This window comes from Salvelinus fontinalis, chromosome 21, assembly GCF_029448725.1.
Source record: "Salvelinus fontinalis isolate EN_2023a chromosome 21, ASM2944872v1, whole genome shotgun sequence".
NCBI lineage: Eukaryota > Metazoa > Chordata > Actinopteri > Salmoniformes > Salmonidae > Salvelinus > Salvelinus fontinalis.
The window spans coordinates 32,492,424-32,615,102 of NC_074685.1; the positions used below are offsets into that span (position 1 = coordinate 32,492,424).

Consider the following 122,679-nt stretch of genomic DNA (forward strand, 5'->3'; position numbering starts at 1 on the left):
TCTAAAATGTGCAGTTTTGTCACACAACACAATGCCACAGATGTCTCAAGTTTTGAGGTAGGGTGCAATTGGCATGCTGACTGCAGGAATGTCCAACAGAGCTGTTGCCAGATAATTAAATGTTACTTTCTCCACAATAAGCCACCTCCAGTGTCGTTTTAGAGAAATTGGCAGTACATCCAACCGGCCTCACAACCACAGACCATGTGTAACCACGCCAGCCCAGGACCTCCACATCGGGCTTCTTCACCTGCGGGATCATCTGAGGAGGGGGAGGGGGGTGCTGAGGAGAATTTCTGTCATTAATAAAGCTCTTTTGTGGGGAAAAACTCATTCTGATTGGCTGGTTCCAAAGTGGGTGGACCTGGCTCCCAAGTGGGTGGGCCTATGCCCTCCCAGGCCCACCCACTTGGCTGCTCCTCTGCCCAGTCATGTGAAATCCATAGATTAGGGCCTAATTCATTTATTTCAATTGACTGATTTCCTTCTATGAACTGTAACTCAGTAAAATCTTTGAAATATTGCATGTTGCGTTTATCTTTTTGAAACAAGTGGTACTCGCTAAGGAAGCAGCGTGATGTCCTTTACAGTGGTGACGTGACCCGATCTACAGTTGCGCTCAGTTCTGATCACCGAAAATGATGAGACAGCCTATAGGGAGGAGGCCAGAGACCTGGCAGTGTGGTGCCAGGACAACAACCTCTCCCTCAATGTGAGCAAGACAAAGGAGCTGATCGCGGACTTCAGGAAAAGGCGGGCTGAACAGGTCCCCATTAACGTTGATAGGGCTGTAGTGGAGCGGGTCGAGAGTTTCAAGTTACTTGGTGCCCATATCACCAACAAACTTGGTGTGTCCAAACACACCAAGACAGTCGCGAAGAGGGCACGACAACACCTTTTCCCCCTGGCATGGGTCCCCAGATGCTCAAAAAGTTTTACAGCTGCACCATCGAGAGCATCCTGACCGGTTACATAACCGCCTGGTATGATAACTGTTCGGCATCTGACCGTAAGGCGCTATAGAGGGCAGTGCATACGGCCCAGTACATCACTGGGGCCAAGCTTCATGCCACCCAGGACCTCTATGCTAGGCGGTGTCATAGGAAAGCCCCAAAAATGGTCAAAGACTCCAGTCACCCAAGTCACAGACTGTTCTCTGCAACCACACGGCAAGCGGTACCGGAGGGCCAAGTCTAGGACCAAAGGGCTCTTTAACAGCTTCTACCCCCATGCCATAAGATTGCTGAACAATTAATCAAATGGCCACCCGGACTATCTACATTGACCCCTCCACCCATTTGTTTTTACACTACTGCTACTCACTGTTTATTATCTATGCACAGTCACTTCACCCCTACCTACACGTACAAATTATCTCGACTAACCTGTATTCCCACACATTGACTCGGTACCGGTACCCCCTGTATATGGCCTCTTTACTGTGATTTTTATTGTGTTAATTTTAAAAAGTATTTTTTACTTTAGTTTATTTGGTCAATATTTTCTTAAGTTTTTCTTGAACTGCACTGTTGGTTAAGGGCTTGTAAGTAAGCATTTCACGGTAAGGTCTACACCTGTTTAATTCTGCGCATGTGACAAATAAAGTTTGATTTGAATATGCATAAAATGCATTCTCCAATTGCAACGTCTGCCTATGCCCACATACAGTGGGGAGAAGAAGTATTTGATACACTGCCGATTTTGCAGGTTTTCCTACTTACAAAGCATGTAGAGGTCTGTAAATCATCACATTGTATGATTTTTAAGTAATGAATTAGCATTTTATTGCATGACATAAGTATTTGATCACCTACCAACCGGTAAGAATTCCGGCTATCACAGACCTGTTAGTTTTTCTTTAAGAAGCCCTCCTGTTCTCCACTCATTACCAGTATTAACTGCACCTGTTTGAACTCGTTACCTGTATAAAAGACACCTGTCCACACACTCACACAATCAATTAAGCTCCAACCTCTCCACAATGGCCAAGACCAGAGAGCTGTGTAAGGACATCAGGGATAAAATTGTAGACCTGCACAAGGCTGGGATGGGCTACAGGACAATAGGCAAGCAGCTTGGTGATAAGGCAACAACTGTTGGCGCAATTATTAGAAAATGGAAGAAGTTCAAGATGACGGTCAATCACCCTCGGTCTGGGGCTCCATGCAAGATCTAACCTCGTGGGGCATCAATGATCATGAGGAAGGTGAGGGATCAGCCCAGAACTACACGGCAGGACCTGGTCAATGACCTGAAGAGAGCTGGGACCACAGTCTCAAAGAAAACCATTAGTAACACACTACGCCGTCATGGATTAAAATCCTGCAGCGCACGCAAGGTCCCCCTGCTCAAGCCAGCGCATGTTCAGGCCCGTCTGAAGTTTGCCAATGACCATCTGGATGATCCAGAGGAGGAATGGGAGAAGGTCATGTGGTCTGATGAGACAAAAATAGAGCTTTTTGGTCTAAACTCCACTCGCCGTGTTTGGAGGAAGAAGAAGGATGAGTACAACCCCAAGAACACCATCCCAACCGTGACGCATGGAGGTGGAAACATCATTCTTTGAGGATGCTTTTCTGCAAAGGGGACAGGACGACTGCACCGTATTGAGGGGAGGATGGATGGGGCCATGTATCGCGAGATCTTGGCAAACAACCTCCTTCCCTCAGTAAGAGCATTGAAGATGGGTCGTGACTGGGTCTTCCAGCATGACAACGACCCGAAACACACAGCCAGGGCAACTAAGGAGTGGCTCCGTAAGAAGCATCTCAAGGTCCTGGAGTGGCCTAGCCAGTCTCCAGACCTGAACCCAATAGATCATCTTTGGAGGTAGCTGAAAGTCCATATTGCCCAGCGACAGCCCCGAAACCTGAAGGTCTGTATGGAGGACTGGGCCAAAATCCCTGCTGCAGTGTGTGTAAACCTGGTCAAGAACTACAGGAAACGTATGATCTCTGTAATTGCAAACAAAGGTTTCTGTACCAAATATTAAGTTCTGCTTTTCTGATGTATCAAATACTTATGTCATGCAATAAAATGCTAATTAATTACTTAAAAATCATACAATGTGATTTTCTGGATTTTTGTTTTAGATTCCGTCTCTCACAGTTGAAGTGTACCTGCAAAATCGGCAGTGTATCAAATACTTCTTCTCCCCACTGTATATTGTCTAAAGAAACATTTCTATGCTTGAAACTTGAAAACACAAAGTTAGGCGTAAGCTATCTAATTTCAAAATAGTTCAACCTCACTGGCAATCGTGAATGATAATTCTTCACGTTTTACTGGTGAAACTTCCTAACTACATCTCCATTCCAATCACTTGATTGACCTCAATCAGTGTCATGGGAATATGCAGATCTTCTTGAATTAGTTTGGTGAACGAATTTGAGCACATGGTTCTAACAAACTATTAACATTTCTTGTATTTTGTTTCAATCAAAGCATATTTCCTGCCTAGTGGCACGCTCCGTTGTCGCGAAATAGCAATTGAAACAAGCATGCCAGGCCATGACAATGAAAATGGTATATTCTGAATCAGGGGAGGATGGAGAACAATCAACAACTCATTAGAAATGAGGAGGTCTTTTTGGTGTAACAGTAATGTTACAGGCCTACCATGCTATGATTATTATATTTGGTTCTGTTATGTAAAATGCTAATGATCCTTATGTGATCTTGTGAGTTTGATTCAGCTTTGATCTAACTTTTTTAAACAAGCACCATTGTGAAAAGTGATACTCTTCTATTTGTAATAATAACAATAAGTGGGTATGGCTATTAGGCATAGACAACAGATCTTTATTTGATTTTAAGGGATTGGAGCACCCTCTGTTGTGCTGAAAGGACAGCACCAGGATGGTGCAGTTGTGTTTAAGAAGTTGAACCAACTTGTGGTGCTGGAAAGCCGAAGGATAGCTCTGTCATTCGGCCAGTTCAGGAACAATGTTAAGGCGTTCCTCCTCCTCTCCATTTTCGGAAAAGGAGGAGTATTGAGGGAACCAAGGCGCAGCGAAGTTTGAACACATAATGATTTATTAAATAAACAAAATAGACAAAGACGAAAACGAACTATACTGGATATAACTAACAAAATAACAAAACGATGTAGACAGACCTGAACAAACGAACTTACATATACACGAAGCACGCTGACACAGGAACAGACTACATAAACCGAAAACGAAACGAACAACCGAAACAATCCCGTATGGTGTAAGACATAACACAGACACAGGAGACAATCACCCACAAACACACAGTGATAATGCCCTACCTAAATATGACTCTTGATTAGAGGAAAATGCAAACCACCTGCCTCTAATCAAGAGCCATACCAGGCAAACCGAAACCAACATAGAAACAGGTAACATAGACTGCCCACCCAAAACACATGCCCTGACCATAAACACATAAAAACTAACATAAATAGGTCAGGACTGTTACAAACAAACAACAATAATTAGCAGTATAGCATAATAGGCCTACCACTATGTGGTATAGCTATTTGTAGGCTTTAGCCTAATGTAAGTATAAATAGCGTACATACAGCATAATATCATTGCATTGTGTAGCTTACATGCTGTATCATAAATACACTTTGATTTGATTAGCTTGAACATATGGTTACAATGTACCCTATTGCAGAATATAAGAAAACAGAGAGGTGAACTATCAATTCATGGAATGTATTTGCATCGATTAGGCATGCTATCAAATCAATTGACCAAGTAGTGAACATAAATATTACTATGTAGAATTGCAGGAAATTAATTTTAAAACAGCCTTAAAATCAAGCTTTTGGTGTGGTGTGGTGTATGCATCTTAATAAACTATAACTTAAATACATTATTACCTCCAACTTGGACCAATTCACATTTCAATTGCCCACCCTGACATACCAATCTAGAACGGTTCCTGCGTCTCAACCAATAGCCAATGTAGGCTAAATATACCAAGCAGAGCTACAGCAACTTCCAGAGAGGATCATGCTCCTTGGGTGGCCACTCTGGTTTGGGTGTCCTCAGCAGAACGGTGTTGCCGTAAACAAGTGGTCACTTCTGGGTTTCACTGCACAAGAGGAGGTCTGTGGGATTTTATGAATATCAAGGCAGACACACAGTGAATTTAGATTTTTTTTCAACGTTATGATTGGCGTCCACAGTGCACACAAGTTCTCGCAACCGCCAGAAAGAAGGTAGGGAAGAAACCACCAGTACTAAATCCCTGCAGAACCATATAGGCCACCTACAGGCTCTCTAAAAAGTCAGGCAAAACAAATACTGTCTATTATATTGACAAAGTAGTTGAGTGAACTTTCTAACAATTAAAATACATGTCCTCAAAGATGGAAGGACAGGCGGGAGAGGAGGCTAGATCAGGTGGGACCCTTGTAGCCAATTAGAGGGCAGATACGCGTGTTAACAATGGGACATATAGATAGATAGAGGACTCATCTTTGTATCTGTGCCATAGCATACCACTGTATGAGTCATAAAACCTTGCAGTCAAACACGGAAATGGTTCAAATCGTTTTTCCACCATTAATTTGATCCATTGTGGATATATAACGCATGCTCACTCTGAAGTTGAACTTGAACTTGTTGACTGATGCCATTGTGGTGGGTTCTAGGACGATGGGAGCAGCTGTACACCAGAAGACTGCAGCCAAAGCAGCCAAGGCACCTGTCTGTAGGGTGAGTAGTATTGGTTGGTACAGTATGTGCCTTTAGGTTCCTCTCCATGTGCAGGCTATTGTACTGGCCTGTGTGGTAAAGTCTTTCATATGTGTTTGTTGCATTGAATTGCTTAGTTGATAATTTGTGTCAACTTTGAATTAAATCTAAGCCACAGATTGTTAACTTCCTCCATTTTGTGTACTTGACCTTTATAGATGCAGACCCGAAGACATTCAAGCACACGCTGAGACGCCAAGTATGATGAGTAAAACATTTAAACGTCTTAACCCTTGCAAGGCTGCAAGCCCAGACGGCATTCCCAGCCGCGTCCTCAGAGCATGCGCAGACGAGCTGGCTGGTGTGTTTAAGGACATATTCAATCAATCCTTATCCCAGTCTGCTGTTCCCACATGCTTCAAGAGGGCCACCATTGTTCCTGTTCCCAAGAAAGCTAAGGTAACTGAGCTAAACGACTACCGCCCCGTAGCACTCACTTCCGTCATCATGAAGTGCTTCGAGAGACTAGTCAAGGACTATATCACCTCCACCCTACCTGACACCCTAGACCCACTCCATTTTGCTTACCGACCCAACAGGTCCACAGACGACGCAATCGCAACCACACTGCACACTGCCCTAACCCATCTGGACAAGAGGAATACCTATGTGAGAATGCTGTTCATCGACTACAGCTCAGCATTTAACACCATAGTACCCTCCAAACTCGTCATCAAGCTCGAGACCCTGGGTCTCGACCCTGCCCTGTGCAACTGGGTCCTGGACTTCCTGACGGGCCGCCCCCAGGTGGCGAGGGTAGGTAACAACATCTCCACCCCGCTGATCCTCAACACTGGGGCCCCACAAGGGTGCGTTCTGAGCCCTCTCCTGTACTCCCTGTTCACCTACGACTGCGTGGCCATGCACGCCTCCAACTCAATCATCAAGTTTGCAAACGACACTACAGTGGTAGGCTTGATTACCAACAACGACGAGACGGCCGACAGGGAGGAGGTGAGGGCCCTCGGAGTGTGGTGTCAGGAAAATAACCTCACACTCAACGTCAACAAAACAAAGGAGATGATTGTGGACTTCAGGAAACAGCAGAGGGAGCACCCCCCTATCCACATCGACGGGGCAGTAGTGGAGAAGGTGGAAAGTTTTAAGTTCCTCGGTGTACACATCACAGACAAACTGAATTGGTCCACCCACACAGACAGCGTTGTGAAGAAGGCGCAGCAGCGCCTCTTCAACCTCAGGAGGCTGAAGAAATTCGGCTTGTCACCAAAAGCACTCACAAACTTCTACAGATGCACAATCGAGAGCATCCTGTCAGGGTGTATCACCGCCTGGTACGGCAACTGCTCCGCCCACAACCGTAAGGCTCTCCAGAGGGTAGTGAGATCTGCACAACGCATCACCGGGGGCAAACTACCTGCCCTCCAGGACACCTACACCACCCGATGTCACAGGAAGGCCATAAAGATCATCAAGGACAACAACCACCCGAGCCACTGCCTGTTCACCCCGCTATCATCCAGAAGGCGAGGTCAGTACAGGTGCAACAAAGCAGGGACCGAGAGACTGAAAAACAGCTTCTATCTCAAGGCCATCAGACTGTTAATAAACAGCCACCACTAACATTTAGTGGCCGCTGCCAACATACTGACTCAACTCCAGCCACTTTAATCATGGGAATTGATGGAAATTATGTAAAAATGTATCACTAGCCACTTGAAAAATGGCACTTAATATAATGTTTACATACCCTACATTACTCATCTCATATGTATATGTATATACTGTACTCTATATCATCTACTGCATCTTGCCATCTTTTTGTAATACATGTATCACTAGCCACTTTAAACTATGCCACTTTATGTTTACATACCCTACATTACTCATCTCATATGTATAGACAGTACACTATACCATCTACTGCATCTTGCCTATGCTGTTCTGTACCATCACTCATTCATATATCTTTATGTACATATTCTTTATCCCTTTACACTTGTGTGTATAAGGTAGTAGTTGTGGAATTGTTAGGTTAGATTACTTGTTGGTTATTACTGCATTGTCGGAACTAGAAGCACAAGCATTTCGCTACACTCGCATTAACATCTGCTAACCATGTGTATGTGACAAATAAAATTTGATTTGATTTGATTTATGACTGGACATGGGCCGGATATTTGGTACAACGATCTAAAAAGGGTGCAGAAGCACACCAGCACCCCATTGTATGTTTATTCCATAACCATCTCCCTGCCTACCCCTTTTTCCACACTATGCCTTTTATGCCCCATGGTCCCTCAACTTCGGACACTTTGGAACTCTCCATCTTATCTCTATAAACCCACCCTACCTTCCCCCATTTTCCATATGCTGCCACCTTCACTTGTTCTTCTCCTGATTTGATAGCATATAGATTCAGTAACACATTTAAAAGTGTTATGGTGTACTGATTTTGCGACCGTCTTTTCACCTGTGTAATGCTGTCTTCCTCCTGCTTATTCTGGGGTTCAGACTGAATGCAGTGTTAAAATGTGCTGCTCAGAACTGAAAGCAGCACCATGGACCTGTTAAATTGATAATAATTGTGTTGATATAGCTGTGTTTTAGTCACAGCTTTCTTGTTTTGAGTCTGTTAAGTGTGTTTCTGTTTCTGCTGGAGTTGACCTAGTATTTTATATAAAGCCTACCTTACACATCCAGTTTCTCCATTTGTAACTCACCAACCAAAGTCACAATATGCTGTTTTACATTTTGTCTTATTTTTGCTGGTCTAATTCCTAAAATGGAAAAGCAGAAGAATCTGTGCACTCGTGGATAGTAATACTAGTTCATATGGTGCTCGTCGGTGTCCAAGGTTTGTGGCATTGATGAGTGTTTACTTAAATTCAGATGTTTATATGTTACGTATAAAAGGCATATGTATGCATTATTTACCATTTAGATTTTTTTTAAACAATGTAATTGTTGTAGTTCATGTGATTGATGGGTGACTAGGTGCATTCTTGCCAAATAAATATGCTTATTCATTCATGATTATGGATACATTCTGCAATGGCTTAATCTGGCTTAGAATCTGCAACAGAACAAGTCAACAAGCTAGTTCTGAATTGCTTTAATACAGCAGTACATTCTGACACCATGAATTGAAATAGATTTCACCCTGTTCATATAGTTGGCAGAAATTATAAGAGATGAAATAAAGACCTCCACCGGCTAAATAGGATCTGGTAAAATAAGGGTATGTCGCTAACATCATCTAGGTAGGTAGCTAGCTAGCTATATAGCTTCTTTGCAAAACAAAATGCCTAGTATTCATTGCACGTAATAAATATCTGACTGCTACTAGGATACTATTCTGTACAAGACAAGACCAAATGCATAAATAAGACAAATATTAGTTAAACAAAATATGGATCAGTAAATTAACATTTTCAATATACACTGAGTATATAAAACATTAAGACACCTGCGTTTTCCATGACATAGAATGATCAGGTGTCACGATCGTCTTTTGGAGAGAGTGAGGACCAACATGCAGCGCGTGGAAAATACATCTTCTTTTTATTTTGAAGAAGGTAAAACGAAACAAAACACTTACAAACTAACAAAACAACCGTGAAGCTACAAAACGAAAGTGTACACACAAGCTACTAACGTTTAGACATAGACAATTCCCCACAAACAGCTAAAGCCTATGGTTACCTTAAATATGGCTCCCAATCAGAGACAACAATAACCAGCTGTCTCTAATTGAGACCCAATTCAGGCAACCATAGACTTTCCTAAACACCTACACTCAACCATAGACACAGCTAGACAACTATACTAAACATAAACCCAACTACTCTAAATAAACCCCCTAAACCTTACAACCACCCTAGACACTACAAAACCCACATAAATTACCCATGTCACACCCTGACCTAACTAAAATAATAAAGAAAACAAAGAATACTAAGGCCAGGGCGTGACATCAGGTGAATCCAGATGAAAGCTAGGGTGGGGAAGGTGTTCCTAATGTTTCGTATACTCAGTGTATCTTTCGTTTTGGATCAAGGTAGCTAGTTAGTTGTCAGCAAAGGTGTCAGCTAGAGATGGCTGGAACTTGCATGGATTTGTAGTCTTGCATGAAGTCTACTTTGTTGCTAATTAGCATGTTCGAATCTGAGAGTAAATAGAGCTGACTATATTGATAAAAGTCACTTTGTCCAAGATAGATTTACACGGTTATCAAAACGTAACCCCAGGGTAAGCCTACACAAAACACAGGCCTTATTTGAAGTGTTTCTCAAAACCAGAATGAATAACATGAATGTTGGAAAAAGGATTGGAACCATTTCCTTGTTTGACCACTAGGTTTTATGGGTATTATGATGTGTCCACTGTGGGGCTCAATTATAGCATCTGTGACAGCTTAGGCAGCAACATCTCCATTTTAAAGCAGTCAATTTTCTTCTTCTTCATTGGCTGATTGCTACCAACTCATAGGAATCCTCACCCAGTTGACTACTTTAAAATGGTGGAAGCCCTCAACAGAGCTGCCAACTCTCATGCATTGGCCATGAGACATTTGATTCTCTTCTGACGCTCACACGCCACACCTCTTATATCTCACGCATTGAAAAGTACTGCTTTTATTTTTAAAATTAGTCCATTGTATATTCAGTACGTTACATTTTGAACTGTGCTCCAAATCGTTTTGAAATCGGAGCATCTGAACTTGCAATTTAACATCACAAGCGGAAACCTCTATCATTGTCCTGTCCTGCCACAGCACTGTGAACCGCGATACATTGAAGCATATGACGTTTTAAAGAAACACCCCTCAAGATTAGTGTAGCTGAATGGAGAGAGAGAACTCTGCTGAGTTTATAACACTGTAAAAAGTGCAGCATGGTAGCGCTGTATTATGTACAATGTTGCCAACAAAATTAGGTTGGTGTTACTCCTGTTCCTATTGCAGAATGCAGCCTTTTGACAGCATGTACTACAGTCGATTTAATCCACACTTGCATTAGTCCCCTCGTTTGGTGATTGGCATTTAGGTTGTGACAATCAAAAGGCAACAGACAGACCTACAGTATGTTTTAGCAGGGGAGTTTGGTAGGGTAACCTGACGAGTAACTGCAAAAATAATTTAGTCAAACAGATTGTGAACACAAAAGTGTACGTTTGATTCTAGAGCGGTGTAAGGACCGATGCCGGAGATGAGAAGCATGTACGGGGAGCCAAACATGTAATCAGGAACAGTGTCAGCACACGAGTATACAAGGACATATGACAATCAATGCTGAAGTAGGGAACAGAGCGGGGACCCAGACAGATATAGAGGAGATAATGACAGAGGTGATTGAGTCCAGGTGAGTCCAATAATCGCTGATGCGCATGACAGGGGGAAGGCAGGTGTGCGTAATGATGCTGGCAGGAGTGTGTAATTGTAACGGCTTTCTTCCTGGGATGAATGAGAGGACCAAAATGCAGCGCAGTTAGTGTTCAACATGTTTAATCAGCAGATAAACGGTGAACATGAACGGTGAATATTAACCCATAACAAAATAACAAACGTGAAAGCCGAGACAGTCCTATCTGGTGCAGAACACAAACACAGAGACAGGAAACAACCACCCACAATCCCCAACACAAAACAAGCCACCTATATATGATTCTCAACCAGGGACAACGATTGACAGCTGTCTCTGATTGAGAACCAAATTAGGCTGGACACAGAAACAGACAAACTAGACACACAACATAGAATTCCCACCCAGCTCACGTCCTGACCAACACTAAACAAGCAAAACACATAAGAACTATGGTCAGGACGTGACAGTACCACCCCCCCCCTGAGGTGCGGACTCCGAACGCACCCCTAAAACTCAAGGGGAGGGTCTGGGTGGGCATCTGTCCGCGGTGGCGGCTCCGGCGGTGGACGAGGACACCACTCCACCACTGTCTTTGTCCATCTCCCTAGCGTCCTTTGAGTGGCGACCCTCGCCCCCGACCTTGGCCTAGGAATCCTCCCCAAGGCCCCCACATGATTTAGGAGGTAGCTCAGGACAGAGAAGTAGCTCAGGACAGAGGGGCAACTCAGGACGAATGGCAGCTCCGGACTGAGTGGCAGCTCCGGACTGAGTGGCAGCTCCGGACTGAGTGGCAGCTCCGGACTGAGTGGCAGCTCCGGACTGAGTGGCAGCTCCGGACTGAGTGGCAGCTCCGGACTGAGTGGCAGCTCCAGACTGTAGGGCGGCTCACGACTGGAGGGCGGCTCACGACTGGAGGGCGGCTCACGACTGGAGGGCGGCTCACGACTGTAGGGCGGCTCACGACTGTAGGGGGGGCTCACAACTGTAGGGGGGGCTCACGACTGTAGGGGGGACTCACGACTGTAGGGGGGACTCACGACTGGAGGGCGGCTCACGACTGGAGGGCGGCTCACGACTGGAGGGCGGCTCACGACTGGAGGGCGGCTCACGACTGGAGGGCGGCTCACGACTGGAGGGCGGCTCACGACTGGAGGGCGGCTCTGGCAGCTCCTGACTGGCTGGCGGCTCTGGCAGCTCCTGACTGGCGGCTCTGGCAGCTCCTGACTGGCTGGCGGCTCTGGCAGCTCCTGACTGGCTGGCGGCTCTGGCAGCTCCTGACTGGTTGGCGGCTCTGGCAGCTCCTGACTGGCTGGCGGCTCTGGCAGCTCCTGACTGGCTGGCGGCTCTGGCAGCTCCTGACTGGCTGGCGGCTCTGGCAGCTCCTGACTGACGGGCGGCTCTAATGGCTCGTGGCAGACGGACGGCTCAGATGGCGCTGGGCAGACGGACGGCTCAGATGGCGCTGGGCAGACGGACGGCTCAGATGGCGCTGGGCAGACGGACGGCTCAGATGGCGCTGGGCAGACGGACGGCTCAGAAGGCGCTGGGCAGACGGACGGCTCAGTTGGCGCTGGGCAGACGGATGGCTCAGACGGCGCTGGGCAGACGGATGGCTCAGACGGCGCTGGGCAGACGGATGGCTCAGACGGCGCTGGGCAGACGGATGGCTCAGACGGCGCTGGGCAGACGGATGGCTCAGATGGCGCTGGGCAGACGGATGGCTCAGATGGTGCTGGGCAGGCAGGCAGCTCAGACGGCGCTGGGCAGACGGATGGCTCAGATGGTGCTGGGCAGGCAGGCAGCTCAGACGATGCTGGGCAGACGAGCAGTGCAGGCAGCTCAGATGGCGCTGGGCAGACGAGCAGTGCAGGCGCCGTTGGGCAGGCAGGCAGTACAGACGGTGCTGGGGAGACGAGCAGTGCAGGCGGCGTTGGGCAGACGGCCGACTCTGACCTGCTGAGGCGCACAGTAGGCCTGGTGCGTGGTACCGGCACTGGTGGTACCGGGCTGAGGGCACGCACCTCAGGGCGAGTGCGGGGAGAAGGAACAGTGCGTACAGGGCTCTGGAGACGCACAGGAGGCTTGGTGCGTGGTGCCGGAACTGGAGGCACTGGGCTGGAGACACGCACCACAGGGAGAGTGCGTGGAGGAGGAACAGGGCTCTGGAGACGCACTGGAAGCCTGGTGCGTGGTGTAGGCACTGGTGGTACTGGGCTGGGGCGGGAAGGTGGCGCCGGATATACCGGACCGTGAAAGAGTACACGAGCTCGTGAGCACCGAGCCTGCCCAACCTTACCTGGTTGAATGGTCCCCGTAGCCCTGCCAGTGCGGCGAGGTGGAATAGCCCGCACTGGGCTATGCTGGCGAACCAGGGACACCATTTGTAAGGCTGGTGCCATGTACACCGGCCCGAGGAGACGTACTGGAGGCCAGATATGTTGAGCCGGCTTCATGGCACTTGGCTCAATGCTCACTCTAGCCCGGCTAGTGCGGGGAGGTGGAATAACCCGCACCGGGCTAAGCACACGTACAGGAGACTCCGTGCGCTCTTCCGCACAACACGGTGTCTGCCCGTACTCTCGCTCTCCACGGTAAGCCCGGGAAGTTGGCGCAGGTCTCCTACCTGACTTCGCCACACTCCCCTTTAGCCTCCCCCCCCCAAGAAATTTTTGGGTGAGCCTCTCGGGCTTCCAGCCGCTCTGCCTTGCTAGCGCCTCATAATGCCGCCTCTCCGCTTTTGATGCCTCCAGGTCCGCTTTGGGGCGGCGACACTTTTCTGGCTCTGCCCAGGGTCCTTCTCCGTCTAGAATCTCCTCCCATATCCATTCCTCCTTGTACCACTGCTGCTGTCGCTGCTGCCCGTTTCCACGCTGCTTGGTCCGGGTTTGGTGGGTGGTTCTGTAATGGCTTTCTTCCTGGGATGAATGAGAGGACCAAAATGCAGCGCAGTTAGTGATCAACATGTTTAATCAGCAGATAAACGGTGAATATTAACCCATAACAAAATAACAAACGTGAAAGCCGAGACAGTCCTATCTGGTGCAGACCACAAACACAGAGACAGGAAACAACCACCCACAATCCCCAAGACAAAACAAGCCACCTATATATGATTCTCAATCAGGGACAACGATTAACAGCTGTCTCTGATTGAGAACCATATTAGGCTGGACACAGAAACAGACAAACTAGATACACAACATAGAATTCCCACCCAGCTCACGTCCTGACCAACACTAAACAAGCAAAACACATAAGAACTATGGTCAGGACGTGACAGTAATGCTGGGGATTCTTGCGCCTTTGAGCGCCAGGGTGGGGGAGCGGGGAAGATACATATTAAAATAATTTGGTTATGGTGTAGGGAAAAATGTATGTCAACTTGTCTTCAGGAGATTTTATTATCTATTTACTTTATTTTGCCTGATCAGTGGAACAATTCTCATTCTTAACAATGGGCTAAAATATAGGGCAATTACTGTGCTTATTACCAAGAACACTACTGTTATTCCCCACACTTCTATTATTCCACTTCTTCACAACTTTGCCAGTGTAATCACATATTTTAAATCTGAAATGCCTATTTGTGTCTTTGAAAATGAATTAAAAGAGGCTATGTATTGTTGAAGCCACCCATGGACAGTTTGAAATAACTCATACAAATAAGCATTGGATATCAAATTCTCCAGGCCTCAAATATAATTTTTGACATTTTAGTATTGTGCACAAGCTAGGCAGAGATGGTAGGAGGACTCACAACTCATAAACACATCGTATTTTGTCTATGTAGAGTAAGATGATGGCAAGGATCTTCAACTAGTAGGCATAAACCACCTGAATATTGATATTCATTCGATTATTCTTGAAGGCTGGGTGATTTTGAGAAAGAAGTATTGTTATAACAGGAACATTTTCAAACACCAAGCACTTGGGAAACATTGATCAGGGGTGGCCAACCCTCCTGGAGAGTAAGCAGGATTTTCCTCCAGCCCTATTTCAAATGACAAAATCCTAAATGTTTGTGTCCTTACCTTGTAAGCAGTCTATGGACTGGACTTGCAATCTATGATTTGGTTACCCACTGCCATCAACCATTAATAGTAGTATTTCCTGTGCAGAGCCAGGTTTAGTAGTAACACTTCAGCTTTCCACCTGAGAACAGAGATCAGTCCCTACTTCCAACCTTCCCACTGTTTCTTCCATTTGTCTGTCTCCCCATCTCATGTAATTACTGTCTGAAAAAAGTGTCAAACCACCTAAAAAATAAGTAAAAAAATATTAGCATACTTAAAATTTCATCCCCCAAAGTAATAAAGTTTTCACATTTTGAGTGTTGATTTATTGTTCAAAGCATGCTGAATATGCCTGACCTGTGTTTTTTATTTGTTTTATTTTCCACCCTGGTAATAGGCCTAAGCCATGCCAAAATACATAGAATGGCAGGAAATTAGCTTTAAAACAGTAACATTTTACTGGGGAAGACCCCCAGATCCCCTGTCTAGGGGTTGTGCCAGGGGGAAATGAAATTCATAGAGCAACTCTCACTCCAAGCTTTCTTGAAAAGTTGTCAGCCCTGCCTCAATGGCAATGCCGGTGCTAAAATGTATCCACGATGAGTCCTCTATCTATCTCTATGACAACAGGAACAACTCTAATATAAAGTTTTTTTTTTCTTCCAAAGTTGCCGAAATGCCAATTTCGTCCACTTATAGATTTGTAATAACCTAATTATTACAAAACGTCTATTCGATTAAATAAGCCCCACATAGCAAATGAGCAATAAAACATGTTGTTGACCAAATTCGACACTCATTGACCTCCATATAAAAACGTATTTTCTTGGACAGATTTTTGGCGGAGTATAACCTCTCGCTTCGCCTCTTCCGCTTTGGATGAACAATACATTCTTGTGGATATTTTGTCCCAAATGTCAGCTGAAGGACAAACCGCACATCATACCGTTAAAGTAAGTTAAAATGTAATTGTATTCAACGTTCTGGCTTGTAAGGAACATTTACACGATTTTGCAAGCATTCGTTTCATGTTGTATACCAATTAATTGTGTATTACAGCTTGATTAATCAGACTATGGCATCCGTTAGTACTATAAACCCAGGGTCCTTCTATTCTCCACCAATGACTGTCTAATACGAGTTCTCCACGCTTAGTGATTCTTTAAAGACGTCAATTCCCATGCACCACCAGGAGTTGGACGTCATCAGGAAGTACCCGTAGTCAGAAATATTTTGTTGAGTTTTGTTGTTGTCCAGCAAAGGTAGGTGTTTCTGAGTTTCTATGAAATAGAGTTATGCCCAAACACTATAATTGAATACTTTAGACATTGGCACATGTACTGCGTATTCGCTATTTATCTACATAGCATGCCAAAATTGAACGTAGCCTAGATAGTGATGGAAGCAACCCTGCCAAATGAACTATGACCCATATTCATTGTAAGTTGCCCGCGGCAGTCATTGAATAGATTTATATTGTACAAAACATTTTATCAAGCTATATTGACTGCACAGTAGCATGTAACACAATGTAATTCATATATAGTTAATAAAGGTGTTCATATGATTTAATTGTTATGATAGGCTAACTGCACACGGTCACACTGAATAACATGTTCATTACATCACATAAAATACATCAGAACACCCATTTTTCAACAGTGGTTCCATTCATGGCGCTTGCTGGTGTGCGTGTCATCGAGCTTGCGGGCCTGGCCCCAGCGCCCTTTTGCGGCATGATTCTGGCTGACTTTGGCGCCAAGGTGATCCGAGTGGACCGGACCAAGGTTGCAATGGCAATGGACACGCAGGCTCGAGGCAAGCGCTCGGTGGCGATCAACCTGAAGAGCCCAGAGGGAGTAGCTGTGCTGAAAAGACTCTGCATTCAATCAGATGTCCTCCTTGAGCCCTTCCGCAAAGGTCAGATATGTTCACATTTGGATATCTTTGAATACTTCAGTTACCGAATTGTAAAAATGCCCCCTTAAAGACTAGATATATGTGGTTATTGAATGCCACTTTATTCGATAGAAACATGGTCAATTATTGACAGGTGATAAGAGATGAGTAAGGGTTAAAGGTTTGTAATTCAAACTTACTTTTGAAGGTCCAGCAGTAACTCCTGCATCCATAATGTGTGCACATGTGAGCATGCGTGTACTGTATCAACCATTTACTAAATGAAGAGAGCATCATTACATGTCCACCACGGCCTGATTGGGAGTGGATGTACTATACAGTGTAAGAAAATGCATTTGTATGCACCAGCTGGTGTTGGCCAAGTCGTAAATAAGGAAGAGATTCTCATACACAGTTTGATTGTTCCCACATGTATTCTGCTTAGAACACACGTCAAAGGGAAACGTGTGATGGAACTATAAGCCTTTGACGCATCATTGGTTTATCCATAGACAGCAATGCGTAGACCAGTGCATTTTATTTTCAGCTCAGAAATCAAAATGGAACAATTTCATACTGGATTCGGAGGGACATCTTGTGCACTTGGGATACATTCCAATGTATAGTATCAGAAATTGCACCATCAATTCATAGAAGGAGACTCCTCCTTGCTAATCAAGGGAACACTCTTAGCTCTTTATTTTCATGAAGAAGCCTCCATTTTTTTTATTGAATCATAGTTGTCCAAAAACAAATGTAGTCCACTGTTTTCCCTATTAAATGGGTCGAAGCAGCCATTACTCAACACGGCAATTAAAAACAGAGTGAAATCAATTGCTCTCAACTGTTCTACTGCTGTGCTGGGTTACAATGTGAGTTTCTCTCCTCCTTTGGTGTAAAAAAGGCTAAGCTCTTTGCTCAGGTTAAATGCAGAAAACATATACAGGCCATGGAAGAACTGGGACGTTTTCAGTTTCCAAGAATTGTGTACAGATTCTTGTGACATGGGACGTGCATTATAATGCTGAAACCTGAAGTGATGGCGGCAGGTGAATGGCATGACATTGGGCCTCAGGATCTCGGCACAGTATCTGTGCATTCAAATTGCCATTGATAAAATGCAATTGTGTTCGTTGTCCATAGCTTATGCCTGCCCATACCATAACCCCACCACCACCATGGGGCATTCTGTTCACAACGTTGACCGCTCACTGACACGATGCCATACACGCTGTCTGTCATCTGCCCAGTACAGTTGAAGCTGGGATTAATCCGTGAAGAGCACACTTCTCCAGTAGCCATCGAAGTTCAGCATTTGCCCACTGAAGTCGTTTACGACGCCAAACTGCAGTTAGGTCAAGACCCAGGTGAGGATGACAAGTACGCAGATGAGCTTGCCTGAGACGGTTTCATCAGCATTCCAGATGGCTGGTCTTAGATGATCCCGCAGGTGAAGAAGCTGAATGTGGAGTGCCTGGGCTGGCGTGGTTACACATGGTCTGTGGTTCTGAGGCCGCTTGAACGTACTGCGAAATTCTCTAAAACAACGTTGGTAGTGGAAAATAAACGTAAAATTTTCTGGCAACTGCTCTTCTGGACGTTAATGCAGTCAGCATGCCAATTACACGCTCCCTCAACTTGAGACATATGTGGCATTGTGTTGTGTGAGACAACTGTACATTTTTAGAGTGGCCTTCTATTGTCCCCAGCACAAGGTGCACCTGTGTAATGATCATGCTGTTTAATCAGCTTCTTGATATTCCACACCTGTCAGATGGATGGATTATCTTGGCAAAGGAGAAATGCTCACTAACATGGATGTAAACAAATTTGTGCACATAATTTGAGAGAAATAAGATTTTAGTGCATATTGAAAATTTTGCCGATCTTTTATTTGAACTCATGAAACATGGGACCAACACTTGTTGCGTTTTTATATTTTTGTTCAGTATAATTGTAATTTTGTCAAGCTTGCCTTGCCAAATAAAATTGAATCTTTTTTGCTCCTATAAAAAAAAAAAAAATTGCTTAGTTATAGTCTACCATTTTTATAGGAGTGGCTAAAACATCCTAATAAAGGACCTCTGAGTACATCAAAAAGGTTTGATATACCTCAACTGGTATGCCATCCAGCCCTGGAGTTTTCCCGGATTTAAAGGCTTTAATTGCGTCAAGAAGTTCCTCTGTAATTTGTCCTTCACATGAGTCTTTCTGTACAGCTGTTAATTTTACACTTAACAGAACAAATATTCAGTTAGTGGAGATGGAGGAGACTGAAATGAAAACAACATATGCTTAAAGTACTTTGCTTCCTCTTTCAAAATATAGTTTGGTGATTCATTTGTAAAAAGTTTCTGTAAATAATTTTTGGTAGTATTTCTGTTGAACGTGAGCTGTGCTTACATTCCCTCTATTCAGCTGGTGGCTATATTGAAAGGACATTTTTCCCAGGGTTTGCACTGTGGTTGGTGTGTCTGATGGTCATATGAGTGCAGGGTCTATAGAAAGAAATAGACCGTGCCAGACAGTGTCCCTGGACCAACCTCGACTACATGACTCAGACTTTAGTGGTTTGCAAGGGGCTTCAGACTTTATTTGCTTTGTGGTGCATTGTCTTCTGTTTCTGTGGATGTTGTTTAAGTGTTTGGTTTTGAATAAGCTGTGCCTGGCTAATGGTACACTTTGTTAGGCCTCTGTACTTTTATTCCTAATTTTAAGGTATGTAAAGTCCGTTCCTCTCTTTTAACTGTGTGTTTCTGTGTAGGAGTTATGGAGAAGCTGGGTCTGGGTCCAGAGGAGCTACTGAAGGAGAACCCTCGTCTGATCTACGCACGCCTCACTGGCTACGGCCAGAGTGGAGCCTATGCCAAGGCTGCTGGTCACGACATCAACTACCTCGCCATGTCAGGTAGAAACAACTTGACTTTACGTCCATCCAGGACATAAGATGTGGAACAGCTTCAGTTGAAAATCAGATATAGAAATACACACTATTCAATGGCATTTTACTTAGGACTGATAGCACTACAATTAATGAATGGTCTCGATGGCTACCATTTCTGTGGCTGCACGAGTAGAGTGCCATTTTTGCGTCCCTTTTGATATTGTAAATATAAATTGTGCACCCCTATTGCATTTTATAACCATGTTATATTACATGAAGTTCCCTTTAACCTCTCTGAGATTTGTGGGATGCAAGCGTCCCACCTCGACAACAGCCAGTGAAATTGCAGGGTGCCAAATTCAAACAACAGAAATATCATAATTAAAATTCCTCAAACATACAAGTATTATACATCAGTTTAAAGATAAACTTCTTGTTAATCCAACCACAGTGTCCGATTTCAAAAAGGCTTTACGGTGAAAGCACACCATGCGATTATGTTAGGACGGCGCCTAGCCACAAAAAACATACAGACATTTTCCAGCCAAGGAGAGGGCTCACAAAAGTCAGAAATAGCGATTAAATTAATCACTAACCTTTGATCTTCATCTGTTGGCACTCCCTGGACTCCATGTTACACAATTAATTTTTGTTTTGTTCAATAAAGTCCCTGTTTATGTCCAAAACCCCCAGTTTAAATTGCCGCGTTATGTTCAGTAATGCATTGTCTCAAATAACATCCGGTGAAATTACAGAGACAAATCAAATTACAGAAATACTCATCATAAACATTGATTAAAGATACAAGTGTTATACATAGGATTAAAGATAAACATCTTGTTAATCCAGCCGCTGTGTCAGATTTCAAAAAGGCTTTACGGCGAAAGCAAACCATACTATTATCTGAGGATAGCATCCCATCAAACAAACACAGACAATCATATTTCATCCCGCCAGGCGTGACACAAAACTCAGAAATAACGATATAATTCATGCCTTACCTTTGAAGATCTTCTTTTGTTGGCACTCCAATATGTCCCATAAACATCACAAATGGTCCTTTTGTTCGATTAATTCCGTCGTTATATCTCAAATGTCAATTTATTTGGCGCGTTTGATCCAGAAAAACACCGCTTCCAACTCGTGCAACAGGACTACAAAATATCTAATAAGTTACCTGTAATCTTTGTCCAAACATTTCAAACAGCTTTAGGTATTTTTGAACGTAAATAATCAATACAATTTAAGACGGGATAAACTGCGTTCAATAGCGGATAAAAACAAAGTAGAGCGAGCTTTCTGGTCATGCGCCTCAACCCCAACAGTACACTTCACTCGATCCTCGTTCTGAACTGCCTTACTTCTTCATTTCTCAAAGGAAAAACATCAACCAATTTCTAAAGATTGTTGACATCCAGTGGAAGCGATAGGAACTCCAAGCAATCTAGATTCCCATTGAAAACCCATTGAAAAGAGTGACCTCAAAATGTTTTTTCCTGGTTGGTTTGTCCTCGGGGATTCGCCTGCCAAATAAGTTCTGTTATACTCACAGACATCATACAAACAGTTTTAGAAACTTCAGAGTGTTTTCTATCCAAATCTGCTAATAATATGCATATCCTAGCTTCTGGGCCTGAGTAGCAGGCAGTTTACTTTGGGCACGCTTTTCATCTGGACGTGAAAATACCGCCCCCTAGCCTAGAGAGGTTAACCCTTAGCCAACAATGGTCACGTCCCCGCAGAAATTGAATTAACATAATAAAAAAATCCCCATCAGTCTAAGATAGAGATTTTTTTGCATGGGCTGCATCTCAATCCACCTCATCCGCCGATATCGCCCTTCTGCATCTGCAGTGAAAGGTGGCAAAGCTAGAGGAGTGCTTGTCAGACCTTGAGACATCTCAAAAATCGGTCTTCTCATGAAAACGTTTGAACGGTTTGGCCTATTATGACCACTCTGTTGAAAGATGAGACTCTCGAACACTGTGGTGTTTTGCTCTAGGACGCCCACAAGCCTCACAAGACTCGTCTGAAGTTCCCCGGTATCAAAATGAATGGAAGTACAGTACCAGTCAAACGTTTGGACACCTACTCATTTAAGGGTTTTCTTTATTTGTACTATTTTCTACATTGTAGAATAGTAGTGAAGACATAAACTATGAAATTACACACATGGAATCATGTAGTAACCAAAAAAGTGTTAAACAAATCAAAATATATTTCAGAATCTTCAAAGTAGTCACCCTTTACCTTGATGACAGCTTTGCACACTCTTGGCATTCTCTCAACCAGCTTCACCTGCAATGTTTTTCCAACAGTCTTGAAGGATTCCCCACATATGCTGAGCACTTGGCTGCTTTTCCTTCACTCTGCGGTCCAACTCATCCCAAACCAACTCATCCCAAACCATCTCAATTGGATTGAGGTTGGGTGATTTGTGGAGGCCAGGTCATCTGATGCAGCACTCCATCACTCTCCTTCTTGGTCAAATAGCCCTTACATAGCCTGGAGGTGTGTTGAAAACTAATTATAGTCCCACTAAGCGCAAACAAAATGGGATGGCTTATTGCTGCAGAATGCTGTTGTAGCCATGCTGGTTAAGTGTGCCTTGAATTCTAAATATGTCACCAGCAAAGCACCATCAAACCGCCTCCTCCATGCTTCACGGTGGGAACCACACATGCGGAGGACATCCGTTCACCTACTCTGCATCTCACAAAGACACGTGGTTTGAACCAAAAATCTCAAATTTGGACTCATCAGACCAAAGGACAGTTTTCCACTGGTCTAATATCCATTGCTTGGGCCAAGAAACAAGCAAGTCTCTTCTTATTATTGGTGTCCTTTAGTAGTGGTTTCCTTGCAGCAATTCGACCATAAAGGCCTGATTCACGCAGTCGCCTCTGAACAGTTGATGTTGAGATGTGTCTGTTACTTGAACTCTGTGAAGCATTTATTTGGACTGCAGTCTGATGTGCAGTTAATTATAGATTTCTAAGGCTGGTAACTCTAATGAACTTATCCTCTGCAGCAGAGAACTCTGGGTCTTCCTATCCTGTGGCAGTCCTTATGAGAGCAAGTTTCATCATAGCGCTTAATGGTTTTTACGACTGCACTTGAAGAAACTTTCAAAGATCTTGAAATGTTCCGTATTGACTGACCTTCATGTCTTAAATGGACTGTCGTTACCCTGCTTATTTGAGCTTTTCTTGCCATAATATGGACTTGGTCTTTTACCAAATAGGGCTATCTTCTGTATACCACCCCTACCTTGTCACAACACAACTGATTGGCTCAAACTCATTAACAAGAAAATAAATTCCACAAATTCACTTTTAACCAGGGACACCTGTTAATTGAAATGCATTCCAGGTGACTATCTCATGAAGCTGGTTGAGATAATGCCAAGAGTGTGCAAAGCTGTCATCAAAGCTACTTTTAAATAATCTCAAATATAAAATATATTTAGATTTGTTGAACAATATTTTGGTTACTACATTATTCCATATGTTACTTCATAGTTTTGGTTATTCTACAATGTAGAAAATAGTTAAAAAAAATAAAGAAAACCCATGGAATGAATAAGTGTCAACAGTTTTTTGACTGGTACTGAACAGTGGCAAGAAAAGTATGTGGAATTACCTGGATTTTTGCATAAATTGGTCATGAAATTTGATCTCATCTAAGTCACAAAAATAGGAACACATTGTGCTTAAACTAATAGCACACAAATTATTGTATTTTTCTTGTCTGTATTGAATACATAATTTTAAACATTCACAGTGTAGGTTGGGAAAAGTATGTGAACCTCTAGGCGAATGACTTCTCCAAAAGCTAATTGGAGTCAGATGTCAGCTAACCTGGAGTCCAATCAATGAGATGAGAATGGAGATGTTGGTTAGAGCTGCCTTGCCCTATTTAAAAAAAAAAAAAAAAAAAAAAAAACACTCACAAAATTTGAGTTTGCTATTCGCGAGAAGCATTGCCCGACGTGAACCATGCCTTGAACAAAAGAGCCCAGAAGACCTAAGATTAAGAATTGTTGACTTGCATAAAACTGGAAAGGATTACAAAAGTATCTCTAAAAGCCTTGATGTTCATCAGTCCACGGTAAGACAAATTGCTAAACTTTCTCCATTTTATAGACACTGTTGCTACTTTCCCTAGGAGTGGCCGTTGTGCAAAGATGACTGCAAGAGCACAGTGCAGAATGCTCAATGAGGTTAAGAAGAATCCTAGAGTGTCAGCTAAAGACTTACAGAAATCTCTGGAACTTGCTAGTATCTCTGACGAGTCCACGATACGTAAAACACTAAACAAGAATGGTGTTCATGGGAGGACACCATGGAAGAAGCCACCGCTTTCCAAAAAAACCATTGCTGCACATCTGAAGTTTGCAAAAGAGCACCTGGAAGTTCCACAGCGTTACTGGCAAAATATTCTATGGTCAGATGAAACTACAGTTGAGTTGTTTGGAAGGAGCACACAACACTATGTGTGGAGATAAAAAGGCACAGCACACCAACATCAACCTCATCCCAACTTAAAGTATAGTGGAGGGAGCATCATGGTTTGGGGCTGCTTCAGGGCCTGGACCGCTTGCTATCATCGATGGAAAATGAATTCCCAAGTTTATCAAGACCTTTTGCAGGAGAATGTAAGGCTATCTGTCCTCCAATTGAAGCTCAACAGAAGTTGGATGAGGCAACAGGACAACGACTGAAAACACAAGTAAATCAACAACAGATTGCCTTCAACTGAAGAAAATACGCCTTCTGGAGTGGCCCAGTCAGTCCTGACCTCAACCCGATTGAGATGCTGTGGCATGACCTCGAGCAGTTCACACCAGACATCCAAAGAATATTGTGGAGCTGAAACAGTTTTGTAAAGAGGAATGGTCCAAAATTCCTCCTGACCGTTGTGCAGGTCTGATCCGCAACTACAGAAAATGTTTGGTTGAGGTTATTGCTGACAGTCAGTTGGACGTGCACCCCATAGCGCTACTGAATTGTCAAAAGCCACGCATTCTCGTTTTCTGGTTGAGCACACACACAGCATTGCTACCTCATTAATAATATGTCTACTCACATGTCCAGGGTTTGTCCAGGGTTTCTGGTTTTCTTTTATATTCCAGTATTGAAGGACTGTTCCGGTCAGGAAAGTTAAAATCCAAAATTGAGTCCATCACCTTTGTTGGTGGCGTATGTAATTAGTACAACAAGCTTTGGCATGCCACATGTGTGCTCAACGTGTCTGTTTCGCTGCCATCATTACATGAATGTGGGAAAATACTGTTTTGCCAAAATGACTTTCACCAATTCCTGTGGCCTAGATGATTATTGTATCTATACGGACCAAAGGTGCCACTAGGTTTTATTCCTGTCAATGTCCGTTCATGCAATAGGGCTATATGAGTCCAAAAAGATGGACATCATCACCAAGATGTGTCCTTTGATGCCTGCAAATCAAAGGCAGTTCTGGAATGCCTTGGCTGTGAACAGCATTGCTGAGGATGAGGAGTGATATGGAAGAGCACTGAAGAAGTTTTACTTAAAAATGTAAATGTTACTTAACTATTCAGCATTTAATCAATTGTAGCTAAATGTCATTTGTGTCCTCTTATGAATATGCACATGTAAATGCTGTATGTTTAAAATTCATTCTTAAAGCTGTTATTTATTCAAAATTGTCTATGTAAGTGTCTTTTAAAACACAATCTATACAAGTAATTGAATTTGCAATATCATGTTCAATTCTTATAATTAGTATTACCCCATGTCCTAATACATCATTATATATTACAAGATAGGTCATCATTTTATGTACTTCAAACAATTGCTGTGCAGCTTTTCACATGTATTCTTATAACAAGACATGGGCTAGTTATTTAACACAGTATGTAATGGGACTGACACAGAACCTACGTCTCCATGTAAATGCCAGTGGTATCTTAGTGGAAGACACACATAAAGGATGCAGTTTCAACTCTGTTACACTGCCAGTAATTACACTGTTATTAATAGCATACACGAGAAGTATATTAAACTAACAAATGAAAATGGCTTTGCTTTGGTATTACCCTGCAATTTATAACATATCATGTCAAGGAAGAAGGCAGTAACTGTCGTTTTAAGGGTCAAAGGTCATGTCGGAGGTCAGGGTCAACATGAATAAAACATTAACCCATTGTAAGACAGCAGATCACTACCTCATTTGCACACACTGTATATAGACGTTTTCTCTACTGTGTTATTGACTGTATGTTTGTTTATTCCATGTGTAACTCTGTTTTGTGTCACACTGCTTTGCTTTACCTTGGCCAGGTCGCAGTTGTAAATGAGAACTTGTTCTCAACTAGCCTACCTGGTTAAATAAAGGTGAAATAAAAAAAATCTCCAGTGATCTCCCTAGAATTCATTTGGCTGGACAATTTTTTAAAAACTTTGAAAACCTTTTTCTCAGTTCCACCCTATGAATAGTTGTTGCCTTTTTGCTTGGTAGGGCAGTATTGAACTCAAGCTAATTCAAACATATTTGTATTAACCCTTTAGAACCCCTACCGCCATCAATGGCCTTTCTTTATATTACTATAGCGATTGCTATCGTCATTGTTTTCCTTCCAATAATCTGTCTATCACAAAATTATCTTTCTAGCAACTTGTTTTCATATTTGCATGTCTCTCGTCATCAACCGGAAATTTTACTTTTTAATTTATTTTTTAAATCACTTAATTACTAAAAATAACGGCGCCGTCACGGCCACGACTTTTCACTATGGAAGAGGTAGTATCTGGTAATACGGATTCGAACATGTCCTTGCACTTTTAAAGCGATGATGTCGAGGTGAGTGAAATAAGTAAACAGCAGATATATGTTTGGTGTTTTGATGCTGTGAAACTTGTGGAATAGCTCTCAGATGAGCAAATCCTGTCATGATCACTTGGTTGGTACAGGCGAACACATTAGCGGTGGAGCAGGAGGTCGAATGATTGCACTGTTTAGCTGTGTATATAGTCCGCTAACTAGTTGGTTGTTTTATCTTGTTTCTAACGATGTATTTAATATGGAAACGGCCCTATCTGCTTGCTAGCTAGTCTGTCAGGCACGAAAAGTTGTGTGTGTGGTTTTAAATTTTGGCTGCGGTTGCGACGCGTCAACCTCACCTGTCACTTTCACGAGCTAGCCATACAGACAACCAGCTAACTAGCCACAGAAATGGAGATTCAAGTAATTTGTGTTTTTCTTTTGGGCTTAGGTCATGATTTGTCATGTTTACTAGGCACAGATATTCATAGGCTATACATTGCCTTGTTTTCCTATTATTTGACAGTTTAGCTGTCATGTTACTTAGGGTAGATGCCCGCGCAGTGGAGGTCATATGATATTGAGTTGCGGGGATATTTGTTTACATAGCCAGCTAACAAGTTGCTTGTTTTGTCCTGTTTCTACCGGTGCAATTCATTTGGAAACTGTCCTAGCGTTCTAACTAATCAGCTAACATTGGAGAATTCAATAGTTAGTATGTCAGGCAAGAAAATTAGATTTGTGAGACCGTTGTGCTTCGCTTGCAATCCTGTCATTTGATCGTCTCCCTACAAACTAGGCCTAATCAAAATAGATTAATTATTTTAAACCTGCACATAGTGTCATCTTTAATCTTTTACTTTTGTTAGATTCTGTGTTAAACTTGGAACATTGTTATACTCATAAGTATCATATCTAAGGAGTGATGGACATCTGTGGATTAGGCAAATCAGGGGTTGAGGTCAGGTCAGATCCCCTTAAGGGAGAAATTATGGTTTATTACCCTATTACTTCATCTTCCTGTCGAACCATAAAAGATGTAAGGTTTGGAGAGAAGGTGGAGTGCCTAAATTGGAGTGTATACAGTTGAAGTCGGAAGTTTACATACACTTAGGTTAGCCGTTAACTCGTTTTTCAACCACTCCACACATGTCTTGTTAACAAACTATCGTTTTGGCAAGTCGGTTAGGACTACTTAGTAGAAAATTGTCATGGCTTTAGAAGCTTCTGATAGGGTAATTGACATCATTTGAGTCAATTGGAGGTGTACCTCGATGTATTTCAAAGCTTACCTTCAAACTCAGTGCCTCTTTGCTTGACATCATGGGAAAATCAAAATAAATCAGCAAAGACCTGAGAAAGAAAATTGTAGACCTCCACAAGTCTGGTTCATCCTTGGGAGCAATTTCCAAACACCTGAAGGTACCATGTTCATCTGTGCAAACAATTGTACGCAAGTATAAACACCATAGGACCGTGCAGCCGTCATATCGCTGTCTCCTAGAGATGAACGTACTTTGGTGCGAAAAGTGCAAATCAATCCCAGAACAACAGCAAAGGACCTTGTGAAGATGCTGGAAGAATCAGGTACAAAAGTTTCTATATCCACAGTAAAATGAGTCCTATATCGACATAACCTGAAAGGCCGCTCAGCAAGGAAGAAGCCACTGCTCCAAAACTGCCATTAAAAAAAGCCAGACTACAGTTTGCAACTGCACATTGTATTTTTTGGAGAAAAGTCCTCAGGTCTGATGAAACACAAATAGAACTGTTTGGCCATAATGACCATTGTTATGTTTGGAGGAAAAGGGGGAGGCTTGCAAGCCGAAGAACACCATCCCAACCGTGAAGCACGGGGGTGGCAGCATCATGTTGTGGGGGTGCTTTGCTGCAGGAGGGACTGGTGCACTTCACAAAATAGATGGCATCATGAGGTAGGAAATTTATGTGGATATATTGAAGCAACATCTCAGGAAGTTAAAGCTTGGTCGCAAATGGGTCTTCCAAATGGACAATGACCCCAAGCATACTTCCAAAGTTGTAGCAAAATGGCTTAAGGACAACAAAGTCAAGGTATTGGAGTGGCCATCACAAAGCCCTGACCTCAATCCTATAGAAAATTTGTGGGCAGAACTGAAAAAGCGTGTGTGAGCAAGGAGGCCTACAAACCTGACTCAGTTACACCAGCTCTGTCAGGAGGAATGGGCCAAATTTCACCCAACTTATTGTGGGAAGCTTGTGGAAGGCCACCTCAAACGTTTGACCCAAGTTAAACAATTCAAAGGCAATGCTACCAAATACTAATTGAGTGTATGTGAACTTCTGACCCACTGGGAATGTGATGAAAGAAATAAAAGCTGAAATAAATCATTCTCTCTACTACTATTCTGACATTTCACATTCTTAAAATAAAGTGGCGATCCTAACTGACCTAAGACAGGGAATTTTTACTAGGATTAAATGTCAGGATTTGGGAAACTGAGTTTAAATGTATTTGGCTAAGGTGTATGCAAACTTCCGACTTCAAATGTACTTTTAATACGGGACTATGACAATCAATTGCAAATTAGTCTGACAATTTATCTCAGCACCATTAATGAGATGGGTATGCTTGATGCATCTCAAAGTCAGGGGGTGTGGTTGACCTAATCTCTCCTGTCACATCCAGCCTGAATCGATATTTGCTTTTAATGCAGACGAGAGCACTGAATCCGCGTGCCATGAGTTTAAATTCAGAGGCCTGCCCGCTGCTCCGTGATAGATGGAGCCCCATCTGTGCAAAAGCCCACCATTTGATCCTATGGAATCTGTTTTTCGTCAATATCACCACGCAGCACACTGAACATCCTCTGTGCCGTTTCATGCTCGGGAATCGTGAGACAGAACAATATGTCCTCGTGAATAGCATCCCCCGACATGTACTGTAGCGAACAAAAGTTAATGCATCTCGGTTCCCACAGCTAACGTCCATTTGGAGAGATTAAGGTGGGACGTTTTTGAATCGTTCAGTTTCCTCTTGATTGCTAGTTATAGCATCAATTCTTAGTTTCACAGTGTTATCTGACAAAGGTATTGATGTGAATGTCTGTGCTTCTGTCTCCCCACACATTGTTTTCACCATTTCTCCCGGGCTCCCGAGTGTTGCAGCGTCCTAAGGCACTGCATCTCAGCGCAAGAGGCGTTACTATAGTACCTGGTTCGAATCCAGGCTGGTTCACATCCAGCCGTCATTGGGAGTCCCCTAGGGTGGCGCACAATTGGCACAGCATCGTCCGGATTTGAGACAGGAGGGGTCAGGAGACACTGTGGCCCCATCCGATGATACCCCCGGACAGGGCCAAACAGGAAGGATATAACCCCACCCACTTTGCCAAAGCACAGCCCCCACACCATTAGAGGCATATCTTCAACCACCAACTTACAATCCTGAGACAAGGCCGAGTATAGCCCACAAAGATCTCCGCCACGGCACAAACTAAGGGGGGGCTCCAACCCAGACAGGAAGATCACGTCAGTGACTCAACCCACTCAAGTGACTCACCCCTCCTAGGGACGGCATGAAAGAGCATCAGTAAGCCAGTGACTCAGCCCCTGTAATAGGGTTAGAGGCAGAGAATCCCAGTGGAGAGAGGGGAACCGTCCAGGCAGAGACAGCAAGGGCGGTTCATTGCTCCAAAGCCTTTCCGTTCACCTTCACACTCCTGGGCCAGACTACACTCAATCATATGACCTACTGAAGAGAAAAGTCTTCAGTAAAGACTTAAAAGTTGAGACCGAGTCTGCGTCTCTCACATGGGTAGGCAGACCATTCCATAAAAATGGAGATCTATAGGAGAAAGCCCTGCCTCCAGCTGTTTGCTTAGAAATTCTAGGGACAATTAGGAGGCCTGCGTCTTGTGACCGTAGCGTACGTGTAGGTATGTACGGCAGGACCAACTCGGAAAGATAGGTAGGAGCAAGCCCATGTAACGCTTTGTAGGTTAACAGTAAAACCTTGAAATCAGCCCTTGCCTTAACAGGAAGCCAGTGTAGGGAAGCTAGCACTGGAGTAATATGATCAAATTTTTTGGTTCTAGTCAGGATTCTAGCAGCCGTATTTAGCACTAACTGAAGTTTATTTAGTGCTTTATCCGTGTAGCCGGAAAGTAGAGCATTGCAGTAGTCTAACCTAGAAGTAACAAAAGCATGGATTAATTTTTCTGCATCATTTTTGGACAGAACATTTCTGATTTTTGCAATGTTACGTAGATGGAAATAAGCTGTCCTTGAAACAGTCTTGATATGTTCGTCAAAAGAGAGGTCAGGGTCCAGAGTAACGCCGAGGTCCTTCACAGTTTTGTTTGAGACGACTTTACAACCATCAAGATTAATTGTCAGATTTAACAGAAGATCTCTTTGTTTCTTGGGACCTAGAACAAGCATCTCTGTTTTGTCCGAGTTTAAAAGTAGAACGTTTTCAGCCATCCACTTCCTTATGTCTGAAACACAGGCTTCTAGCGAGGGCAATTTTGGGGCTTCACCATGTTTCATTGAAATGTACAGCTGTGTGTCATCCGCATAGCAGTGAAAGTTAACATTATGTTTTCGAATGACATCCCCAAGAGGTAAAATATATAGTGAAAACAATAGTGGTCCTAAAACGGAACCTTGAGGAACACCGAAATGTACAGTTGATTTGTCAGAGGACAAACCATTCACAGAGACAAACTGATATCTTTCCGACAGATAAGATCTAAACCAGGCCAGAACTTGTCCGTGTAGACCAATTTGGGTTTCCAATCTCTTCAAAAGAATGTGGTGATTGATGGTATCAAAGGCAGCACTAAGGTTTAGTAGCACGAGGACAGATGCAGAGCCTCGGTCTGACGCCATTAAAATGTAATTTACCACCTTCACAAGTGCAGTCTCAGTGCTATGATGGGGTCTAAAACCAGACTGAAGCATTTCGTATACATTGTTTGTCTTCAGGAAGGCAGTGAGTTGCTGCGCAACAGCTTTTTCAAAAATGTTTGAGAGGAATGGAAGATTTGATATAGGCCGATAGTTTTTTATATTTTCTGGGTCAAGGTTTGGCTTTTTCAAGAGAGGCTTTATTACTGCCACTTTTAGTGAGTTTGGTACACATCCGGTGGATAGAGAGCCGTTTATTATGTTCAACATAGGAGGGCCAAGCACATGAAGCAGCTCTTTCAGTAGTTTAGTTGGAATAGGATCCATCATGCAGCTTGAAGGTTTAGAGGCCATGATTATTTTCATCATTGAGACTGATCATGTACATACCTGCTACAAAAGGACTAAATTAGGAAAACCCTGTTGGCAGATGAATCCAATATTCAGCAGAGAGTTTCTACTTCAATGCAACTCAAACATGAACGCATTGGATATCTCAGTGGCATATCTAATCCCTGATTGTCTGCGAGTGGATTACAAACCCAAATGCAAATGTGTAGAACGTGGGGGAATGACAGACTTTAAAAAAAATGAACTAACTTCCCTTACCCACCACCTTACTGATCAATGCCCAGTCAGCGAGGGCAAAAGCCGATGAGCTGTCCGCGAATCTGTACTTTTAACATGAATAGTGGGAGGCCTGTTTGCTGCCGTTTACTGAGACTTGGCTGGATGACAGAGTCCCGGACAGGGAAGGGGAGCCGGCCGGCTTCACACTGATTCAGTGCGGACTGTGATCTGACCGTCACAGGGAAACATCACGGCGGTGGCATCCGCCTGCTTGTCAGGGACCAGTGATGTAGATCGATCCTGGTAAGAGAGCGACTCTGTACCCCCGACATTGTACTGTGTACATTCAACCGAAAGCTAATACAGCAAAGGCATCAGAGATTATTTATAATCTATCACAGAAACTGGAATCCATCTCCCCGACATACCCAAAATACATTTTAGGGGATTTTAACAACTGCACTTTGCACAAGGTCCTATGTACGTACCAACAGTATGTGAAATGTCACACCAGGAAAAATAAGACTCGGAATTTGTGCTATGGGACAATACCAAATGCTTTCTCTGCCACCACCAGACCTACACTGGGGACATCAGACCACAATGTTGTCTACCTTCGGCCAACTGACTGTCGGCTCCTGGAGAGGGAGAAATCTACAGTTATACCTGTCCTCATCTGGAACGACAATAGTATCACTCGTCTCCAAGGGTGTTTTGAATGTACTATGTGAGAGGTATTTGAGGACAGCAGCTCTGATCTTAACGAACTCCCAGATGTTTCAGACTATGTAAACTTCTGTGTTGAGTCAATTGTGCCTACTAATACTCTCAATTTTACAGGTTTAAAATGTTTGTATTGCCTGTTGGTTTGGCAATGCCACTGTCAGCCAGAAAAATATGCGGAGAAGGATTATCACCACAGCAGGCAAGGTACTTGGAGTTAAACAGACAGGCTTGGATGAGGTCTTTAAGGTCAGGTTCTCAGCAAGGCTCACAATTATTTAGACCCAAGCCATCCCCTGTACCTGAACTTTGAACTACTCCCATCTGGGTGCAGGTGTAGGGCACCCCCAGCAGGAAAAACAGAACTAGACAATAATTTGTGCCAGGTGTGATATCCCTCCTAAACAGCTCGGGCTAATGTTCCTATTGACCCAGTAAGGGCAGCAGGCTAGTCTCTTTTATTTATTGTTATGTAACTGTTATGAATGTTGTATTGTAAATTTGTTTTCTACTGTATTTAGATTCTACTTTAAAAGTGTACATGATACTGCAACAAAATTTCCCCATGGGGAGGGACAATTTTCAGTAATTAAGTAAGTTGTTTGCGTTTTTACATTGTTACAGAAGTAAACATCTTTGTCAATACAATAGCCTACTTTGTATGGGTGCATTTAGAATCTTTCTCGATCTAATGCATTTACTGAATTGTTGTCAAAGTACTATTTTTACATTTTGCCGTGCTTCAAGAAGTTTCATGACATGTTGTAGGCTAAATACAAACACTGACATGAATTTGTCCTACAAATCTTATATAGAAATTGAGTTTTGAAATACTTTCTGATATTGTCCTCTGGTCACATTTAGGATTATTTAAAAATATATATATTTTTATGTAAATAATATTTTTATGTATAGTGTAATTATACTTTTTGAATGAGTAATTTAGTCAAATTTTAAATAATCAATTTTTTTGTTGTGTTGAGTGTTAATTGTTTTTTGATAGTGAGTGTTTTTACACAATGGAATACTAAATTAGTGTAATTCCTATTGACATAAATGTGGTGTCATATTTACATTTTTTGTTATTTAGCAGACGCTCTTATCCAGAGCGACTTACAGTAAGTAGTGAGTGCATACATTTTCATACTTTTTTCATACTGGGGAATCAAACACACAACCCTGGTATTGCAAGTGCCATGCTCTACCAACTGAACTATGGGACACTATATTAAAGAAGAGGTTGTGCTCTTTTAAAACTAAGTTAGCTCAAAAACAAAGAACAAATTACAAGTTATGTCTGTTTTGAAAATGACCTCCATGTTGAAAATTCTCAGTAATCTACAGCAGAATTCTATTTAAATGAAAATGCCAGAGAAGCCAGTGTTTGGAAAATATATTTTCACAGGTGTTGTTAGGCCCGATACGAAGTCGAGGGCCGGCAAACCATGGCAATATATCCTAACACCGGCTTCGAGGGCATTATCACTTTTATACAACGGGTTACCAACATATTCAAATAATGATTGATATATTTTCATTACATTTTTATTCGTATGAATGTATTCATACTATTTCATCCTTCCACAAGATATAGTCCTGACACAAATCTAGGGTTGCTACCCAAACCGGCTGGTCGTTTGCTAGAGACGCGACCCAGTCGTTCGTTCTAAATGTTACATTGCCATACTGGTTGGCAACGTTCTTATCCCTTGCTTGCTAGCTAGCCAACTACTGCTACCTTACAGTGTCGTCAAACAGTGCAGAATGAATAACAACAGTAGCTGCATTTGCATTTGTTTTAAGCTCTGTTTCTAGTGACATTTATTTGGACACATCCATAACAATGAGCTAATGAGGTGTGATTCTACCTGGCATAGAAAATGTGCTCTCTCGTCAGGACATTGATCAGAGGAGCTAGCCAACAACACAGCTAACATGCTGACCAGACCGGACACGTCCCGTGTGCGAGCGTCGCACAATAAAAAATCCATGTTATTCAATTATTGCACCCACACTGCTCGCGCGCGCCAACGAGCGTCTGCGTTGCCAAGGGCTAAAATAGAAGTCATTCCTATTTCTGACGCAGATTGCGCTGAAAGTCCTGCCTCTCCCATCTCCTCATTGGTTTATAGCAGGTACCCACGTGCCATCTCCTCATTGGTTATACCCACGTGGGTGATTGAAGACTAACTTTGTTGCCGGTTGTCGTGGTAATACAATGAACGTTTAGATGCAATCACAATATAAGTTCAAAGGTGAAAAAGCCTGGAAGGAGGAGAGATGACTAGAAACGATTCGGTTGGCCGTTTTATGTGTGGATTAATTGTCGGAGTAGAGGTCCTTGTGCATTTCAGGTAAAATAACAACTCAATGTTTAGATATCCCAGGACAAATTAGCTAGCAACAGCAAGCTAGCTAAATAGGACAAATTAATGTTAGCTAGCAAGTGCAAGCTAACTAGCTAAATTGCCATACATGTTTAATGCTTTTCGATCTGTCCCCAAATTAATGTCATTGGTTCAGAGTTTGTTTTGATATTTCAACCTGCGTGTCGTGATCGCGTTTGGTGTGGGGGGGCAAAATACATTTATGTACAATTGCGCACGCGTGCAGCCGGTTTGGGTTCCGTGTAACACAATCACTTCAAACTGAAGCTGGAAAGACTGCAAACTACCTGCACTTTTGTTTCGTTTTACCTCTTTTTCAATGTACATTTCTTTGTATATATCCATAAAAATGATGCCAGCTGATTCATGATTTCGACTGGCTGAGAAACGCTGCTTCCTGTCCCAACTCCCGACACGTTCATTACTATGGGACAGCTGGAGATCGAATTTTTGAATATTGAAACAATGTTGCAAATGTCGGAGAGACAGACCGCGAGGTTTATACAAATCCCTGCTGTTGAAAACAAAATATTAGTCTAAAAGAAATGGGAGATAATGTCAAGATGATTTTTGTAGTGGAGGTCAAGTTTGTACACTGCTCAAAAAAATAAAGGGAACACTAAAATAACACATCCTAGATCTGAATGAATGAAATATTCTTATTAAATACTTTTTTCTTTACATAGTTGAATGTGCTGACAACAAAATCACACAATTATCAATGGAAATCAAATTTATCAACCCATGGAGGTCTGGATTTGGAGTCACACTCAAAATGAAAGTGGAAAACCACACTACAGGCTGATCCAACTTTGATGTAATGTCCTTAAAACAAGTCAAAATGAGGCTCAGTAGTGTGTGTGGCCTCCACGTGCCTGTATGACCTCCCTACAACGCCTGGGCATGCTCCTGATGAGGTGGCGGATGTTCTCCTGAGGGATCTCCTCCCAGACCTGGACTAAAGCATCCGCCAACTCCTGGACAGTCTGTGGTGCAACGTGGCGTTGGTGGATGGAGCGAGACATGATGTCCCAGATGTGCTCAATTGGATTCAGGTCTGGGGAACGGGCGGGCCAGTCCATAGCGTCAATGCCTTCCTCTTGCAGGAACTGCTGACACACTCCAGCCACATGAGGTCTACCATTGTCTTGCATTAGGAGGAACCCATGGCCAACCGCACCAGCATATGGTCTCACAAGGGGTCTGAGGATCTCATCTCGGTACCTAATGGCAGTCAGGCTACCTCTGGCGAGCACATGGAGGGCTGTGCGGCCCCACAAAGAAATGCCACCCCACACCATGACTGACCCACCGCCAAACCGGTCATGCTGGAGGATGTTGCAGGCAGCAGAACGTTCTCCACGGCATCTCCAGACTCTGTCACGTCTGTCACGTGCTCAGTGTGAACCTGCTTTCATCTGTGAAGAGCACAGGGCGCCAGTGGCGAATTTGCCAATCTTGGTGTTCTCTGGCAAATGCCAAACGTCCTGCACGGTGTTGGGCTGTAAGCACAACCCCCACCTGTGGAGGGGACGTCGGGCCCTCATACCACCCTCATGGAGTCTGTTTCTAACCGTTTGAGCAGACACATGCACATTTGTGGCCTGCTGGAGGTCATTTTGCAGGGCTCTGGCTGTGCTCCGCATGCTCCTCCTTGCACAAAGGCGGAGGTAGCGGTCCTGCTGCTGGGTTGTTGCCCTCCTACGGCCTCCTCCACGTCTCCTGATGTACTGGCCTGTCTCCTGGTAGCGCCTCCATGCTCTGGACACTACACTGACAGACACAGCGAACCTTCTTGCCACAGCTCGCATTGATGTGCCATCCTGGATGAGCTGCACTACCTGAGCCACTTGTGTGGGTTGTAGACTCCGTCTCATGCTACCACTAGAGTGAAAGCACCGCCAGCATTCAAAAGTGACCAAAACATCAGCCAGGAAGCATAGGAACTGAGAAGTGGTCTGGGGTCACCACCTGCAGAACCACTCCTTTATCGGGGGTGTCTTGCTAATTGCCTATAATTTCCACCTGTTGTCTCTTCCATTTGCACAACAGCATGTGAAATTTATTGTCAATCAGTGTTTCTTCCTAAGTGGACAGTTTGATTTCACAGAAGTGTGATTTGACTTGGAGTTACATTGTGTTGTTTAAGTGTTCCCTTTATTTTTTTGAGCAGTGTAAATTGCCTGGCTGGGCTGATGAGACGATTGCGCAGTCAGATGGAACAGAGTTAATAGGCATTTTAAACATCATCGATTCTGCCAGTGGTAACTTGTGGAATAGACACCAGCTGGAATGCAATTTTAACCAACCCGCATTCAGGATTAGACACACCCATTGTATAATCTGGCCTAAAATACATATTTGAAAATGTGCATATCTTCTAAAGGTCTCTCTTGATCAAAACATCAAGAGAGATCTCTGTGGGATGTTCAGCGCTGTGAACATCCCACAGAGCTCTAGCTTGGCTTCCTGAAATCACCTTTCATCTCATATTAATCCTGTCCATCTATGACAGTGTTTTTTGTTTAAAATCTATTCATTATTTTAGATTTAATGGCTAAGTCCATCTCCAAATGTGCTATAGTGAAGAAACCGCTTTCTCCTGCTGCGCTACAATGTAAGGATTGCATGCATGTGCATTGCCAGTGGCTATGACGTAGGGTTCAGCCATGAATAGATGGACAGTCGGAAGAGCAAATGAAATGGTAGGAGGGAGATCCCAACTTCAAGTGATTTTAGATTTCACTGTTTCAGAAGGATTGAATGCTAAGCAACCTACATACACATTGTGTACAATAAACCAACATAGCTACTGTAGTAGGTCAAAGCTGTGTGCTGGAAAACCTTGGTAGAAATAGATGGAGTAGGCATTGTGGTGTTCATGGGAATTTCCTTTTTCAGCTTCAGACAAATGCCTACTTCTCACTTAAAATGTAGTTTTTTGTTTTTAATTACACTACATGACCAAAAGTATGTGGACACCTGCTGGTCAAACATCTCATTCAAAAATGAGGGCATTAATATGGAGTTGGTCACCCCTTTGCAGCTATAATAGCCTCTACTCTTCTGGGAAGGCTCTCTGCTAGATGTTGGAACATTGCTGCGGGGACTTGCTTCCATTCAGCCTCGAGCATTAGTGAGGTCGGGCACTGATGTTGAGCGATTAGGCATGGCTCGCATTCGGCGTTCCAATTCATCCCAAAGGTGTTCGATGGGGTTGAGATCAGGGCCTGTGTAGGCCAGTCAAGTTCTTCCACACCGATCTCATCAAACCATTTCTGTATGGACTTTGCTTTGTGCACAAGGACATTGTCATGCTGAAACAGGAAAGGGCCTTCTCCAAACTGTTGCCTCAGATTTGGAAGCGCGGAATCATCTAGAATGTCATTGTATGTTGTAGCGATAAGATTTGCCTCACTAGATCTAAGGGGCCTAACCCGAACCATGAAAAACAGCCATCAGAACATTTTTCCTCCTCCACCAAACTTTACAGTTGGCACTATGCATTTGGGAAGTTAGCGTTCTCCTGGCATCCGCCAAACCCAGGTTTGTCCGTCGAACTGCCAGATGGTGAAGCGTAATTCGTTACTCCAGAGAACGCCTTTCCACTGCTCCAGAGTCCAATGGCGATGAGCTTTACACCACCCCAGCCAGCACTTGGCATTGCACATGGTGATTTTAGGCTTGTGTGCAGCTGCTCGGCCATGGAAACCAATTTCATGAAGCTCCAGATCTAACAGTTTTTGTGCGGATGTTGCTTCCAGAGGCAGTTTGGAACTCGGCCACAGGTGTGGCTGAAATAATCAAATCCACTAATTTGAAGGGGTGTTCACATACTCTTGGCAGTGTGTGTGCATATACAGTGCCTTTTCCTATATTGTTGCATTCCAACCTGTAATTTGGATAGATTTCTATTTGGATTCCATGTAATGGACATACACAAAATAGTCCAAATTGGTGAAGTGAAATGAAAAAAATAAAATTCTTATAAAATTAAAATTAAAACGGAAGTTGTGCGTGCATATGTATTGACCCCCTTTGCTATGAAGCCCCTAAATAAGATATGGTGCAACCAATTACCTTCAGAAGTCACATAATTAGTTAGATTGCACACAGGTGGACATTGTTTAAGTGTCACATGATCTCAGTATATATACACCTGTACTGAAAGGCCCCAGAGTCTGCAACACCACTAAGCAAGGGGCACCATGAAGACCAAGGAGCTCTCCAAACAGGTCAGGGACAAAGTTGTGGAGAAGTACAGTTCAGGGTTGGGTTATAAGAAAATATAAGAAACTTTGAACATCCCACGGAGCACCATTAAATCCATTATTAAATAATGGAAAGAATATGGCACCACAACAAACCTGCCAAGAGGGCCGCCCACCAAAACTCACGGACCACGCAAGGGGGGCATTAAAGAGACCAAAGATAACCCTGAAGGAGCTGCAAAGCTCCGCAGTGGAGATTGAAGTATCTGTCCATAGGACCACTTTAAGCCGTACATTCCACAGAGCTGGCCTTTACGGAAGAGTGGCCAGAAAAAAAGCCATTGCTTAAAGAAGAAAATAAGCAAACACATTTGATGTTTGCCAAAAAGCATGTGGGAGACTTCCCAAACATATGGAAGAATGTACTCTGGTCAGATGAGACTAAAATTGAGCTTTTTGGCCATCAAGGAAAACACTATGTATGGCACAAACCCAACACCTCTGATCACCCAGAGAACACCATCCCCACAGGTAAGCATGTTGGTGGCAGCAACATGCTGTGGGGATGTTTTTCGTCGTCAGGATCTGGAATCTGGTCAGAATTTCACGAATGATGGATGGTGCTAAATACAGGGAAATATTTGAGGGAAACCTGTTTCAGTTTTCCAGAGATTTGAGACTGGGACGGAGGTTCACCTTCCAGCAGGACAATGACCCTAAGCATACAGCTAAAGCCACACTCGAGTGGTTTAAGGGGAAACATTTTAATATCTTGGAATGGCCTAGTCAAAGCCCAGACCTCAATCCAATTGAGAATCTGTGGTGTGACTTAAAGATTGATGTACACCAGCAGAACCCATCCAACTTGAAGGAGCTGGAGCAGTTTTGCCTTGAAGAATGGACAAAATCTGAGTGGCTAGATGTACCAAGCTTATAGAGACATACCCGAAGAGACTTGCAGCTGTAATTGCTGCAAAAGGTGTCTCTACAAAGTATTGACTTTGGGGGAGTGAATAGTTATGCACGCTCAAGTTCTCTTTTGTTGTTGTCTTATTTCTTGTTTGTTTCACAATAAATCAACTGATACAACCCCCCCCAAAAAAATCTATTTTAATTCCAGGTTGTAAGGCAACAAAGTAGGAAAAATGCCAAGGTGGTGAATAGTTTCGCAAGCCACTGTAAGGACTTATCATTTAGACTAGATTTGTTTTAGATCATTTACTTTGTTTATGTTTGTACCATGGTCCATACAGACATTAAGAAAGGATGATGTATCCTCCTCCATTTCTGCTTCTGTCACTCCATGTATTCCTCTCTTCCTGTGTCAGGCTTGTTGTCCATGCTGGGCCGGAGCCATGAGAAGCCCTACGCTCCTCTGAACCTGTTGGCAGACTTTGCAGGCGGGGGTCTGACCTGTGCCCTCGGGGTGGTCCTGGCCCTGCTGGAGAGGACCAGGTCGGGAATAGGGCAGGTCGTTGACACCAGCATGGTAAGTACGAGATCATATCAGCTCAGTTGAGGTCTGAGCAGATTCAAAGGTGACAATTACACCCACAGTGCTGTTCTCAGTACGCTGCCAGGCATCAACAACACCCACAGTGCTGTTCTCAGTACGCTGCCAGGCATCAACAACACCTACAGTACTGTTTTCTGTACACCTCCATATCCTCTAAAGGCTTGTACATTGCAGCATACAGATTTTTGCCTGAAGAATGCCGTAGGATATAATGTATATTTAACAGTTAATAACGCTGTGACATTGAACGGGGGCACTCAACAACAGCAGAACCTTCCAAACAGTTTTTTTCTTTCCTACCCCTTTAACCTGAACACTGCTTAGACACAGAAATCACAATCACAACAAAATCAGTATGTCTTGTGGTTAGCTCAGTACAGTCCCACTACACATTGTAAAATCCCAGATCAATTCCATCACTAAACTAACCCAGTACCACAATCGCAACTGAAAAAAGTAAAGAATACTGTATCTATGATATTTTTAAGCATTCTCATGTACAGTAGCATGTGAATTTTAAATGCCATTCATGTCCAGTATGGAGATTAGGTGGGATGTAAGATGTGCTCAGTACTTGACTTAGGTAGGAGCTCACCGGAACTGAGTACCTGCACCTCGTATAGAATAGTATCAAGGAGTTCCTGCACCTAAATATACTGAACAAAAATATAAACGCAACAACTTCAACAATTTTTACTGAGTTACAGTTCATAAGGAAAGGAGTCAATTGAAATAATGTCATTAGGCCATTATCTATGGATTTCACATGACTGGGGAGGGGCTCAGCCATGGGTGGGCATGGGAGAACATAGAGAACATAGACCCACCAACTTGGGAACCAAGCAAATCAGACTTTTTTTATTACAGACAAATACTCATAATTCCATCAGCTGTCAGGGTGGCTGGTCTCAGACGAACCCGCAGGTGAAGAAGCCGGATGTGGTTGTGATTGTGAGGCCGGTTGGGCGTACTGCACAATTCTCTAAAACCGCGTTTGGTAGAGAAATTAACTTTCAGTTGTCTGGCTACAGCTCTGGTGGACATGTCTGCAGTCAGCATGCCAATTGCACACTCCCTCAACTTGAGACATCTGTGGTGTTGTGTGACAAAACTACACATTTTAGAGTAGCCTTTTATAGCCCCCAGCATAAGGTGCACCTGTGTAATGATATGTTTAATCAGCTTCTTGATATGCCTTACCTGTCAGGAGGATGGATTATCTTGGCAAAGGAGAAATGTTCACTAACAGGAATGTAAACAAATTTGTGCACCAAATTTGAGGGAAATAAACTTTTTGTGCATATGGAACATTTCTGGGATATTTAATTTCAGCTCACGAAACATGTACCAACACTTTGCATGTTGCGTTTATATTTTTGTTCAGTATATAAACGGTACCAGCACTTAAAATGAGTACCAGCACCTATTTCAGTACAAGTCAAGCACTAGATGTGCTCAAGATGTGGTTTTATTGACTTTTGCCGCATCTCACTGTGTCATATTTTTATTAGATCCCTAGACGCCATGATGCCTGAAGCCCCACTTTCAATGAATATATTAACGTCCCCTCCATGATCGCTGTAAACATTATATTTTGCCTAAGGCTTGTACTTTTCTTTTTCCTCCAGGGATTGTTGGTACTTTTCCATATCTTTTCTAAAGTAGGTGAACCTAATACTGTGTATTAGCCCTCCAAATGTACCCCTCCAAAGAATTAGACTGTTTACGTTACAGGAAAAACCATATTGTAGCTATTAAAATGCATTCTGTAAACCAACAAAGACATAACTATATTTTATGTAGACAGCATCTGTAGGTATACAAATTGTATACAAGCAGCCGGCTACCTACATGCCTGTGATGTAGATGATTGATGCTTTATCAGTAAGAAGTACATGTAATATGCTGATAACTGCCTCAGTGAGGGGCCATGACAATCACATCGTTATTGCTGGTCTGCAAGGCAATTTTCCCTGACATTTTGTTCAATGGCAACCATCTCAGAAGATTCCCTTAACCTATCGCCACAGGGAATCAAAACCAGGCAAACATGAACACAGCTGTGAGGGGTCAGACTGACTGCCGATAGGTACTTAGCACAGTAGGAGGTAATTCCTTCTCTTGCTAGAACAAAAGACACCACTTGCTGTGTACCGACCTAGTACTGACGAACCAGACATTTCTAAATGTAGAATCGTCTGCCTGTCGGTGGCCGGCAAAGCCAATCAAAGAGCACTACTGTCCGCGTGACGTCAAAAGGAAAAAAGCGACACTTTTCCCGGTGTAATCCACCCCCTTTTTCTTATGATTTCTTTTGTTGCACTATCTTTTTTTTGCCATTTTATGAATGTGTTCAATGTGGGTCTATGGGCTGTAGTAGTAAAGGCCAAATTCAATATCATATCAAATGTATATATTTTTGGGGGGAATACTTGAAGGGGGTCCTAAAAATCTAAATCAAATAGCTAAATGAACCATGGTATGACCATCTAAAAACAATTCCATATGTCACCCCCAATCACATAGACCCATGGGAATTAACACAAAATAGGTAGCTAGCTATTCAACTGACTCTCGGCAGCTAACAGGCAGCTGCTTCATTCAAAAACAAATCCATTGTGATTTAATTATAATGTTGCTCGCTAAGCTAGTATCAACAAGGGCTTACTACAAATTCTAGCGAGCTAGCAACAACACTAGCGCATCTTGCTAGTTAGTTACAAATTTTAAGCAGGCAAAAATAATGGTATTGACATCTTGGGGTCTGGAGGATTTTAACGAGGCTGACGGCGGAAAATCTGTTCTATGTTAACAGCAGAACATGTACTGCCGACACCCTTGTCAGAGGTGCTAAACTGTTACAGACCTATATCCATCCTGCCCTGCCTTTTCAGTCTTCGAAAGCCAAGTTAATAAACAAATCACTGACCATTTTGAATCCCACCGTACCTTCTCTTAAATGATATCATAACCGCCATCGATAAAAGACAGTACTGTGCAGCCGTCTTCCTCGACCTGGCCAAGGCTTTCGACTCTGTCAATCACCGCATTCTTATCGGCAGACTGAACAGCCTTGGTTTCTCCAATGACTGCCTCGCCTGTTCACCAACTACTTCTCAGATAGCGTTCAGTGTGTCAAATCGGAGGGCCTGTTGTCCGGACCTCTGGCAGTCTCTGGGCATACCACAGGGTTCAATTCTCGGGCCGACTCTTTTCTCTGTATATATCAATGATGTCTCTCTTGCTGCTGGTGATTCTCTGATCCACCTCTACGCAGACGACACCATTCGGTATACTTCTGGCCCTTCTTTTGACACTGTGTTAACAAACCTCCAGATGAGCTTCAATGCCATACAACACTCCTTCCGTGGCCTCCAACTGATCTTAAATGCTAGTAAAACTAAATGTATGCTTTTCAACTGATCGCTGCCCACGCCCGCCCGACTAGAATCACTACTCTGGATGGTTCTGACTTAGAATATGTGGACAACTACAAATACCTAGGTGTCTGGTTAGACTCCTTCCAGACTCACATTAAGCATCTCCAATCCAAAATTAAATCTAGAATCGGCTTCCTATTTTACAACAAATCCTCCTTCATTCATGCTGCTAAACATACCCTCGTAAAACTGACTATCCTACTGATCCTTGACTTTGGCGATGTCATTTACAGAATAGCCTCCAACACTCTACTCAGCAAATTAGATGTAGTCTATCACAGTGCCATCCATGTCACCGAAGCCCTATATACTACCCACCACTGTGACCTGTATGCTCTCGTTGGCTGACCCTCGCTTAATATTCGTCGCCAAACCCACTGGCTCCAGGTCATCTATAAGTCTTTGCTAGGTAAAGCCCCACCTTATCTCAGCTCACTGGTCACCATAGCAATATTCACCCGTAGCACTCGCTCCAGCGGGTATATTTCACTGGTCATCCCCAAAGCCAACTCCTCCTTTGGCCGCCTTTTCTTACAGTTCTCTGCTGCCAATGACTGGAACGAATTGCAAAAATCACTGAAGCTGGAGACTCATATCTCCCTCACTAACTTTAAGCATCAGCTGTCAGAGCAGCTTATTGATCACTGCACCCTGTACACAGCCCATCTGTAAATGGTCCACCCAACTACCTCATCCCCATATTTGTTATTTATTTTTGCTCTTTTTGCACCCCAGTATCTCTACTTGCACATCATCATCTGCACATCTATCACTCCAGTGTTAATGCTAAATTGTAATTATTTCGCCACTATGGCCTATTTATTGCCTTACCTCCCTCATCTTACTACAATTGCACAAACTGTATATAATATTGCGATATTGTCAATATGATATCGTCAAATAATATCCCAACGTATAACTATCGATTTCTCCCCCCCACCCCACCTTAAACCTACTTCATACCTTTTTTTATTTTTTATTCTTCTTTTGTTATTATACAAGTGGAATGTTTGTGTAGGAATTTAGAATGCTCATACTTTATTTACTTGTTTGATCAGCCGATGTCTAGTTGCTACTATTGACATTTACGATTAACATGGCTAATGGGACACTCCCCTGCCACGCTATGAAGGTGCCTCCCACCTTTTCAAGTCTCTGTCAAGCACCTGATTCCCTTTTTGTTCGAGTTGGCTGAAGCACATTTGGGTCCGCTTTCTTTCCATTGGCTATTACTCAATATAGCATGTGAGGACTTTAATAGAGTTCAGTTGAGATGTTATTTAAAACAAATTGTTATCTATGAATGGCTATGCCCACAGTACCGCATGATTATGTTTACAGTTGGTGACTTGTGTATTGTATTGGAAATATTTTATTATAGTGTTGCCGGCGCATTTTGCGGTTGTTTCTCCTGTGTGGACAGAGGTTACTGCAGCCAACGAGGGCGGAGAAGAGGATGAGTTCTATTTCCTGGGAGAAGTCACAGATGTTGATGACTCAAATAATGCATGGACAGTAGAAACTGCCAATAAAATTTACTGCAATAGACCTTTAGGTTGACACGGGGGCAGATACAATTGTCATATCAGAAAAGACTTATAGCACACTAAAAAAACATGCCACCACTAAAGAGCACAGTAACTAGACATCCCAGGGGGTAAACTGAGCTGTATGAGTCACTTTACAGTTACTACTATTTGGAAAGGACAGCCGTTTTAGGTTCAAAGTGTGATAAAGAGAATAGAAGAGGTCAAAAGCACAGAGGAGCTCGAGTGCTCATCCTGCAGACCTGAGCAAGCTGAAGATAAAACCAATCAAAAATAAAATGATGCGGTACCCTACAGTGTAAACACAGCCAGACGTGTGTCACTGCCCATGCTCTACAAGGCGAAAAAGGAGCTTGACCTCATGGTGGCGAGTGGCGTGATCAGGGAGCATACAGAGCGGTGTGCTCCTATGGTGCTCCTGGTGCCCAAGAAGAACAAAGATCAGCCGAGGGTATGTGCTGATCTGAGAATGTTAAACTTCTCAGTGAAAAGAGAGTCACACATTCTACCTACATATCCTGCCAAAGTTGGCTGGTGCCAAGGTGTTTTCTCTTTTAGATGCAGGAAGTGGCTTCTGGCAGATTCCACTAGAGAGAGCGCGTCAAGCTTAACATATTTATAATGCCTTTTTGAATGTACTATTTCAGCATACTTCCATTTGGAATCACTAGTGCCCCAGAAATCTTCCAGCGTGAGATGACAGTGCTCCTGAAGGACTAAGAGGGCGTGGCCATTTACATGGATGAGATCCTTAGTTACTCACACAGCAGAGGATGATGTGAGACTCCTATACACACTGGAGGATGCAGGTTTGAAGCTCAACCCAGACAAAAATCTACTGCGACAGCAACGTCTCAACTACATATGACATAGCTTTGACGAGAATGGCATTCTTCCTGTTGATGCCAAGATCCAGGCCGTCACCCAGCTGGAGCCGGCAAGCAACGTGACTGATCTGAGCAGGGTCCTGGGTATATCCTCTACCTAGGCAGGTACCTACCGGGTCTAGCCGATGTCACCAAACCACTCAACGAGTTGCTCAAGAGTGATGCTGCAGTGCAGGAGGAGGCCTTTAGGAAGTTAAAGCAACTCATCCTGTACTGGCATTTTATGACGTGACAAAGCCTATCATAGTCAGTGCAGATGCCAGTAGTTATGGGTTAGGCGGGGTCCTACTACAGAAATACGATGGACAGTTAGTCAGTAGCTTATTGCTCCAGGACTCTCACCGATGCAGAGAAGCGCTTATGCACAGATGGAAAAGTAGTGTCTCGCAGCAGTCTGGGCATGTGAGACGTTTACCAGGTATCTGTGTGGCCTAGATGCATTCACACTGCAGTGATATCACAACCCTCTCATTCCACTGCAAAGACCTTGACTTCGTGCCTTTGAGGTGCCAGAGACTGTTGACGTGAATGATGCGTTAGAACCCTACACCCTTTCCAGACATCCGCAGGCAGCTGTTACATAAAAGATCGCAGAGCTGACCAGTATAATCGAGGCCTATGAGGCCATGCTGTATGATCCGCATGCTATCTCACCCACCACGTTTGACGTCGTCAAGAAGCAGACACAACAGGATGCAGAGCTGCAGATGGTGAAACACTGTGACAACAAGATGGCCTAAGTATGCAGTCAAAGTGCCAGACGAGTTAAAAGCCTACTACACCTGCCGACAGCACCTCTCAACCTCACAAAGACTAATGTTGTATGGTAATAGAATAGTAGTGCCACAAAACATGAGAAATTAGATGTTAGAGCGTGTACATGACGGCTGTTAGGGCGTTGTGAAGTGCCGGGAGCGAGCTAGAGGTAGTGTGTGGTGGCCTGGAATAAGTAAACACATCCAGGAAATAGTCAGTACATGCAAAGACTGTCAGGTGTCCAAACCTATTCAGAGGAGGGATCTTCTAATCACCACTCCACTCCCCAGTCGCCCATAGGAAGGAGTAGCAGCTGAAATATGTGAACTCAACAAGCAAAACTACCCGGTAGTTGTGGAAAACACTATATTCAAAAGTATGTAGACACCCCTTCAAATTAGTGGATTTCGCTATTTCAACCACACCCGTTGCTGACGAGGCACAGTTATAGGAGACCACCTTTCCAGCAAGTCAATTCGTCAAATTTCTGCTCTGCTAGAGCTTCCCCGTTCAACTGTAAGTGCTGTTATTGTGAAGTGGAAACGTCTGGGAGCAATAGCCGTGAAGTTGTAGGCCACACAAGCTCACAGAACGGGACCGTCGACTGCTAAAGTGCGTAGTGCTTAAAAATCGTTTGTCCTCGTTTGCAACACTCAATACTAAGTTCCAAACTGCCTCTGGACGCAACGTCAGCACAAGAACTGTTAGTCGGGAGCTTCATGAAATGCGTTTCCATGGCCTGAAACAGCTGCACAAAAGCCTAAGATCAACATGCACAATACCAAGCGTTGGCTGGAGTGATGTAAAGCTCACGGCCATTGGCGTCTGGAGCAGTGGATCGCGCTCTCAAATGAATCACACTTCACCATCTGACTGTCCAACGGATGACTCTGGGTTTGGCGGATGCCAGGAGAACGCTACCTGCCCCAATGCATAGTGCCAACTGTAGTGGAGGAGGAATAATGGTCTGGGGCTGTTTTTCATGGTTCGGGCTAGGCCCCTTAGTTCCAGTGACGGCAAATCTTAACTCTACAACATTCTAGATTATTCTGCACTTCCAACTTTGTGGCAACAGTTTGGGGAAGGCCCTTTCCTGTTTCAGCATGACAATGCCACTGTGCATAAAGCGAGGTCCATACAGAAATGATTTGTCATGATCGGTTTGGAAGAAATTGACTAGCCTGCACAGAGCCCTGACCACAACCCCATCAAACACCTCTGGGATGAATTGGAATGCCGACTGCAAGCCAGGCCTAATTGCCAAACATCAGTGCCGAACATCAGTGCCCAACTTCACTGATGCTCTTATGGCTGAATGGAAGCAATTCCCCACAGCAATGTTTCAACATCTACTGGAAATCCTTCCCAGGAGAGTGGAGGCTGTTATCGCTCCCTATCCCTATGTCTGTTGTCCCCATATGCTTCAAGATGGTTACCATTGTTCCTGTGCTCAAGAAGGAAAAGACAACTGAACTAAATGACTACCACCCCGTAGCACTCACTTCTGTCATCGTGAAGTGCTATGAGAGGCTAGTCAAGTATCATATCACTGCCACCCTAGACCCACTTCAGTTTGCATATCGCCCCAACAGGTCCACAGATGGCTCAGTCGCCATCGCACTGCACATTGCCCTATCCCATCTGGACAAAAAGAATACCTATGTAAGAATGCTGTTCATTGACTACAGCTCAGCATTCAACACCATAGTACCCTCCAAGCTCATCATCAAGCTGGAGGCCCTGGGTCTCAACCCCTCCCTGTTTAACTGGGTCCTGGACTTTCTGACGGGCCGCCCCCAGGTGGTGAGGATAGGAAACAACATCTCCACTTCGCTGACCCTGAACACTGGGGCCCCACAAGGGTGTGTGCTCAGCCCTCTCCTGTACTCCCTGTTCACCCACGACTGCGTGGCCATGCACGCCTCCAACTCAATCATCAAGTTTCCAGACGACAACAGTAGTGGGCTTGATCACCAACAATAACGAGACAGCCTACAGGGAGGAGGTGAGGGCACTCGGAGTGTGGTGTCAGGAAAACAACCTCTCACTCAAAGTCAACAAAACAAAGGAGATGATCGTGGACTTCAGGAAACAGCAGAGAGAGCACCCACCTATCCACATCGAAGGGACAGCAGTGGAGAAGGTGGAAAATCTTTTTTAAAGTTCCTGGGCGTACATGTCACAAACAAAGTGAAATGGTCCACCCACACAGACAGTGTGGTGAAGAAGGCGCAACAGCGCCTCTTCAACCTCAGGAGGCTGAAGAAATTTGGCTTGTCACCCAAAACCCTGACAAACTTTTACAGATGCACAATAGAAAGCATCCTGTCGGGCTGTATCACAGCCTGGTACGGCAACTGCACCGTCCTCAACCGCAAGGCTCTTCAGAGGATGGTGAGGTCTGCACATCACATCGCCGGGGTAAACTATCTGCCTTCCATGACACCTACACCTCCCGACATCACAGGAAGGCCAAAAAGATCATCAACCACAACAACCAACCGAGCCACTGCCTGTTCACACCGCTATCATCCAGAAGGCGAGGTCAGTACAGGTGCATCAAAGCTGGGACCGAGAGACTGAAAAACAGCTTCTATCTCAAGGCCATCAGACTGCTAAACAGCAATCACTAACTCCGAGAGGCTGCTGCCTACATAGAGACCCAATCACTGGACACTTTAATAAATGGATCACTAGTCACTTTAAACAATGCCACTTTAATAATGTTTACATATCTTACATTACTCATATCACATGTATATACTGTATTTTATACCATCTACCGCACCTTGCCTATGCTGCTCGGCCATCGCTCATCCATATACTTATATGTACATATTCTCATGCATTAGATTTGTGTGTATTAGGTAGTTGTTGGGGAATTGTTAGATTTGTGTGTATTAGATCTGGAAGTATTACGTTTTTCGGGCGCTAAAATGAGGTCAATTGTACGGACCAGCGTGACGTGCAAAAGTGAGTTAGTTCACGTTACAGTGCCTTCAGAAAGTATTCACATCCCTTTACTTTTTCCACATTTGTTGTGTTGCAGCCTGAGTATAAAATGTATTACATTTAGATGTTTTTTTGCACTGGCCTACATAATGTCAAAGTAGTATTGTGTTTTTCAAATTTTTACAAATTTATGAAAAGCTGAAATTTCTTTTGTCAGTAAGTATTCAACCCCTTTTATGGCAAGCCTAAATAAGTTCAGGAGTACAAATGTTCTTAACAAGTCACATACGTTGCACTGGATTCTGTACAGGGACACTTCAATCTTAAATGAATCATTGTTTATTAACAGCATGCCTGAGAGGTCACAGTTAAACTTAGATGCATAAAGTACCGGTCTGAAGTGAGTTCCACTGGGGCAGTCCCGTTTAGTTCTCTTATATACTGCTTACACAGACAAGTTATATTTGCATGATTTAGCTTATTCATAATTAATTCATCATTAATGTTTGGTTCATGCATGTGACCGACCAATACCTCACGAGGCTTCTTCTCTCCAAACTGAGATGTCCCTTTCTCAAAACAAGGTTCTGGCCGTACTACCAAATTGCAGATACTGATAGTGAGGATTGCTCCCAGGCACGTTCAGTCACTTGCATGAACACAGCAATTGGTTATTAGAAAAGCACAAACCTAAAATGTTCCATCACATTCCCTCTTATCACTCACTCTTTGATAATTATCATTACATTTTATTCATTTGGTTATTACTTAAACTATCAAAGGAGTAAGTAAACAAAATCAACGCATAAAACCACAGACACTTTCAAACCCTTCATTCTGGGTTGTAGACAAAATAAACACAAAACCAGACACTTCATCCTTTCAAAACCTTCGTTCAGTGTTGTACAATCCAACTTGTAAAACCATGGCTTTAGACCTTTGCTTCATAGTTCCACATGCTTCATTACACAATTTTGTTTATGGATTCTGGCAATGACATTTCAGCTGGAGCTTTTGTCGCGAGAGGCATGTTAATGACAGATCGGTATCTCAATGCATTTGTAGAGTAAATGACTATAAATGTTTTAGTGCGCAGACCTCCAATCAACCTGATACCCCAAATAAACAATTTTGGACAAACCTAAATCAATTACGAGCATGGTTGACCACCCCTCTCCCTACTTGAAAATCTATGGTCAGACCTCTATGGTCAGACCTGGTCAGATCTATGGTCAGACCGTTCTCTAGCAATGATGAACAACCAATTTGGCAGAGCTTGAGGAATTTTTAAAAGAATAATGGGCAAATGTTGCACAATCCAAGTGTGGAAAGCTCTTAGACTTAGCCAAAAAGTGCGTCTACAAAGTAAAGACTCAGGGGTGTGAATACTTATGTAAATTAGATTTTTGTATTTCATTTTCAATAAATTTGCACAAATTTCATTATGGGGTAGTGTGTGTAGATGGGTGAGAAAAAACAACAATTTAATCCATTTTGGAATTCGGCCTGTAACACAACAAAATGTGGAATGAGTCAAGCGGTATGAATACTTTCTGAAGGCCTGTATGATTCCCCACTTTCTAGAACGGTTAATCCTTAGCCTCTTCTCATCCTTTCTCTGGCTCATTCGCCCCAGTAAGAGAAGATATGGACGGTTCATTTGAAAATTGTTCACATGAATGTTTTTTACTCAGAAGGATTAAGTACCAACAACTTCTTATTCCTGGACTCCTGTTGCTATAAGATATGTGGAATTGTTGCTATAAGATATGTGGAATTGAAATCCATGCTCTTCTGATCACACTCAAAGAAAAATACTGGGAAAAGGCTGAAGATGCACACAAACTTTTATTTGATAAAGGACTGCTTAGAATACTTTTGGATGGCTTCTTGAACATTTAGCACTCTGTTCCTGACATCATCTGGCATAGGGATGGTTACTGATCCTGTGAGAAATGTATTTAATTGATGGTCCAACCTTTGAAATGCATGTGTTTTGTGCATGGCTCTGGTTTTGAGACCCACAAAGAAGCTGTTTCAAAGGAGAATTTCTCAAAAGCTCCCTGATTCGCCACTCCAACAAAACAGTTCAGTGTCAGTGCATGCCGGGTTTTCACTTTGATATGTCCCCTGCTTTTTTCATAATCCAGTAGTGTGGACAAACTTTTCGAGAAATGGGACCCCTAACCCGCAGGCTAACAAAGACCTGGAAATAGCTTTACACTGTCGATGTCCCTTCAGTGAGTTGATTTACATCTATTAACAAAAACATACGAAACACATTGTGGTTTTTGCTTAGCAGCATCCCCTGTGTATAAGAAAGAAGACTGTCACTGGTGGGCTATTCCCAAGTTGACCTAAATACAGAATATGTTGAGGTACAAAATGTTAAGGCACTGACTGAATTTTTTATTTTTTATTTATTGTTGTTTTGAACCCTAGAGACTAGTATGTAGTAAGCTGACTGTCAAGGTTATTCCCAAAATGATGTAATACACACTATGGTGCGGTTCAAACGTAGATAGAATGAGAAATTAGTTGTATTCTTATTTTTGAGCACTAGAGACTAATATGAGGCCTTTCCAAGTAGGCATGATGATGTATTTAATAGCCCGATGCTAATCATTCATTAATAATAAGGAATGCATAAAGCCAACAGCTGGGATGTGAATGCCGACTGCTAGGGATGTGCGTGGTTATTTTAATATTCAAACGGACGTTAGTATTCAAATACTTGTGTGAGTATCAATATTTGCTAGGAAAAAAATTATAGGCCTATTTTAACATTAAGACTTCTTCTAAATTAAAACGTTCATGTTACATACAAGGATACATCATGACTTTTTAAATTATTGAATAAAACAAACTTTTCAATGTAGTTTTTATGATATGCGCACCATAAAAAGACTGGTAGCCCCAACCAGTAGCCTTCACGTGTGTAGCTTGTTGTTTATGTTGGCCCATCAAAGTGGCAAAGAGGCTCAATGTGTAGCAAGTGGAGTTAGAGTTCACTAACGCAATGCAAGATGGAATAAAGTTACGTGACATGAGAGAACATTGGAAGTTTGAAATTCAGAACGCTGCAGCCCGCCTGGTTAAGTTGCAGGGGTTTCATGGCGCAAGCTGAGTAGCCCAGCCAACAGCGAGTTGCAGTAGTCCTGACTGGAGAGGACAAGTCCCTGGATTAGGATCTGCGCCGCTTCATGTGTGAGGCAGGGTCGTACTCTATGGATGTTGTAGAGCATGAAACTGCAGGAGCGGGTCACTGCTTTGATGGTTGCAGAGAACGACAGGGTGTTGTGCAGGGTCACGCTAAGGTTCTTTACCCAATGGGAGGGCGACACTGGAGTTGTCAACCGTGATGGAGAGGTCTTTGAGCAGGCAGGCCTTCCCCGGAAGGAAGAGCAGTTCTGTGTTTTTGAGCTTGAGGTGGTGGGCTGACATCCAGGTTGAGATTTCTGCCAGACACGCAGAGATGCGTGTCGCCACCTGGGTGTCAGAAGGAGAAAAGTTGAGTGTCATCCGCATAGCAACTATAGGAGAGACCATGTGAGGATATGACGGAGCCAAGTGACTTGGTGTATAGAGAGAAGAGGAGCGGGCCTAGAACTGAGCCATGCGGGACATCAGTAGTGAGAGTACGTGGTGCAGACACAGATCTTCTCCACGTCACCTGGTAGGAGCGGCCTGTCAGGTAGGATGCAATCCAAGAGTGTGCATAGCCTGAGACGCCCAGCCCTGAGAGAGAGGATCTGATGGTTCACAGTGTCGAAGGCAGCAGATAGATCTAGGAGGATGAGAACAGGTTAGCTAGTCTTTGCTGTAGCCGAGTTGCCTTGGTCCCTCCATCTGCTTGCTCCCATCTCTCACACACTGCCCTCTCCGCAGCTGCAGTAGAGTGCCAGCGTCTCTCTACCGACTGCTAATTATGTTTTTAAAGACTAATACTTAAAGGAGAAGTTCACCCAAAATCCAGAAACTCCCAAATAGTTCCATACATTGAAACTAATTCAGTGGAGTTTTCCCTTTTCCCCTCTCTCTCTCTGTAGTGCTGTACTGAAACAGCTGCAAGAACGGGTCATGTGACTCGTGGCGTTGCTGTATGCAGGACTCGCTCAGCTCCATTGCCAGTGAATTCATGATTCAGAAATCCACAAAGTGTGGGCAAAATCATTGTTTTATTGAAAGCATACGGCCAAATTACCAATTTTTGTTAAAAGTACTATCCGTTTTGAGTCAGGACATGTGTACTTTTCCACCTTAAACGTTTGTGATTCTTTTATATCATTATTTTATGTAGCCGACTGCCACGGCAGTGGAGATGGGTAACGACTGCACATGGACGCTCTCGAGGGAATCCCTGCGACGTAGAAACAGCACGTTATGCCCTTATCCACAGGTGTACGTTTTTTTTCGACGGAGAGGTGATAACGGCGTTACACATTATTTATGCAAAGTTAACAACAACCTACAAATATGTCTGGCGACGAAATACTCGCGAGTGATCAAGAAAACTACTGGAGGGACGCCGATGATGTCGTCAAATCGTATTTATTTGAGCCTGAGTATTCGGACCAAGAATTGAGGCGAATTGAGCTTCAGATGGCCGCCGCAGCAGCTCGACCACAGCCCCAACACATTCCCGAGGAATGTTTGTGCTTCAGAGAGATTGAATATGTGACTACAATAGTTATAGAAATGGAGGAACATAATGATGATGATGACGATGAAGAGCAGTTAGTTTGCTTTTGCAAAGAAAGGGATTTTGCAGCCCACATAAATGTCCTTGGGGGGGAAAAGTCCGTAGGTCAAAAACTGTTTGGAGACCCAACCCTGTTCCACCTGGGCCAAATGGACAATGATCCAATGAGTAAATAGCTAAACTTTACTTTATTGAATGATCACTTATCATAAACCTCTATGAGCGGGACCATTAGTGGGTTTATGTTTGCACATTAGTCCAAAACACTATATAGCCTATGTTTATTTATCACAATGTTTTTTGTATATTCTATTCTGCAATGTAAGGTGACGCAATGTCTATTGTCTCTCAAACCCCCCCCCCCCCCCCCCCCCCCCTCCCCATAGGGCACATATGCTAACCTGAATAGCAGGGGTTCTCAAAGTGGGGTCCGCTGTACTGCAGGGGGTCCACGGACAGATCTCAAAATCTAGTTAAAAAATAATTATAATTGGGGTGAATACAACGACAGATTAGACACATTTTGGCCAAGGGATCCATGGAGCAAGTTGAGGGTATAATACAGTACAATGTACTTCTAAAATGTATGTTCTTAACCCTGGGCAACATGGGCATGGGAGGCTCACATGGATATGGTATCCACAGTACCTCACCGATTTATACATTTTCCAACTCAAAACTTATTTTATTCCCCAAAATTGCATTTATTTTAACATAAATGCACTGTAATTTAAGTTTTAAAACTTCAAAGGTTTATCTCTGTCCTAATGGCAAAATAGTGTAGAATTGCAGGATATTAGCTTTATAGCTGCAACATTTTCTTTACGATGCCAAGAGATGGGCCTTTTAAAATGTTCCTTCCCAGGGCCCAAGACTTGGTTCGTCAAGCCATTCATTGCCAAAGTCATAGTATAACTCTTATTTTTATCTTTTTGTATCCTTTGGTTTTCTGTCCCCATCATTTCAGATTTCATATCTCGCTCATATACATCGTCGCTGAAGTGCTTGCTATACACACGCTGCGATGCAAGGATGGCTGCAGAAGTATTTCCGTCATATTTACTACATCAAATTGTTATCAAACAATCTTCTGCATCTCTCCGTATCTTTCATCTGAAAACGGTCAAATTTGGTGCCGCCTTCCCTATTTCGTGTATAAAGTGCAGCCAGGGCCCGACCACCAGCTTGCTGTTGCTGCCATCTCCTTTTCCTTTTTTCGTAGCTAACTTTACCTGCGATATGCCATACGCAACGCCCCCTTGCGGTTGAAGGCTCCATTGCGAGACGGACACAGCATATTTAGAATTTTTCAAAACCCTGCGTCTTCCATCCATCTAACACCAACAAAAGGCACTAAAATGGCTGTACTATGTAGCCAAAATACTGTGAGTGAAATGCAGGTCAATAACACTATTGTGGCTTAGTGGCCCAAGCACTTCATCCTCAATATGGACATGGCTGAAAGCCTTTTCTGACCCATACGCAACCTGGAGTGCAGCCGGCACAGTGCACTAAAGGACCTTTCACCCGAGCAGCTGCTCACAGGAATTGTGAGGGAACCTGAATGATTTCCTTTAGAGAAGGAAACACATCATCATCCAGGAGGTTGTGCACAGCAAGCATATCTTTGGGAGAGGACGTCCAGCCTCTCTTTTCCGGGCAAGAAACCTTCTGGCCACCAACATCTCTTCTGTTTTAACAATCAATACTGTAGTGCTTGGCAAACTCAGTTAAGCATGATGTATCTAGGAAGTTTTTTGAGTTGGGGCTGCATGCCTGTATGCCTTTTGAGCAGACCTGCATCTACAGTCGGGAATCGCTGGACAAGCTCACAAACCAGCCTGTCCAAGCAGGGGAGCGACAACTCTGTTTTCATTGTTTGGGAACATGACAATTCTGTGCCTAAACCCAAGGTCTCCACCACAAAATCTCCCATTGTCCTTTGTTTGTGCTTTCTTGCTGCATCTGCCTCTGGAATATTGTGAATTTCACAGAGTGCTTTGGTTCTATCATAAAGTTCCGTGGCAAATGCATCTGTGCGTTTGCCTATCAGTGTGTCACATACAGCTTGTTTGGCGAACAAGCTTCTGCCCGATCTACAGTCTCTTTCTGGAGGAACTTGTGTCGTCCCTCAGTTACAGAAAGAAGGAACTGAAACATCAGTAGCAAATGCATGGTGGAGAACTTATGAAGCTTTGTTCTTAGACCAACAGCCATCAGGGATCCAATGGCTGATAGACAATCAAAAATAGCAGTTAAAGTGTCCAGGGCTGCATTTATGGACCGCAGCTGGCACGCCCAGCGAGTGTTTGAGAGTTGTACAAGTTCAGCTGATGCTATTCCAAGTTTGGGCTGAGCTTCTTTGAACTTGTGGTGGTTAACTAGGGATGTAGTGAAAAACGAATACACTTTCTCCAAGAAACTGAAAAACTCAGCAGCCTCCGGAATAGCCCAGCAAGTATGACACAACACCAAATTAAGCTCATGAGCAAAGCAATGTACATAATTTGCCTCCGGATGCAGCACTCTGAAATGTGCTTGTACACCTGCTTTGGATCCTCTCATGACATCTGCACCATCATAGGTCTATGCAACACACTTCAGGCCTGCTACCTCTCTCATTTGGAGCTGCATCAAATGACTTGATTTCTGCTAGTGCTAGTAAACGCTCCTTAACTGTCCCCTCTGTCACATACCTTACACACAGAGCCAACTGTTGAGACTGCCCATCCCTGGCCTCATCCACCAACATGGCATACATTCCAGACTTTAACATCTCAAAGACTAAGGTGTCTGACTTGATCGAATGCTGTGCTCAAGAGATTACATTCTGAGATTCTGGAGAGAGAGACGTCACATTTGATGGATAATTGCACCTTTGTTAGTTACCTGGTAGCTTTGCCATGCCACAACACTGTCTCTGTGTATTTGTGCCATCTCATGTTTACCAAAGATAAACAAAGCTTTTTTCCATTTTTTGTAGCCATTACTGACAAAATAATCAAATTGAATGTTTTTGCCAGAAACTCTACATGGAAAGCAGAAAGCAGTGTTTTTGTGGACAGAGTACTCTACCCAATTGTATTTCTCAAACCAGCAGTGCTGAAATGCACTTTTCGGTGTACCAAAACTTCACCTTCACTTGTCTGTGCCCAGTGTCACCTAAAGCGCTCTCATTTCTGGAAGGAGTTGCTGCAGCGGCTTGATTATTTTCTTTCTCTGGATCTGTTTGTTCTCCCTCCCTGTCTGGATATGTTTGTCGTCCCTCTCTCTCTCTCTCTCTCTGGATCTGTTTGTTGTCCCTCTCTCTCTCTCTCTGGATCTGTTTGTTGTCCCTCACTCTCTCTGGATCTGTTTGTCCTCCCTCACTGTCTGGATCTGTTTGTTGTCCCTCACTGTCTGGATATGTTTGTCCTCCCTCACTGTCTGGATCTGTTTGTCCTCCCTCACTGTCTGGATCTGTTTGTTGTCCCTCACTGTCTGGATCTGTTTGTTGTCCCTCACTGTCTGGATATGTTTGTCCTCCCTCACTGTCTGGATCTGTTTGTTGTCCCTCACTGTCGGCATCTGTGTGTTGTCCCTCACTGTCGGCATCTGTTTGTTGTCCCTCACTGTCTGGATCTGTTTGTTGTCCCTCACTGTCTGGATCTGTTTGTTGTCCCTCACTGTCTGGATATGTTTGTCCTCCCTCACTGTCTGGATCTGTTTGTTGTCCCTCACTGTCTGGATCTGTTTGTTGTCCATCACTGTCTGGATATGTTTGTCCTCCCTCACTGTCTGGATCTGTTTGTTCTCCCTCACTGTCTGCATCTGTTTGTTGTCCCTCACTGTCTGGATCTGTTTGTTGTCCCTCACTGTCTGGATCTGTTTGTCGTCCCTCACTGTCTGGATCTGTTTGTCGTCCCTCTCTCTCTGGATCTGTTTGTTGTCCCTCTCTCTCTCTCTCTGGATCTGTTTGTTGTCCCTCTCTCTCTCTCTCTGGATCTGTTTGTTGTCCCTCACTCTCTCTGGATCTGTTTGTTGTCCCTCACTCTCTCTGGATCTGTTTGTTGTCCCTCACTCTCTGGATCTGTTTGTTGTCACTCACTCTCTGGATCTGTTTGTTGTCACTCACTGTCTGGATCTGTTTGTTGTCCCTCACTCTCTGGATCTGTTTGTTGTCCCTCTCTCTGTCTGGATCTGTTTGTTGTCCCTCTCTCTGTCTGGATCTGTTTGTTGTCCCTCTCTCTCTCTGGATCTGTTTGTTGTCTCCCTCTCTCTCTGGATCTGTTTGTTGTCTCCCTCTCTCTCTGGATCTGTTTGTTGTCCCTCTCTCTCTCTGGATCTGTTTGTTGTCCCTCTCTCTCTCTGGATCTGTTTGTTGTCCCTCTCTCTCTCTGGATCTGTTTGTTGTCCCTCTCTCTCTCTGGATCTGTTTGTTGTCCCTCTCTCTCTTTGGATCTGTTTGTTGTCCCTCTCTCTGTCTGGGTCTGTTTGTTGTCCCTCTCTCTGTCTGGATCTGTTTGTTGTCCCTCTCTCTGTCTGGATCTGTTTGTTGTCCCTCTCTCTGTCTGGATCTGTTTGTTGTCCCTCTCTCTGTCTGGATCTGTTTGTTGTCCCTCTCTCTGTCTGGATCTGTTTGTTGTCCCTCTCTCTGTCTGGATCTGTTTGTTGTCCCTCTCTCTGTCTGGATCTGTTTGTTGTCCCTCTCTCTGTCTGGATCTGTTTGTTGTCCCTCTCTCTGTCTGGATCTGTTTGTTGTCCCTCTCTCTCTGGATCTGTTTGTTGTCCCTCTCTCTCTGGATCTGTTTGTTGTCCCTCTCTCTGTCTGGATCTGTTTGTTGTCCCTCTCTCTCTCTGGATCTGTTTGTTGTCCCTCACTGTCTGGATTTGTTTGTTGTCCCTCTCTCTTTGGATCTGTTTGTTGTCCCTCTCTCTGTCTGGATCTGTTTGTTGTCCCTCTCTCTGTCTGGATCTGTTTGTTGTCCCTCTCTCTGTCTGGATCTGTTTGTTGTCCCTCTCTCTGTCTGGATCTGTTTGTTGTCCCTCTCTCTGTCTGGATCTGTTTGTTGTCCCTCTCTCTGTCTGCATCTGTTTGTTGTCCCTCTCTCTGTCTGGATCTGTTTGTTGTCCCTCTCTCTGTCTGGATCTGTTTGTTGTCCCTCTCTCTGTCTGGATCTGTTTGTTGTCCCTCTCTCTGTCTGGATCTGTTTGTTGTCCCTCTCTCTGTCTGGATCTGTTTGTTGTCTCTCTCTCTGTCTGGATCTGTTTGTTGTCCCTCTCTCTGTCTGGATCTGTTTGTTGTCTCTCTCTCTGTCTGGATCTGTTTGTTGTCCCTCTCTCTGTCTGGATCTGTTTGTTGTCTCTCTCTCTGTCTGGATCTGTTTGTTCTCCCTCTCTCTGTCTGGATCTGTTTGTTGTCCCTCTCTCTCTCTCTGGATCTGTTTGTTGTCCCTCTCTCTCTGGATCTGTTTGTTGTCCCTCTCTCTGTCTGGATCTGTTTGTTGTCCCTCTCTCTGTCTGGATCTGTTTGTTGTCCCTCACTGTCTGGATTTGTTTGTTGTCCCTCTCTCTTTGGATCTGTTTGTTGTCCCTCTCTCTGTCTGGATCTGTTTGTTGTCCCTGTCTCTGTCTGGATCTGTTTGTTGTCCCTCTCTCTGTCTGGATCTGTTTGTTGTCCCTCTCTCTGTCTGGATCTGTTTGTTGTCCCTCTCTCTGTCTGGATCTGTTTGTTGTCCCTCTCTCTCTGGATCTGTTTGTTGTCCCTCTCTCTGTCTGGATCTGTTTGTTGTCCCTCTCTCTGTCTGGATCTGTTTGTTGTCCCTCTCTCTGTCTGGATCTGTTTGTTGTCCCTCTCTCTGTCTGGATCTGTTTGTTCTCCCTCACTGTCTGGATCTGTTTGTTCTCCCTCACTGTCGGCATCTGTTCGTTGTCCCTCACTGTCGGCATCTGTTTGTTGTCCCTCACTGTCTGGATCTGTTTGTTGTCCCTCACTGTGTGGATCTGTTTGTTGTCCCTCACTGTCTGGATATGTTTGTCCTCCCTCACTGTCTGGATCTGTTTGTTGTCCCTCACTGTCTGGATCTGTTTGTTGTCCCTCACTGTCTGGATATGTTTGTCCTCCCTCACTGTCTGGATCTGTTTGTTCTCCCTCACTGTCTGCATCTGTTTGTTGTCCCTCACTGTCTGGATCTGTTTGTTGTCCCTCACTGTCTGGATCTGTTTGTCGTCCCTCACTGTCTGGATCTGTTTGTCGTCCCTCTCTCTCTGGATCTGTTTGTTGTCCCTCTCTCTCTCTCTCTGGATCTGTTTGTTGTCCCTCTCTCTCTCTCTCTGGATCTGTTTGTTGTCCCTCACTCTCTCTGGATCTGTTTGTTGTCCCTCACTGTCTGGATCTGTTTGTTGTCCCTCACTCTCTGGATCTGTTTGTTGTCCCTCACTCTCTGGATCTGTTTGTTGTCAGTCACTCTCTGGATCTGTTTGTTGTCACTCAATGTCTGGATCTGTTTGTTGTCCCTCACTCTCTGGATCTGTTTGTTGTCCCTCTCTCTCTGGATCTGTTTGTTGTCCCTCTCTCTCTGGATCTGTTTGTTGTCCCTCACTGTCTGAATCTGTTTGTAGTCCCTCACTGTCTGAATCTGTTTGTAGTCCCTCACTGTCTGAATCTGTTTGTTGTCCCTCACTGTCTGAATCTGTTTATTGTCCCTCACTGTCTGGATCTGTTTGTTGTCACTCACTCTCTGGATCTGTTTGTTGTCACTCACTCTCTGGATCTGTTTATTGTCCCTCACTGTCTGGATCTGTTTGTTGTCCCTCACTGTCTGGATCTGTTTGTTGTCCCTCACTCTCTGGATCTGTTTGTTGTCCCTCTCTCTCTGGATCTGTTTGTTGTCCCTCTCTCTCTGGATCTGTTTGTTGTCCCTCACTGTCTGAATCTGTTTGTAGTCCCTCACTGTCTGAATCTGTTTGTTGTCCCTCACTGTCTGAATCTGTTTGTTGTCACTCACTCTCTGGATCTGTTTGTTGTCCCTCACTGTCTGGATCTGTTTGTTGTCCCTCTCTCTCTGGATCTGTTTGTTGTCTCCCTCTCTCTGGATCTGTTTGTCGTCCCTCACTGTCTGGATCTGTTTGTTGTCCCTCACTGTCTGGATCTGTTTGTTGTCCCTCACTGTCTGGATCTGTTTGTTGTCCCTCTCTCTCTGGATCTGTTTGTTGTCCCTCACTGTCTGGATCTGTTTGTTGTCCCTCACTGTCTCGATCTGTTTGTTGTCCCTCTCTCTGTCTGGATCTGTTTGTTGTCCCTCACTGTCTGGATCTGTTTGTTGTCCCTCACTGTCTGGATCTGTTTGTTGTCCCTCTCTGTCTGGATCTGTTTGTTGTCCCTCTCTCTTTGGATCTGTTTGTTGTCCCTCTCTCTGTCTGGATCTGTTTGTTGTCCCTCTCTCTGTCTGGATCTGTTTGTTGTCCCTATCACTGTCTGGATCTGTTTGTTGTCCCTCTCTCTGTCTGGATCTGTTTGTTGTCCCTCTCTCTGTCTGGATCTGTTTGTTGTCCCTCTCTCTCTCTGGATCTGTTTGTTGTCTCCCTCTCTCTCTGGATCTGTTTGTTGTCCCTCTCTCTCTCTGGATCTGTTTGTTGTCCCTCTCTCTCTCTGGATCTGTTTGTTGTCCCTCTCTCTCTCTGGATCTGTTTGTTGTCCCTCTCTCTCTCTGGATCTATTTGTTGTCCCTCTCTCTCTCTGGATCTGTTTGTTGTCCCTCTCTCTCTTTGGATCTGTTTGTTGTCCCTCTCTCTGTCTGGATCTGTTTGTTGTCCCTCTCTCTGTCTGGATCTGTTTGTTGTCCCTCTCTCTGTCTGGATCTGTTTGTTGTCCCTCTCTCTGTCTGGATCTGTTTGTTGTCCCTCTCTCTGTCTGGATCTGTTTGTTGTCCCTCTCTCTGTCTGGATCTGTTTGTTGTCCCTCTCTCTGTCTGGATCTGTTTGTTGTCCCTCTCTCTGTCTGGATCTGTTTGTTGTCCCTCTCTCTCTGGATCTGTTTGTTGTCCGTCTCTCTGTCTGGATCTGTTTGTTGTCCCTCTCTCTCTCTGGATCTGTTTGTTGTCCCTCACTGTCTGGATTTGTTTGTTGTCCCTCTCTCTTTGGATCTGTTTGTTGTCCCTCTCTCTGTCTGGATCTGTTTGTTGTCCTTCTCTCTGTCTGGATCTGTTTGTTGTCCCTCTCTCTGTCTGGATCTGTTTGTTGTCCCTCTCTCTGTCTGGATCTGTTTGTTGTCCCTCTCTCTGTCTGGATCTGTTTGTTGTCCCTCTCTCTGTCTGGATCTGTTTGTTGTCCCTCTCTCTGTCTGGATCTGTTTGTTGTCCCTCTCTCTGTCTGGATCTGTTTGTTGTCCCTCTCTCTGTCTGGATCTGTTTGTTGTCTCTCTCTGTCTGGATCTGTTTGTTGTCCCTCTCTCTGTCTGGATCTGTTTGTTGTCTCTCTCTCTGTCTGGATCTGTTTGTTGTCCCTCTCTCTGTCTGGATCTGTTTGTTGTCTCTCTCTCTGTCTGGATCTGTTTGTTCTCCCTCTCTCTGTCTGGATCTGTTTGTTGTCCCTCTCTCTCTCTGGATCTGTTTGTTGTCCCTCTCTCTCTCTGGATCTGTTTGTTGTCCCTATCTCTCTGGATCTGTTTGTTGTCCCTCTCTCTGTCTGGATCTGTTTGTTGTCCCTCTCTCTGTCTGGATCTGTTTGTTGTCCCTCACTGTCTGGATTTGTTTGTTGTCCCTCTCTCTTTGGATCTTGTTTGTTGTCCCTCTCTCTGTCTGGATCTGTTTGTTGTCCCTCTCTCTGTCTGGATCTGTTTGTTGTCCCTCTCTCTGTCTGGATCTGTTTGTTGTCCCTCTCTCTGTCTGGATCTGTTTGTTGTCCCTCTCTCTGTCTGGATCTGTTTGTTGTCCCTCTGGATCTGTTTGTTGTCCCTCTCTCTGTCTGGATCTGTTTGTTGTCCCTCTCTCTCTGGATCTGTTTGTTGTCCCTCTCTCTGTCTGGATCTGTTTGTTGTCCCTCTCTCTGTCTGGATCTGTTTGTTGTCCCTCTCTCTGTCTGGATCTGTTTGTTGTCCCTCTCTCTGTCTGGATCTGTTTGTTGTCCCTCTCTCTGTCTGGATCTGTTTGTTGTCCCTCTCTCTGTCTGGATCTGTTTGTTGTCCCTCTCTCTGTCTGGATCTGTTTGTTGTCCCTCTCTCTGTCTGGATCTGTTTGTTGTCCCTCTCTCTGTCTGGATCTGTTTGTTGTCCCTCTCTCTGTCTGGATCTGTTTGTTCTCCCTCTCTCTGTCTGGATCTGTTTGTTGTCTCTCTCTCTGTCTGGATCTGTTTGTTGTCCCTCTCTCTGTCTGGATCTGTTTGTTGTCCCTCTCTCTGTCTGGATCTGTTTGTTGTCCCTCTCTCTGTCTGGATCTGTTTGTTGTCCCTCTCTCTGTCTGGATCTGTTTGTTGTCCCTCTCTCTGTCTGGATCTGTTTGTTGTCCCTCTCTCTGTCTGGATCTGTTTGTTCTCCCTCTCTCTGTCTGGATCTGTTTGTTGTCTCTCTCTCTGTCTGGATCTGTTCGTTGTCCCTCACTGTCTGGATCTGTTTGTTGTCCCTCTCTCTGTCTGGATCTGTTTGTTGTCCCTCTCTCTGTCTGGATCTGTTTGTTGTCCCTCTCTCTGTCATGGATATGTTTGTTGTCCCTCTCTCTGTCTGGATCTGTTTGTTCTCCCTCACTGTCTGGATCTGTTTGTTCTCCCTCACTGTCGGCATCTGTTCGTTGTCCCTCACTGTCGGCATCTGTTCGTTGTCCCTCACTGTCTGGATCTGTTTGTTGTCCCTCACTGTCTGGATATGTTTGTCCTCCCTCACTGTCTGGATCTGTTTGTTGTCCCTCACTGTCTGGATCTGTTTGTTGTCCCTCACTGTCTGGATATGTTTGTCCTCCCTCACTGTCTGGATCTGTTTGTTCTCCCTCACTGTCTGCATCTGTTTGTTGTCCCTCACTGTCTGGATCTGTTTGTTGTCCCTCACTGTCTGGATTTGTTTGTTGTCCCTCACTGTCTGGATCTGTTTGTTGTCCCTCACTGTCTGGATCTGTTTGTCGTCCCTCACTGTCTGGATCTGTTTGTCGTCCCTCACTGTCTGGATCTGTTTGTTGTCCCTCTCTCTCTCTCTCTGGATCTGTTTGTTGTCCCTCACTCTCTCTGGATCTGTTTGTTGTCCCTCACTCTCTGGATCTGTTTGTTGTCCCTCACTCTCTGGATCTGTTTGTTGTCACTCACTCTCTGGATCTGTTTGTTGTCACTCACTGTCTGGATCTGTTTGTTGTCCCTCACTCTCTGGATCTGTTTGTTGTCTCTCTCTCTCTGGATCTGTTTGTTGTCCCTCTCTCTCTCTGGATCTGTTTGTTGTCCCTCAATGTCTGAATCTGTTTGTAGTCCCTCACTGTCTGAATCTGTTTGTTGTCCCTCACTGTCTGAATCTGTTTATTGTCCCTCACTGTCTGGATCTGTTTGTTGTCACTCACTCTCTGGATCTGTTTGTTGTCCCTCACTGTCTGGATCTGTTTGTTGTCCCTCTCTCTCTGGATCTGTTTGTTGTCTCCCTCTCTCTGGATCTGTTTGTCGTCCCTCACTGTCTGGATCTGTTTGTTGTCCCTCACTGTCTGGATCTGTTTGTTGTCCCTCACTGTCTAGATCTGTTTGTTGTCCCTCTCTCTCTGGATCTGTTTGTTGTCCCTCACTGTCTGGATCTGTTTGTTGTCCCTCACTGTCTCGATCTGTTTGTTGTCCCTCTCTCTGTCTGGATCTGTTTGTTGTCCCTCACTGTCTGGATCTGTTTGTTGTCCCTCACTGTCTGGATCTGTTTGTTGTCCCTCTCTGTCTGGATCTGTTTGTTGTCCCTCTCTCTTTGGATCTGTTTGTTGTCCCTCTCTCTGTCTGGATCTGTTTGTTGTCCCTCTCTCTGTCTGGATCTGTTTGTTGTCCCTATCACTGTCTGGATCTGTTTGTTGTCCCTCTCTCTGTCTGGATCTGTTTGTTGTCCCTCTCTCTGTCTGGATCTGTTTGTTGTCCCTCTCTCTCTCTGGATCTGTTTGTTGTCTCCCTCTCTCTCTGGATCTGTTTGTTGTCCCTCTCTCTGTCTGGATCTGTTTGTTGTCCCTCTCTCTGTCTGGATCTGTTTGTTGTCCCTCTCTCTGTCTGGATCTGTTTGTTGTCTCTCTCTCTGTCTGGATCTGTTTGTTGTCACTCTCTCTGTCTGGATCTGTTTGTTGTCTCTCTCTCTGTCTGGATCTGTTTGTTGTCCCTCTCTCTGTCTGGATCTGTTTGTTGTCTCTCTCTCTGTCTGGATCTGTTTGTTCTCCCTCTCTCTGTCTGGATCTGTTTGTTGTCCCTCTCTCTGTCTGGATCTGTTTGTTGTCCCTCTCTCTCTCTGGATCTGTTTGTTGTCCCTCTCTCTCTCTGGATCTGTTTGTTGTCCCTCTCTCTGTCTGGATCTGTTTGTTGTCCCTCTCTCTCTCTGGATCTGTTTGTTGTCCCTCACTGTCTGGATTTGTTTGTTGTCCCTCTCTCTTTGGATCTGTTTGTTGTCCCTCTCTCTGTCTGGATCTGTTTGTTGTCCCTCTCTCTGTCTGGATCTGTTTGTTGTCCCTCTCTCTGTCTGGATCTGTTTGTTGTCCCTCTCTCTGTCTGGATCTGTTTGTTGTCCCTCTCTCTCTGGATCTGTTTGTTGTCCCTCTCTCTGTCTGGATCTGTTTGTTGTCCCTCTCTCTGTCTGGATCTGTTTGTTGTCCCTCTCTCTGTCTGGATATGTTTGTTGTCCCTCTCTCTGTCTGGATCTGTTTGTTGTCCCTCTCTCTGTCTGGATCTGTTTGTTGTCCCTCTCTCTGTCTGGATCTGTTTGTTGTCCCTCTCTCTGTCTGGATCTGTTTGTTGTCCCTCTCTCTGTCTGGATCTGTTTGTTGTCCCTCTCTCTGTCTGGATCTGTTTGTTCTCCCTCTCTCTGTCTGGATCTGTTTGTTGTCCCTCTCTCTGTCTGGATCTGTTTGTTGTCCCTCTCTCTGTCTGGATCTGTTTGTTGTCCCTCTCTCTGTCTGGATCTGTTTGTTGTCCCTCTCTCTGTCTGGATCTGTTTGTTGTCCCTCTCTCTGTCTGGATCTGTTTGTTCTCCCTCTCTCTGTCTGGATCTGTTTGTTCTCCCTCTCTCTGTCTGGATCTGTTTGTTCTCCCTCTCTCTGTCTGGATCTGTTTGTTCTCCCTCTCTCTGTCTGGATCTGTTTGTTGTCCCTCTCTCTGTCTGGATCTGTTTGTTGTCCCTCTCTCTGTCTGGATCTGTTTGTTGTCCCTCTCTCTGTCTGGATCTGTTTGTTGTCCCTCTCTCTGTCTGGATCTGTTTGTTCTCCCTCTCTCTGTCTGGATCTGTTTGTTCTCCCTCTCTCTGTCTGGATCTGTTTGTTCTCCCTCTCTCTGTCTGGATCTGTTTGTTCTCCCTCTCTCTGTCTGGATCTGTTTGTTCTCCCTCTCTCTGTCTGGATCTGTTTGTTCTCCCTCTCTCTGTCTGGATCTGTTTGTTGTCCCTCTCTCTGTCTGGATCTGTTTGTTGTCTCTCTCTCTGTCTGGATCTGTTTGTTGTCCCTCTCTCTGTCTGGATCTGTTTGTTGTCCCTCTCTCTGTCTGGATCTGTTTGTTGTCCCTCTCTCCCTCTGGATCTGTTTGTTGTCCCTCTCTCTCTGGGCATGCTTGCTCTCTCTCACTTAATACAGCTCGAATGTTGATCTCTGCCTTGCACAGAAGCCTCTCTTTCTGCATGACCCTTTAAGATGTCATGAACATCATTTATTTATGCCTAACAAAAGTAAGACATGCTGTACAAATTTAACTGAAAGCTTAAACATCTACTTGCTTTTTTATCACTAACCTTCATCAGACATGCTCCCTCAGCCCTGTCAGCCTCCAGCTTCGTTCCCTCATTCTTGTCAGCTGTGTTTTGACATGTATTGTTATTAAACTCATTTACAATAACTCAAGGCGTAATAGGTTATTAATCAGTTTAAGTTTTCATTTGTTTGTTTGAACTGGGAAAATCTTCAGTTCTCACCGGATTGGCCTTCGACAGAGCTGCTGGCACTGCCTCGCTTGAAGAATTTCTGTATATCCATCTAACGTTAGTCGTTAGCTAGCCTACAGTTGAGAAATTGAGGATAATACAATGACATTGTGATCAACACTATGTCACCTTTTCTACACATGACCAACTGATAATTGTTTTGCAGTGGCCTACTGAATGAAAGCAGTTGAGTATATGAAAAGATATGTGCATGATGTTACGTCATCTGTCTCATTTATAGCCTGGCACAGATAGCAAAACTACATTAAATACAACGTTAACTAGATATCATCGCCACATAACTTATGTCGAATTTAAAAGACACCGTTAACGTTACCGTTAGCTAGCTTGCAACGTCTGTAACACTGTAACTTGCAGCCTCACATAAAAATGTAATGGTTAAACAAGCTTTGATTATGAACGAAGTCTATTGTAGTGAATACTCTCTCTGTTCTAACTAACCACAAGTTCACATCATAGCCTATCTGCATGAATCCTGTCAGAGCCTTTTCCTGTCAGTTTACTGTTAGCTACTGCTGTGGCTTGAGACTGTTATCTAACGTTAAGCAAAATGTTAGCTACAAGTAGACCTAACTGTCACTAGTGATGCAGCAACCCCCCCAAGGTCCTAGTGCCTAGACGTTTAAGATGCGATGGAATGGTTGACGGAAGAAAGAAAAAAGAAATCAAAGAGAAAATATATTGATTGATTTATTCAGAGGGGGGCTAATGAATATTTTAGGGGGCCTAAAATAGGCTTCTACATAGCAGGGTGTCACGCCCTGGCCTTAGTATTCTTTGTTTTCTTTATTATTTTAGTTAGGTCAGGGTGTGACATGGGGAATGTTTGTGTTTTGTTGGTTTTGGGTTGCCTGGTATGGCTCTTAATTAGAGGCAGGTGTTTGGCGTTCCTCTAATTAAGAGTCATATTTAGGTAGGCGTTGTCACAGTGTTCGTTGTGGGTGAGTGTCTTCCGTGTTTGTGTTATGTTTGCACCATACGGAACTGTATACGGTTTGTTCGGTTTATGTAGTCTGTTTCCTATTCGTGCGTTCTTCGTGTCTATGTAAGTTCTCATGTTTAGGTCAGTCTACGTCGTTTGTTATTTTGTATCATTTCAAGTGTAGTTCGTGTTCGTTTTTCGTCTTGTTTAATAAATATGTGTTCAAACTTCGCTGCGCCTTGGTTCAATCCCTGCTCCTCCTCTTCGGATGAAGAGGAGGAGGACAGCCGTTACAGAATCACCCACCATACCAGAGCCAAGCAGCGGAGTCAACGGAGTAAGGGACAGGAAAACAAGGATTTCTGGACTTGGGAGCAGATATTGAATGGAGAAGGTCCCTGGGCTAAGGCAGGAGAGAATCGCCGCTCTCAGGAAGAGAGGGAGGCAGCTAAAGCCCAGGAGCGGTGGTTTGAGGAGGCAGCAAGGAGACGTGGCTGGAAGCCCGAAAAGCCATGGGAACAACTGGAGGCACTGAGGAGAGCAGAGGCTACCGGAGAGAGGAACCGGAGCTATGAGGGAACGCGTCTGGCACGGAAGCCCAAAAAGCCCGTAAGTAATTCCCAAAAATTTCTTGGGGGGGGGCTAGGAGGTAGTGGGCCAAGGGCAGGTAGGAGACCTGCGCCCACTTCCCAGGCTTACCGTGGAGAGCGGGAGTACGGGCAGGCGCCGTGTTACGCAGTAGAGCGCACGGTGTCTCCTGTACGAGTGCATAGCCCAGTGCGGGTTATTCCACCTCCCCACACTGGTAGGGCTAGATTGGGTATTGAGCCAGGTGTCATGAGGCCGGCTCAACGCGTCTGGTCTCCAGTGCGTCTCCTCGGGCCGGCATACATGGCACCTGCCTTACGCATGGTTTCCCCGGTTCGCCTACATAGCCCGGTGCGGGTTATTCCACCTCCCCGCACTGGTCGGGCAACCGGGAGTATTCAACCAGGTAAGGTTGGGCAGGCTCAATGCTCAAGAGTGCCAGTACGCCTCCACGGTCCGGTATTTCCGGCGCCACCTCCCCGCCCCAGCCTAGTACCTACAGTGCCTACACTACGCACTAGGCTATCAGTGCGTCTCCTGAGCCCAGTTCCTCCTCCACGCACTCTCTCTGTAGTGCGTGTATCCAGTTCGGTGCCTCCAGTTCCTGCACCACGCACTAAGCCTCCTGTGCGTCTCCAGAGCCCTGAACACACTGTATCTTCTCCCCCTACTAATCCTGATGTGCTTGTCCTCAGCCCGGTGTCACCAGTGCCGGTACCTCGCATCAGGGATAGAGTAGGCTTTGAGAGTACAGTGTGCCCTGTCCCTGCTCCCCGCACTAGTAGGAAGGTGCTTATCCTTAGCCCGGTGCCTCCAGTTCCGGCACCACGCACCAGGTCTACAGTGCGCCGTATCCGGCCAGAGCCATCCGTCTCCCCAGCGCCATCTGAGCCATCCGTCTCCCCAGCGCCATCTGAGCCATCCGTCTCCCCAGCGCCGTCTGAGCCATCCGTCTGCCATGAGCCTGCAAAGCCGCCCGTCTGCCATGAGCCTGCAAAGGCGCCCGTCTGCCATGAGCCTGCAAAGCCGCCCGTCTGCCATGAGCCTACAGAGCCGCCCGCCAGACAGGAGCCGCTAGAGCCGCCCGCCAGACAGGAGCCGCTAGAGCCGCCCGCCAGACAGGAGCCGCTAGAGCCGCCCGCCAGACAGGAGCCGCTAGAGCCGCCCGCCAGACAGGAGCCGCTAGAGCCGCCCGCCAGACAGGATCTGCCAGAGCCGCCAACCAGACAGGATCTGCCAGAGCCGCCAACCAGACAGGATCTGCCAGAGCCGCCAACCAGACAGGATCTGCCAGAGCCGCCAACCAGACAGGATCTGCCAGAGCCGCCAGCGAGCCATGAGCAGCCAGAGCCGCCAGCCAGACAGGATCTGCCAGAGCCGCCAACCAGACAGGATCTGCCAGAGCCGCCAACCAGACAGGATCTGCCAGAGCCGCCAGCGAGCCATGAGCAGCCAGAGCCGCCAGCGAGCCATGAGCAGCCAGAGCCGTCAGCCCGCCATGAGCGTCGAGAGCCGTCAGCCCGCCATGAGCGTCGAGAGCCGTCAGCCCGCCATGAGCGTCGAGAGCCGTCAGCCCGCCATGAGCGTCGAGAGCCGTCAGCCCGCCATGAGCGTCGAGAGCCGTCAGCCCGCCATGAGCGTCGAGAGCCGTCAGCCCGCCATGAGCGTCGAGAGCCGTCAGCCCGCCATGAGCGTCGAGAGCCGTCAGCCCGCCATGAGCGTCGAGAGCCGTCAGCCCGCCATGAGCGTCGAGAGCCGTCAGCCCGCCATGAGCGTCGAGAGCCGTCAGCCCGCCATGAGCGTCGAGAGCCGTCAGCCCGCCATGAGCGTCGAGAGCCGTCAGCCCGCCATGAGCGTCGAGAGCCGTCAGCCCGCCATGAGCGTCCAGATTCGTCAGTCAGCCATGAGCTGCCCTTCAGCCTTAAACGGCTAGATACCCAGAACTGCCCATCAGTCCAGAGCTGTCTCTCTGTCCGGAGCTGCCTCTCAGTCCGGAGTTGCCCCTCTATTATTATCTCCCTCTCTATCTTGATCTACCTCTATATTCTTATCTATCCCTCTGTCTTGATCTATCTCTCTGTCCCGGTACTGCCCCTTGTACCGGTGCTGCCCCTTGTCCCGGTGCTGCCCCTTGTCCCGGTGCTGCCCCTTATCCCGGTGCTGCCCCTTATCCTGGTGCTGTCCCTTACACTGGTACTGCCCCTTAGTTCGGAGCTGCCCTTGACCCTGGTACTGCCCCTTAGTCCGGAGCTGCCCCTTAGTCCGGAACTGCCCCTTAATGCAGTGGGGTTAATAAGGAGGGGGGTCATTTGGAGGAAGCTAAGGAGGCGGTTAGGGACTGTGGTGACGTGGGGACCACGACTAGAGCCGGAGCCGCCACCGTGGATGGAAGCCCACCCAGACCCTCCCCTAGACTGTGTAATGGTGCGCCCGGAGTTCGCACCTTAAGGGGGGGGTTATGTCACGCCCTGGCCTTAGTATTCTTTGTTTTCTTTATTATTTTAGTTAGGTCAGGGTGTGACATGGGGAATGTTTGTGTTTTGTTGGTTTTGGGTGATTCTATGGTAAAGGGGTTGTTGGGTGTAGTATATGGGTTTGTGTTGAGTACATGTGTCTAGCGTTGTCTATGTATGTTTAGTTGTCTAGGAGAGTCTATGGTTACCTGAATGAGTTCCCAATTAGAGACAGCTGATTTCGGTTGTCTCTGATTGGGAGCCTTATTTAGGGTAGCCATAGGCTTTCATTTGTTGTGAGTAGTTGTCTATGTGATACGTTTGTAGCCAGTGTGTGCACATCGTTGTTTTAGCTTCACGATCGTTTTCTTGTTTTGTTTAGTGTTTAAGTGTTTTTGTTTCGTGTGCCTTCTTCGTCAATAAAAAGGAGATGGCTTATTTTCCTAAAGCTGCGTTTTGGTCCGTCAATCCACCACACGATCGTGACACAGGGACTTCCCCACGAGGGTGAACATGCACAGTTGTTACCCATCTCCGCTTCTGTGGCAGTCGGCTACATAAAATAATGATATATAAAATAAACACAGATGTTTTTGGTGGGAAAGTACACTTTTCCTGTCTCAACTGGTAGTACTTTTGAGTTTGACAATGAATTTGTCCACACTTTTCAAATAATGAATTCCCAGGCAACAGAGCAGAGTGAGGCCTGCATCCATTTTTGCTGCTGTTTCAGTACAGCACTACAGGGAGGGAGAGGTCAAACTCCACTGAACAAAATATAAATGCAACATGCAACAAACAAAAGATTTTACTGAGGTACAGTTAATGTATGGAAATCAGTCAATTGAAATTAATTCATTAGGCCCTAATCTATGGATTTCACATGACTGGCAATGCAGATATGTATCTGTTGGTAAAAAAGGTAGGGGCATGGATCAGAAAACCAGTCAGTATCTGGTGTGACCACCATTTGCATCATGCAGCGCACCACATCTCCTTCGCATAGAGTTGATCAGGCTGTTTATTGTGGCCTGTGGAATGTTGTCCCACTCCTCTTCAATGGCTGTGCAAAGTTTCTGGATATTGGCGGATACTGGAAAACGCTGTTGTATATGTCAATCCAGAGCACCCAAACATGCTCAATGGGTGACACGTCTGGTAAGTATGCAGTCCATGGAAGAACTGGGACATTTTCAGCTTCCAGGAATTGTGTACAAACATGAGGTGATGGCGGTGGATGAATGTCATGACAATGGGCCTCAGGATCTCGTCACGGTATCTCTGTGCATTCAAATTGCCTTCGTTAAAGTGCAATTGTGTTCATTGTCCATAACCCCAACACCACCATGGAACACTCTGTTCACAACGTTGACATCAGCAAACCGCTCGCCCACACGACACTAGACACACTGTCTGCCATCTCCCCGGTACATTGGGTGAAAAAGCAGGATTTGTAAGTGCTTGGTTACACGTGGTTTGCGGTTGTGAGGCCGGTTAGACATACTGCCAAATTCTCTAAAACGACGTAGGAGGTGACTAATGGTATAGCAATTAACATTACATTTTCTGTCAACGGTTCTGCAGTCAGCACGCCATTTGCACACTCCCTCAAATCTAGAGACGTCTTTGGCATTGTGTTGTGTGGCAGAACTGCACATTTTAGAGTGGCCTTCAATTGTCCCCAGCACAAGTTGCACCTGTGTAATGATCATGCTGTTTAATCAGCTTCTTGATATTCCACACCTGTCAGGTGGATGGATTATCTTGGCAAAGAAGAAATGCTCACTTACAGATGTTAACAAATTTGTGCTAAGAATTTGAGAGAAATATTTTTGGTGCGTATGGAAAATGTCTGGGATCTTTTATTTCAGGTCATGAAACATGGGGCCAACACTTTACATGTTGCGTTTTTATATTTTTGTACAGTGTAGAAAAAATGTGTGGAATCACTTGAGCGTTTTTAGGTTTTGGGTAAACGTCTCCTTTAATCCATTGATTGGCAGGTCTAAAGATTTTCCCTGAAGCTTTGATTAAAACATTTTTAGGGAAATGTAGGCCATGGATGATGTTGGAATCAGTGCAACTTTGTTTGCAGTTTGTATGCCAATCGTCAAACAGTATATTCATCCTACACTTCCCTCTTATTTCCAGGTAGAAGGAGCTGCCTATGTTGGCTCGTTTGTGTGGAAATCTCGTAGTATTGGCATGTGGAACAACTCGCGTGGGGAGAACATGCTGGACAGTGGAGCTCCATTCTATGACACATACCAGACCTCTGATGGGAAATACATGGCTGTCGGGGCTATTGAGACACAGTTCTATAACCAACTCATCCATGGTCAGTTTTGCTAAACTTTACTTTCACTGATTGTCTTATTTAATTTCTCTCCTGCTTCTCTCTCTTGCTTGTCTTTCGCCTGCTCCTCCACCGCTTCTCCCAACTGTGTTCAGGCAGGCTAATCCGCTTCTCTCTGCAGATTATCCCTCCTTCCCTCCCCTGGCATACTGAGCACATCTAACAGTCTGTCATGTATAATGCATATTACACACACACACACACGCAAACACACATGAACACATCATGCACAGCAAGATAGTGCAAACAACACTCACATCATTCTTTTTTATGTAACCGTATTGCAGCTGTGAAAATCCATTTTAAAAACTGGACAGATACAGTGCCTTCAGAAAGTATTCACACCCTTTACTTGTTGGGTGTTGTTGTTACAGCCTTCATTTAAAATCAATTAAATAGAGTTTTTTTATTTTTTATTTTTTTATTTTTAAACACAAGGCCTAATCTACACTGGAGTTGCTCACCAAGAAGATGGTGGACGTTCCTGAGTGGCCAAGTTACAGTTTTGACTTAAATCTGCTTGAAAATCTATAGCAAGAACTGAAAATGCTTGTGTAGCAAGGATCAACAACCAGTTTGACAGAGCTTGAAGAATTTTCTTAAAGAATAATGGGCAAATGTTTCACAATCCAGGTGTGGAAAGCTCTTAGAGTAATCACTGTCAAAGGTGCTTCTACAAAGTATTGAATCGGGTGTGATGAGATGTCGAGAAACATGTTGTCATTACGGGGTATTGTGTGTAGATAGGTGAGGGAAAAAACATATTTAAATTCAGGCTGTAACACAAGAAAATGTGGAATAAGTCAACGGGTATGAATACTTTCTGAAGACACTGTAAATACCCACAGGACACCTCTTGATTAACTAATTTGTGTTTGTTTAAAGATTTCTCTAAAATAATGAAATGCGTCATTCTCACACAGCTTGAATTGACATTCCATTATTTTTGAGCCAGATAAAAGGAATATCAATGATTTAATCTTTCTCTAATGTTAAACATTGATGGGTGCTTGTTCATTACATATGGAATAAGTTTGAATAGAGATTACTTCTCTTTCCTGTCGTCACTATCTGGGCAAGTGGCAAAGTCATAAACCTAACCTTAACCACACTGCTAAACTGTCTAACCCTAACCTTTAAAGAAATAAATAATGTTTTACGATGTAGCTAACTTTTTGACTTTGCCACATCTAGTGGGAACCTATTTCCTCTACTGCATCCATATCTATGTGTTACTCATATCTCATAATTTGCATATCACCTTTTCTAGGCCTGGGATTAGATGCTGCCAACCTTCCTCCCCAGATGAGCTTCTCTGATTGGCCAGTGGTGAGGCAGATCTTCACTAAGCAGTTTGCGACTAAGACACAGGAGGAGTGGGGTCGCGTGTTCGACGGAAAGGACGCCTGTGTGACTCCCGTTCTCTCTCTGGACGAAGTGATCTCCCACCCCCATAACCAGGAGAGGGCCTCCTTCCACAGGGACGCCCATGGGGAGGTGACTCCGAGCCCCGCACCTGTCCTGTCCCGTACTCCTGCTGACCCCTGCCTGGCCCAGGACCCCCTTATAGGGGAACACACACGCCTCGTTCTAGAGGAGTTTGGCTTCAAACTAGCAGAGGTAGACCAGTTGCTCTCAGCTGGTATTATTGAGTGTAACGTAGCCAAAGCACGGTTGTAGCCAGGCCTTTCTTCTTCTACTGCCTCCTGCCTCTCTCCTCTTCCCTCCATCCCTTTGTCCTTCTTTAAGAAAAACACCCCGGCTCTCCAATGTACACTTTAGTGTTTATAAGTTGGACAACCGTCTTTGATACATGGTGTGCCATGCATTGCTGATGGATGAGCTATTCAAGTACTTGGAGCCCTTGGATAAATCACACTGCAAATGCAATTAATTCATATAATTGTTATTATTATATATAACTTACAGGTGTTTGTAGTAATGGCTTCCCTCTGATATGCAATAATTGCTTCAATAGAACATCTTCCACCTACTGCAAGCCCTGTTGCCTTTGTAAGTGTTTGGACTGTAAGCACTTAATTGTAATTGATGTAATTATGTTAATAGCTAGGTAGCAATGACAATATGTCAGTCATTTCTAGAGTAAGGTAGAGCAGGAGGAGGCGGAGAGAATGATGACCCTTGACTGTAAGTACTCTTTCATATCAGTTATTACCTGTATCCAAGGTTCGTGATGATTTTACATGATCAACTAAAATGTTGTTGGTCACAGCAGGTGTAGACTTTACAATGAAATGCTCACTTACGATCCCATTCCCAACAATGCAAAGTTAAAAAGTAAGACAAATATTTTCTAACTAAAGAAATAGTAACACAATAAAAACAACGAGGCTATATTCAAGGAGTACCAGTACCGAATACATTAACATGTCATAATGTGCCTCTCTGAATAGTCTTTGTAATTCTATAAATATGGTGAGAAATTATTCTCAGCTATTGACGGAAGTGCCTGTATTTTATCTTGAATGTTTTCAAAGCTGAATGGGCACCCCATTAATAATATTTCTTGACAATTTGAATTAAAATGCTTCAATTAAAGTCATGTTTCTTTTTTATTTTATTTTGTAGTGCAGCTTTTAGATCAATTTAATGCATGATGTTCAGAAACCTAGAATTATATTTGATAGTTTAAGTATCACCCAAAGCTATAGATACAGCGCGTTAAATCAGGAATGTAATTTACTACAGGCATATAGACACACACAGTACATTCAGAAAGTATTTAGACCCCATCACTTTTCTAGCATAATTAATCTAATCGTGATGGACCACATTGATAAGAATGTTCACTTCCTCCACTCAAAGGAGTCAAACACGCGATCGTACCTAGCCCTCACTCATTGTTCCAGAGTTAAAAATACCAACGTGTCTATGTTAGTGACCCTAGGACTCGGGGTCTGGTGAGAATGTGGCCTTTAAATCTGTCTGACGCCTCCCTAGGTTCCTCTGACGTGGGCGGCGGGCATGGTTCCCATGAGAACCCCTGGGAATTGCCTCAATGTCTCACATGACTGAGGCAGGGCAACTAGCTAGTGTCTCATGACAAATACTAACAACGTTTTAGAATTGTAAAACATAGAGGAAATAACTTAACTGCCGAGGGTACATCCTTGTCTTTGGGCATCCAGTGTAATGCGTCCAGGCTTCTCTTCCAGGAATTGTTTACTGTAAATACATTGGCTGGCCATCCTCCTCCACTCTTCCATCAAAGGGTTACAACTCCTTTTCTCCTCGGGGATCACATGCTACATCACTTGATCAACCTGATGTGCACACGAGCAGACTACAAAAGAGCCCTTGTGAGAGAACTGCATAAAAACAGGAAAGCAAGGATTCAGATACGCATGCAATGTAACATGCTTTAGCAGAGTTGTAAATGAATCTCTTGTCATTCTCCTGTCATCCAATTCTCTCTGTTAGGACTACTGAATGTCTGGTAATGCATCATTAAGTGATAATTTCATGGAACACCAAATTATTCCAGGAATAATTTTGATGTAAAGGAATGTAGTGTTGTGAGATGGGGTTAAAAAGCCATAATCTTAGTCACGTGCTTTAAAAAAAAAAAAAAAAAAATTCATTCATCTAAATCAAACCAACAGTACACCCCATCTCTCCTCCAATCTCCGCAGCCTCTCCTCTCCTTGCCTCAGATCAGGACTTGAGGCTACTTGAACTCATTGCTCAACTATGCAGTAGAGAATTAGCTTGAGCCAAGAAGCAGAGATTGGGCTGTTTGACATTGACAAGCGGGCTGAGAGCTACACCCATACACCCTTCATCTCCCCCAGTAGCTATGTCCCTCCTCACAGGGGACCAACCCCAGCCATGCAGGCTTCCGGAGCCCGGAACACACATCACAGGTCTGGGCTGTTACTCAGTGGGGAGTGTGGACTGTAGGGAGTCTATGAAGGAGGACTACTTGGACAGTATGGAGCCCGTTGTGTTTGGGGTGGTGGAGCTTCCGAGGCGGTCTCGGGGGAGGTTGCTGCTGCATGGCATGGTGATGTTTGGAAGGGAATTTTGCTATGCGGTGGAGGCAGCCTTTGTCACGCCGGTGCTGCTTAGTGTCGGACTTCCTCAGAGCTTGTACAGCCTTGTGTGGCTGATCAGCCCCATCCTGGGCTTTCTGCTGCAACCCATCATCGGCTCGGCCAGCGACTACTGCAGGTCCCCGTGGGGCCGACGGAGGCCCTACATCCTCGCACTGGGGATTATGATGCTGATGGGCCTTACCTTGTTTCTAAATGGAGATGCAGTCATATCAGGTAAGAGCCCATGGCTATAAGGCATAGTGTTCTACAATGTATGTGAGAACTAGTCTATGTTTTTTCAATAGTTGTCACGGAGTTGGGCAGCTTGGATATGAGGAACCAAAATACTTCCACTGTAACATACGTATTATATTTAATTTAATTTTTCAATGTTGATAGAAAATGTAAACATTTGTTTTAACGCCCTGCCCGAGCCACCCCTACCCTAGGAGAAACATGAGGGTATCACGCTCTGAACTCAAACTGCTAATTAAATGATCTGAACACCAGATTATTTTGCTCAGACACAGTCTGAGATAGTCAAACTAATTAACAGCTGCCAGAAGAGGGCAGAAAACGAAGAATGATAATATTACATATTTACAGACACGTTACTGCGTAATTTAGATGTGTGTGTGTTTGTCTGGCTGTTGAATGTGTTTCATAACCATTAATGAGATGGTGTCTTAGTGTGTCTAGACAGAAGGGTAAAATGTTCCTATTATTTTGACTGGACTGTTTCCCTTCACCATGTTGATCGCAAAAGTTCAGCAATTATTTCAGAAAAAAACATTCTCAACCGCAGGCCTTGAACAACAGCAATTATTGAAACCTTACTCTGAGTGCTGGAGACAATCCTGAGTCTCAAGGTAAAAACTAACTATCATCATCTGCAAAGAACAGAAATTAAAGAGATATGGCATATCTTTACACCTCTGGAAATACTGAGACGTACACTGAACAAAAATGTAAAGGCAACATGTGAAGTGTTGGTCCCATGTTTCATGAGCTGAAATAAAAGATCCCAGAAATGTTCCATATGCACGAAAAGCTTATTTCTCTCAAATTTTGTGCACAGATTTGTTTACATCCCTGTTAGTAAACATTTCTCGCATATCAAGAAGCTGATTAAACAGCATGATCATTACACAGGTGCACCTTGTGCTGGTGACAATAAAAAGCCACTCTAAAATGGACAGTTTTGTGACACAACACAATACCACCGATGTCTCAAGTTTTGAACTGTGAACTGTAACTCAGTAAAATCTTTTAAATTGTTGCATGTTGCATTTATATTTTTGTTCAGTGTACATGTTCGGCCCATACCCCTTTTCACAAACTGTTATATCCACTGTTGTTTATGTTGTTCATTTTCATGTCCGTCCATGAATTTGGGCTTACTGAAAAGGAATTGTTTAATTTATTGGGTCAGGTCTATGGTTAGCTCGTAAAACCTGGCTCAAAATACATATTTCAAATACTTTTAAATAGTTGAGCTGTGCTTGTGTATTGACAAGTATAAATGTAAGTAGAATAATACTAAAATATGGAAATGCATTCTCTCCATAGGGGATTGGATTTCTTTTTGCAGCACTATCGGACAATGATCTGACTGATTTGTTTTCAGTGAATGCCTTCATTGTTGGTTTCAGTTATGCCGGATTTCACCTTCTCTGTAATAATACTGTACAATACAAAGTGTGACCACTTACAGTACTTTTGTTAAGTTGATTATTTCCATTCTTCAACACTGTAGTAAATAGCAAAACGGGATCTGTGACAATGCACACCCAGTGTGTTAGCTACTGTAGTGTACAGTACAGTATATGTGGATACAACGGATAAAACTAAGCTTTGAGGAAAGTTCTTGAATTTCTCCAAGATCAAAACGTAGGCCTCAATACATCCGGCATGCCTAATACGACTGCAACACAACACCCAACTGGGATTTGTATTGGGATTAGTAATCACCGAAAATTAAATACGTCTGTGCAGGTTTTAATTCTGCTGCAATCTGTCAGCCAATTGTTTCTCACTCAAGATTAAGGACATCATTCTGTTTGTTTGTGCTCCGACCGCGTGCACAACATAATTATGACAATTATTCTGATTGATTTGCAACAGTATCTCTTTTTGATGAGCATCAACACTAGATACTGTGATTACTCATACAAATGTTGTACACAGTGTCAGATTGAGGATATTAACATACAATTAAGTAGGAGTTGTTTTTCTAGCCAGACAGAGCCACGCTGGCAATGGGTTTCAATTTGAGTTTATTTTCTTTTTAAAGGCCAAAAAAAAAGGTGCCTTTTGAACTGCCCTTGCATTGTGTTGACCAAAATGAATGTGGTTTCAAACATGCTGTTCCTTGCTATGTGGTGAATGCACGATTGTATTAGCCCCCATCGATCTTGATGAAACCGTAAGTATCAACGTACTGAAACTACATGGTCAAATGTGTTTGATCAAGTTGCTAACAAGTCCACTGTTTACCTCAGAAGCCCTGGAAAATATGTCTCATCACGTCTAAATGTCAGCTGGGCCAGTGTCTGTCTTGTAGTTAATGGCTGAGCGAAATATGTACTTCTTAAGGCAAACTGACATGATTCAGCTGCTACACCTCATCCTAAACAAACACAAAAAAAATTCAGAACTATCTGTTATTGAAAATGGATCTAGTTGTAGTGATGAGTGAAAAATCGGACAGACTGAAGCCTTAACTTGAAGTAAACTCCTGTCTTTCTCCTCTTTTGCAGCGTTAGTACAGGATAGGTCATTGAAGAGGATATGGGCCATCGTCATAGTCATGTTTGGAGTGGTGCTATTTGACTTCGCAGCAGACTTCATCGATGGGCCAGTCAAGGCCTACCTCTTTGACGTCTGCTCATACACAGACAAGGAAAGAGGACTGCACTACCATGCCCTTCTCACAGGTAAGAAAAATATTATATAACCTCCCTCCCACTAGTCAGATTCAATATTGTTTGAGTGATAGGCTTTTACTGTTATGCTTGTGACAGTGCATGTGAGGCAGCCAGACTGGGATCACTGGCTCAGTGCAGAGTGCATGTCTGGGTGTGGGGAGGAGAGGGTCCCTGCAGCACAGAGTGCATATTCACATGTGATGTAAATACCTCTCAGTACGCTCTGTGCTTTTAAGTGGCTGTTTAGTAACCTGGAGCCCGGCCCTCAGAGCTCGCACAGTGAGTGAGTCAGTCAAGAAGCGCGTGAGTAAGTATTGGAGTGTACTAGCGAGCGAGTGCGTGGACTCGGGGTGGCACGGGGTGGTGTGAGCTTGTTCAGTAGGTTCTAATCCAGCAGATACTCAGTCATGTGTTGGAGTCATGAGTTGGAGCTGAGAGAGAGAGAGGGGAGGCACATGACCTGCTATTCATCATAGCCCTGGTATGTGGAGGAATGTGTGTGTGTTTTCTTGATACACAAGAATTGGCTGTTATCATATTTCTCTTTTGTACTGTTTTATCATTGCAGTCACACAACTTAAACATAAAAAAACGCCCCAAACTTAATTTTGACAACCCTCACAACTCCAAAACTTTACTAGCCTGTGAATGTAGAGGTGATGAAATTGAGAGTCCATTAGTGGAAATACACAAATACATACACTACCGTTCAAAGGTTTGGGGTCGCTTAGAAATGTCCTTGTCTTTGAAAGAAAAGCACATGTTTTGTCCATTAAAATAACATCAAATTGATCAGAAATACAGTGTAGACATTGTTAATGTTGTAAATTGTTATTGTAGCTGGAAACGGCAGATTTTCTTATGGAATATTTACATAGGGGTACAGAGTACAGGTCGACCGATTATGATTTTTCAACTCCGATACCGATACCGGTTATTGGAGGACCAAAAAAGCCGATAACCATTAATCGGCCGATTTAATTTTTATTTATTTATTTGTAATAATGACAATTACAACAATACTGAATGAACACTTATTTTAACTTAATATAATACATCAATAAAATCAATTTAGCCTCAAATAAATAATGAAACATGTTCAATTTGGTTTAAATAATGCAAAAACAAAGTGTTGGAGAAGAAAGTAAAAGTACAATATGTGCCATGTAAGAAAGCTAACGTTTCAGTTCCTTGCTCAGAACATGAGAACATATGAAAGCTGGTGGTTCCTTTTAACATGAGTCTTCAATATTCCCAGTTAAGAAGTTTTAGGTTGTAGTTATTATAGGAATTATAGGACTATTTCTCTCTATACCATTTATATTTCATATACCTTTGACTAATGGATGTTCTTATAGGCACTTTAGTATTGCCAGTGTAACAGTATAGCTTCTATCCCTCTCCTCGCTCCTATCTGGGCTCGAACTAGGAACACATCGACAACAGCCACCCTCGAAGCAGCGTTACCCATGCAGAGCAAGGGGAACAACTACTCCAAGACTCAGAGCGAGTGACGTTTCAAACACTATTAGCGCGCACCCCGCTAACTAGCTAGCCATTTCACATCGGTGATTTCACACCAATTTCACCGATTTCACGCCTAATCTCGGGAGTTGATAGGCTTAAAGTCATAAACAGCTCAATGCTTGAAGCATTGCGAAGAGCTGCTGGCAAAATGCACGAAATTGCTGTTTGAATGAATGCTTACGAGCCTGCTGGTGCCTACCATCGCTCAGTCAGACTGCTCTATCAAATCATAGACTTAATTATAACATAATAACACACAGAAATACGAACCTTAGGTCATTAATATGGTCGAATCCGGAAACTATCATCTCGAAAACAAAACATTTATTCTTTCAGTGAAATACGGAACCGTTCCTTATTTTATCTAACGGGTGGCATCCATAAGTCTAAATATTCCTGTTACATTGCACAACCTTCAATGTTATGTCATAATTACGTAAAATTCTGGCAAATTAGTTTGCAACGAGCCAGGCGGCCCAAACTGTTGCATATATCCTGACTCTACGTGCAATGAACGCAAGAGAAGTGACACAATTTCACCTGGTTAATATTGCCGGCTAACCTGGATTTCTTTTAGCTAAATATGCAGATTTAAAAATATGTACTTCTGTGTATTGATTTTAAGAAAGGCATTGATGTTTATGGTTAGGTGCACGTTGGAGCAACGACAGTCCTTTTTCGCGAATGCCACCGCATCGATTATATGCAACGCAGGACACGCAAGATAAACTAGTAATATCATCAACCATGTGTAGTTATAACTAGTGATTATGATTGATTGATTGTTTTTTATAAGATAAGTTTAATGCTAGCTAGCAACTTACCTTGGCTTCTTACTGCATTCGCGTAACAGGCAGTCTCCTCGTGGAGTGCAATGTAATCAGGTGGTTAGAGAGTTGGACTAGTTAACTGTAAGGTTGCAAGATAGAATCCTTGAGCTGACAAGGTAAAAATCTGTCGTTCTGCCCCTGAACAAGGCAGTTAACCCACCGTTCGTAGGCCGTCATTGAAAATAAGAATGTGTTCCTAACTGACTTGCCTAGTTAAATAAAGGTGAAAAACTCCCCTCAAAAAACAGGCAATACGGTGTCCAAAAATACCGATTTCCGATTGTTATGAAAACTTGAAATTGGCCCTAATTAATCGGCCATTCCGATTAATTGGTAGACCTCTAGTAAAAGAGGCCCATTATCAGCAGGAAACTTTATACATTTTTTGTATATATCCATAGAGACGGTTTGGAAAAAGTCTGCATCTGCATTATTAGTTGGGGTAAAGGGTGTGTGCTGGTGGCAGGGAAGTCAGGCGCAGGAGAGTGAACTTGGTATAAACGGATCAGTTTAATGAATATACAAAAACTCGTTTTTCAACCACTCCACAAATTTCTTGTTAACAAACTATAGTTTTAGCAAGTCGGTTAGGACATCTACTTGTGCATGACACGAGTAATTTTTTCAACAATTGCTTACAGACAGATTATTTCACTTATAATTCACTGTATCACAATTCCAGTGGGTCAGAGGTTTACATACACTAAGTTGACTGTCCCTTTAAACACCTTAGAAAATTAAAGAAAATTATGTCATGGCTTTAGAAGCTTCTGTTAGGCTAATTGACATCATTTGAGTCAATTGGAGGTGTAACTGTGGATGTATTTCAAGGCCTCCCTTCAAACTCAGTGCCTCTTTGCTTGACATCATGGGAAAATCAAAAGAAAAGAAAAGAAAAAAGAAGAGAAATCAGCCAATACCTCCACAAGTCTGGTTCATCCTTGGGAGCAATTTCTAAACGCCTGAAGGTACCACGTTCATCTGTACAAACAATAGTACGCAAGTATAAACACCATGGGATCACGCAGCTGTCATACCGCTTAGGAAGGAGATGCGTTCTGTCTCCTAGAGATGAACGTACTTTGGTGCGAAAAGTGCAAATCAATCCCAGAACAACAGCAAAGGACCTTGTGAAGATGCTGGTGGAAACGGGTACAAACGTATCTATATCTACAGTAAAACGAGTCCTATATCGACATAACCTGAAAGGCCGCTCAGCAAGGAAGAAGCCACTGCTCCAAAACCGGCATAAAAAAGGCGGTTTGCAACTGCACATGGGGACAAAGATCGTACTTTTTGGAGAAATGTCTTGCAAGCCGAAGAACACCATCCCAACTGTGAAGCACAGGGGTGGCAGCATCATGTTGTGGGGGTGCTTTGCTGCAGGCGGGGCTGGTGCACTTCACAAAATTGAAGCAACATCTCAAGACATCACTCGGGAAGGAAGTTAAACCTTGGTCACAAATGGGTCTTCCAAATGAACAATGACCCCAAGCATACTTCCAAAGTTGTGGCAAAATGTCTTAAGGACAGCAAAGTCAAGGTATTGGAGTGGCCATCACAAAGCCCTGACCTCAATCAATTTGTGGGCAGAACTGAAAAAGCGTGTGCGAGCAAGGAGGCCTACAAACCTGACTCAGTTACACCAGCTCTGTCAAGAGGAATGGGCCAAAATTCATCCAACTTGTTGTGGGAAGCTTGTGGAATTGTCACGTTCCTGACCTATTTCTGTTAGTTTTTGTATGTGTTAGTTGGTCAGGACGTGAGTTTGGGTGGGCAGTCTATGTTTTCTGTTTCTATGTTTGTTTAAGGGTTGCCTGGTATGGCTCTCAATTAGAGGCAGGTGTTTGGCGTTTCCTCTAATTGAGAGTCATATTAAGGTAGGTTGTTTCACATTGTTTGTTGTGGGTGGTTGTCTCCTGTGTCTGTGTCTATGTCTGTGTCTATGTTGCATGTTTTTGCACTTAGTCATTTATAGCTTCACGTTCGTCTGTTTGTTGTTTTTGTTTCGTTTTGTCATTCTTCTAATGAAGAGAAGATGTACTTTCCACGCGCTGCGCCTTGGTCCTCTCTCAGTCCCTTTGACGATCGTGACAGGAATGGCTACCCGAAACGTTTGACCCTAAAGTTAAACAATTTAAAGGCAATGCTACCAAATACTAATTTAGTGTATGTAAACTTCTGAGCCACTGGGAATGTGATGAAAGAAATAAAAGCTGATATAAATCATTCTCTATACTATTATTCTGACATTTCACATTCTTAAAATAAAGTGGTGATCCTATTTGACCTCAGACAGGGAATTTTTACTAGGATTAAATTTCAGGAATTGTGAAATACTGAGTTTAAATGTATTTGGCTAAGGTGTATGTAAACTTCTGACTTCAACTGTATTTACAATTCAAGGCACATTTAACCAGCATGGCTACCACAGCATTCTGCAGCGATTTGCCATCCCATCTGGTTTGCGCTTAGTGGGACTATCATTGGTTTTTCAACAGGACAATGACCCAAAACACACCTCCAGGCTCTGTAAGGGCTATTTGACCAAGGAGCGTGATGCATCATATGACCTGGTCACAATCCCCTGACCTCAACCCAATTGAGATGGTTTGGGATGAGTTGGACCACAGAGTGAAGGAAAAGCAGTCAACAAAGGCTCAGCATATGTGGGAACCTTTTCAAGACTGTTGAAAAAGCATTCCTCATGAAGCTGGTTGAGAGAATGCCAAGAGTGTACCAAGCTGTCAAGGCAAAGGCTGGCTACTTTGAAGAATCAAAAATATAAAATATATTTTGATTTGCTTAACACTTTGCCTTGACAGCTTAACACATGATTCCATATGTGTTATTTCATAGTTTTGATGTCTTCACTATTATTCTACAATGCAGGAAATTGTCAAAATAAAGAAAAACCCTTGCATGAGTAAGTGTGTCCAAACCCTTGCTTGCATGAGTAAGTGTGTCCAAACGTTTGACTGGTACTGTATGTCCAGGCAATGCAGAAACAGTTGACGTAAAATCCTAGTTAGACGTACTCAAAATTGCTGCATAATTTATGAGAAGGTTTGTGTTACAGGTTTCCCAATGTAGGATGCTGGTGTAAGAATTTAGGGAACAGACAGTAGTATGTCCAGATTATAGGGATATGTCTGACAGAACAAACCACTTATCTGTGTTCAGGATCGTACTACGTGACAACTCATTTATCACAACATTACTCCCAGCTTCTCTGATTTCACCCAGCCTAAATGTTACATTGTGACATGAGCTTTAAATTCAGATGCATTATATTATAAATCGGACACTGTATTTATTAAATACAGCCCACGTTATCTTCCTTGGAAAATTCAAAACCCCCACAGGCAAAATGGTAGCCTAGTCTTTAAAGCGTTGGGCCAGTAATCAAAAGGTTAATAGTTCAAATTCAGATCAGACAAAGGCGAACAATCTGCTGATGTGCCCTTGAGCAAGACACTTAATCCTAATGTTAAAGACCTTAGCCGTGACCCCACTCCCAGAGGATGTCTCGGGGAGTTTGCATATGCAAAAAACACATTACCAATTCACACGTGTATGATACATACTTGTACATGTGTGAAATAGGACAAATATAACCACCCTCCAAATTATTATTATTAATGATGAAATGTTTTTGAAAATGTTCAGGACAATTCCTGGATTGCAGATGCCGTCTGATGACTGTGCTATGACCAACAGCCTAGGACCCCCACCAACTGACCTGATAACCAATCTCTATTGTGCCTGTTGTCTGTTGTAGGGCTTGGGGGTGCCTTTGGGTACCTCGTGGGAGCCATGGACTGGGGTCACTCGTCCCTGGGCCGACTGCTGGGATCAGAGTACCAGGTCATCTACTTCTTCTCTGCTCTGACCTGGATGGTATTCCTCATCGTGCATCTCTTCAGCATCCCAGAGACACCCCTGGCCAAGGACATTAGCTTGGACGTGTTGACCCCCAATGCCCTCCTCCTCCTCAGCACACACAGCAGCAGTGGTGGCTATGGATCCTTGCATGGATCGATGTCCCAAGAGTCGGAGGCAGACCTCCGGCCTCGTTCATTCTCTGCCCTGGGGGAAGCCAATTCCGTCACATCCAGTGCCAAGCAACCCAACAAAGAGGTATGACAAAGACACACCATGAAGTCTAGTCTGGCTGACCTTCTCTATGAGATCCTGACTTTGATACCAATACTGTGTTTTACAGGTAACAAAACAAATCAGATCAGTCTATGAAACTACACACACTAATGGAATGTCAAATCCTTTGAAACACATCAGTGTTTAATGGCATCAGTGTTTATTAAGAAGAATGTGATCACACTGTAGAGTAATCTTAATGTACACTGCAGTATACATGCTTTGATTTAGGGTTTTATGTTCATATCTCATGGCACTTCTATGGCACTTAAAAAGAGGTGACTACCTCTCGAGCATCTCCTTGGGTAAAAGCTCTTGATTTCCTCGTGAGGAGATATGTATTATACACTATTTACACCGTATAGTGTGACCTTTGTGTTTTCTGACACGTGTCTCACTAAACGCTGCTCGCACGCAGGCCCTGACCCCTAGGCTCCAGGCTCTGACTTTAGGTTTGTTTTTGATAGGTTAAAGCCTGGGAATTATGTAAAGTACTTATGTATTAGTAACAATGACCCTGTTGTATACTGATAACGCAAAATGAATGCTTGAACTTTAAGTATGAGAACAAATCATTTATAAAGCCATGAGTGTCAATACTCTCAATATTAGACTACGCAAACAGTCTGGGTGTGCATATCTCTCTTTGGAGCATTGTGAGTGGTCTGTCCTTAGTCAAATGTGGCATCGCTGTGTGAGATATGTGCTTTCACGTCTCTATGGTGTAACATTGCTCTGGTGTGTGGCAGTGGTGACCACTCCACAGGCATTGCCATAGTAACCACATAATTCGAATTTTACAGTATTTCAATGTGTATAATTTCCATATATGGTTTGGATAGAGGAGAGTGGATAGGGAAGGTGAGAGGTGGGGATTGGAGACAGCACGATTGTTAGAGGACAAGGGTCATGCAGTTATTTAAAGAAGCAGGAAACAGTAACTAGTGTCTGTCTGTTCCCAAACCCAGTGTTAATGGAGGAAACAGGTTTTCTTAGTTACCAGCGTCAGCTGGATTACATGCATGGTTACCTTGACGCTGATTAGACCAGGCAGTCATCAGGTCTGGCTAGAGTGTAAAACAACCACTAAAAGGTTGCAATGTCACCTCACACGAGAAAGCCATTTAAACCATCATTATACTGTACTGTGGCAGTGGTGGTTTTATCTTGTAATCATAACATTTCAAACTATATAAATATAAAAATATATACAAGAATAAGAAGTAACAAAGACAAATGTTGATTTGGCAATCGAGCATCAATACATTACCCATCCCCCAACACTGTCAACCAAGAGTCAAGATTAAACCAATTCACCTTGGTGGTGTGCAGACTGGTTTTATATTATTCTTAACGATTTCGCACAAACCAGAAAAAAATGCAACAATATGTCTGTGAAACTACATATTATCAGTATTATGAATGAATTATAGTTTATCTGGTAGCATTTCGTAGTGTGACTGATTTGACTAATTGCATTAGTACTGTACAAATTTAGAGGTGCACTTTTTGATCGATTCCCCCGCTCCCCCTACCTCGGGCTTCCAGTGGGGAGACCTGAGGTCAACCTACCCCAGCCTCCCTCCCCATCTCGTACTCCTGAGTGGGAGACCTTCCCAGGCAGTAGCCTCCCTAGCTCACAAACTAGAATCAGGGTGCCCACTCCGACAAGGTTAATTGACCCACAGTCCCACACGGTGACATCATATCATTGACATGACGTGCAAATGAGCGATAGAAAACCGATCACGCAAATGTCCCCATTCCTAATTTTTTTGTGCGGGCGTCCTGTGCCGGCCCTGGCAAGATGGCGCCCTGGGCAGCTGCCCATGTCGCCTATACCTAAATCCGCCACTTGCTACAGATACAGGTAGCTCAGCCCCTGGAATTAAATGAATTACATGACCTCTAAGGCTCAGACAGCCATTCAAACCAGTGCTCTGAAAGAGACACATTGAAACCCAGACTAGTATTCAACAATCTAATTCAGCACCATAACAGTGGAAATGTAATGACTGTATTTATGCCCAGCGTGTAACTATAGCTGGAAATGAACTATGACTGACTTTTCAGTTATTCAACATGTTGTGAAAAGAGACAGGAATGATTACTGTATGTTTTTAGATGATACTATTCCAGCAGGCAAGGGTCCTCTATTATCACAGGAGTCAGACAGGGTATAGATTTTCATATTCTATTTCCATAGGTACAGCCACTTCACAGAATTCCTAGAAGATGTCGATTGGGAATTTATTTGGGGATAATAACATTAGTTTATTGTATGCTGTCATGCCACACTGTGTACATTTACACAATATAAAAAAGCGTTCAATCCGAGAGAACATTAGTTACTATACTAAACCAGAACACGATTATAGAAATAGAACACACACTACATTTTATTTCACCTGTTTCTTTAATCCCTTGTCCTTTGTTTTTCCCCCCTTGGTTCCTGACTTGTTAAAACAGGATTAGGCTAGTATATCTGTCGTTAGCTAAAAGTCTTCATCTGACCTCTCTCTTTATTCTTATCTGACCCCCTACTGTTCCTTGTTCTTCTTTAATTCCCTCTGTTCTGACCCCCTGCTGTTCCTGTGTGGGTCCTTCTGAAGTCTCATGACCTGACCCTGTGTGTTTCTCTATACTGCAGCAGAAGAGGATGACTCTGAAGTCATGTCTCCTGGCCATGATTAACATGCCTAGTCATTACCGCTGTCTCTGTGTCAGTCACCTGCTGGGTTGGACTGCCTTCCTCTGCAACATGCTTTTCTTCACAGACTTCATGGGACAGGTGAGAAGAAAAAGAGAGAGAGAGGGAGAGATGGAGTGAGAGTGTGTGTACGCGTGTGTCTGTTTCTGTGTCTGCGTGGCGGGAGGAGTGGGTCGTTCGTTCAGTGTCGCTACCATTAAACATTAAACTAATGCTATCACTCATTCACTACTACTGATTACTCTTATTTGACCGTGGTCATTAAAGAAGTGAATCTTTTCACTCAATTTAAATTCTCATCTCGTCTTTAACTTTAGGCGATAGCAAAATGTTTGCCATCGTGTTCATTAATAGGCTTCCTCTTTTGGTTTAGCTCCATCACAACAAACCCTGATTGGTGAGCAGTCTCTTGTCACAGCATTAGCTGATTGGTTTTGTGTGCTCAGATGAATTGGTCTGTAATGACAGACAGGCGGTTATAGTGATCACGGCTGATCTGGATGCTACAAGCACTCACACAGGCCGCAGTTACACGGTGGTCATGGTGAATTAGTGGTTGCAGGCAGATTGAGCAGCATGCCAGGCGTGAACAAACCCTGCTTTGGCTGTGTCAATAGAGAGCTGTGGCACTGAGATGGCTTATGATGTTGATACAGGCTTTGGCAGCTATATGATAACAAATGGGATGGAGCTTGTTAACTGTTCTAAGCTACTGTACAGCACATGCACTATAAAGCAAATGCATCATAATCATCCTCATTATCCCTCACTTCATGCAGGCACTAGCTTGTATCTCAATCCTCAATATCCATACCACCACTTGTATTGATTGTTTGTGGGGGTGACTTTGCCTCCATTTTGTATGTGATTATCATAATTATCATACTTAGTCATAACTTGTGTATAATAATGGTTGAGTTGATTGTGTGTGTTGACAGATTGTGTATAAGGGCAACCCATATGCGGACCATAACTCCACAGCCTACGAGCGGTATGAGAGGGGGGTGGAGATTGGATGCTGGGGTCTCTGCATCAACGCCGTCTCCTCTGCTCTTTACTCCTGTAAGTCGTGTCGCAGCAAGCATAAGACATTATTGGAGTCAGCTAATGTCCACAACATGTGATTTAGCTCAAGGCCCCCTTTCTGATTTTCTCTACTTGCATATTTGTGATACTGAATGTTATCAGATCTTCAACCAAAACCCAGTATTAGATAAGGAACCTGAGTTAAAAAAACAACACATAATGGGGCCCATCTCATCCAAAAATGTTGACTCAAGTTTGTCAAAAAGCACCTGGAAGCACCTGGATGATCATCAAGACTCTTGGAAGAATGTTCTATGAACAGGTGAATCAAAATTATAACATTTTGGACGACATGGGTCCCATTATGCCTGGCGAAAACCAAACATTGTATTCCACAGTAAGAACCTTATACCAATGGTCAAGCATGATGGTGATAGTGCGATAGTTTGGGGATGTGTTGCTGCCTCAGGACCTGGACGACTTGCCTTAATAGAAGGAACCATAAAATTCTGTGTTGTGTCAGAGAATTTTACTGAAGAATGTCAGGCCATCCGTCTGTGAGCTGAAGGTGAATCGCAGCGGGGTCATGCAGCAAGACAATGATCCAAAACACACAAGTCTACATGAAAATGGCTAAAAAGCAACAAAATTGATGTTTTGGAATGGCCTAGTCGAAGTCCAGACCTAATCCCAATTGAGATGTTGTGGCAGGACTTGAAGCGAGCAGTTCATGCTTGAAAACCCACAAATGTTGCTGAGTTAGAGCAGTTCTGCATGGAAGATGGGCCAAAATTCCTCCACAGCGACATGAGACTAATCAATAACTCCAGGAAGTATTTGGTTGCAGCTAAAGGTAGCACAACCAGTTTGTTGAAAAACCTTTGGCAGCGATTACAGGCTTGAGTCAAGCTTGGCACACCTGTATTTGGGGAGTTTCTCCCATTCTTCTCTGCAGATCCTCTCAAGTTCTGTCAGGTTGGATGGGGAGCATCGCTGCACAGCTACTTTGCACAGCAGAGATGGTTGTCCTTCTAGAAGGTTCTCCCATCTACATAGAGAAACTCTTGCGCTCTGTCAGAATGACCATAGAGTTCTTGGTCACCTCCCTGACCAAGGCCCTTCTCCGCCGATTGCTCAGTTTGGTCGGGCGGCCAGCTCTAGGAAGAGTCTTGGTGTGTTTCCAAGCGTCTTCCATTTAAGAATGATGGAGGCCACTGTGTTCTTGGGAACCTTCAATGCTGCAGTAATTTTTTGGTACCGCTCCCCAGATCTGTGCCTCAATGCAATCCTGTCTCGGAGTTCTGTGGACAATTCCTTTGACCTCATGGCTTGGTTTTTGCTCTGACATGCACTGTCAACTGTGGGACCTTATATAGACAGGTGTGTGCCTTTCCAAATCATGTCCAATCAATTGAATTCACCACAGTTGTACTCCAATCAAGTTGTAGAAACATCTCAAGGATGATCAATGGAAACAGGATGCACCTGCGCTCAATTTCGAGTCTCATAGCAAAGGGTCTGAATATTTATGTAAATAAGGTATTTCTGTTTTGAAATGTAAAAAAAAATCTGTTTTCGCTTTTTCGTTGTGGGGTATTGTGTGAGGAAAATTGATGAGGTAAAATGTATAATTTAATCAATTTTAGAATAAGGCTGTATTGTAACAAAATGTTGAACAATTCAAGGTGTCATACTTAAAATTAACCTTTAACAAGGCACACATGTTAATTGAAATGAATTCCAGGTGACTACCTCATGAAGCTGATTGAGAGAATGCAGTCATCAAGGCAAAGGGTGGCTACTTTGAAGAATCTAAAATCTAAAATACATGTTGATTTGTTTAACACTTTTTTGGTTACTACATGATTCCATATGTGTTTTTCATAATGTTGATGTCTTCACTGTTATTCTACAATGTAGAAAATAGTACAAATGCCTTGAATGAGTAGGTGTGTCTGAAGTTCTGACTGCTACTGTATATATACAAAGAAATGTCAATAGAAAAACAGGTCAAACTAAACGAAATACAGCTAGTTTGATGTCTTTCCAGCTTAAGTCTGAAGTGAGTGTGTCCTGTTGGAAGGTTAATCTTCACACCATTCTGAGGTCCTGAGCGCTCTGGAGCGCTAGCGTGTCATGGAACACACCTTCCACGTTATTCATTATTTTCCATAGAACGCATAGCCACTTGTTGATTCTGCCTTACTTAATTATACATGTAGTCTTCTTGGACACGTTCTGTGTTCTTATACTTAACCAATAAGGCACGAGGGGGTGTGGTATATGGCCAATATACTATGGCTAAGGACTGTTCTTACGCACGACGCTTCATGGAGTGCCTGGATGCAGCCCTTAGCCGTGGTATATTGGCCATATACCACAAACCCCTGAGGTGCTTTATTGCTATTATAAACTGGTTACCAATGTAATTAGAGCAGTGAAAGTTTTGTCAAACCCGTGGTAGATGGTCTGATATACCATGGCTGTCAGCCAATCAGCATTCAGGACTCGAATCACCCAGTTTATTAACAGTAGTATATAATGTAAAAAGGCTTACTTGGCAGGACCAGTCCACATACTGTTCAACCCTTCTGTTGTGTTGGTTTCATGTTCATTCATTCTATGTTCCCAGGCCAAAATAACCGCCCCCATTATAGCTGATTATAAATCCATAATAATGCATATATATACCATATATACCTAATGTTGTGTTAGATCTTTTTATCAACTTAAGTTCTTGTGAATATTACAAGTTTTGAACTTCTATTTGCTGTTTATGGCCTGTAGGCCTCAATGACCTGAGCTCATACAACTTGTTTTTGAGTTTAAAAAAAGCATAATGTATGGATTATTTTGACTATAACAAATAATCAGATGTAACATATTGTGCTATTTATCACAGACTACTTTGTGTCAAAGTTTAACCAGGACTATCTCCTCCTCACCAGTGTCATGATCAAAGATATGATCAAGAGCCTCACATAAAGTATATCGTTTGGTCATTGTGCTGCCAAAGAATGAATTGTGAGCAAGTCCTAAAAAAAGCTTTATATACCAGAGCTGCAAGAAAAGTTCTATATATTATTGAAACAATGTTGCGATTGTTTGTGAGTGCCAACAGGTGTGGTTCCTGTGGGGGAAAGATTATATTGAGGAAAGGTTATATTGAGGAAAGGTTCCCGTGGGGGTTGCCATGGAAGCCAAGAAGGGGAGTGAGGTGTGTGTGTGTGTGTGTGTGTGTGTGTGTGTGTGTGTGTGTGTGTGTGTGTGTGTGTGTGTGTGTGTGTGTGTGTGTGTGTGTGTGTGTGTGTGTGTGTGTGTGTGTGTGTGTGTGTGTGTGTGTGCTCAAACACACATGCATGTGGGGGTCTGGGAATGGAAGTGGATCCATCTGATGACTGGACACGTGCCTGAACTCAATTTTATACACTAATTGTAGTCTCACCCATTCATTTCTAATGACCGGTCATTTTTGACCGGGAATACCACAGGTGTACAAAGTTAAATAAAACACCCACAATTTTATGAAAATCATCAAAATGTATTTAGTGTGTTCAGATGACCTTTGTGGACAAAGTCATGGAACCTTGTGACAATCAGATTAAATTAACTACATTTTTCAGAGCGAAAACATATAAATAGTTCCAATTTGACCGGAACACAGCAAGAGGGTTAAAGCTGAAATCTCTCTCACTCTCCCTCTCACCTTCTCTCCACCCTCCCCTCCTTCCTTCTCTCTCTGATGTGTCTGCAGATGTCCAGAGGCTGCTGCTGCCCTACATCGGTCTGAAGGGGCTCTACTTCGTAGGATACTTTGTGTTTGGTCTGGGCACCAGTCTTATCGGCCTGTTCCCCAACATTATCACCACACTCATCCTGTGCAGTGTCTTCGGAGTCATGTCCAGCACCTTGTACACCATCCCTTTCAACCTCATCTCAGAGTACCACCGCGAGGAGGAGGTCAGTACCCTCTCTCTCATAGCCTGGTCCCAGATCTGGTTGTCCCATTACAAATGACCATAGGAGTTGGCAAGACCGCATAAACAGATCTGGGACCAGGCTACTCTCTAACACCTCAGATAGTTGGAACTGATAGTGGAATGTACATTCCGAGGCTGTAGCAGCTTACGTTAAAAGCTAATAATGTGTAGTAGTTGTGAACCTCGTCCACCACCTGTCTGTAGCTCATACACGGAGTGATGCACATCTGTAACTTGAATACTCACCATGTGTCATGTATCACAGCTCCCCTTTTCGCGTAGAGTTACTTTCTAATTCTATTGATTGATTTTGTCTTTATTCGGTTTTCTGTCCAGCGAGTGTCATAAATCACTTGTAATTCACATTGCAAATGTAATCCCACTAATAGGTTGCTTCCTCTGGAATACTTGAATGTCATTCGGGGAAAATAACTTTGTACCCGCATTTCTTTTGAATTGATTCCCATACTGTCTAAATCAATACCCATCACCCTTCCATAGAAGAGTGTGTTATAAGACAAGGAGTGGTGAGGAATGGCATCCAAATGTGTCTTAATACAGTGAGATGATGACAGAGTGGACCCACGTGCATCACTAGACCTGCTTCTGATTACATTACCACTTCCCTTCACCATCAGATGGGTGACCTTCTGTTCTCCCAGCCCCCGTCTCCCCACTCCCCCGTGAGCATGACTCTTTGCCAGGCCATAGATCCCAGCTATCTGTTGAGCATTTCAATGTTGAGTGGTCAACGCTGTGTTGGTCAGCGTGGTCCCCGTGCTAAGAGCAGGTGTGCCCTTCACAACAAACAGGCCTCCCAAACACCCTCCCCTGTCTCTACAGACAGATTGGACAACCTGTTCCTTTCCTTAACGCTGATGCTCAACGCACATTTTATCTCAATGAAAATGGGAAAGTTAGATAAAAAAAAAAACATATATTGCTTTTTTATAGGCAAGTGATATGTTATCCACCTGAGAACATCAATTCAGCAATAAAGACCCCAAATTACTAACTGTAGTCCAGTCTGCCAATGCACGAGGCTGATTAATTTTGGAACATATAATCCCTAAATTGCTGCTTTCACCAAGAGTTAGGGAAAGACTAATACTGCATAATCAAACAGATGGAAGATTCCAACAATGTCTCCAACTGACAAAGCAAAAGTGTTTTCCACTATTGTACTTTTCCTTCAAATCACTATCATGTTCATGTCTGTTTTTCCACTATTTCCCTCTGATAGATTAGTCAATTACACAGATTTATATCAGACCAAACATATCTAGTTTCAGCTCCATTTCCTATCAATCTATTAACTCCCTTTAGAGCAGGACATGAAGGGGATTTGGGTGAACTAGTTTATTGATTTGGAGCTGAAGCATTGCTTGTAATTCTGCTTACTAGGCTATGTTCACAAAATACTTCCACAGCTGCTCTTGTTCTTGTAATGTGTCACAACAGGTTACATTTCCTTTAGTTTTACAACATGTTCTTTCACAGCATGTCATATACTGGGTGGACTGTGGACTGCGTGTGCGACTATGAACGTGTGTTTGTTATACAGTAAGTAGCATTTCTAAAATGGATTCTTCCTGTTGTGACACCAGTTGCAGAGGAAGACGGGGAAAGGGAGTCCTGCAGGACAGGATCGAGGCACCGGCGTGGATTGTGCAGCGCTCACTTGTATGGTGCAGCTGGCTCAGATCATCGTGGGGGCGGGACTGGGGGCATTGGTTAACATGGCAGGAAGTGTGATTGTGGTGGTCCTGTCAGCGTCGACAATGTCTCTAATTGGTTGTCTGTTCATTGCCCTCTTCATCAAATACGTGGAATAACCTCTTAATAAAGATATTTACTTATACCCTTAAACCTCGTCTCCCTCTTCCTTACACCCCATTAAGGTTTTTGTACATGGATTAAAAGCTGCTTCATATGCTCTTGAGCAAGGCAAAACAAACTTTTCAGATCAATGTGTTCCACTCATCCTCCCTATGTTCCCCATTTGCTATAGCAATAGATGTTCTAAAAAATATGTTGGTGAAGACAGATGGGGCATACTAATGGTGTGCCCTTAGGCGAGGCTTTTAACCAATATAAATCCATCTGTATCGAAGTCGAAACTGTGAGCCAACTTGCCCCAGATGAATTATGTCAAGCACATCACTCGAAATTGAATTCATTCAAATGAAAGAAGTTAGAAATCCTAGACGTTATTTCATGTGGGTTGAACTCCTTTGAAACACATGTGCACAGAAGCATCCTACTGGGCAAATACTGGTTGAATCAATATGGATTCCACATCATTTCAACCCAAAAATTTGATGTGATGATGTTCTGGCACTGTGTTGTTGTTTTTGTTGCACTGCTTTGCTTTATCTGGGCCAGGACGCAGTTGTAAATGACAACTTGTTCTCAACTAGCCTACCTAGTTAAATAAAGGGGGAAGAAATAAAACATGTACGTGGGAAAAGTAATCAACGTAAGGGATTTTCATTTTATTTACCCAACTTTTTACCTAAACCCAATGGCATGGTGAAATGTTCTGATGATTTCATGTTGAATTCACATTCGTTGACAACTCAACCAAATGTTAATCAAAACTAGACATTGAACTGACATTTGCGCCCTGTAGGATGTATTGTGAAGTATATCATGTGGGATGTATGCACGGAGGTGCAGTACAGTGCCTTGCAAAAGTATTCATCCCCCTTGGCGTTTGTCCTATTTTGTTGCATTACAACCTGTAATTTAAATAGATTTTTTATTTGGATTGCATGTAATGGACATACACGAAATAGTCCAAGTTGGTGAAGTGAAATTAAAAAAATTACTTGTTTCAAAAAATATTTAAAAAAATAAAAAACGGAAAAGTGGTGCTATGAAGCCCCTAAATAATATCTGGTGCCACAAATTACCTTCAGAAGTCACATACTTAGTTAAATAAAGTCCACCTGTGTGCAATCTAAGTGTCACATGATCTGTCACATGATCTCAGTACATACAGTTGAAGTCGGAAGTTTACATACACTTAGGACGGTGTCATTAAAACTACTTTTTCAACCACACCACAAATTTCTTGTTAACAAACTGTAGTTTTGGCAAGTTGGTTAGGACATCTATTTTGTGCATGACACAAGTAATTTTTCCAATAATTGTTTACAGACAGATTATTTCACTTATAATTCACTGTATCACAATTCCAGTGGGTCAGAAGTTTACATACACTAAGTTGACTGTGCCTTTAAACAGTTTGAAAAATTCCAGAAAATGGTGTCATGGCTTCAGAAGCCTCTGATAAGATAATTGACATCACTTGACTCAATTGTAGGTGTGTCTGTGGATGTATTTCAGCTGTATTTCAGCTGTATTTTTGCTTGACATCATGGGAAAATCAAAAGTAATCAGCCAAGACCTCAGAAAAACAATTGTAGACCTCCACAAGTCTGGTTCATCCCTGGGAGCAATTTCCAAACGCCTGAAGGTACCACGTTCATCGGTACAAACAATAGTACGCAAGTATAAACACCATGGGACCACGCAGCCATCATACCGCTCAGGAAGGAGACTGTCTCCTAGAGATGAACGTACTTTGGTACAAAAGTGCAAATCAATCCCAGAACAGCAGCAAAGGACCTTGTGAAGATGCTGGAGGAAACAGGTACAAAAGTATCAATATCCACAGTAAAACGAGTCCTATTTCGACATAACCTGAAAGGCCGCTCAGCAAGGAAGAAGCCACTGCTCCAAAACTGCCATAAACCGGACTACGGTTTGTACATGGGGACAAAGATCGTACTTTTTGGAGAAATGTACTCTGATCTGATGAAACAAAAATAGAACTGTTTGGCCATAATGACAATTGTTATGTTTGGGGGAAAGGGGGAAGGGGGAGGCTTGCAAGTCGAAGAACACCATCCCAACCGTGAAGCACGGGGTGGCAGCATCATGTTGTGGGGGTGCTTTGTTGCAGGAGGGACTGGTGCACTTCACAAAATAGATGGCATAATGAGGGAGGAAAATTATGTGGATATATTGAAGCAACATTTCAAGACATCAATCAGGTAGTTAAAGTTTGGTCGCAAATGTACAATGACCACAAGCATTCTTCCAAAGTTGTGGCAAAATGGCTTAAGGACAACAAAGTCAAGATATTGGAGTGGCCATCACAAAGCCTTGACCTCAATCCCATAGAAATTTTGTGGGCAGAACTGAAAAAGCGTGTGCGAGCAAGGAGGTCTACAAACCTGACTCAGTTACACCAGCTCTGTCAGGAGGAATGGGACAAAATTCACCCAACTTATTGTGGGAAGCTTGTGGAAGGCCACCTGAAACGTTTGACCCAAGTTAAACAATTTAAAGACAATGCTATCAAATACTAATTGAGTGTATGTAAACTTCTGACCCACTGGGAATGTGATGAAAGAGATAAAAGCTGAAATAAATAATTCTCTCTACTATTATTCTGACATTTCACATTCTTAAAATAAAGTGGTGATCCTAACTGACCTAAAACAGGGATTTTTTTACTAGGATTAAATGTCAGGAATTGTGAAAAACTGAGTTTAAATGTATTTGGCTTAGGTGTATGTAAACTTCCGACTTCAACTGTATACACCTGTTCTGAAAGGCCCCAGAATCTGCAACACCACTAAGCAAGGGGCACAATCAAGCAAGCGGCACCATGAAGACCAAGGAGCTCTCCAAACAGGTCAGGGACAAAGTTGTGGAGAAGTACAGATCAGGGTTGGGTTATAAAAAAGATGAGAAACTTTGAACATCCCACGGAGCACCATTAAATCCATTATTAAAAAATTGAAAGAGTATGGCACCACAACAAACCTGCCAAGAGAGGGCCGCCCACCATAACTCACAGACCAGGCAAGGACGGCATTATTACGGATTATGTATTATGGATCACGGATTACAAAAAGAAAACCAGCCCCGTCGCAAACCAGGATGTCTTGCTCCCAGACAGGCTAAATAACTTTTTTGCTCGCTTTGAGGACAATACAGCGCCACTGACACAACCCGCTACCTTAACCTGCGGGCTCTCCTTCACTGCAGCCGAGGTGAGTAAAACATTTAAACGTGTTAACCCTTGCAAGGCTGCAGGCCCAGACGGCATTCCCAGCCGCGTCCTCAGAGCATGCGCAGACCAGCTGGCTGGTGTGTTTAAGGACATATTCAATGAATCCTTATCCCAGTCTGCTGTTCCCACATGCTTCAAGAGGGCCACCATTGTTCCTGTTCCCAAGAAAGCTAAGGTAACTGAGCTAAACGACTACCGCCCCGTAGAACTCACTTCCGTCATCATGAAGTGCTTTGAGAGACTAGTCAAGGACCAAATCACCTCCACCCTACTTGACACCCTAGACCCACTCCAATTTGCTTACCGACCCAATAGGTCCACAGACGACGCAATCGCAACCACACTGCACACTGCCCTAACCCATCTGGACAAGAGGAATACCTATGTGAGAATGCTGTTCATCGACTACAGCTCAGCATTTAACACCATAGTACCCTCCAAACTCGTCATCAAGCTCGAGACCCTGGGTCTCGACCCTGCCCTGTGCAACTGGGTCCTGGACTTCCTGACGGGCCGCCTCCAGGTGGTGAGGGTAGGTAACAACATCTCTACCCCGCTGATCCTAAACACCGGGGCCCCACAAGGGTGCGTTCTGAGCCCTCTCCTGTACTCCCTGTTCACCCACGACTGCGTGGCCATGCACGCCTCCAACTCAATCATCAAGTTTGCGGACGACACTACAGTGGTAGGCTTGATTACCAACAACGACGAGACAGCCTACAGGGAGGAGGTGAGGGCCCTCAGAGTGTGGTGTCAGAAAAATAACCTCACACTCAACGTCAACAAAACAAAGGAGATGATTGTGGACTTCAGGAAACAGCAGAGGGAGCACCCCCCTAGCCACATCGACGGGACAGTAGTGGAGAAGGTGGAAAGTTTTAAGTTCCTCGGTGTACACATCACGGACAAACTGAATTGGTCCACCCACACAGACAGCATTGTGAAGAAGGCGCAGCAGCGCCTCTTCAACCTCAGGAGGCTGAAGAAATTTGGCTTGTCACCAAAAGCACTCACAAACTTCTACAGGTGCACAATCGAGAGCATCCTGTCGGGCTGTATCACCGCCTGGTACGGCAACTGCTCCGCCCACAACCGTAAGGCTCTCCAGAGGGTAGTGAGGTCTGCACAATGCATCACTGGGGGCAAAATACCTGCCCTCCAGGACACCTACACCACCTGATGTCACAGGAAGGCCATAAAGATCATCAAGGACAACAACCACCCAAGCCACTGCCTGTTCACCCCGCTATCATCCAGAAGGCGAGGTCAGTACAGGTGCATCAAAGCAGGGACCGAGAGACTGAAAAACAGCTTCTATCTCAAGGCCATCAGACTGTTAAACAGCCACCACTAACATTTAGTGGCCGCTGCCAACATACTGACTCAACTCCAGCCACTTTAATAATGGGAATTGATGGAAATTATGTAAAAATGTACCACTAGCCACTTTAAACATGCCACTTAATATAATGTTTACATACCCTACATTACTCATCTCATATGTATATGTATATACTGTACTCTATATCATCTACTGCATCTTGCCATCTTTATGTAATACATGTATCACTAGCCACTTTAAACTATGCCACTTTATGTTTACATACCCTACATTACCCATCTCATATGTATATACTGTACTCTATACTATCTACTGCATCTTGCCTATGCCGTTCTGTACCATCACTCATTCATATATCTTTATGTACATGTTCTTTATCCCTTTACACTTGTGTGTATAAGGTAGTAGTTGTGGAATTGTTAGGTTAGATTACTTGTTGGTTATTACTGCATTGTCGGAACTAGAAGCACAAGCATTTCGCTACACTCGCATTAACATCTGCTAACCATGTGTATGTGACAAATGAAATTTGATTTGAGTAGATTAATCAGAGAGGCAACAAAGAGACCAAAAATAACCCCGAAGGAGCTGCAAAGCTCCACAGTGGAGATTGGAGTATCTTTCCATAGGACCACTTTAAGCCGTACACTCCACAGAGCTGGACTTTACGGAAGCGTGACTAGATAAAAGCCATTGCTTAAAGAAAGAAATAAGCAAACACATTTGGTGTTGCCAAAAGGCATGTGGGAGACTCCCCAAACATATAGAAGAAGGTACTCTGGTCAGATGAGACTAAAATGTAGCTTTTTGGCCATCAAGGAAAACGATATGTCTGGTGCAAACCCAACACCTCTCATCACCCTGAGAACACCATCCCCACAGTGAAGCATGGTGGTGGCAGCAGCATGCTGTGGGGATGTTTTTCTTTGGCAGGGACTAAGAAACTGGTCAGATTTGAAGGAATGATGGATGGCGCTAAATACAGGGATATTCTTGAGGGAAACTTGTTTCAGTCTTTCAGAGATTTGAGACTGGGATGGAGGTTCACCTTCCAGCAGAACAATGACCGTGAGTATACTGCTAAAGCAACACCCGAGTGGTTTAAGGGGAAACATTTAAATGTCTTGGAATGGCCTAGTCAAAGCCCAGACCTCAATCCAATTGAGAATCTGTGGTATGACTTAAAGATTGCTGTACACCAGCGGAACCTATCCAACTTGAAGGAGCTGGAGCAGTTTTGCCTTGAAGAATGGGCAAATATCAGAGTGGCTAGATGTGCCAAGCTTATAGAGACATACCCCAAGAGACTTGCAGCTGTAATTGCTGCAAAAGGTGGCTCTACAAAGTATTGACTTGGGGGGTGAATAGTTATGCACGCTCAAGTTTATAAAAAATATCTTCTTCAAAGTGGTAGGCATGGTGTGTAAATCAAATGATACAACCCCCCCCAAAAAATCCATTTTAATTCCAGGTTGTAAGGCAACAAAATAGGAAAAATTCCAACGGGGTGAATACTTTCACAAGCCACTGTATATCATGTGGTATGTATGCACAGAGGTGCAGAATGTCATGTGTTCTGCACAGAGGGTTATTGTCAATGATGTGCCCCTTGCAGTGCTCTTTCAGTTGTTTCACTTCCAGGGAGAGTAAGTATGTGTCTGTCAACTGCCCACCTTTCATAAGAAACTCTACAGATCACCTCTCGCATGCCCATCTTTCCCAGAAGCAATTAACTCAGAATAAAGGACTTGTCACTGCTGATGTTTGCTCCTATTATAGTGACGATCTCTGTACTACACCTCTAAATTGAACTCTAAAAGATGTTAAAGGACATGTCATCCACATAAATGTGAGAGGAGAGGCTATGATAGCCCATTTCATTTCCACCTCAATTACGGGTTTATAACTTCTTTGCACAACTGAAATAGATGTTTCCCCCACTGGATACATTCCCCACAGGTTAGATCTAGCACTGGGATTACAAAAAGGCAATGCAAGTAATTAGGGATGTAAAACTCGTAGGATTTATTTACCGTCTTTAAGATTATCCTGGTCTTTATTATGATGTGTCACACATATACATTAAAGCCTACAATTTACAGATGAACCAGCTGGCTGCTTTTATACATTAATGATTTGCATCTAAATACATTTTGAACAGGGAAATTCCTTTATTCAGTTTTTGCTTCAATCAGTTGAGAGCATGCCACTTATGTTCAATGCGTAAAATTGACAAAATAGTGGTGATAGAAATTAATAAATACATCTATAAATATACATTGAATATAAATCGATCAACACAACAATACATGCATTCAAATAATTCATTAATTTTAAATCGACTTGGCACCATAGACAGCTTGGCAAATGTATTAGGACAGGCTACGTACTATTCGGGAGCATATCGTTTCTCCCATTGTAAATAACAACACCAGGTGGATAGAAAACCAAGGCTGGCTCTGCCGGACAGAGGGCTAACGGAACCATCGCATGGCCGTGCTCGTCCTCTTCCGGCTTGGTCATTGCCGTAAACGGTCTCATGTTGGTCACCGATGGAGACGTTATTTGCCAAAAAAGTTTTTTCAAAGCCTTTCTGAACTCTCTTCTCATTAGACAATACAATATGGGGTTTAGACAGCTGTTGGAGTGCGCCAAACAGACAGACACTGGGAAAACATATGCCTGCGTGGTGTAATATGCCCAACTGAAATGCAAAACGTTGTGTTTTATAAGAATCCCCCAAGCCGTTAGTGCCTGGTTCGGCAACCAACAGAGGAAAAATGACAGGACCACTATAGTCACTGATTTAGTCACTTTGGAGCGTCTTTTTGCGGTGGAGGTGTTCACGTTCTTGGATGTGATGAAGCGCAGAAGGAGCAGGTAGCAGACGGAGATGATCCCGAGCGGGATTAGAAACCCGATCAGTACTTTTTGGCTATGGTAAAGTCCAAGCCAGAATTGTGCGTCGACAGTGTCTGGAAATTTAACAAGACACAGTTCCTCGTTGGAGACGGTCGCCGTTGTGGAAAACACCGCATGGGGCAAAGCTGCGAATATAGCAGCAACCCATATGACAATGCTCATAAAGCCTGCCGAGCAGCAACGCGGACGGCGCCGCCTGCTATTGAGCGCAGAAGCAACGGACCAGTACCGTGCCACACTCATAGCAGTCAGGAAAAACACACTTGCGTACATATTCATTGCTGTCACGTAAGACACTATCTTGCACATGGCTTTTCCAAAAAGCCAAGTGAAGTCCAACGCGTTCTCTATTGCCCAAAAGGGAAGAGTTAATACAAACTGGAAATCAGTCACTGCTAAACTCGTCACGAAAAGGTTAATAGGCGATTTTTTCCATACTTGTTTAGACTTCATTAGGTATAAGACAAGGACGTTTCCTATCAACCCCAAAGCACAGACCACAGAGTAAATCACAGAGATGATTATTCTCAGGACGGCGGATCCATCCCCCAGGAAATCAAAGGACTGGTTCGTTTCATTAAGCATGAAAGAGAAGTTCAACGCAGAAACAGGATAGAATCCGGAACCTTCCTCTGTAAGTTTCCCCTGCATCTCCGACCTCAACCCAGCACTGCTGCCGTTAAGAAAATCCATTCCATGCTCTGCCAGTTGCCTTGGATGTTATGCGTATCCCAACTGTTGAGACGCACCTGCTGCAGCCTCGGCGTTCTCCCTAAATCCCATGGTTAGTGTTCTTGTTGCCACTTGCTAACACACAACAACCTGCTAGATGTCAAATCCACGTTGAAATGGTCGAAACCCGATCCCAGATGACAACTGCCATACAAGTAAAAGTGTGTTCATACATGTATCCATTATCAAGTTTTAATAGAAAAACTCAACTTAAATTGTATTTATTAAAAAAATATATATCATTGTATCATGCGTAAAATCGTGCGTAAAATCATATGGTGTGACCAGGTATATTATCAAGACAACATGACGGGACACTTCCTCTGAGTGTTTACTGTAATATGACTTGAAATTATATGCTGGGGACGCGTTTTATTCAAGCGTCTTCGCGGGGATTGGACAATATGCCTTTCACGCATGTGCACTTACGGTGCGCAGTGCTGAATTCGGGCAGTTTATTTACTGTGCATGAGCGACAAAGGATCTATCAAAATCAAATAGCTTCTCCTCTGCTCCCCACTACAGTAAATCTTTAATGGAACGACAAGGGAGTCCTTAACCATTTGAGCTCATGCATTAATCACAGATCCGTGATTAGTATTACTCTGCCATCATTTCTGGAGAGCTCCATATCACCTGCAAAACTTCAATATATTATACAATTAAAAGTGTGGTTTCAATTCCACTGCCACATTATCCACAGTTATGTGAGAGAGCCATCCAGTCAGGCTTTCCACTAGGCTACAAATACCCCCCCCCCCCCCCTTTAATTTAATGATATGTATATATCAATCTTGTACAATCTCCGTCATCCATTCTAAATCAATTTCTGACAACTGTTGATGTGAAAGGCCTTCATAATTGACTGATTGTGCGTGAGAGAATAATATAATCATTATCTTGATCATCCTCATTTGTTTTACACCTTGACACTGTATAATTAACACTGATGCTGCCATTTGCTGCCAGTGTTAATTTGAAATTCCAATTAAATTATTGAATTCACTCATGAAGTGGAAAGTTGATGTTTAATTCAATTCAATTGCAACAATCTCCAAGTCATGGAATTGGAATTGAGTTGGAATTAGACTTTTTGGACTGTTTCGATTGGAAATTACTTGGAATTGTAAAAACATTTAATCTTTGGAATTTAATATAATTGGAATTCAATATTTGTACATTTCCAGTTAATGGAATTAATACACTTAGTATCAATATTTAACTGCATGATTTATTTGAAATTATTTCAACTTTTATGTCTATATTTCCAGTATAGCTGAGTTGTCTGAACAGTGACATGATCAGCCTAAACGCCTGAGGAAATTGAATTCAAATAGGAATTTGTGGAATTATTGGGGATAATATTGAATTGGGGTTGAATTCTTGAAATTGACCTAACAATGGAACTGCGGGTAATTTAATTATCTCTGAATTCAAAGACTGACCTGGAATTTGAATTGAATTAAATGGCATTTACAAGGAGGAGGAATTGAATTACAATTTCATTTGTGGAAATATCCCCAACCCTGGCTGTTGCACCTAGATACCTGCACTGTACTGTAAGTACATGGTACCACCTCCAATATTGGATACAACCTGTAACGATCTTACACCACCATGGTAAATCATCACGTCACTCAGTTGGCAATCAAGGATTTTCTCTCACACATTATTCACATTCACTGCTTGTGTTATTCCATTCAATTCTGACCTCTCTACTCTCAGTTTTTTTTTACATTTTCCTGAGTAAATGCCACGTGATAAGGAAGCGTGAGGACTGTAAATATTTCCTAGTGCTACAAGTGCTACGGTTATGTATGCACGAATGACTGTCAGTCGCTTTGGATAAAAACGCCTGCTAAATGGCATACATGAATGAAAAGCCAATATTCAGATACACTAAAGTTAATATTGTCACAGTTAGTCGGGAGAAATCTAATTCATACATCTGATGACTTTACTGACTCTAAAGTGGTGAATTTATGTGATCGGGATCCTCATACACGCATGTACCTGGGTGGTCGACGCTCAATATTGTGCACCATCTAAATGTCAACTTTCAAAGATACTGTATCAAGTTAAAGCTCGCTGCTGTTTGGGCAAGACACCACAAGGTGGCAATCATCAGTTGACTACTTTTGCTGAAGAGTCAAATTGACGCTATTCAGCAAGTCTCTCAGCACAGTTATTAGTATGCATGCAGAATGATCTGTGAGAATGTTTTATTTATTGATCTACTATAGTGAGAGTCTGGTAGTTGGGATGAGCAGGGTTACACGCATGGTTTTAAAATCTGATAGAAGTCGTACAGTCTTGAAAGGGAAGACATCAGATGCTGACAACAACCATACCATCAAAGGACATGTTTTAATCTTCCTTAAGACATGTCATGAGTCAACGCTATATAAAGATTAATCAGTCATTTTTGTTTTGGTGGGCTTTCCTCTCTGTGATACTTTGAGCAGTGATGAAAAGTAGGAGATGAAAGGAGAAGAAAGCAGTTGTTTTCTGGTGAAGGCTTTGAGTGGCATAGTGTGAAGCTACAGCATATTCACCTCTTAATGAAAAGCTTAAATTTAGTCCCAGAGAGAAAACCTGTTCCTCAACGGTAGAAGCACACGTTCAAAGGCTTTATCAAAACCCTATCTCTCTTTTTCTCTCTCTTACACACACACACACACACACACACACACACACACACACACACACACACACACACACACACACACACACACACACACACACACACACACACACACACACACACACACACACACACACACACACACACACACACACACACATACACAGCAATCCCAACAGAAGGATTTGAAAGGCATTGTCTAGGTGTGCGTGCCTCACTTCAAGGCCTGCCTGTAATTTTTACTATCTCCTCCTCTTGAGAATGGCCTCTGTCATTGTCACTTGGCAACCTCTTTCACATACTCTTGAGGCATTGAAACTTAAAATACGTCACCTTGATTCAATTGTACCACCTTTCTTTGAAAACACATATTCGGCTGAAAGATGACAGCTGGACACCACCATGTTTTTACAATTATTTCAGTGAGAGACTTGGAAGTGAAAAAGCAATATAACAACTTTGTTAGAGTTGAATAGAGTGCTTTCCCTGCTGTTTTCAACTACATTTATAATTTACATAATAAGAATTACCTTTAGGAAAAATACAGTGTGTGAGGTATTTCACATCCAAACTATAATATTAGTTATACCCAGGAGGTAGCGAGCTTTTCCTTTTATTTTAGTTAATTTATTTCAACTTGTTATATTTAGTTAGAAATGAAGGACAGTATTTGGCAGTAGTGAAGAAAACGTCTAAATGACGGTTAAGGTGATAATGCACAGGTATCAGTTCATGGTCAATTCATTCAGACTATTCTATTTTTGTTTACCTCAAGGCTAATGGATGGCCATGGTAATAGAGCTGGTCAGAGTTGGAGCTGTGTCTGATGGGCTTTTAAACATGTATTTTATCTTCCACCTTACAGACGTTGGACTGTTACCCTTCCTGTTCTTGCCTTGGAGAAAATGTGTGGGATGAATACATACAGTAGCCTCATCTCTGTTGTTTGTGTCCAGTTTCTTATGAGGTATAATGCCCTGTTCTGTTATTATCAATATGATAAAACAGTAAGCGAAAGATCATGTATTGTGTATTGTGTTGCACACTCTTAGTTTCTTTTTGTCTATCATATTCAATTCAGATGTGGGGAAGGGAGTTGTTATCCACAAGTCATGCACACAACATAGTCCCTATACCTTGTTTGACCGGTAAACCTTACGCTCTGAACTGGTGATCTGATTTCACACTGTCTTATGATAGTGCTCTTGGTCCCAGGTCATCTGGCATGTTTTTGTGTCTAACAGCAACTGTAACATTTGGCCCTTCAATAATTAATGAGGAGTTGCAGTCGGCTATCTTCATCTTTTATAAAGGTTGTCTGCGGTACACTACATTTAGTGTTATTTCATCACCAGCCATTGATTATACACCCATAGCATCTGTGGTGAAAGTAGAACAAAGACATTCTGAACTGTAGTTGCTTTGCCTTGACCCCGTCAATATTAGATGTCAACTTTGAGTGCCCAAGGAACCGGATTGGGAGGTGTGTTGTACGTCTTTGGTGCAGCATAAAGAACATTCTGGCCATGGTGTTATGTGAAGTTAAGTTATTCATAGTTAATGGTCTGTTTGTTTGCTTTGATAGAACTAACAGGAAAACAACATTAAAATGGCTTGAAGATTAAAAACTCACCACAGACAGTATAAAGATTAATATTTGTATAATCTACAGGTATGAGGTAGGCCTTACACAGAGACATACAAGTTAATTAATAATAGATTAAGCAAGACACTTTTATCTCAGGTAAACTCGCCTTCAAATCGTTCCGAAATGAGTTGAAAGGTGATCTACTGTTGCACAGCGAGAAAACAACACCCTCAGAGGGATGTCACGGAACGTAAAGGTAGCAGCCCACCAAACTCTGTCATAGGGCAAGTGGGTGACAGTGTTTTTTCCCTGATGCAACTTTTCATCAGTTCAACAAACTTCAACACTTTTAACTCGGTGTGATTTGAGTGTCTGTGCCTATTTGGGGGAAAATAAGAGAATCTGAACCATCCGTTCAATGGTATTGACTTCTGTGATTCTGACATTTTCTAACTAGAGAAAACATGATTCTCAGCTTTTTGTTTAAGCTCTCAATAATAGACTTGAGAGGTAACGTTTTTTAAAGGAAACTGGGGGTTGTAGCCTGGGGTTAGTCTGCGACCTGGCCATGATTTTCTGCATAAAAACCCATATCATTCCAAGCAGACAACCACTGATTGTCAGTGTCAAAGGCTTTTAAAAGTGACTCATTTGCACAGTTGTGACTTTAAACTTACACAGCGCTGCCATTTCAAGAATGACAATGTATAAAGCAAGACAATATATTTAACATCATTGAACATATTCGAGATTTCCGTAGAAAATCATCACAGAGAGTAAATCAAGTCTTCAAACTCACACTGTCGGTTTTGCAAGGAAATTGTACATCACCGTCTGTTATGAACATTGAGGTATATAATTAACAGTTATGAAAAAAATGTATACCTCAAGGGTGTGATCTCAAGGGGTGAAGACAAAAAAAGGTGTGAGTGAACAGTGTTGACAGGAAGCATGCTCTGCAGTGTCTGACTAAGCAGCACTGAGCTGGGAAGAAAGCTCTTCTCTCAAGCTGCTTCTTAAACAACAGTGTTACAGCCTCAGAGGAAACAGCCTCAGAAAGGTGTATCTCCACGACTGGTGTCATATAAAAACAAGATTACTAACGTTCTAGCACCCCACTGGACAAAAACTGGTGGAATCAACGTTGTTTCCACATCATAAAATGTTTCATTAATGTGATGACGTTGACTCAACGTGGAAAACTGATTGGATTTGCAAAAACTAATTGACATAAAGGAATTGTGTATTTTTTTCACCCAACTTTGAACCTAAATCTAATGACAGGGTAAAACGGTTTGTTGATTTCACGTTGAATTCACATTAGTTGATAACTCAACCAAATGTATATCAAAACTAGACTTTGAACTGACGTCTGTGCCCAGTGGGGTAGCACTCATTTGAGCATGTCTTGAACTTATCTCAGAAGTTATCTCAGAAGTTCCTCCTTAAATCAAACCTTTATCCACTTTTCTTGTATACCATTTCAATGTTTACTCTGTTCTTAATTATACAATGCTATAACACATGACACATTTTTCCAGCTCAAAATTCACATATTGTGCAAGCCGTGTAAAAGTGAGAGAGCAAAGGTGTCAAAACCAAGGCATTGTCTGCAGGTGTTGTGCACAGCAGATGTGTTTGTAAAAACCACAAGAGAAACCTCACAGCAAAAGCAGAGCCATCTCAGCCCCCTTACCTCTCCCACTGAACACTCATAAAATGTGCCTTCTTACATTGGCCTCAGTGAGTTGAGATGGACAGATTCAGCAGAATCATACGTTTTGGGGGACCACTGCTGCAAACCATCCTCTTGATTGCCTCTGTTTGGAAATTAGCAGGTAAGGGTAGTTAACTTCCATGTCTATCTTTCAACCTGTGCCTGGCTGTGTCATGTTGTGCCACTCTAAAGCGCTGTGCTGTATCTATTGTGACACATTGCGATGATGATGATGATGTCTTCTTCTCTCAGCTTGCTCTGAGGTTACAATCGTGGGGGGACATGAGGTCAAGCCTCACTCCAGGCCGTGGATGGTGTCCCTTCAGGTCAAGAACAATCACATATGTGGGGGCACTCTGATCCGAGACCAGTGGGTTCTGACGGCAGCTCACTGTAAGGGGTAGGTTAATTGGCTGATAACTTGGATTTAACACCAGGTTAATATCTCAATTACTGAGTTCAGGCAAGGACAACATATTTATTTTTATTTATAACGTTTATTTGGCAGGGACAATGTACAACAAAACATAAGTCTCAGGGTATGATAAGTGATCATTTGCACCAGATTTAGCTGAAAGCTAATTGACATCTGCAGTCCCCGGCAGGTGAACATATAAACATGAAAACATTGTGTACAAACAGACATTTAAAACCATAGAAAAGGACATACAGACATGTACATACACCATGCTTAGAAAATATGTGCATTTTTGCTTTTACATCATTTGCATGTGGTTAAAGTATTTGGAAATGTCAGTCCAGAGGAAATTATGTAATGTGAACAAGAAAAACGTGGTCTTGAATTGCAGTGTCTTTGGTGAGTCTAAGAAATTCGTGGAAGCCGTCCTTGGAGCTCACTCTCTGACAAGCAGCAAAAACACACAGCGGGTAGCCATTGAGGAGTACTATGTACCTGGCACCTATAGTGACAGAACCAAGGAAGATGACATCATGTTAATCAAGGTGAATTTATCACAGCAAAAGCATGCCTCTGGGGCGCTGTGCCTCATTAGTTGGTCAAACGGAATCAATAGTGATATAGTTGGTTGTTGTCCTGGATATACAGTTGAAGTCGGAAGTTTACACACACCTTAGACAAATACGTTTAAACTCAGTTTTTCACAACTCCTGACATTTAATCCTAGTAAAAATTCCTTGTCTTAGGTCAGTTAGGATCACCACTTTATTTTAAGAATGTGAAATGTCAGAATAATAGTAGAGAGAATGATTTATTTCAGCTTTTATTTCTTTCATCACATTCCCAGTGGGTCAGAAGTTTACATACACTCAATTAGTATTTGATAGCATTGCCTTTAAATTGTTTAACTTAGGTCAAACGTTCCACAAGCTTCCCACAATAAGTTGGGTGAATTTTGGCCCATTCCTCCTGACAGAGTCAGGTTTGTAGGCCTCCTTGCGTGCACACGCTTTTTCAATTTCTGCCCACAAATGTTCTATAGGATTGAGGTCAGGGCTTTGTGATGGCCACTCCAATACCTTGACTTTGTTGTCCTTAAGCCATTTTGTCACAACTTTGGAAGTATGCTTGGGGTCATTGTCCATTTGGAAGACCCATTTGCGACCAAGCTTTAACTTCCGGACTGATGTCTTGAGATGTTGCTTCAATATATCCGCATAATTTTCCTGCCTCATGATGCCATCTATTTTGTGAAGTGCACCAGTCCCTCCTGCAGCAAAGCACCCCCACAACATGATGCTGCCACCCCGTGCGTCACGGTTGGGGTGGTGTGCTTCGGCTTGCAAGCCTCCCCTTTTTTCCTCCAAACATAAGATGGTCATTATGGCCAAGCAGTTCTATTTTTGCTTCATCAGACCAGAGGACATTTCTCCAAAAAGTACGATATTTGTCCCCATGTGCAGTTGCAAACCGTAGTCTGGCTTTTTTATGGCAGTTTTGGAGCAGTGGTTTCTTCCTTGCTGAGCGGCCTTTCAGTTTATGTCGATATAGGACTTCTTTTACTGTGGATATAGATACCTTTGTACCTGTTTCCTCCAGCATCTTCACAAGGTCCTTTGCTGTTGTTCATGGAGTGATTTGCACTTTTCGCACCAAAGTACGTTCATCTCTAGGAGACAGAACACGTCTCAATCCTGAGTGGTATGACGGCTGCATGGTCCCATGGTGTTGATACTTGCGTACTATTGTTTGTACAGATGAACGTGGTACCTTCAGGAAATAGCTCTCTACAATCTTTTTTCTGAGGTCTTGGCTGATATCTTTTGATTTTCCTATGATATCAAGCAAAGAGGCACTGAGTTTGAAGGTAATACATCCCCAGGTACACCTCCAATTGACTCCAATTATGTCAAAGTAGCCTATGAGAAGCTTCTAAATTCATGACATCATTTTATGGAATTTTCCAAGCTGTTTAAAGGGACAGTCAACTTCTGGGACAGTCAATTTAAACTTCTGACCCACTGGAATTGTGATACAGTGAATTATAAGTGAAATAATCTGTCTGTAAACAGTTGTTGGGAAAAATACTTGAGTCATGCACAAAGTAGATGTCCTAACTGACTTGCCAAAACGATAGTTTGTTAACAAGAAATTTGTGGAGTGGTGGAAAAATTAGTTTCAATGACTCCAACCTAAGTGTATGTAAACTTCCGACTTCAACTGTATTTGTTTATTGAAGATGCAATGAAGACGATAAGATACTCAAGATACGCCAAGTCTGCATGTCATCTTCCCAAGCTGATTACCTGATGCTTAACAGTAGGGGGTGTTTTGTTCTTACAGCTGAAGATGAAAGTCAAGGTAAACAGCAAGGCAGTGAAAGTGAAAGAGGTTTCAAAGTCTGGCAAAGACCTCCAGGTTGGCACACAGTGCCAGGTGACAGGATGGGGGGTGGTAAGTGCTACGGGTAGCATGCCGTCAGACACACTGCAGGGGGCAGAGGTGGACATAGTGGACAGGAAGCTCTGTGACTGCTTCTACAACAGAAACCCTGTGATCACCCAGGACATGCTCTGTGCTAGCAACAGCAAAAGACAGGCAGATGCTTGCAAGGTACGGTCTGTGGGGGAACTAGTAGATCTAACTCCTTTGATTACCATTCTGTTGCAACATACTGTGTGGGTATTTTTTCATGGTAATTTGTTGCATTAACCTTTGATCCAGTCAAATGCCATGAGCTCTAGTTACCTGGTCCAACCAACATCCATGTTAACCTGCATGAAAGGTCAAATGTTTGTTGACCTTTTCCAGGGGGATTCTGGTGGCCCGTTGGAGTGTAAGAAAGCCTTTGTAGGCTTGGTGTCTGGAGGACTGGGCTGTGGCAACCCCAAGAAGCCTGGAGTGTACACCCGGTTCTCCAAAAGACACCTGGATTGGATCCACAAGATCATCAAACATCAATCAAACACCACCAATGTTGGCATACTGTAAGGATGTAATGGGTCAGACCATAGATTGTTTGAACTAGAATCAATTACAGTCCAGCTCCTAGGTCCCTAAGGCTCATACAATACATGTGTTTATGTCATCACCCGTTTGCCTCTCTGTTTAAAATAAAGAGTAACTGCAACTGTTGTGGTGTTCACTTTTTCCTGACAGCTTTCTTTTTCCTTCTAGAGCAGTGGCAACCCGTCATTTATGTATTTCCTTTAGGGAGACCGGTTGTCTTTGCTGGATCTCTGTGTCAAACAAGATTTCTCTGTAGGACATCTCTGTAGGACATCAGCTTTAGCTATATCCATTACCTCGCCAGCATCTCTGTTTTGTATAGCTTGAACAGTCCATGGGCGTCAGGTTACAACTGTATATCTGCGTGTGTGGTCCACACAGTTTGGTTACATTTCTATGCTTAACAATGTGAGCCCCACATTTTTAGCAAAAAAACTATAATAAAAAAAGTAACAATTTGAGCCCCACATTTTTAGCAAAATAACAACTTTTTTTTTGGTTAGGGGGGTTTGCTTGTTTTGATTGTTATTTTGGCATTAATATGTGTCACATATCAGTTTGCAAACATGTAAAACATTCAATAAATAATTGAGTTAATAAAGCTGCATATAACCATGGTCTCTTTTTTGCTTTCTTGAGTAAGACAGATCCAAAATGCAGGTGTTTCTGTGGTGGTGGGGTAGCCACTGGAAATACGGAGCGTAGGGGTTGCTAATGTTCTCTAGTTGCGCCGTGATTGGCTCAGTGTTCTGTAACTCATGGGGACACTACGTCACTGCCAAATCTAAGGGTAGAGCTCGAAAATTCAATCCCCTTGGGTGCTGCCATAGAGTTACATTAGAAGTGCCCATCCAAGAAGGCTCAAGGTCATTGGCCACAGATAAAAAGACGTCAAATCACGTTATATCTACAGTAGCTTTGATTGGACTGATTGGACTTACTTAGAAAATTTTAGCTAGCAGTCATCATCATGAATCAAGTCAACAATCCACTGGCAAAATCCTGTTTTATCCTTATCATGTGAAGAGAAATAATGAAGAGAAATTATAGATAAAACATTTCGGGTCTCATCGGCCACTGGACATAAACATTACACAACAAGTTAGAAATCTCAAATTCAACAATGAGTGGTTTGGAGGGAATCCGTGGCTAACTGCAAGCATTGCAAAGCAATCAGTAGCCTGCTATTCAGTGGAGTGGGTGTGTGGTCCCAATTCTGGGTTTAAGGGTCTCTTTTCCAAGCTTAAAATGGTAAACATTCATCACTGGCCATGCTGTCAAATCTAGCATAATTTCTGCTGTGCTAAAAACAACTGGAAACTCAGAACTGGGAAATCTGATTTCAGTGAGTTGGGAACTCTGGGAAAAATTGAGGTCCGACTGGGAAAATACGTTTTGAACGGTCATCCAACTCGGAAACTCTGGGTTCTTTCTAGACCTACAACCTGAAGATCACTGACGTCATCATGATTCGACCTTGTTTTTTTCCCCGAGTTCCAAGTTGTCTTGAACGCACCATAAATCCAGAGAATGGCACTTTGATATCAATGTTTGATGACAAAATCTGCCCACGAAGGACTGCCGCGTCACCTTTCTGTTAAGGTGAGCATGTGTAAAATGTGTAATATGCCAGGGAGATATGTATACTGTAGCTAAGATAGTAATACTAAGTGTATGTTGTGTAGTAAGCTGTTAGTAGCCCATGTGCCTCACCCTTATAATTTGGTCTCTTTTCCCCTCATAATTTTGCCCACTGTTCTGACTTGGTGGTGCACATGTAGCCTATAACCTGTTTTAAAGAATCATTGAAATCAAGAGCTTTCATTGTCTGCTTATATGCCCCCTGTAACGGCTCTCGTTGGTGGTAGAATGAAAAGTGGACCAAGGCTCAGCGTGGTAGGCGTACATCGTCTTTTTATTGATGACACCAAAACAAAATAACAACGACAAAAAAACCCGAAAGCGAACAGTTCTGTCAGGCACAAACACTAAACAGAAAACAAGATCCCACAAAACCCAAAAGGAAAATGACAACTTATATATGATCCCCAATCAGAGACAACGATAGACAGCTGCCTCTGATTGGGAACCACACTCGGCCAAAAACAAAGAAATAGAAAACATAAACTTTCCCACCCGAGTCACTCCCTGACCTAACCAAACATAGAGAATAATAGGGATCTCTAAGGTCAGGGCGTGACACCCCCTTTATTTATCTTATGGTTCTGACTTGATGTACAGGGAGAATGCTGTAAGAATGGCCCATGTTCTGAATTCTGTCAATGTACATTTCAAAAAGTGCTGAACAAATAGTTATATTGACTACGCTTGTCCTAGCTCGCTCATTAATATCTTAATCGAAATTACGGATGGCCTCTTATGCCATAGTTTGTACATCTCAATTGTCAGTAGAAAACATATTTGTTTAAGCAAGTCAGCCCTATCAGCTATGTTTTTTTAAAGGCAGTAAATGAGGCTGAATGAACTGTTTCTGTCACGTTCCTGACCTGTTTTCTGTTGTTTTGTATGTGTTTAGTTGGTCAGGACGTGAGCTGGGTGGGAATTCTATGTTGTGTGTCTAGTTTGTCTGTTTCTATGTCAGCCTAGTGTGGGTTCTCAATCAGAGACAGATGGTAGTCGTTGTCTCTGATTGAGACTCATATATAGGAGGCTTGTTTTGTGTTGGGTTTTTGTGGGTGCTTGTTACCTGTCTCTGTGTTTGTGGTCTGCACCAGATAGGTCTGTATCGGTTTTGCACATTTGTTATTTTGTAGGTTTGTAGTGTTTCACTTGTGTTTGTATTAAAAATGTTTAACACTAGCCGTGCTGCATTTTGGTCCTCTCCTTCACCCCTGGAAGAAAACCTTTACAGTTTCACTGCCAGACAAGGCTCTGCTGATAGCCAGGTGTTGCAGTGGTAAGGTGTTGGGACTCTGCTGTTGGGACTCTGCTGTTGGGACTCTGCTGTTGGGACTCTGCTGTTGGGACTCTGCTGTTGGGACTCTGCTGTTGGGACTCTGCTGTTGGGACTCTGCTGTTGGGACTCTGCTGTTGGGACTCTGCTGTTGGGACTCTGCTGTTGGGACTCTGCTGTTGGGACTCTGCTGTTGGGACTCTGCTGTTGGGACTCTGCTGTTGGGACTCTGCTGTTGGGACTCTGCTGTTGGGACTCTGCTGTTGGGACTCTGCTGTTGGGACTCTGCTGTTGGGACTCTGCTGTTGGGACTCTGCTGTTGGGACTCTGCTGTTGGGACTCTGCTGTTGGGACTCTGCTGTTGGGACTCTGCTGTTAGGCCTTAAGAAGGCCCTAAAAGTTTGTGGGCACAGTTTGTTACCGTTATAGAGCAATTGTTGTGTTGTGTTGTGGCTTTGCTGGCATTCACCCCCCCCCCCCCCAAAAGAAAATGTGTTTGCCCCAACAAGATTTACATGCTAAAATCGCCACTGTTCTAGAGGATGCATGTTTCACTGAAATTGTGTGGGGCTTTTCAATGCATTATCAAGCTGAGCTAAACATTAAACTTTGGATGCCCTCTGTTGAAACCATGTAAATGCTTTGGTAAGTGCAGCACAGCACACATTTATATTATACAAATATGTAAAGAGTCACAGGGCAAGAATGAACTGCAAAGACAAGCACAATAACAACTATTCACTTTTGTGTTGTCTGCTAAATATATTTCATTATGCAGTAAAACAGATCATGTCATTTACAAAATCAAAAAAACAAGCAAAGCCACCCTGCTGAGTTCAAGCGGATAGCTTGAGGGACAACTTTTTTCAACAACACTTTTCATTGGCTACCATTATTTCTAAAACTAATATAGAGATGTTCTTGATTTTAAAGTACTATAACACTGACATCAGACTAATGATGGATGAAGAGGATTACAATGCTAATGAGAGGAGGGACTCATGGGAGCAGAAGTATCTTTGCTGGAGGATTGCAACTTTCAGTACCAATCTTATGTCCCAAAAACCTGGGGAAAATATCAAGATAAAAATATAGGGAATTTAATACCCTTTTCAGAGCTCACTGCTGTGCTGTCATGCGATCGTTTTCTGTGGATGTGTCATGTCAAAGTAAAACGCTTCAATCAATGTAAGTGCAAGAAACGCATAGCATGTCTGACAGTTGATTCAGAGTAGAAGTCTAATTGTGGGTTCAACTTTAGCCCACTATGACTGAGCCAAGCAATCTCATCTCTGAGCCAAGGGAGACCAGAGAGTGGCAATCTAATAGCCAGGCCCTCCTATGTTCACAATGGTTATATATCTCCAGAGCAGAGCATCTTGCACTTTACGTCTCACAGGCCTTAGCGCCATACTGATGAACGAGAGTAGAGGGAATTACAGAGCATTACCACCATCTACTGGACAAAAGTATTTACGAAAGTGCCTCACACGGTGTAACGTCACACAACTGTAATATTGATGCAATCTCAGGGTGAGTATTAGTTGAAATTAATGGCATATTTTATGGACGATTCTGAGTGAGGAATGCCAGACCTGACAAGAAAAAGGTGCATAGAAGGTAAGTTTTGGTGCAGAAATGTCCCATCTCTGTTAACAGTTTTAGTTAAAGAAATAGGAAAAAATAAGTAGATCTATACACATCAATCCCTTTTGTGCTCATGACCTCATTAATCCCGACAGTTTTTCCACAAAACCCTCAGTGGAGGATATTTCACTACCGTTACATCATGATTGAGACATACAGTGATACTCCTCCGGTAGTCTTCACAGTAGAGTTGGCTCAATTTCCAACATGCTGAAACAAAATTGGGGTTAGGTAGGGACTGGGATAGGCTGTTCTTCAGTCCTGGTAGTGGGGACCCATAGGAAGTGTTCCAACACAGTATTAACATTACAGTTGACATAGGCCTGCTGTAAATATACAACATAACCAGGCCGGTGAAAGCCTATGGCAACGTGGATTAGTATTTGGACAGACGTAGACTACCACTGCTTAAGGCAGATTTTGTTGTTTCATTAATCCAGCCAAATGTCTTTGTAACATGGATTCATGGATGATTCAAAATGGACTGAAGTATGGTTTCTAAATGTTTGTGATTGTAATAAACCATGCTGCTGAGGAGAAGAGACTTATCATATCACAGTTGTTTACGTGGGATATAGACAGAGCATCAAAGCAGACATAGCCAACCAGAAGTAAAAAAGATGTGCATTGGTGGGGAAAGCAGACAAATAGACAGAACTGCACAACACTGACTGCCCGGCCAACTATACTACAAAGTCTATTTGGAGTTCATACAGACAGGAGTGTTGCTATTTTTGCGCTCTATCACGGGGTGCAGCCTTAAAGAGAGTGCAGAAATTGAATCTGCAGGAGTGATGGGTCGTTCGCGAACGAGTCGGCTCTAAGAGCCGGCTCTTGTAGGTGAACGTCGGAAGCCGGCTTGCATATCAGAAAAGCCGAAACTTAAAAAAATATTTAAAATTAAGATATGAATAATTGAAAGATTTAAATGAATAGAATTAACTAGTTCAAAGAACGAAAAAATAAATAAAATAATAAAATAAATGCTCAAGTGCACACACATTCGTTCTGACTGTCTGCTCAGACTAACAGCCTCACCTGTTGTTCTTGTCATCAGACACGCAGTGTCAACCAATGAACCAAAGATGCATGAGGGAGGGCCGAGCCAAGTCACTCACAGTCACACACTTAGCAGCCGAGGAGAGAGAGGAAGGACAGCTGTGAAAACAACAGCTGGAAAATTAGTTGGAAGCACAGTAGCATTTAGATGCATTTTAATAATGTAGACAATGTTAGAGCACAGTGTAGAGTTTGCAAAAAACAAAATCTCATATAAAGCTGGTTCTACACACAACCTACACCGGCATATGCAAACTGTGCACCCAACTGTGAAGCTAGCCGTAGCGGAGCTTTGAGAAACTAGCGGGCCTGCTAGTGATAGTGGTGGAGCCACTCAGTCAAGTAGGCCTACTCCGCGACCCACAGCAACGCAGTCTTCTATGAACCAGTTTATGCCAATGTCTGTAGCAAAACAAGGCCAAGTTGATATTGCATTTGCTAAAATGATTGCCACCGATTTCCAGCCGTTTTCAATCGTGGAGCACAAAGTTTTTAGAAATTATAGCAATAGTCTAAATCCAATGTACACAATTGCATGCAGGAACACCCTTTCAAAATCACTTATTCCACAACTGTATGAGAGCACACAGGCTTCAGTGCGGGAAAGAGTCCATAAAGCTACTGCAATTTGCCTTACCACTGACTGCTGGACATCAAGGGTAACCACTTCTTACATGTCGGTTACATGTCACTTCTTCGAAGATTGTTCGATGTCTAGCTGTCTTCTGGACTGCTATGAGTTCAGCGACAGACACACCACAGAGAACTTGGCAGAGGAACTGTTGAGAGTGGCCAGAGAATGGCAAGTAGATGGAAAAATGGTCTGTTAAGTTAGCGACGATGCAGCTAATATAACCAAAGCCATGAAAATTTGAATGCCATGTTTTCCCACACAATCAACCTGATTGTAAGAGATGCTCTGAAGGTGATGAAGCCCACTGTGGACAAAGTGAAAGCAGCTGTGGAATACTTCCACAGGAGCATAGTAGGTGCTGAAAAACTAAAGTCTACACAATGCGAGATGGGGATGCCTGAGCTGAGGCCTAAACAAGACTGCACTACAAGGTGGAATTCAACATTTTATATGTTGAAGTGGTTTCTTGAGTCAAAGGATGCCATCATCTCTACCCTGGCCATTGTCAATGCACCTGTTGATGCTCTGACCCAAGAGGAATGGGAGGTGGCGGAGGAGGTGTGCAGAGTCCTGGAACCCTTTGAGCAGGTTACTGTGGAGATCAGTGGAGAGAGGTACAGTAAGCAGTTATTACTACATCATTATTTAATCCAGTATTATATATATATAAATGAGAAGTAGATGAGAATGTAGTATGGTTCTGCAGCTAATCACAGCCAGCCGCCAGAGAGAAGCAAATGTAACCACATGACATGTGACAGAGTTGATGGACACCCTATGTTCATCAATGGACAGAAAGTTCCACAGAATGGAATATAATCACGTGCTATCAGAAACCGCTGCACTTGACCCCAGGTTTAAGAAGTTAGCCTTCAGTGATGCCAGAGCGATTGATGAGGCTCTTCGTAGAATAACCTCAGCAGCAGGGAGGAACAGCCCCAGCAGTCAGCTGGCTCAGGCACCAGGGCAACAGGAAGAAGAGGGATCAGATGGAGCAGAAGCACCAGCTGTAGTGCCACATATGTCTGCTGTTTGGATGCTGTTTGACGAGAGAGCAACTGGGGATGCAGCACGAAGGAAT

The 122,679-nt window shown here is 43.4% G+C and overlaps 4 protein-coding genes across 5 annotated transcripts; 3 read left to right on the forward strand and 1 right to left on the reverse strand.

The window, feature by feature from the left end:
- Positions 1 to 16,225: 16,225 nt before the first annotated feature.
- Positions 16,226 to 77,229, forward strand: amacr (alpha-methylacyl-CoA racemase). 2 transcript variants are annotated; one of them, XM_055874839.1, is made up of 6 exons: positions 16,226 to 16,334; positions 16,735 to 16,992; positions 19,736 to 19,879; positions 40,769 to 40,929; positions 74,466 to 74,652; positions 75,941 to 77,229. In XM_055874839.1, the coding sequence occupies exons 2-6, from the start codon at positions 16,746 to 16,748 to the stop codon at positions 76,348 to 76,350; spliced, it is 1,149 nt and encodes a 382-aa protein (XP_055730814.1). In that variant the 5' UTR covers positions 16,226 to 16,334; positions 16,735 to 16,745; the 3' UTR covers positions 76,351 to 77,229. The 2 variants fall into 2 exon arrangements, with proteins under 2 accessions (XP_055730814.1, XP_055730815.1); XM_055874840.1 differs by having other exon boundaries at positions 16,243 to 16,334; positions 16,716 to 16,992.
- Positions 77,230 to 77,304: 75 nt separating this feature from the next.
- slc45a2 (solute carrier family 45 member 2) lies at positions 77,305 to 97,752 on the forward strand. Its single transcript, XM_055874838.1, has 7 exons — positions 77,305 to 78,959; positions 81,485 to 81,661; positions 87,791 to 88,149; positions 90,818 to 90,958; positions 91,816 to 91,939; positions 95,658 to 95,863; positions 97,491 to 97,752. The coding sequence occupies exons 1-7, from the start codon at positions 78,488 to 78,490 to the stop codon at positions 97,716 to 97,718; spliced, it is 1,707 nt and encodes a 568-aa protein (XP_055730813.1). The 5' UTR covers positions 77,305 to 78,487; the 3' UTR covers positions 97,719 to 97,752.
- Positions 97,753 to 104,315: 6,563 nt separating this feature from the next.
- rxfp3 (relaxin family peptide receptor 3) lies at positions 104,316 to 106,297 on the reverse strand. Its single transcript, XM_055875702.1, has one exon. It carries the CDS (start codon positions 105,927 to 105,929, stop codon positions 104,697 to 104,699), a length of 1,233 nt encoding a protein of 410 aa, XP_055731677.1. The 5' UTR covers positions 105,930 to 106,297; the 3' UTR covers positions 104,316 to 104,696.
- Positions 106,298 to 111,804: 5,507 nt separating this feature from the next.
- On the forward strand, positions 111,805 to 115,961 carry gzma (granzyme A). Its single transcript, XM_055874841.1, has 5 exons — positions 111,805 to 112,038; positions 112,170 to 112,317; positions 112,727 to 112,880; positions 114,679 to 114,948; positions 115,147 to 115,961. The coding sequence occupies exons 1-5, from the start codon at positions 111,954 to 111,956 to the stop codon at positions 115,324 to 115,326; spliced, it is 837 nt and encodes a 278-aa protein (XP_055730816.1). The 5' UTR covers positions 111,805 to 111,953; the 3' UTR covers positions 115,327 to 115,961.
- The last annotated feature ends 6,718 nt before the right edge of the window (positions 115,962 to 122,679 follow it).

Bases quoted from the DNA above. Each gene is read 5' to 3' on its own strand.
- amacr (XM_055874839.1), top strand. From the start codon at position 16,746: ATGGCGCTTGCTGGTGTGCGTGTCATCGAGCTTGCGGGCCTGGCCCCA. The intron at 16,993-19,735 runs GTCAGATATGTT...GTTTCTGTGTAG, and splicing joins CCTTGAGCCCTTCCGCAAAG to GAGTTATGGAGAAGCTGGGT. The intron at 74,653-75,940 runs GTCAGTTTTGCT...CACCTTTTCTAG, and splicing joins CTATAACCAACTCATCCATG to GCCTGGGATTAGATGCTGCC.
- slc45a2 (XM_055874838.1), top strand. From the start codon at position 78,488: ATGTCCCTCCTCACAGGGGACCAACCCCAGCCATGCAGGCTTCCGGAG. The intron at 78,960-81,484 runs GTAAGAGCCCAT...CCTCTTTTGCAG, and splicing joins TGGAGATGCAGTCATATCAG to CGTTAGTACAGGATAGGTCA. The intron at 90,959-91,815 runs GTGAGAAGAAAA...GTGTGTTGACAG, and splicing joins TCACAGACTTCATGGGACAG to ATTGTGTATAAGGGCAACCC.
- rxfp3 (XM_055875702.1), bottom strand. From the start codon at position 105,929: ATGGATTTTCTTAACGGCAGCAGTGCTGGGTTGAGGTCGGAGATGCAG.
- gzma (XM_055874841.1), top strand. From the start codon at position 111,954: ATGGACAGATTCAGCAGAATCATACGTTTTGGGGGACCACTGCTGCAA. The intron at 112,039-112,169 runs GTAAGGGTAGTT...TTCTTCTCTCAG, and splicing joins CTCTGTTTGGAAATTAGCAG to CTTGCTCTGAGGTTACAATC. The intron at 114,949-115,146 runs GTACGGTCTGTG...GACCTTTTCCAG, and splicing joins GACAGGCAGATGCTTGCAAG to GGGGATTCTGGTGGCCCGTT.